Source organism: Hippocampus guttulatus, chromosome 12 (genome assembly GCF_054856545.1).
Source record: "Hippocampus guttulatus isolate MCC_2025c chromosome 12, RoL_Hgut_1.0, whole genome shotgun sequence".
Classification (NCBI taxonomy): domain Eukaryota; kingdom Metazoa; phylum Chordata; class Actinopteri; order Syngnathiformes; family Syngnathidae; genus Hippocampus; species Hippocampus guttulatus.
Window position 1 is genome coordinate 17,494,454 of NC_141272.1, and position 119,131 is coordinate 17,613,584.

The 119,131-nt window shown below is 42.2% G+C and overlaps 4 protein-coding genes and 2 long non-coding RNA genes across 13 annotated transcripts; 2 read left to right on the forward strand and 4 right to left on the reverse strand.

Annotated features, from left to right (window-relative positions):
* Nucleotides 1–10,840: 10,840 nt before the first annotated feature.
* nf1a (neurofibromin 1a) lies at nt 10,841–99,123 on the forward strand. 3 transcript variants are annotated; one of them, XM_086124734.1, is made up of 57 exons: nt 10,841–11,081; nt 19,254–19,397; nt 23,967–24,050; nt 25,163–25,353; nt 27,098–27,204; nt 27,300–27,367; nt 28,544–28,619; nt 30,278–30,435; nt 30,520–30,693; nt 31,558–31,686; nt 31,939–32,013; nt 32,108–32,233; nt 32,891–33,028; nt 33,120–33,233; nt 34,585–34,664; nt 35,354–35,477; nt 37,506–37,752; nt 40,271–40,344; nt 42,453–42,536; nt 42,615–43,001; nt 44,940–45,079; nt 45,174–45,296; nt 46,441–46,524; nt 46,613–46,729; nt 48,458–48,639; nt 48,737–48,948; nt 52,124–52,285; nt 52,452–52,549; nt 54,729–54,864; nt 57,868–57,930; nt 69,173–69,331; nt 70,012–70,109; nt 71,659–71,805; nt 72,032–72,178; nt 73,548–73,658; nt 82,526–82,958; nt 83,070–83,410; nt 84,366–84,568; nt 85,615–85,808; nt 85,953–86,093; nt 87,752–88,031; nt 88,136–88,350; nt 88,441–88,502; nt 88,589–88,730; nt 88,828–88,929; nt 91,077–91,217; nt 91,438–91,564; nt 91,962–92,093; nt 92,172–92,307; nt 92,644–92,804; nt 92,898–93,020; nt 93,103–93,221; nt 93,326–93,426; nt 93,911–94,053; nt 94,222–94,268; nt 94,888–95,104; nt 96,941–99,123. In XM_086124734.1, exons 1-57 carry the CDS (start codon nt 11,022–11,024, stop codon nt 97,081–97,083), a joined length of 8,322 nt encoding a protein of 2,773 aa, XP_085980860.1. In that variant the 5' UTR covers nt 10,841–11,021; the 3' UTR covers nt 97,084–99,123. The 3 variants fall into 3 exon arrangements, with proteins under 3 accessions (XP_085980860.1, XP_085980861.1, XP_085980862.1); XM_086124735.1 differs by having other exon boundaries at nt 42,618–43,001; XM_086124736.1 differs by lacking the exon at nt 57,868–57,930.
* On the reverse strand, nt 54,402–58,877 carry LOC147197689 (uncharacterized). Its single transcript, XR_015102401.1, has 3 exons — nt 58,824–58,877; nt 58,633–58,653; nt 54,402–54,475 (listed from the first exon to the last, which is right to left on the reverse strand). It is a non-coding gene; the product is annotated as an uncharacterized LOC147197689 (long non-coding RNA).
* Nucleotides 75,931–80,280, reverse strand: evi2b (ecotropic viral integration site 2B). The gene is made up of 2 exons (XM_086124737.1): nt 79,465–80,280; nt 75,931–77,785 (listed from the first exon to the last, which is right to left on the reverse strand). The coding sequence occupies exon 2, from the start codon at nt 77,742–77,744 to the stop codon at nt 76,707–76,709; it is 1,038 nt and encodes a 345-aa protein (XP_085980863.1). The 5' UTR covers nt 77,745–77,785; nt 79,465–80,280; the 3' UTR covers nt 75,931–76,706.
* On the reverse strand, nt 79,954–82,383 carry LOC147197691 (uncharacterized). Its single transcript, XM_086124738.1, has 2 exons — nt 82,244–82,383; nt 79,954–82,138 (listed from the first exon to the last, which is right to left on the reverse strand). The coding sequence occupies exon 2, from the start codon at nt 82,130–82,132 to the stop codon at nt 81,572–81,574; it is 561 nt and encodes a 186-aa protein (XP_085980864.1). The 5' UTR covers nt 82,133–82,138; nt 82,244–82,383; the 3' UTR covers nt 79,954–81,571.
* Nucleotides 99,124–103,569: 4,446 nt separating the features above from the next.
* LOC147197692 (uncharacterized) lies at nt 103,570–110,695 on the forward strand. 6 transcript variants are annotated; one of them, XM_086126424.1, is made up of 14 exons: nt 103,570–103,785; nt 104,055–104,180; nt 104,574–104,841; nt 104,923–105,106; nt 105,242–105,301; nt 105,790–105,849; nt 105,959–105,996; nt 106,386–106,482; nt 106,648–106,860; nt 107,179–107,432; nt 107,560–107,714; nt 108,439–108,648; nt 108,899–109,151; nt 110,600–110,695. In XM_086126424.1, the coding sequence occupies exons 9-12, from the start codon at nt 106,821–106,823 to the stop codon at nt 108,563–108,565; spliced, it is 576 nt and encodes a 191-aa protein (XP_085982550.1). In that variant the 5' UTR covers nt 103,570–103,785; nt 104,055–104,180; nt 104,574–104,841; nt 104,923–105,106; nt 105,242–105,301; nt 105,790–105,849; nt 105,959–105,996; nt 106,386–106,482; nt 106,648–106,820; the 3' UTR covers nt 108,566–108,648; nt 108,899–109,151; nt 110,600–110,695. The 6 variants fall into 5 exon arrangements, with proteins under 6 accessions (XP_085982550.1, XP_085982547.1, XP_085982553.1 ...); XM_086126421.1 differs by lacking the exon at nt 110,600–110,695 and having other exon boundaries at nt 108,899–109,978; XM_086126426.1 differs by lacking the exon at nt 110,600–110,695 and having other exon boundaries at nt 107,349–107,432; nt 108,899–109,978.
* Nucleotides 109,980–111,373, reverse strand: LOC147197693 (uncharacterized). Its single transcript, XR_015102567.1, has 3 exons — nt 111,110–111,373; nt 110,477–110,712; nt 109,980–110,374 (listed from the first exon to the last, which is right to left on the reverse strand). It is a non-coding gene; the product is annotated as an uncharacterized LOC147197693 (long non-coding RNA).
* Nucleotides 111,374–119,131: the final 7,758 nt, after the last annotated feature.

Here is a 119,131-nt window from a genome sequence, read left to right on the forward strand (position 1 = left end):
TTAAATCTTTTCTGTTCCAGTTACTAAAGCTATTCTTTGTTGTAAGTTGGTCCATATTTCTTTCTTTTTTATTCTCTTCTCTGTTAATAAGGATACAGTGTTATGCAAAGGTGTTCCTTTACAATTTTATAGACAAATGATACTATTTATAGTCATGCGGGGGTAGGGGGGGCGAGATGTTTTCCTCTTCCTAGGGGGGTCATGACAGAAAATAATTGAGAACCACTGATTTAGAGCGTCCCAGAATTCGAATTCTGAAATAGTTACTTATTCAATTGCATATGATAATAACACAAACAACAACAATATACATTGATAATAGGTTTATTGCTTATAAACACATGCTGCAAAAATGTTAATAATTCAGGTGTACAAGATTTGCTGAGAAATAGGTTCTTATTTCATCCCATGGTTCAGTCTTTGAGTTCATAAATCCTCCTCTCTTTACTCTGCTTCCAATGATGCAAGGCTTTGTCAAAGTCAACTTATCATCGCAAAAATCTACACAACTTTAGCTGCTTCCTCTGTGATATCCCCGCAATAAAATTTCGTAACACTTGTTTTAACGTTACACAACTTGGCAATCGTCCGCTTCCCGCGAGGTGAAGGCCGATCTCGCCAATCTCGTCTCGCGTGAACGGAAATCTCGTCACACGAGATTACTTAACGTGAGATCAAAACAACAATGGCAGTGATGGTCAAACTGCGATCGTTGCTGGAAAAAAAGATTTACCGTAGGTTTTTTTTCTTTGTTTGTTTTAACTGAGAAATTTCCTTGCGTCCCAAAAACGCACATTGTTTGGAACTACGCGTCCCGCGGGAAAATTATGCATCTAGGACGCGGCACGCAGAGGTAACGAGATGGCTGCAGACCTCCTACCCCATTTTGCCAACTACAAACCATATTGCAATGAAGTTGCGACATTGTGTTAAACATAAATAAAAACAGAGTACAGTTATTTATAAATCATGTTGAACCTACATTTAATTGAATACATACAATATAAAGACAAGATATCTAATGTTCAAAGTGATCAATTTTATTGTTTTTGAGCAAATAATCATAAACTTAAAATTTTATGGCTACAACATGTTCCAAAAAAGCTGGGACAGGGTCATCGCACCTATTTATTTTTTTTTTACCAACATTCAATAAACGTTTGGGAACTGAGGACACTAATTGTTGAAGCTTTGGAGGTGGAGTTTTTCCCCCCCTAAAAATGTCTCATGGATAAGCGACAACTCAGGGTCAAGCAAGGCTATCTCGTGTGGAACCAAGCTCGTGGAAAAGCACCATTAGATGGAAAGAGAGACATGCCATGGTGACTCCTGATGGGAGAAGCCTATAGAAATGAAAGACAACTCAATTTTGGTACATGGTAACTACACGGCCTGTTGAGTGAGTCATGCAGCTGCAATCTGGCCGCTCCGGTTTGTTCAGGCACAATAGAATTGTGCTTTTGTAGTTCCTGGGTAATCCAACCTTATTAGTCATAGCAAAACATCTATGAGGGTGGGTTTTCAAAAGGGATGGGCATTTGACAAAATGTTCTTGATGGCAATGTTTGTTTGTTTTTTCCCCAGGTGCTCTGGCCTTTCAGCAAAGCATGCTTTTTAATTCTTATTTTGAAGTAAATAATCTAAATTGCCCACAGGTGTGAGTGTGAATTCTTGTTTGTTGAGGTTAATTCAAAAATTTCTAAAATATCATAGCACTAAGCAGAGGTGGGCTTTCTGTCAGTACCGATAAAAGGTCTGTCAGTCTGTCCACTGAAGGACTGACGGAAAGTCCATCACCGCCTTGTCTTCCCACAAAAAAAAAAGTTTGCATGTCACTAGTCAATTTGGTGACCTGTGATTGTATTGGCTGCTGTATCGTTTCCCATTCTCTAAGCCTGTTCCTTTTTTTTTTTTTTTTTTAAAGGTCCCACAGATTGCAATGACATTGTCCCATATTGTTTTGATTTCACCAATCACCGCGCGCGCGTGTGTGTCTATGTGTGTGTGTGTGTGTGTGTGTGTGTGCGTGTGTGTGTGTGTGTGTGTGTGCGCGTGCGCGTGTGCGTGTGTGTTGGCTGTTGCTGCCGGCGCCAAAAGTTTTGCTTCACTGACAGAATAACTGAAGAATGACAGACTGGGCTGTCCGGAAATAAAAACAGACTGAGAATGACGGACGGGTGGCTCGGCCTCTGGCGAATAATCGGCAAAATTTACTGACACGCACACCTCTGACTATAAATTACAACACATGGTAAAATCCGTATTGCACTAGCTTTCATAGGTCACATTTTTAATTAAAATCAGTATGTCTTCACGTTTCGGGACATATAAAGCCATCTGATTAAAATTTGCTTTTGACCAGTAGAATCAACAAATACATTATGCTCATTCATACTGCAGTAATGAAGCAACGTGAACCCCAGTGACAATGTAGCAGAACAAACATCCTATTAGCAAGAACACAAAAAATGTCAAAAGGCTTCTCACAGTCAAAAGGAGATGATCAGCTCTTTGGAAAATGACTTGACATGCAACTCATTTTGTTTCGTTCTCTGCCAGGGTCCTGTGAGCAAAGTGAAGACGACGACCCAGTGGTCCCAACGGCATCATGAGGCAGTTGAAAGGCAAACCCAAAAAAGAAACATCCAAGGACAAGAAGGAGCGGAAGCAGGCCATGCAGGAAGCACGGCAGCAGGTTGCTACAATTGTGCTGCCGACATTGGCTGTAGTTGTGCTACTCATCATCGTCTTTGTCTATGTGGCCACCAGACCTGATGACTAGACTTTTCTTGAAAGAAAGATTGGAACTCTGCTGTGCTTGATTTCATTTTTGTTAAGTTCATTGTTTCCCTTTATGCAGCTGGAACAAGAAGAATCAATGGGAAGAATGAAACATGCTCTACTTAGGTTTCTGGTGGTAAAGGGCACATTTGACAAGAAAAAAAGTTTTCTTTTCTTGAAGCAGCTCATAGATGTGTGTTTCCTCTGTCTCGAAAATGATGCAGTATTCTGTGTTTTAAATGATTTGTGCACAGTTTAAAAACGTTTGACCAGAACTGTTGAATGAGAAGAGGTGAAATGTAGAAGATCTTTCGATCATGACTCGAATTCAACGAATTCACACATTGCCACTGTTCGGACAACACTTCTACACTTCATGTATGGATGAAAAGCATTGCTGAGAGAAATAATTATTGTTGTTGACTTCTAACTATCAAGTATTTTATTGAATGTAAGGAAGAATGGGGGTAAATGTGTATTGCTGTGTCCATCACCAAAGGACACTAAAAAAATAGTCCATCTGGATTTGGAATTTGTTATCTGGCTTCTTCCAATTACATTATTGATACCTGACCTCTTCGTCACTTGTCTCTTGGGGAAATGGATTAAGGTGCCTTAATGTGTATTATTTCTGTTTAATAAATGATGCATATCATTTCAGGTTTAATGTATAATTGTTTTGATGATTTTGTGTCCTTGAGGTTTTTCACTTTACACAGTCATTAGTTGGATGAAAAGCTAATGATAGATTTCATATTAATTGCAGAAAGAATTGTCACATTTAAAATACCGGTATTTGCTATATATATTTTTTTAATTAAGTGAATCAAGATTATTGTCACATGGGAGTTGCATTGCGATGCCGATGACAGCGCGGATGTACATAAATGGTAACTCGCCACAGTCACTAACCTACGATAATGCAGTCATAAACAATGATGCCAGTAATGCGTTACAAGTATGCAGTATTCCAATATGATGACTTTTTTTTTTGAACCAATACCCTAACACGTTACTATTTCTAGACCACTCATCAAATTAAAGTTACTTATCTATCCCCCCGCCCCCCCCCCCCCCTGAAGTAAAACAATATACAGTGGACCCCCACTCTTCGGGGTGGCGAGGTAGAGACTGGGTCTACCCGTGAATAGTGAAAATCTATCTACTGTATAAGTAACATAAATGCATAAATGTCTATTTTGTTCATCCAGCAAATTTGTGAAAAAGCTGATAAAGCACCAAAAAGGGTTTTCCACCAAAAACTGAGGTTGTTTCCCTTCACCCCCAAAAAACAAAGAAACAAAAATTATGCGGTGTATTGAAAACAAATATGCGACTAGATGAATGACTGGGTGCTGAGCCGCGAGTTGGCTGCGTTCTGTTGTACACATTTTATCGGGTGGGAATTGGAATGGTGTATCATAACTCCTTCAAAACGCGGCCTTGTGTTTTTGTGAAGTTTTAAAGATTATTCATTTGCTCTAAATATGACAGTTTTTAAGATGAATGTAATAAATTACTAAGGTTGAGTTATCACACAATAAATGTATATGATACTACATAGACCAGGAGTGCCCTTTAAAACAGAGGTGAAGGGTTCGATTCCGGCTCTGGCCTCCCTGTGTGGAGTTTGCATGTTCTCCCCATGCCTGCGTGGGTTTTCTACGGGTACTCCGGTTTCCTCCCACATTCCCAAAACATGCGCGGCAGATTAATGGAACACTCTAAATTGTCCCTCTCGGAGTGAGTGTGAGCGCGGGTGGTTGTTTGTCTCTGTGTGCCCTGCGATTGGTTGGCAAACGGTTCAGGGTGTCCCCCGCCTACTGCCCGAAGACAGCTGGGATAGGCTCCAACACCCCCCGCAACCCTTGTGAGGATAAAGCACTTCGGAAAATGGATGGATGGATAGAAGACTTACCTTGACCTTTGTGGCGCACAAGGTTCCTTCTGCAATGAGGCAGTGGTGACAGTCTAAAACGCTTAATTTGCGTATAAAAAAGCTTGATCTGGCCTAATGTGAGAAAACTATGACCGATCGCCACCTAAATTCCCATGCACATCTCCACCTTTGCCCACTCCAACCTCTGAAAATATTTTAAAAATTGTCACAGTATTTGGGATTTCATGGGCATTAACCATTTCCTCCCCATAGACGTTTTAGACTGTCCCATAATTTCTGACTATGACTGGTGAGCCACTGACTCTTCTGGAGTCAGATACAAAAATATGACCCCAAAATAGAAGGTTAGCCTATATTTAAATTTTGACCTTCAACGAAACATATGGTTCAAGTTAATATCACATTTCAATTCTTTAACATTTGTTTTCACAGCTTTTAGTTATGTTTCAGTCAATTCTACACTGGTCAACAATGTGAGAGTAAGAAAATGAAAATAATATTTAATAAATTTAATTGTTTCTGGCTGTTGTATTACTTTGTCTTTCCATTATATTTAAAGGTTTTGAAAGCCCCGATTCGAAATTACCTCTGTGTATGGTATCATATCTATCTGCATGTGAGATGTTTCTAACAATCCAAATCCATGAACTTATTGGAGCCAAACACATTTTCAATATAAATGAATGGAAGAGATGGGCAACCTGGTGGTCCAGTGGTTAGCACATTGACCTCACAGTGCAGAGGTCATGTGTTCGATACTGGCTCCAGCCTTCCTGTGTGGAATTTGCAGGTTTCGCCCCGTGCCTGCTTGGATTTTTCCCAGGTACTCTGGTTTGCTCCCACATTCCAAAAACATGCATGGCAGGCTGATTGGACACTTGAAATCAGGGGTCGGGAACTCCGGTTCCTCGAGAGCCATATCCTGCCTGCTTTCGATCCCTCCCTACTCCAACACACCTGATTCAATTGTTCATGATCATTTTAGGCCTCAACAGAACTTGTTAATGAGTTGATCATTCAAATCAGGTGTGTTGAAGTCGAGTGGGATCTAAAACAGGCAGGCTATATCTCTCGAGGAACTGGAGTTCCCTACACCTGCCCTAAATTGTCCCTAGGTGTGACTGTCCTGATCATATGTCATATGATCAATTTTAAAAACTATACTTATGCCATGTAATTTTATTTACTTTTTTCTGGTTTTAAGAAATGTAATTTTTTAATGAATTTGTAAAAAATCATATTTTTATTTTTCACTAATGAAGAGTTCAGTGAACGTGCATATAAACTGGTTGGGTTCGGTACCTCAAGCAAGGTTAAGAACCACTGCTCTGGGTAATTTGCAATATCAGCCACAGCATCTGGGCTGGACAGTGCTTGATGGCTTTCCGATTGGTGCCCCTTTCGCCCACGCTGGCTGTGATTTCATCTTGATAGATGATTATGCGCGCCCTCAATGAGCATATATTTTGACCACAAATTCCTGGTGAATCCAGAGGTCACGCGCATGGACCCATGGTCTGCATGTACTCCTGACATGAAGCCCATTGGGCACCCTGGGACCAACTGGGGCAGGCCATCAAATCCTGTGTCCAGCCCAGAAGTAACAGAGGAAGGAAAAGTAAAAGAAATATCTATATATACAGTATATATATATATATATATATATATATATATATATATATATATATATATATATATATATATATATATATCGGTATATATACGCTCAGTGGCAGGGTCCTGTGGGACTTCCAGATCCAGACTGACAAGATGGTAATGGCGAACCAACCAGATATCGTGATCATAGATAAAGGGCAGAGGAAAGCCGTTGGAGTGGATGTAGCGGTCCCAAGTGATGGAAACATCAGAAAGAAGGAACACGAGAAACTCGAGAAATACCAAGGGCTCAGAGAGGAGCTGGAGAGAGCCTGGAAGGTAAAGGTGACAGTCGTGCCTGTGGTGGTCGGAGCACTTGGGGCAGTGACCCTCAAACTAGATGAGTGGTTGCAACAGATCCCGGGAACAACATCGGACATCTCAATCCAGAAATGTGCAGTGCTGGGAACAGCAAGGATACTGCGCAGAACCCTCAAGCTTCCTGGCCTCTGGTAGAGGACCCGAGCTGAATGAGGGACGGACACCACCCGAGGGGGGGGTGAGACGAGGAATTTTTATATATATATATATATATATATATATATATATATATATATATATATATATATGAATCACATCCAGCGTGGGCGAAAGGGCACCAATCGGAAAGCCATCAAGCACTGTCAAAAATGAGCACATAACACCATCCAGTGTGGGTCCTTGGGCAAGATCGTTTACGCTAATGCCTACCTCATACAATGATGAGAGACAATAAAACGGATGACATGCCGGCTCAGACGTCGCCCGGCCAAACAAGGTCTGCGTCAGGTGCTGGGGAACCAGAGCACCTTGATGAAAAATGGGCTACTGGAACAAAGCGAAGATGGGCGAGATGCGATAACATGACTCTGTTGGAATGCTACTACTCAAGCAACCCTAGTCAGAGGGGTTACATGCAGAGAATGTGGGCGAAATGGTTACTTCGAAACCCACAGTCACGGTTGACCACGAAACAACTAGTAGCTCAGTGTTCCAACATCCACAAACGGCAACTGCTGCCACAACTTGAGATTGATGAGGTACAACGCAGGTTCCATGGTGAAGGGCCCCAGGCTGCCAGATCAGAGGAGGAGGTCATACCAGAGATTGGGAGGCAAGCCCCAATGAATGCAGATGATGAGATTGGGAGGCCAGCCCCAATGAATGAAATGCTGAGCGAGGCAGCAACTGACCTGAAAGCTAAGATCATGGCGAGAATGAAAGCTGGGCAACCTAGAAACCGATTACGTCTATGTCAAGTACCACCTGAAAGTCTCATGGAAAGTGTGAATGCAGCACTGAGGGCAATCCCTACCGTAACGATCACGGAAACCAATGAGCTGATATACGCTTCAGCATCAGTGATCCTAGAGATACTTGGCTATAAGAGCAACCATGGAAGCCATGAGATACGTTACCCACCATGGAAAAGACGGTTGGAGGCTAAGATCAAGGCGGCTCGGAAAGATGTGAGTCAATTGATGGAGGCCCAGAGAGGTGTGATGAAAAGGCTGATACCTGAGAGGTACATCCAGATGACCATACCTGGAGCACTCGAAACTGCCAAACAAAGGCTCCAAGCCTTGTCCAGCCGCCTAAAGCGGTACACGAAAGAGAATGAGGCCAGACGAATAAACAGGCTGTTCGCAACACAACCTGCGAAAGTGTACGCTCAGTGGCAGGGTCCTAACAACAGAGCTGACCCACCAAGTCTGGAAACTGAAAGGTACTGGAAAAGCATATGGGAGAAGGAGGTTGCACATAACAGCAGTGCACAATCGCTAGTGACCCTGAGAGAGGAGCACAGCAACCTCACTGAACAGAACCCAGTTACCATAACAGTGGCAGACATACAGGAAAGAGTCTCAGATATGAAGAACTGGACAGCACCAGGCCCGAACATGGTCCACACCTACTGGCTAAAGAAACTCACAACACTCCATGAGCGCCTAGCAGCACAAATGAACCAGCTGCTGAGGGATGGGACTCACCCAGGATGGCTAACCGAAGGGCGAACGACCCTGATCATGAAGGATCCCTCAAAGGGTGCAGTCCCATCCAACTATCGGCCAATAACCTGTCTATCCACAACATGGAAGCTCATGTCAGGCATCATTGCGGCTAAGATAAGTGGACACATGGATCAATACATGAGCGAAGCACAGAAGGGCATTGGTAGAGATACCAGAGGAGCCAAACATCAGCTCCTGGTTGACAGAACAGTCGCACAAGACTGCAGGTCCCGACGTACCAACCTGTGCACAGCCTGGATTGATTACAAGAAAGCCTATGACTTGATGCCACATACATGGATCACTGAATGCTTGGAGTTGTATAAGGTGAACAGGACCCTAAGAGCCTTCGTTGCGAACTCGATGAGGATGTGGAAAACCACACTTGAAGCCAATGGCAAGCCACTTACCCAAGTGTCCATCAAATGTGGCATATACCAAGGTGATGCACTTTCCCCACTGCTGTTCTGCATAGGACTGAACCCCCTAAGCCAAGTAATCACCAAGACAGGCTATGGATACCGCCTCAGAAATGGAGCCACGATCAGTCACCTCCTCTACATGGATGACATAAAGCTGTATGCTAAGAGCGAAAGGGACATAGACTCCCTGATCCACACAACCAGGATCTACAGCAGCGACATCGGGATGTCATTCGGGCTTGAGAAATGTAGTCGGATGGTGACTAAGAGAGGAAAGGTAGTCCGCACTGAAGGGGTCTCACTCCCTGAAGGAACAATAGCAGACATTGAGGACAGCTACAAGTACCTCGGTATACCACAAGCCAATGGCAACCTCGAACTGGCAACAAGGAAAGCGGTTACGGCCAAATACCTCCAGCGAGTGAGGCAAGTCCTAAGAAGCCAGCTCAATGGCAAGAATAAGACCCGGGCAATAAACAGCTATGCCCTGCCAGTGATCAGATACCCTGCAGGAATAATAAGGTGGCCAAAGGAAGAGATTCAGACCACGGACGTTAAGACCCGAAAGCTCCTAACCATGCATGGAGGGTTCCATCCCAAATCCAGCACCCTGAGACTGTACGCAAGCCGAAAGGAAGGAGGCCGGGGACTAGTGAGTGTGAGAGCCACTGTCCAGGATGAAACATCCAAGCTCCATGAATACATCAAGGAGAAGGCTCCAACGGATGACGTACTCAGAGAATGTCTCAGACAATGGGGAACAGAAGATGAGGCGGTGGAAGAGGGACCATCATGGGAGGACAAGCCCCTACACGGGATGTACCACCGACCATAACTGAAGTGGCCGATCTCAAGAAGTCCTATCAGTGGCTAGAGAGGGCTGGCCTGAAGGACAGCACAGAGGCACTCATCCTGGCTGCTCAGGAGCAGGCCCTGAGCACCAGAGCCATTGAGGCCCAGATATACCACACCAGACAAGACCCAAGGTGTAGGTTGTGCAAAGAGGCACCTGAGACGATCCAACACATAACTGCAGGGTGTAAGATGCTGGCAGGGAAAGCCTACATGGAACGCCATAACCAGGTGGCTGGCATAGTCTACCGAAACATCTGTGCAGAGTATGGACTGGAAACCCCAAGGTCAAAATGGGAAACACCTCCGAAGGTGGTGGAGAATGACAGAGCGAAGATCCTGTGGGACTTCCAGATCCAGACTGACAAGATGGTAATGGCGAACCAACCAGATATCGTGATCATAGATAAAGGGCAGAGGAAAGCCGTTGTAGTGGATGTAGCGGTCCCAAGTGATGGAAACATCAGAAAGAAGGAACACGAGAAACTCGAGAAATACCAAGGGCTCAGAGAGGAGCTGGAGAGAGCCTGGAAGGTAAAGGTGACAGTCGTGCCTGTGGTGGTCGCAGCACTCGGGGCAGTGACCCCCAAACTCGATGAGTGGTTGCAACAGATCCCGGGAACAACATCGGACATCTCAGTCCAGAAATGTGCAGTGCTGGGAACAGCAAGGATACTGCGCAGAACCCTCAAGCTTCCTGGCCTCTGGTAGAGGACCCGAGCTGAATGAGGGACGGACACCACCCGAGGGGGGGTGAGACGAGGAATTTTTATTTATTTATATATATATATATATATATATATATATATATATATATATATATATATATATATATATATATATATATATATATATATAGCAACACCACCATATATATACAGAACCACGGATATATATATATATATATATATATATATATATATATACTGAATATATATATATAGAGAGAGAGAGAGAGAGAGAAAGAGAGAGAGAGAGAGAGAGAGAGAGAGAAAGAGAGAGAGAGAGAGAGAGATTATAAAAGTAGTTTTGTGCTTTTATCACACATATATAGTGTGTCCCCCCCGCTCCTCCCATCTCATACTTGCGCCCATACATTTTCACAGCTGGTACAGAACCACGGATGAAGACAGATGAGCAAGTCTATTATTTTGAAGACTCAGCATGGATGTAGTATTTTATTATTAAAGTCAGCTCGATCCTGTTCTCCAACGCCTCCTATCAATTCCTCTGAAGAAGACTTCCGGTGGTGTTTTAATGGCGGTGGCATGGTGAATTGTACAGAAATAGACAAATACTCGCCCCTTTGGTCCGCTCCCATCGATTCAGGACAGATTTCCATGCATTTTTGAGCTTGACTGACCCACCCCCATACGTGGACTTAGCAACACAAACGCTGCGGTGTCTTTCCGCCCGGCCATGGCGGCTCACAAACCAGTGGAATGGGTCCAGGCCGTGATTACTAGATTTGATGAGCAGGTAAGATGGATTTCTATGATGGAATTAGCCAGGGTGCATCATTAGGCTTGTCAACTGCGCAATCGTACTAACGTTGAGGAAATGAATCCGCGGTTTAGCGTCAAGAAGTGTCTGACGGGAGGAATGCGTACTGTATTGCTTGTACCGACTGCAAAACAGTGAGGCATTTGTAGCTAGCGTCATCTCCACCATCTATCGTCACGTTTGTCAGTTCTTCTCGTTTCTCCACAGACTTCGTCAGTCATCAGCAACAAACAAACTAAACTCCACGCGCCAGGTTTACACGGTAGCGATCTACATTCATCTAAAGACAAGTAACCCATGTTTCACGTAGCGTGGTCAGCAAATGTTAGCAGGCCTACCTCTATGTTGTAAACAAATAAGATGTGACAGGACTGGCACTGACACCTATTTCACACGAGCAGAAGACTTCCGAAGATTAAATACAGCAAACTTAGATTTGCTGACCCCACACTTAAATGTGTGTTGTTCCTCATTAAATGCCGACGTTTTCCAGTTTGTGTACAGTGCAAAGATGTATCATTTGACTTGAAACTTGTGGGACGATAACAGGATATTTTTCTCAGCAAAGTATAAATGCACCTTGCAAAGTAACTTGTTGAATAGGAAGTAGTTGGCAGAGTGGGTGGAAGATACTAGTTTGAATTACCCATGAAGAGATAATATAAATGGATATCTGACGAGTAGTTTGTGTGATTGCCTGCCATTAAAAACTTAAATCAACTGTGTCTAGATTTAAGGGGTCTTGGCGCCACGCTTTAGCTGCCACTGATTACGGATTGTAGTTGGGTTTAGACGGATTACTGCTCTTAGGATAATATGGCTTTGGAGTTACTTCAATTTCTTGGTCATTGCTACCATAATTATTCAGCAAATCCCTTAGTGCAGTTTTCTTGTGTTTTTGGAATCATTGCGTCCCCATGGTTTGCCAGAATATTTGTTTCATTAAGCCTCGTATCAAGTGAAATGGTACCGCACTGTTTTGGTGGGGGAAGTTGGATCCATAATTTCCCGTCTGACTCGCCTTGCAAAGTGCAAGATGCAGCTTATCCTTGTGTGAATAACTGAGACCTGAAAGTTGAATACAATCGGTTACAGGTACTGGGCAGCTCAAGTAAATGAAAGGTTTGTGTTATTTTTTTTGAATGAATGAAAAAATAAAAGTCCAGTTCCGGCACACGTTTGCTTTGTCCAAAATCAGATGGGATATGCTCCAGCAATGAGGATGAGCAGGATAGAAAATGGATGGATGTTCCTCAGTCAAACTGTAGTTCGACAACAATTACTACTATGACTACGGTGATGACTTTCCATTTGACGATGTGTAGTGGAGATTTAGGGTTTTATTGAAGCAAAAAGGGAAATTTGCTGCTGGCGGGTTGACTTGGATCACAGTTCTTAATTCATTCAATCCTAGTCATTTTTCAAAAGAAATACCCCTTCAGTGCCAGCCATTTCACATGATTTTGACCGATCCATCAAGGCCCACATTATAGTGGGTGCTATTGCAAGACAAACATGCGTCCTACCAAAAGAAAGATTAGACTCCAGATCGAAAGTAAATTTAAAATATTTTTCAGTTTTTGGATTGAAGTCAGAATTTTGTGCCAGCCAGTCAGGTTCATCTACACCACACTCATCGAGGGCCAAAAAAAATAATCTCATTATTTATTTTGCATTTATGTTTTGGTTGTATAAGTTAGCCTGATGTTAAAATCAGAGGCGGGTGGATCTTAACAACGTCCTCACATCAAGCTTTTTGACTACATAGGTCAGATGTGTACGGTTGAGCAATCATACGCAGACAACATAAATATCAAATTTATAAACGCATTCAAAGGAGGACAATGTGTGGCATTAAAGAAGAGGATTTCACATATCCTGCTAAACCTGGCGTCCAGTTTTAAAAGTGTGCCTTGAAAGTGACTTTTTAATCCTGGTCTGACATCGTCCTCAATAGTAAATCAAGCAGATCTCAACCAATCAGAAGTTACATGTAACTAAACCAAAGAGAGGACAAAGAAACTCATTTACCACCCGCAGCAGAGATGGCGTTCCAGAGGTGAATCCACAATCTGATTGGTTAAAAGAAGTACCAGCGATTTCAAGTGTGTGTGTGTGTGTGTGTGTGTTTGTGTGTGTTTCTGTGTGGTGTGTGCGCGCGCGCGCGTGCGTGTCAAGTTAACTTTGTCAAAATGTGCAACATACAGCACCAATGAAATTACATTCCTGAGGAGAGAGAGGAGGACACTGAATCTCCACAGATGAAATGAGGGCACTTATATCGCGGCGAGGGACAACACGTGCTGATCTGTGTTTGCATCAGCTCATCGCCATTTAGCCCCGTGCCCCCAAAAATCCTGACCACTGAGAGGGTCCACAAGAGGCTGTTTAGGATTGTTTTTTAAAAACATTTATTGGTGTATGATTTTCATAAAATATTTTCAGTACATTTAACTGATCATTACTTTAGTACATTTTTTTCTACATTCAAGCAGTGTGAAGGAAAAAACGTTTATTCATGTCAAGTCAGCTTTTATTGCCAAATATTCTGTAAATTACTTTCCTCTCTCAACCACAGTGCAAACATGTCTCAGTGGCTTACAAATAATGAAGTCCATCCATCCATCCATTTTCTGATCCAGTAATCCTCACCAGGGTTGAGGGGCGTGCTGTAGCCTACACCCTGAACTGGTTGCCAGCCAATCAATCGCAGGGCACACAGACAAACAGTTATCTGCGCTCACACTCACACGTAGGGACAATTTAGACTAGTGTTCCATTAACCTGCCACGCATGTTTTGGGAATGTGCGAGGAAACCGGAGTACCCGGAGAAAACCCACACAGGCACGGGGAGAACATGCAAACCCCGTACAGGCCAGACCCGGAATGAACCCTGCACCTCTGCAATGCGAGATGGACGTGCTAACCACTGGCCCACCGGGACACCCACAATAACTAAGTTTTTAAAATTATTTAAAAAAAAATAAAACCTCTGTCTCATTTTAATAACACTATGCTCACACTGCCCACGATGTATCAATTATGATATTGACCTATGGTGGTTTTTAAAAAAAATGTGTGTGTGTGTGTGTGCGCGCGCGCGTGTGTATATATATATATATATATATATATATATAAGGGCGGCCCGGTAGTCCAGTGGTTAGCACGTCGGCTTCACAGTGCAGAGTAAATATTCATTCCAGCTCCGGCCTCCCTGTGTGGAGTTTGCATGTTCTCCCCGGGCCTGCGTGGGTTTTCTCCGGGTGCTCCGGTTTCCTCCCACATTCCAAAAACATGCATGGCAGGCTGATTGGACGCTCTAAAATTGTCCCTAGGTGTGAGTGTGGGCATGGATGGTTGTTCGTCTCTGTGTGCCCTGCGATTGGCTGGCAACAGATTCGGGGTGTCCCCCGCCTACTGCCCGAAGACAGCTGGGATAGGCTCCAGCACCCCCCGCGACCCTAGTGAGGATCAAGCGGTTCGGAAAATGGATGGATGGATATATATATATATATATATATATATATATATATATATAAAACGCAACTGTCATAATTAAATCAATTTAACTCATAATTAATTGTGATTACTCACACATTTTTTATCGTTTCTGAATTTCCTTTTATATTTTTTGTCCTATTTTCTTTCCCGTTTTAATGTGCTCATCAACATGGAATCATGGATCAGTTTTCTATGTGCAAAATGCAAATATTTACTGAAACAACATTTTCGATTTTCAATTTTACATGAACATTTTTCACTTGGAGCAGCTATTCACAGATAATCTCTCACACAATATTACTGTCCATCAACAACAGTAAAAAAAATATTTTGTCACACAACAGCTCCTTTCACAGCTCTTTTTATGGAATCAAAACAGAGCACTACAAAATTATAAAGTGCACATCAAAGGTAAACTAGGACTCAGCCTATAGTGGATTTAAGTCAAGTCAAGTCAACAGTATTCATAGAGCACTTTCAAACAGCCATCGCTGTATACAAAGTGCTGTACATGGAGCAATTTAACATGCACAATAAACAGTAAGACAAATCGGTAATAAAGGCGGTAGAAAGCACCAAACAGTAAAACCAAAAACAAATAAGTCATGCTGAGTCGAATGCCAAAGAATACAAGTGAGTTTTGAGGAGGGTTTTGAAGATGGGCAGCGAGGAGGCTTGCCGAATGTTCAGTGGGAGGTTCAGTCAAGAGGCGAGCAGCGGCATTCTGGACCAGCTGAAGGCGCTTAATGGAGGACTGTCTGACTCCAAAGTAAAGGGCATTGCAGTAATCGAGCCGGAATGTGACAAAGGTATGAATTACTGTCTCAAAGTGTTCATGTGAGAGGAGAGGTTTTATTTTGGCCAGCTGTCTAAGGTGAAAGAAGCTGGATTTAACAAACGGCACCAATTTGCCGATCGAGTTTGAAATCACTGTCCAGTTGAAGGCCCAAGTTTGAGACTGTTGACTTAAGATAAGGAGACAGGGGGCCTAAGTCTACAGGATGGCATGTACAAGGGCCACTGGGACCAAACAATATCACCTCTGTCTTCTTTTCATTGAATCTCAAGAAATTTTGTGCCATCCAGGTTTTGATTTCTTCCAGACAGGATAGGAGTGGCCTTAATGAGAAGGCGTCTTTCTTGCTCAGTGGGACATAGATCTGGCAGTCATCTGCATAGCAGTGGAAGGGAATACCATGTTTCCTTAAGATGGAACCCAATGGGAGCAGATACAGCGAGAACAGCAGAGGCCCCAGAATTGAGCCCTGTGGAACACCACATGACAGGGAAGCAGTGCGTGACTCAGAGCAACCAAGGCTGACACAGAAGGTTCTGTCAGCTAAATAGGACCTAAACCACTCAAGAGCACTGCCGCCAATGCCCACCAAGTGCTGCAAACGAGTCAGCAGAATACTGTGATCCACTGTATCAAATGCTGCAGTTAAGTCCAATAAAACTAGACACACGTGGTCTCCAGACTCATTTGCCAGGAGGATGTCATTAGAAACGCGTAACAGGGCTGACTCCGTGCTATGCAGGACTAACAAAGAATTTAGCACAGCTGAACATGGAACATGGACAGAGGGGTCAGATGCGGTATTTGAGACCGGAGTCCTAGCTGTAGAGACCTTATCAATGAAAAACTGAAGGAATCTGTTGCACATCTCGGGTGAAGAATCCGAGCAAGTAGGCAGAGGGGGTTTGAGTACAGAATCTATCGTTTTAAATAGTGCGCGTGGGTTGTGACGGTTAGCTTGAATAAGGTCCGACAGATATTCTCTTTTGGCCTCTTTTACTGTGAGCTGGTAGTTACGCCAGCAGTCTTTGCAAATTTGATAAGAGACATGCAATTTGTCATTTTTCCACTTGCGTTCGGCTTTGCGACACCCCTGCCTAGCTGCGCGGGTAATGTCGTTAAACCATGGCTCGGGTTTAGGTTTTGGGAGCACAGTTTTTGAAGGAGCCACCAAATCCAGGATGGCACGGCATGATGAGTTGAACCAAGAGGTGAGTTCCTCTGTGTTAGACGAGTGTACGCAAAGGTTATTAAAGGCATCAGAGAAACGACTAGCTGTGCGAGGGTTAAAAATTCGGCGTTTAAAACTAGGAGCGGCAGATTTCACAGCAGCATGCGATAAGACTACGTCAAATAAAACTGCCATGTGATCAGAAATCCCATTTTCAAGGACTTCCAGATTTGACACCGGTAGACCATAAGCAAGGACAAGGTCTAAAATATGACCTTGTTCATGTGTCGGGCTGGTCACATACTGCACGAAATTAAAAGAGTCGATAAGTCTTAAGAAGTCCTTTGCTAGCGTTTTTTCCGGACAGCACACATGGATATTAAAATCCCCCATTAGGAGGATATGATCATATCTCAGCCTGATTTCCGCAAGAAAGGTTGAAAAGTCGCTTAAAAAGTCTTTGTTGTATTTAGGAGGACGGTAAATGACAGCACAGAGCACCGGGAAAACACGACCGACTTCAAAGAAGGTTGCTTCAAAGCTGGTGGCCGATGTGGTGAATGTGCACCGTTTACATTTGAAATTGTTCTTAAAGATGGTCACCGTTCCTCCACCACGGCCTGATGTCCTCGGGGTATCGAGGAAACCACAGTCAGGTGGCAACAATTCAAGCAAAGCGTTGTACTCACCAGTACCTGCCCAAGTCTCCGTCAGACACAGGAAATCCAAGTCATTGGAAAGGAAATACTCCCTCAGAATATGGGTCTTGTTCGTCAGTGACCGGGCGTTTAACAACGCGATCCTTGTGGGAGTAGCAACGGGAGGGATTGCCTCTTCCGATCGCCGAGTCCGGGGGAATTCCCTCAAAAGCTTTCGCTGGATTCTTCCCCGAGAAAGGCGTGGAGGGTATAAATGCCGTGGTGCGATGGGAGAGCCAACGACTGTTAGCAAGCACGAGGCGACGGGGTCGAGGGCACACCACGCCGGAGCGATCGAAGTGTGTCTCAGATCCCGTTTTAGCTTCACGAGCTGACCGCTACGTTTGCAGCGACGGCGGCGGCGCTTCTGTGAAGGGGGCGAGCGAACGCGGAAGAGATTAGCCGGCAGGTTAGCCAAGAACGGAGGTAGCGTCTTTTCACCACCGTCTTGCCAAAACGCGGCCGAATCTCCGACGTGTTGTTGAATCGATAACAACGATCGGCGATCATAAACCAACTGAGACGCTGTTAGGGAGGTAACAAGCATTGCGAAAAGTAAAAAAACCCGAAATGGCAGGAGCGTCGCCGAACACACTGGCGCACAAGCGGCCATCTTGGGCATCTTCGGTTTTAAGCCATGGTTGTATACTTCGTTTTCCTCAAGTTTGCTTTGAACACAGCAGTCAGGCGATGTTGATTCTGTTGGTCTTTCTTGCGCGGAAGTCTCTTTACGGTTTTGTGTGCACCGCTGAACTCTCGATGTGCCTCAGCGCACCGTCACTGTCAGACGAACACAGAGAAGCTCCACCCCCTTTATTTATATGGACACGGAACACGGTAACCTTCTACACAAAATAGTTCCAAACAAGTAACAATCGCGTCAGTGGCATGCATCGAACTCAACAGAATGCCTGATCTTTATTCACCAGAGGCTCATCAACCTAGTCTCTTATTTCTCTCCCGAAACAATGTCTTCTCCCGCTTGGTGTACCTTAGCCTTCTCCGCTACGTACATTCTCTGTACACATTTTATAATGGAGGCTCTCGCTGGCAATCCATAGTGGAGTCGTTAGATGCAATGCGAATGATTTCAGCTTGAATCGAGCTGTGGACAATGTTGACAGGCTTGCATGCAGTAGCCATACATTTCGCTATGGCTTCAGCAAATTTGTTCTTTGTCGTGTCATCCATTTTCTTCGCTTTGAAATGATCCATAGCTGTCTGTCTTAGACGAGGGGGCGGAGTACCCACGTCAGCTGTGTGGTTGGCCATTAAGTGGTATTTCAGACTCGACGTGCTATGATGATAGCTCAATTTACGACTGCAAAACATACAGGTAACTTTGGTCTTGTCTGACAACTTTTTAAAAGTAAAGTTTCCATTCATAAACTCTTTAAGTGTCCGTTTTCGGTGTCTCGCGCTGCTGTGGCTGGCAAAACAAACGTGGTGGACCTGTGCAGCACGCTTGTTGTTATGTTTCTGGTTTATTTATAGAGCAACATAACATCCGCTGTGACGTGTGCCGCGTTAATCTCGCGAGAAAAATTTTTATCCCGTTAAAATTCATTTTAATTAATGCCAATAAAAACGCGCTAAATTTACAGCTCTCATATGTATGTGTGTGTATATATATGTGTGTGTGTGTGTATATACTGTATGTATATATATATATATATATATATATATATATATATATTTTTTAATTAATTTTATTTGGCCGCCTCACAGATCCCCACATTGGCTACCCCTCTGGGCTGCTCAGTACAACAGGCATAAATAGTGGTCAGAACTTTCAAAGAGAGATTTCCCATTTCATGACATCTTGACACCTTTAAATCCACGCTGCAGGTGCAATGTGGAAATACAAAATCTGGTGGCAAATTGTTCATCGAAAATGCTGGTTTGAAAATGTGACTTTGACAGACTGTGAATTGAAGTTCATGCCATCTTCTTGTCTTCACTGTTTTTTCCTTCCCTCCAGCTTCCAATCAAAGTTGGACACCAGAACACTCACACGAAAATCAGCACAGAGCACAACAAGGAATGCTTGATCAACATTTCAAAGTACAAGTTTTCACTCGTCATTAGTGGCCTCACGACTATCCTCAAAAATGTCAACAACATGGTAAGTTGTTGTCCTTTACTGAAAGACAGGGGTCCAGACAAACTTTCTAGTCTCCAGCCCAGATTATACATTTTTTGGATTCATATTTCTTGTTTTCGCCTCACCAGGGTCCTACATTAAGCCCTTTTGGGTGGTGCCCTTGTCCGGCCAACATGAGCCAAGTTGAGTTGGCCTTGTATGTGTTCTTTTTTTTTTTTTTTTTTTAACTGATACAATACGGTTTTAGGCCTAGCGATTCAAAACAAAGCGATATATGGCTTTTTTTGGACTGATACAATTCGATGCGATAAAGACGATTTCCATGCGATATTTGATCCTGTAACAATGGCTTTTGGTAAATAAAGCTTTGCTAATTCAAGATAAATCCAAATGAAGACAATAGAAAGCCATTTTATTGGATTTTATATTAAAACCAATCCCAGTACGCAACATTGCTGTCACAACAAGCTAGTTCTCTAAATTATCGAGCATAAACAAAGTGAAACTGAATCAGCGAGTTCATTTTTTATTCACAAATTTGTTATTATCAGAATAAAATGGTTCTTTTTAGGCATCAAAACAATTTAAACAAACCCTTTTGATGAAGTGCTGAATATATCTGAACTATACTTTATTATACACTCTCTTTTTGCGGCGACCAAATAATATACTAAAAAACAACAACTGTATTTTCACGTTAAATATAGCTGCTGCTGTGATAGTTCTGTTTAAATCACAACTGTGTGAAATAGTAAACAATTTTTCCAAAGGCTTGCATATTCATTCATTCATTTTCCGAACCGCTTGATCCTCACTAGGGTCACGGGGGGTGCTGGAGCCTATCCCAGCTGTCTTCGGGCAGTAGGCGGGGGACACCCTGAATCGGCTTGCATATTCTTTTTCAAAAAATATCAGCTGGTCTTCACAGTCTAGCAGCAAGACACTTCTTCTGCGTGCTCCGCAGCCACTAATTCTTTGACCACGAGGAGATTTGCAGTCAAATTTTTGAATAAATAAAGCAGCAACACCTTTTTGGTATGTTGCAATACCTTGTATGGTAGCCGCGGCTGATTCATTCATTCAGGGGTTTTTTTTTGGTGATGCCATGGCGACGACATGTTCCCGTTACATTTCCCTTGCAGTTTGCAAAGCCGATACACAGCAACCACCTGGTTAAGACGATCTCCTTGCAAAATTTAAAGTGTTTCCACGGAAACCCAAGCATTGCTTGGTCTTAAAAATCTCCCCCTATCTCACCACCATGATATTTGTTGATCTCTTCCAATCTACGTTGCGTGCTCGACGTCAATTTCTGGCGCTGACCGTACATGACATACGCAAGCAAAAACCAAATACAAGCCTTTTCAAATTAACATTTAAACCTAAATAAAAAAAATTATAGGACATTGGGAGTTATGAGTATTACATTTATTTAATTATATTGATTGAATCGATCAGTAATGCATAAAAATTCTCTTGTCGATGAGTGGCCAACATCAATGTGCACAATTTCAGTGTCGAGATATTGTGGGTCCAACACATCCATATTGATAAAATAGATGTGTCGTTACACCCCTAATGTTCATGATGTCATATGATGAGTTTCAATGATGTAGCTGTAGCGCATGAATACTGCATTGGTTATGTATTTAAAAAATATGATTTCACTGTAGTTACTTTTTGTTACATGTTTGTAAACTCTAAATGAATATTTCGGATTTGATGTTTTCTGGGCTTTATATTTTGTTAAAGCTATTACTTAGGGTTGGGGGATTTAACATGACACACATGCAAAAAAGTGTTTGCATCAAAGTAAAAAGGTCAATAGTAGGGGTGTTCACACAGCACACATTTGCTCCGGTGCTGCACCTATGTATTTTGTTGCGATATATTTTACACCGGAGCAAATTTTGTGGAGCGGTCACATGTACAAAGCCGCTGAGCGTGTTAGCACCGGCGCAGCGTCGGTGCAGCCCCACTTGGGTTCACACGGCAGTTTCTGCAGCTGAGCAAAACGACAGAAAACAAAGAGCTGTTGTGTTTGTTCTTTTTAAAACTTATACACAACTTAAGCAACTACTGTACAGGCACGTTCCTTCTACTTCTCGGTCTTCGTGCCTTCTGCTCGAGAGTGACCGCCCCCGAAAACGTAAATCAAAGATGACTTCAATGACACTCAGAAAAGCAAACATATAATGCGCCAAACAGAAAATCAAAATCAATCAAATCATCATCACCGTTCTAGTTGAGATGGTATAACCCAAGAGGTGCCGCTTTGCTACTGTTACCAGCCATGTCTTGTGTCGTTATTAAACAAACACATGACGGAAGTACAACAGACCACGAAAGCAATGCATTCTCGCCGTATGTAATAAACTCTTCTCATGCGTAGCGAGGCTATTCCCCCCCCCGCAAACGAGCATTTGCTCCGGAGCAAATTGTAGAGTTCACACGTGCAAATTTACATCGGTGCTGCCCCGCAAACGAGCATTTGCTCCGGAGCAAATATTTAAACCAACTCTCTGAGGTGGGTTAAATTTGCTCCGGAGTAAGCTGTTTTCCGGGGCTACACCGGTGTAAATTTGCACGTGTGAAATCTCAACTGGGGCAGCGCCGGTGCAGCACCGGAGCAAATCTTGCTGTGTGAATACCCCTAGTGATTAATCACTTTAAGTGAATAAAAAAGCAGTGTATGTAGTAGCACTGAATAAAAAAGCAGTTATGTTTTAGTTTCAGCGTATTTATTTCTGAAATTTGTACTGGTTTCTTTTCGGTTCAGTGGCACAACACAGTCACTTAAGGGGTGTTCACACGGCAAGATTTGCTCCGGTGCTGCGCTAGCGCTGCCCCAGTTGAGCGTTCACACGTGCAAATTTACACCGGTGTAGCCCCGGAAAACAGCTTACTCCGGAGCAAATTTAACCCACCTCAGGGAGGTGAGAGTAGCCCCTTAAGAGCAAATGTGTGCCGTGTGAACACCCCTTTAGTGGCCTGGGGCCACTGGGCCACTGCTAATTTAGAACCCTGCTTATCTGAAGAGCATTTTCGGGCTGCACTCGTCATCCCAAAATGGCACCTTTTGATGGTACGCTTTGAATAACATGCAATATAGTTAGTTGCCTTGCGCAACCACTTTGACACATATTAAACAATGCAAAATAATGGGTTTTATCTGCTTGTTGGACTCTGCAACCACTGAAATTAATATGGTAATTCTCTGCATGGAAAATCCACCGCCTCTGTCTTAGAAATATCAGGCACACTGTCTCTCTTTGACCTTTGTGGTTTTTCATTGTGGTAATGATAAAGGGACCCTAATTATGAATGGGATGCTGATTCGATACAAATGTGGAAATTCTACATCAGGGGTGGGCAAACTTTTTGGCTCGGGGGGCCACATTGATTTCTAATTTTGACAGGTGGGCCGAGTCAGCACAAGATACGGTACATATAAAAAACTGTACATGTTGATGGTCCATACCAAACATCAACAGAACAAAAGCAGTAAAGTATTACCATACTTTATTTATTTATTTATTTATTTTTTAGTGAGAACAGTGAAATAACTATGGTATATGTCCTGTATGAACGTCCAAGTCTGTGAACAACATACATGTGTGACAACACAAGCAACAAAGTGCAACAATATATTGCCCGAAAACTGCAGCATACAGTACAGGTATATGACAAAATATAACAAAGTTAGGACTATTTGCTCCAAAATGAGACGAGTAAAAGACCTGGTGGCTTTCTTTCCACTCACTCACTGTCTCAAACTTGACCTCCCCTCGATCACCACACAAGACAGCGTTGCTCAGCTGATGTCGTGCAATGAACTTTTGAAGCCAACCACAGAACACTTCGAAGTCTTCGATGCCCATCGCGCTATGGAACTAGCTTCCTCTCTTATTAGCGGTCCATTTTGCAGAAAAATTTTAGCACGGTTACAGTCAAACCATTCCAGGAAACGTTTATTTACTCGACTGTCCGTCGAGCCGCAAGCAATTCACTCTGGGCATGGAAATAGCCAGAATCGGACTGAGCAAGAATCGCTTCCTCGTTTTTCAAAGTCTCGTTGATTTGAGTCTTTCCAACTCCAAGCGTCTCCTGAATGTTTCGTACTTTGTAACCCGCTTCGTTTAATCAGATACACTTCACTTTCTCTTCCGTGGCCATTACTGTTCCTCTTCGTTTGGATGCCATGATCTACAGGACGTAAAAATGTTCACAATTCCAGTAAAACTCACTGCAATAAAGAGTCAATTACATGTCGCTGTTTTGGATCCATTGATAGAAAATAGCGGCGCGGACACACTTATTCTGTCGTATCGAGCGGGAGTTGCTTGAACCCTCCCTCCCTGTGCTTTGCAACTTCAATTAACTGTGCCACCTGGCGTTGAAATGCCTGTCATTACAAGTCCAAATGAAATGAATGCAATCATTTACATCGAACCTTAATTGTGTACCAACCTTCGGCAGGCCGGATTAAAAAGACCAATGGGCCGGATCCGGCCCGCGGGCCGTAGTTTGCCACCTGTGGTCTACATCATGTCCGCTCCTAATTATTGACTCTTTGTCTTTATCCCATAGCGAATATTTGGAGAAGCATCAGAGAAAAACCTCTACCTCTCACAGCTCATCATCCTGGATACATTGGAAAAGTGCCTGGCTGGGGTGAGTTCCTTCTCTCATCAAATCTCGCCATCTCCTCTACATCTAGTAACTTTTGAATCCATATAAATAAAAAGAATTTGAACATGTTCAGCTGGCAACTGTTAATTAGTAACTTTAGTAACACCAATATTTTATTTTTAGCGGCAGGCAAAGATTTCACGGTGACCATGTTCTGTTTGCTCTGTCTGCACACACTACTTACTGATGATGGTCTCACACTGTGAAGACACACAAACAGAGTATAAATCAATTACAAGCTAACAGGACAATACTGATTGAAAAAAAAGATATATCCATCCATCCATTTTCTGATCTGCTTATCCTCACAAGGCTCGTGGGGGGTGCTGGAGTCTATCCCAGCTGTCTTCAGGCAGTAGGCGGGGGACGCCCTGAACTGGTTGCCAGCCAATCACAGGGCACACATAGAAGAACAAGAATTCTCGCTCACAATCAAAGCCAGGGACAATTTAAAGTGTTCAATTCATTTACGGTGCATGTTTTTGAAATGTGGGAGGAAACCAGAGCACCCAGAGAAAACCCATGCAGGCACGGGGAGAACATGTAAACTCCACACAGGAAGGCCGTAGTCGTAATCGAACCCTGCCATCTCTGCAGTGTGAGGCCGAGGTGCCTACCAGTCAACCACTGGGCCGCATTCTCACTCTCTCGCTCTTTCTCTATATCTCAAAATTTTACTCATTTATTTGAGTAAATGATTGATTTTGCAAGCAGATGACAGTCACCACAACTCCCCGTCCACTTACACATTGGATTGCACTGAACTGACTACATAAATTCTTATTTCATTGAAAGTTTTTTTGCAGAATGAATCCAAGTCTCTATTATTGAACTTCAGGTTTTTGCTCAGTTAAGGTACTACAGTTCATTGACTTTATGTTATTGAGCAAAATACTGAATACTATTTTATTTCTTTGAACTTAATATGGTACAAGATTCATAGGGTGTAATACAGAGGCCTTAATAAAATTTGATCGATCTATCAATGACACACACACGCGCACACACACACACACACACACAGTATGTATATATTTTTTGTGTTATAGTGAAATATATTGACGGGCGTACTCACTCATGTACTCCTTTCACAGCAATCCAAAGACTCCCTGCGCCTGGATGAGACCATGCTAGTCAAGCAACTATTGCCTGAGATTTGCCATTTCATCCACACGTACCGTGAGGGCCATCAGCATGCAGCTGAACTCCGAGCTTCAGCCTCAGCTGTTCTGTTCTCTCTTAGCTGCAACAATTTCAATGCTGTTTTCAGCCGAATTTCCACCAGGTACGTTCTCCTTGTCAGATTTTTTCTCTTGTTTCAGTGTAAGTTTCACTGTCCGGGAATTGATAATTCGTGGCATACAGCTGTCCTCATCTGATGTCAGTGGACCATGGTGGCCATACCGTGAGTTTTTGTCTCTTTACAGTGAACCCCCGCTATGTCAGGGTTCATCTTTCATGCTCCCGCAGCAGTTTTTTGAAGCGGACTTTTCAGGGTTTATGCAATATACTAAATTATTATTTCTATGATGATTATTATTATTATTATTATTATTACCGTATTTTCCACACTAAAAGGCACATTGGATTATGAGGCGCACCTTCAATTAATGGCCTATATTTTAATGTTTTCATATATTGCACGCACTGGACTATAAGGCGTAATCTACAACGCATCCACTTGATGGAGCTACAGGTACATCTCCGTGCCTTCTCTTCTTCCGTTAGACTCGAGAGGCATTCATGGCCGCCTCCAAACAACGTAAATTAACGATTACTTCAATGAAACTATGAAAATTGAAAATACAGTCATGCATCAAAACCGAAAATCACAAAATAAATTCTATAGCCCCGTAGCTGCAACAGAACGATCATATGTCAGTAAATTTGATCTTAGTTTTACTCTTTGGTGCCTACTACCATCTTTGTTACTGATTATTGCTTTATTGTTGTATATATGTTAGTTGCTCCATGTACAGCACTTTGTATGCAGCAATGGCTGTTTGAAAGTGCTCTATAAATACAGTTGAGTTAAATGGGAGGAGACTGGACTGTCTCAGAAGTGTTTATTTATTCCTTTGTTGTGTACTGTATTCTCAAACGAGGAAATCACAAAACAAAATTCTGTAGTGGGGCTATATAATATATTTCATTTTTCCGAGGCGGTCATGAGCACATCTCGATTTGAACGGAAGAAGAGAAGGCACGGAGAAAGACAAAGAGTACCTGTATTTGTTGAGACTGTGAAAACCATTAATATAGTGTGCGTTTTTAAAAAACACCACCACAGCTCTCCTTTTTTTGGAGCGACAACAAAAACTTATTTAATAAAGCAGCGACACAGTTCACTGAACCAACAGCAAGATATAACATTGTAAGCTTGTCTCCAGCAAGGAGCCATCTTGGGGTCGACGTTTTACCGTAATGACCATACACCAGGCGCACCGGATTTTAAGGCGCGCGGTGAGCTCTTAAGATAATGGAAGATTTTTTTTGGTGCGTCCTATAGTGCGGAAAATACGGTATATGTCTGAATTTAGAGTTGTGCACCTTCAATGCAGTACCACATTTTGCCACATGCCAACACATACAACACGCAAACACAGCTTCACAATAGGTTGATTAATCTGGGAGCACCAGGCCCTCATGATCAGCCGATTTGGCACAGATTTCCAGGGATAGATGGTTCGAAAAAGAGCCATGAGTAGATTGTTTGAATTTTAAATTTAATACCGTAACATACAATTTAAAATATGCATTCTCCTTCGGTGCTCCATTGAATTAAATGCTTATAAACCTTTAGTCAACATTATCCTTGATTAAAAAAAAAATCATGACAGAAATTGCCTTGAATCAAGACCAGATTTGTAGATCAGTGCAGCTTGTCATGACTTGATCATAACTACAGCTTTTGACTATCTTCTGAAATGTTCTGACATCCATGAAAGACACAGGTTGTACATAGCATGGTCACATTTTTTCATGGTTTTTTGTGTGTGCGCGCATGTGATTGTGTGTCTTTTACTCAGGCTACAGGAGCTGACGGTGTGCTTGGAGGACAATGTGGATGTTCATGACATCGAGCTGATGCAGTACATTAATGTGGACTGTTCCAAGCTCAAGAGGCTGCTCCAAGGTTATACACTATAGGGTTTTATGGCTAAAGATTTGCATGATTGGTTTCTGGATTGTGTCAAGTTTGATGATTTTCTGATGTCTATTTTCTTGTAGAAACTGTTCTGAAATTTAAAACGCTTAAAAAGCCTGCACAGCTCGCAGTCATCAACAGTTTAGAAAAGGTAGGTTGTTCCTTTGTGTTCTGTTGAGCTGTCGTGTAGGTGTAACAGCTTCTTTTGTTTAATGAATGCAAGTGCCCTTGAGTTTTGTACCAGTGTGAACATATTTTATTTCCATTTTGACACATCAAATCAATACTTAACACTTCTGGCCTTGAAGCAAACAGTCATAAGGACCCACCCTGGGACTGCAACCTAATAGAACCACGGTCCACAATTACAATTATTTTAATGGGAATTCCGTTCCTACCCAGGCGACCCAGATTTGTACATTAACTCGGAACACACTGTACTTTATACGAACCTACTTCAGTAACGCATTATTACAGTCATGGCGGTAACTTACTGTGTCAATATGTAACCATTGTAATGAGCTTTCTTTTGCTATGCAGGGAAGCTCTTCCGCTGTTTGTGCTCCTGGTGTGCATATGCTCATTGAGACCACTACTGCTTTCCGGTCTCCTTAATATTGAGATTTAATATTAACTAGAAAAGCTATTTCAAGATCGTTTACATTCCTTTAGAGAAGTTATTGGATTGCAATGACTTTGTAGCTAAGCCCAAAGGCGTCGCAACGGAAAAGAAATCATGGTCAAGGTTTCTATTTTGACTATAAAACCTATGAAAATATGAATTGGTAGTTTCATTTCATTTTTGTTAAAAAGTGCACATGGTATAAGCAGGTTAAACCTCTGAGATGTACATATATTCACGGATTCTCATTCACAATGATCAGGGAGCATTCTCTGCTGCATATTTGGATTGGATTGGATACAACTTCATTGTCAAATGTGCTATACAGCACAGATGACATTTCTTCCCTCTCAAGACAACATAAAACAAGAGGAGCTTGTTTTATGTTTATTTGTTCATTCCTCCCCATTGTCCAATTACTCCCTGAAAATTGGGCATCAAACCTGACCTATATGCATCTGGTCGTTTATGATCCTTGACCGACTACACATTTTCTCCAATTATTTGGTCTTTTTACCCCGAAGTCTGGCGATTAGGGTCTGGAAAAACTGGAATTTTGAAATCTCAAATGTGTTGGAACCCAGAACTTTAACACCCCATATAGAAATGGTTGCCAAAAATCCTCACAGGAAAATTCACACACAAAGTAAATAAACTGATTCTTGTTCATCATGTGCACAATCTGCTTTAACTTTTTCTTGACAGGCATTTTGGAACTGGGTTGAAAATTACCCTGATGAATTCACCATGCTCTACCAACGACCTCAAGCAGATATGGCAGGTACAAAAACAATTGAGAATTATTATTTTTTTTATAGTACCAGGGTTGTTAGGAGCCTGTGAACAGCAAACATGCGTGTTACTGCTCATTTAAATGCATTGCTGGGTGGGGGGAATACTTAAATCCCCCAAATTCTAATTCTAAAAACGCAAATAAACATTCAACAAAAATGTTTTCCATGAAAAAACGGGTATAACTCGGGCAAGAAAATCATCCAACTGATCCATGTTTCCATGTTGATGAGAGCATTAAAACGGGAAAAAATAGGACAAAAAAAATATAAAAGGAGAAATATAAAAGGAAATTTAGAAACGATAAAAATGTGAGTAATCACAATTAATTATGTCAGTTGCATTTTAATCACAATTAAATATTTTAATCGGTTGACAGCACTGATATATATATATATATATATATATACTGTGTATATATATATATGTATATATATATACTGTGTATATATATATATGTATATATATATATACTGTGTATATATATATATGTATATATGCGTGTGTGTGTATGTATATATGTGTGTGTGTGTGTGTGTGTGTGTAAAAAAACTGAGGTCATGTTCCAACTCGCTACCCCAACTTCCACATCCCCCAGCTTTCACATTAATGGCACTCCACTAAACGTAGTGGACCATTTCACCTACCTTGGCTCCACTTTATCTTCAAACTGTTCCCTTGACACTGAAGTCCACACCCGTATTAATAAAGCATCATCATCCTTTGGTCGCCTACGCAGCAGGGTCTTTGAAAATCGAAACCTGAAGACCTGTACCAAGATTGCCGTGTACAACGCAGTGTGTCTCTCCACTCTGCTCTACCGGTCAGAGTCATGGACTCATATCGCCGGCACATTACTACCTTGGAAGCCTTCCACATCCGCTGCCTGCAAAAGATCCTTGGCCTGTCCTGGGAAGATCGAATTCCCCATACAGACATCCTCAAAAGCACCAATTCCATCTGCATGGAAGCGGCCGTGGCGAAGAAACATCTTCGGTGGATTGGACACACCATTCGCATGCCAGACAACCGCCTGCCCCGCCAGGTCCTCTATGGCCAACTGAGAGGTGCAAAGCGTTCTTCTGGGGGGCAAAGGCGGCGCCTCAAGGACTACAGCAGGGACCTCCTAAAGCGAGCCAACGTCAACCCCACGCAGCTTGAAACACTTGCACTCAACAGACCAACCTGGCAGATCACTTGTGCCACTGCAATCTCTGAAATACACAAAATTAACCAAGCCAGACGAACCGAGAAACGCATTCAACGACACCACGGGCAGCTGGTACCCCCCTGGTATCCGGTTTCCCTTGCTCCATCTGTGGTCGAGCCTGCGGCTCAAGAATCGGTCTCTATGCCCACGAGAAGTGGCACCAGCAACAGAGTCGCTGCCCCCCCCCCCCCCCCCACCCTACCCATCCTCCCCTCCCTTGGAGCAAGTGTCATCATCAGACATGATGGACAGCCAGAAAGTGTATAATATATATATGTATATATATATATATATATGTATGTATGTATGTACACACACTGTATAACAAAGATGTGGATTGATGGGTGCATATACAGTATGTGTATACTGTACACTCTAAATGTCACTTTTTGTCAATGCCATGGTGGTCCGTCTGTGTGTTTGTGTTACTTCTGCAGAAGCTGCTGAGAAGTTGTTTGACCTGGTGGATAGTTTTGCAGAGAGCGCTAAAAGGAAGGCTGCAGTGTGGCCACTTCAGATCATTCTCTTGATCCTTTGCCCAGAGATCACACACACAATCTCCAAAGACACTGTGGAAGATAGCAAGGCCAACAAGGTGAGCGGGAGAGGGGAACACACCATAAATAACCTACTTTCGTCAGTAATAACTGGCTTTATGTCTTTCCTGTTGTGCCTGCAGAAACTGTTTTTGGACAGTTTACGGAAGGCTTTGGCCGGCCAGGGTGGTAGTAAGCAACTGATGGAGAGCGCTGCTATCGCCTGTGTAAAACTGTGTAAAGCATCAACTTATATTAATTGGGAGGACCACTCAACTATTTTTCTCCTTGTCCAGTCCATTGTCATGGATCTCAAGGTCTGAATATTTACTTAAGTTCTCGCCTTTCTCTTTTTTGTTTGTATTTGATTGTGTGAAAGAATGCAATATCAAGTTTAAATTCAACCCCTCTGTCAAGAGTCATTTTTATTTGTTCCATACAAAAGATAAAAGGCGTTTCGTACTAACCTTGAAAAGTCCAATTATTTGTGTACTCATGCCACCCTTGTCACTCTCCACTATTTTTTCTAATTCTATGGAGTTGAAGGGATGGCTCAATCCACTATTCACGGGATATTAGACTTATTTAGCCATTGTCAGCAGTAAAAAGTTAATGTTTTTTCTGTAATGAATGTGATAACTTCATTCATTTTCATGTACAATTAGCACCTTCAAAAACACATTTTGCCAGTCGTTATCGACTCAAAATGAAGTCACATGTGATCAGGGCTCAGGGAACAGCAACATCACATTCATTATAGACAAAATGTGAACTTTTCAATGGTGCAAATTGCTGAATAAATGAAGTCTGCTTTTAGACATTCATCTGTTATGGTTCTCGTGAGATGCACACTACCACTGCTGACATTGACAACATCAACCTCACAAATTCAGTGAACTTTGAAGGCATCACTCGCGTCAAGCCCCTTCATTCAGTGACAGTGTTACTTCATACAAATACACAAGTAGGACCTTTTTGGAACAGATTTGGACTTTGCATACATTTATTTATTTGATTGTAGTTTTATACTTTTGTTTCTCAGTAAGAAAACCAAAACCATCCTTGCATGCTCGCGGTATTTGCTATGTTCGCCTTAATTGCTTCGTAGTGTGATGTGAGAATAGAATATAATTACCCGAATTTTACATGGTCTGACATCTGTCTCTTGTCCATGTCACAAGGCTTTGCTGTTCAACCCAGCAAAACCCTTCTGGAGGGGGGCGGGCAGCCAGAATGCTGATGTTGAGCTCATGATGGACTGCTTTGTCTCCTGTTTCCGCATCAACCCTCATAACAACCAGCACTTTAAGGTGGGTTAATATAAACAATCCTGCAAAGTCATTTATGAAGCAGATGCCTGTGCACTACTGTCAGTGTTTTTACCACAGTGGCTTGAAAATAATTCAAATGCATTGCAGGAGCCGTGCCGCAAAATGAAACAATACGATTTGACGTAATCTTTACTGCTGCCTTAGTTCTCATCAAAAATAAATAAATAGGATTATTTGAGGAAATTAATTCAGAGTTCTGACAGCCAGTCTTTTTTTTTTTTTTTTTTGAAGGTGTGCTTGGCTTCATCTTCTCCTTCAACCTTCCACTTTGTCCTGGTCAACTCATTGCACAGAATAATCACCAATGTAAGTATCCAGAGCACCATTAGACCGATATTTTGTTTTATGCATGTCTTTACTTTGCTCTCATTCACTTCACATTGCATGTGCCCTCATGCAGTCTCATCTGGACTGGTGGCCGAAGATAGATGCGGTGTACTGTTACTCTGGAGAACTCCGCTTTATGTTCTCAGACACCCTCAACCGGGTTGTCCAAAATACCCATGCTCCTCTTCGCATGACACCGGTAAGTATGCAAATTCTTATGGTAAATACAGTAGAATAATGAAGACTGGACTTTATTTTCTCAGAATCAATTTGTCCCTGGAATAATGATTGGTTTTGTTCAAGAATATGATGCAAGCTCCAAATAGTGAAGATCATGTGATCGTTATATTTATTGAAGTGGGGGTGGGACCTCAATATGCGTTTTTTGAAATCTTCTGCATTGAACAAAAACTGGGCACTTGGACTTGCAGTCTGAGTCCAGGATGAATGTACAGATGTGTGCATGTGGTACGTGCACTATACGCGTCACCAAACACAAATTGTAGCATCGTTATCTTCAAAATCTGAAAGGCGTGATTTCGGGCACATTTTTGAAAGTAGGCCATTTACAAAATTTGATTTGGTTATGTAATTTCACACTTGTGTGGACTCTCCGAATCCCCAAATATTTGTATCACAGTTGTTTAAAGTCTCTTTTACCTAATATGTCTGGAAACTCCACCTCTCTAAATTGAGGCCATTAGAGCCTGATCCATGGAAGCATGTTTCTAAAATAAGTGTCTAAAGACTGAGCATGACCAGTGTACTCTTGTCATCATTGAGATTGTCATCAATGTTGTTGATTCATTGTTACGTTGTTGAGTCTTATCATTTTTCTCACCTTTATCTCGGACAGAGTTTGACTTTCAAGGGGAAGATGACAACCAGCCTTAAGTTCAAAGAGAAAACCACCGAACTGGATACGAGAAGTTACAAGTGCCTCCTGCTTGCTCTGGTCAAACTAATCCATGCTGACCCCAAGCTCATGTTGCATGTGAGTGATTGTCTGTCTTACTTTCATTCACGCAGGTTCAAGGCCCATTCTAGCTGGACGAGAATCTTTAATTCACATTGTTGTCCACTAGAACCCTGTGAAGCAAGCTCCAGACATGCAGAGCAGCACAGCTGAGCTCATAATTGGTCTGGTGCAACTAGTGCCTCTCGCCAACACAACCCAACTCTCACAAGAAGCCATGGAGGTTTGAGGCTGAATATGATTTATTTTCCCTGTGTGGAGTTTGCATGTTCTCCCCGGGCCTGCGTGGGTTTTCTCCGGGTGCTCCGGTTTCCTCCCACATTCCAAAAACATGCATGGCAGGCTGATTGGACGCTCTAAATTGTCCCTAGGTGTGAGTGTGGGCGTGAATGGTTGTTCGTCTCTGTGTGCCCTGCGATTGGCTGGCAACTGATTCAGGGTGTCCCCCGCCTACTGCCCGAAGACGGCTGGGATAGGCTCCAGCACCCCCCGCGACCCTAGTGAGGATCAAGCGGTTCTGAAAATGGATGGATGGATGGATATTTATTTATTATTATTTTAATTGCACATCTACTGATCCTAAGACTGGTAGAATCGCTACAATTTACAGTTAATATAAATTAACAAAGAATAGTTTTGGTAACATTGTTTTATTATTCTGTAACAAAATAGATTTGCAGTGCATCGATTTGCCAGAGGAAAAAAATGTGAGTGCCCCTGTGTACTGTCGAGGGGAAACCAAGATAACAAAAGTCTTTGAACAACAATGAGATTTATTTTAGCTGCAGCTGTTGAGAAACACCATGTGACAGAGTGTAAAGTCTGTAACAGAGCGTCTCTCCCCCGGCAGGGGTGATGTCCCTGCTTTCATACCGTCTTATCATCAAGGTGGAGTCAACTCATAGCACAAAAGCTAATTGCATGGCCTAACATGGTCATCTTCACAATACCTTTATACCGTTGGTCGGTGAAACATGATCTTCAGCATGCACCAGCCACATCAGACCTGCACCCCCCCCCCCCCACCCCACCAGCCAGAACACAAGAAAAGAAACAAAGATGCCATTGTTACAGCCGTAGACGCAGATGGCATGACACAGTTTAAACTCAACCCTGTTCAAGCAATAATTGAGAAGAAAACACAAATATATTAACACAAAACATGTCATTTAATAAACAAATAGAGTATTGTATATTAACATGATATATTGTTTAAAATTTTACTTTATATATTAATAAAGATTGAATCATGTAGAACAGTGAATCATAAAGCAACATCAAAGGACTCAAACCTTGAATTCGCTCAATCGTTCCTAATTAAAATCCCCAGCAAGAATTGAGAAGCACAAAATTTGTTAATGTGCTACTTTTTAAATTGTCCAATAATGCTGCCGCAACACGTAAATTTCCTTGGGCAGGGATTATTAGTCTTTTCTTCTTATTTTATATGTTCACAATCTTTATGAAAATGTTTTGTTTTTTACATTCAATGGTTTTGCAATTGTCTGAAAAAGGTTGCTTCTTCATTGTGGTTTTGTCCTTTGTTTTTCTTTTATCTCCTACGATCTGTTTAGGCTCTTTTAGTACTGCACCAGCCAGAATCCATTGAACAGTGGAATCCTGATGCTCCGATAGAGACTTTCTGGGATATCAGGTACTCTAAGGCAGTGGTTCCCACTCAGTGTGCAGTGATGTGAGAGATCATAAGGTGTGCTGTGCCAATAATCGAATGTCAACAATTACAAAAAGAAATGTGACTTTTCATGGGAATGGAATGCACCTGTAAAGTGACACATAAGCGCACAGAACAGGAGAAGTGAACCAATCTCTTTTTTCATCAATGGATGCTACAGCTTCTTGTTGACTTTGAATCTTAGCTTGTAGCCGACGTGTGCACATTTTGAGCATGACGTCTCTGATCCACTGGTTAAAGGACACTTTGACTCTCTCCTCTTTCATCTCAAACTGCTTCAAACAACAAAGCGTGTGATGGAAAAGTGGTTAGGACTGCACGACTGTCCGTGTTTTATGTTATGTGTTGTGTTTATTATTTTACTTTATGTTAACTGTTTTGTTAAGCGCTTTGTTACAGCTGCCGCTGTTGTGAAAGCGCGATATAAATCAGCATGTATTGTATTGTAGAACTTGACGTTACGTGGCGCAGAGGGTTTAAGCAAATACATGTAAATTTGTAGGTCTCACCCAGAAAGAAAATAGTCTGTCACTGCATTCATAAATGCACTATTTTTTACTGAAAGTTTTGGCTTGGTACAGACACTCAAGTCAAGCCTAATTTTAAGATGATTTACTTAGGCCTTTACGACACACATCGTTATCCATTAGTTCACAGGTGCAGTTCCTCATCTGCCGCAAACTGATTGGCCAGCAGATGGTCAATGGCACCGAAGTTCTCAAGTGGTTGCGAGAGATCTTAATTTGCAGGAATAAATTTCTGCTCAAGAACAAGGTACTGTCTTCCCTATTTGTGCATCAAACAACTGTTAATATGCAGCTGGTGTATTCAATGGAAATCACATCCAATGGTAATACCTGTAACTGTACGGTCAATATTTAAGTATATACTTTCCAGCGGACCTTTTGTTGCTCACTGTCTGACAATGCAAAAACTCAACCACTGAGAAATGGCTGTCAAAACAGTGCCTCTTTAGTAAAGTAGAAAACTGCTCGCTGCCATGTCGTCGCCAGTTCATCAGCAAAAAAATTAAAAAAAATAAAAAATCTAGAATGCTAACTGGGGTATGATATATTGACGTTTTAAGGCCACATTACGATATTACAGCGTTATTAGAACAATAACTTGAGGGAAAATGCCATGTTGTGGAAATTTAAGTGCCAGGAAAGTTGCCCTTTGTTAAAACAAAAAAGTGAACACAACTATGAAAATGTCAAACACATTGGTCAATATAGAAATTAAATAATGCCTATTTAAACAAAACATGCCAAATATTTTGTCAACAATTGCATTGAATGTCTCCACATCAACCATGTGAATCATTATACAAACCGCTTTCCGATCCGCTTATTCTCACAAGGGTCGCGGGGGGTGCTGGAGCCCATCCCAGCTGTCTTCGGGCAGTAGGCGGGAGACACCCTGAACCGTTTGCCAGCCAATCGCAGGGCACACAGACGAACAACCATCCACACTCACACCTAGGGACAATTTAGAGTGTTCAATCAGCCTGCCATGCGTGTTTTTGGAATGTGGGAGGAAACCGGAGTACCCGGCGAAAACCCACGCAGGCCCCGGGAGAACATGCACACTCCACACAGGGAGGCCGGAGCTGGAATTGAACTGTAAGGTCTACACGCTAACCACTGGACCACCGGGCCGCCCTATACAAACATGTCTAACAATTTATTTCAAAATATGTACATAGTGCAAAGTATTTTATAAAAATAGAAACCAGAAAAAATTGAGGTAATCAAAGCATATAACATGAAAAAAAGCTGTTGCCAAGTCCAGTAACATTCTTATACACAAATATATTCAAACTAGCATATAAAAAAACGACTAGCAAAACCCAACTAAAAATATCCAGAATATTGGCAGACTACTGACATGATCTTTCGTCTCTAAGCAACAACTTATTGCGCTTCATATCAGGTATTTTTTTATAATTTTTTTCCAGACATTCTAAGATATTAAAGCACTGCTGTGCATGTTACGCTGGAGGTTATTTTTAGTTTACAAAGGAGCAAGACGTAACCAAGCTGGGCCGTGATAGGTCGAGAGGCTCAGGGTGGATCTCAAGTCTCTTCCCAGCTTTTGCCTCCTATATATGACTATGTGACAAAAAAAATTTGCAAAATGAGACGAGCCCTTAAGACTTTTTAGGCTCCCACGGAATTCTTGGGCGGCATGGTTTTCAAGTTGACAGGGCAATGTTTCACTTTTCAGATGGCTGGCCACTCATGATGTAGTGCCGTGTACACTGGCAGCATCTGATACCGTCCGTCACTTCGCATGACATTATTGTGAGAATTTTGAAACAGAGGTACCGAGATATATGGAATACTGCGCCATCCCTAATACGAATGTTGTTTTTTTTAAATGGCAGATTTACCGGTCATACTTTAGGTGCTACTTTACGTGTAGGCACACTCAAGGGTTTAAAAATAGGTTAATACCGAATAATTCCCCATCCCATGTAGAAAAAACATTTTCCATCCACACTGCCTCATGTGTTTCATAAAACTGCAAGCTAAGGCTAAAAAATAAAACAAGCGCGCATATCGCTGGCGTCTGGACGGAACTTCCTATGTCACAATTTGGTATCTACACTGATGGTGAGTCCAAACATTAATTGTTGTTCGTTTTACAGATTACTGACCATTCGACCAATCTAAAGTGTTGAAAATGGCTTTCTCTCTTCGATGAAGCAGTGTTATTGGTTGAACTGTGATGGTATTTATAGACAGCTTTGTATCATGCCCTATCAATTATGTTTAATGCATATCTTTGTGCTTGCAACAGGAGTGTGCCACCATGGGTGGAGGTATTCCAATCTGCAGGCAGGCTCAGACCAAGCTTGAAGTGTGTCTCTATATGTTCCTGTGGAGTTCAGACACAGAGGCTGTGTTAGTTGCCATGTCATGTTTCCGCCACCTTTGTGAAGAAGCTGACATCCGTAGTGCTGCTGACGAAGTGTCCGTCCAGACCATCCTGCCCAACTATGCCACTTTCAGTGAACTTGCCTCAATAAGCAACATGATGGGAACAGGTGAGTGAAACATCCATCCATCCATCCATCATCTACCGCTTATCCGGGGCCGGGTCGCGGGGGCAACAGCTTTAGCAGGGAAGCCCAGACTTCCCTCTCCCTAGCTACTTCTTCCAGCTCTCCCCGGGGGACCCCGAGACGTTCCCAGGCCAGCTGGGTGACATAGTCTCTCCAGCGTGTCCTGGGTCTTCCTCGGGGTCTCCTCCCGGTGGGACATGCCCGGAACACCTCACCAGGGAGGCGCTCAGGAGGCATCCGAATCAGACGCCCAAGCCACCTCATCTGTCTCCTCTCGATGTGGAGGAGAAGCGGCTCGACTCTGAGCCCCTCCCGGATGACCGAGCTTCTCACCTTATCTCTAAGGGAGAGCCCGGACACCCTGCGGAGAAAACTCATTTCGGCCGCTTGTATCCGGGATCTCGTTCTTTCGGTCACGACCCATAGCTCGTGACCATAGATGAGGGTTGGAACGTAGATCGACCGGTAAATTGAGAGCTTCGCCCTTTGGCTCAGCTCCTTCTTCACCACGACAGACCGATACAACGTCCGCATCAGAGCAGACGCTGCACCGATCCGCCTGTCGATCTCCCGCTCCCTCCTGCCCCCACTCGTGAACAAGACCCCAAGATACTTGAACTCCTCCACTTGGGGCAAGATCTCCTCCCCGACCCGGAGGGGGCACTCCACCCTTTTCCGAGTGAGGACCATGGTTTCAGATTTGGAGGTGCTGATTTTCATCCCACCCGCTTCACACTCGGCTGCGAAACGCTGCAGTGAGAGTTGGAGAGCCCTGTTTGAAGGAGCCAACAGCACCACATCATCTGCAAAAAGCAGGGATGCAATACTGAGGCCCCCAAAACGGACCCCCTCAACGCTTCGGCTGTGCCTAGAAATTCTGTCCATAAAGGTGATGAACAGAATCGGCGACAAAGGGCAGCCTTGGCGGAGTCCTACCCCCACTGGAAACGATTCCGACTTACTGCCGGCAATGCGAACCAAACTCTGACATCGGTGGTATAGTGACCGAACAGCCCGTATCAGGGGGTTCGGTACCCCATACCCACGAAGCACCCCACCACAGAACTCCCCGAGGGACACGGTCAAACGCCTTCTCCAAGTCCACAAAACACATGTAGACTGGTTGGGCGAATTCCCACATACCCTCGAGGACCCTGCTAAGGGTGTAGAGCTGGTCCACTGTTCCACGGCCGGGACGAAAACCACACTGCTCCTCCTCAATCTGAGGCTCGACTTCCTGACGGACCCTCCTCTCCAGCACCCCTGAATAGACCTTACCAGGGAGGCTGAGGAGTGTGGTCCCTCTGTAGTTGGAACACACCCTCCGGTCCCCCTTTTTAGAAAGAGGGACTACCACCCCGGTCTGCCAATCCAGAGGCACTCTCCCTGTTGACCACGCGATGTTGCAGAGGCGTGTCAACCAGGACAGCCCCACAAACCAGAGCCCTGAGGAACTCCGGGCGGATCTCATCCACACCTGGGGCCTTGCCACCGAGGAGCTTTTTAACCACATCGGTGACTTCAACAACAGAGATAGGAGAGCCCACCTCAGAGTCCCCAGGCTCTGCTTCCTCCAAGGAAGGCGTGTTGGTGGAGTTGAGGTCTTCGAAGTACTCTGCCCACCGGTTCACAACGTCCCGAGTCGAAGTCGGCAGCGCCCATCCCCACTGTACACAGTGTTAGTGGTGCACTGCTTCCCCCTCCTGAGACGTCGGATGGTGGACCAGAATTTCCTCGAAGCCGTCCGGAAGTCGGCTTCCATGGCCTCACCGAACTCTTCCCACGCTCTGGTTTTTGCCTCGGCGACCACCGAAGCTGCGTTCCGCTTGGCCAGTCGATACCCGTCAGCTGCGTCTGGGGTCCCACAGGCCATAAAGGCTCGATAGGACTCCTTCTTCAGCTTGACGGCATCCCTTACTGCTGGTGTCCACCAGCGAGTACGGGGGTTGCCGCCACGACAGGCACCAACCACCTTACGGCCACAACTCAGATTGGCCGCCTCAACAATAGAGGCACGGAACATGGTCCACTCGGGCTCAATGTCCCCCGCCTCCCCCGGAACATGGGAAAAGCTCTGTCGGAGGTGGGAGTTGAAACTCCTTCTGACAGGGGATTCCGCCAGACGCTCCCAACAAACCCTCACAATACGTTTTGGTCTGCCAGGACGGACCGGCATCTTCCCCCACCATCGGAGCCTACTCACCACCAGGTGGTGATCAGTTGACAGCTCCGCCCCTCTCTTCACCCGAGTGTCCAGAACATGCGGCCGCAAATCCGATGATACAACTACAAAGTCGATCATCGAACTGCGGCCTCGGGTGTCCTGGTGCCAAGTGCACATATGGACACCCTTATGTTAGAACAAGGTGTTCGTTATGGACAATCCGTGACGAGCACACGAGAGTCAAACAAACAAAACTCATTGTAGTGACCAAAAGTAGGATAGTGTGTAATCTCTTTTGCATCCTCCTCACTTATACGGTTTTGTTTGTGCTCTGAGGTCGCTCTACATTGCAAAAGAGAGTCATGTCCTTGCTCAGGAGGATCGAGCATCCCACACTAGGAAACATTGAGGTGAAGTGATTCTCATGTTTTGCAAATGATTGGAAGCATGGTAACTAAAACCAGCCCCTTTTGTAATGTGAATGCATGCAGTAATAATAATAACATATTTGGTAAAGTCATTTAATTTAGGTGGAATCTTGGTTCACACACTCAATTTGTCCTGAGTCTCCATGAGTCAGTGGTTCTTAACCTTGTTAGAGGTACCGAACCCAACCAGTTCATTTGAACATTCATCGAACCCTTCATTACTGAAAAATAAAAATCGGATTCAAAAAGTGTTCTTTTAGTTTTGCTGGTGCGAGATTAGAGTTGCTCAACTTGGCATGACAAATCATGCAGATAGGATGCTGAGTCCCATCACGTTCCGTGATGAATGTGAATCCATGTAGTACATATTCATCCGACCACTTTCTTTTTTTGCTCGACATAGTTAGCATCCATTAAAACATTCTAAAAAAAAATCACACGACGTACTATCACGACAGTTACACGTTGACGACCGATCGAACTACATTTCGCGCAGCACTGATTGAACAAACAATCTAATGTGATCATCTGCAGCCAGTGGTGGCCAAGCGAGCGTGTCATAATTAATTGACATGTTGAGTCAGGTGTGTAACCTCCATGGCAGAGGCTCCGTCAAACCCCTGAGACCGATTCACCGAACCCCTGGGGTTCGATTGAACCCAGCCAGGTGAAGAACCACTGCCATGAGTGAACCGAAACATTCAGTCATGTTTCCCATTGAAATGAATGGGAATTGATCCGTTCTAAGCCCACAACAACGTTACGGTACGTTTACCTTGTTTTATCGGTGTGTAGGCAAAAATAATTATAGAAAACACACATTATTGTGAAGAAATAAAACTCTCTTCGCGAGCAAAACATTGTGCAATTTCATAACGACCAAGACTTAGACCAAGTAATGTCTATGCCACGTGATATAAACCAGGGCTGGGCAAACTTTTTGACTTGTGGGCCACAATGGGTTCTAAATGCATGTAGTCTTACAGCTCAGTAAGCACATGCAAATAAATCTACAACTCCATTTACTAACAGTGTGCACTGAGGACTGCGACTCTCAAATGTGCAAAGTATCTAGGTAGTAGGTTGTAATACGTCAATGAATATGCAAGATGCAGGGTTTACACACTAATTAGCACAATACTTGGAGGAGAACATACAGTAATGTATGACAGTGTTTTTCAAACCCTGTGCCGCGGCACACCATGATATTGTCAGGTGTGCCATGGGAAATTATACAATATGTATGTATGCCTGTGCGGTTGATTGCCTGGAAGAGTCACATGTAGTACTCTTCCATACCGGTAGGGAGCAGCAGCAGCTAGCTAATTGCCCAATTCTTCGAGACAAGCGAAGTTTCCAGCGCGAGGCAATACAACGTATTTAGGTATCTTTCATTTAGATTTACTTTTACCGGAAATGCAACGGCACCAATGTTCCCTCTAAAACTGCGCAATTCCACACTGGTCACACACTCTCAGCGCACAAGAAAACCTATCCAGCGGAATGAACGCACTGCAAATGAAATAGATAACTTTTTTTTCTGTATCAATTTGCAAAACGGCGCTTGAGTCTGTTCACTGCCGAATAGTGACGTCATCCACGAAGAATAAGCCACAGCATATAAAATAATTTTGCTGCACGGTTAAGTTTGAACCGGGCCAAGCCGCGGTCAACAGCGGGCTGTCAAACCCTTTTCTTTCGTGCAGAACAACTGTGTGTGTGGCTTGCCAGACTAATACACAGTAATACACAGCACTCCATTAAAGGTCCACCATTGGTCAGTGCACCATCTGTTGGGGGAATGCAGGTGTTGCGGGAACAAGATTAAATAATGGGGTTATTTGAATTTTTTTGTTGTTATTGATGTTGGACAAGTTTGCTGATGTCAATCACAAGTTTGTTCATGTCAATCCCAACCATAACTGAGCTTGCCATGTCCATGCCATGACTGGAATCAAAGTACTGAACCAAGGATATATTTCTTTAAAAGTTTTGTTTGTGAACCGAGGTTCTACTTTTCTCTTAACAAAGTCATTGTGTTGATGTTTTTTCACTTCTGTTAATATTGTGTGTGATTTTTCCGCCTTAAGGCTTGGGAGGACACATATGCTAAATGGGACCAAGCAACAAAACAAATCCTAAATTTCCCCAAAAACAAGGCAGATGATGGGCAGGTAGGTATCCTACAAAGGGATCAGTCACTTATACCTGTTTCTGTGATATAGTCGTTTCAATACGTCGTTTCCCAACAGCAGGAGTGGATCAACATGACAGGCTTTCTCTGTGCCCTGGGCGGTGTTTGCCTCCAGCAACGCAGCACGCCTGGCCCTGCCACCTATAGCCCACCTATGGGCTCAATGAGTGAGCGCAAGCATTCTATGATTTCCATGGGGCCGTGTGAGATCTTGAACCCCATGGCCTCAGCCTCCTGCTCCTCATCAGCTTCGAGTGAGACACCAGTCAGCCGCTTTATCGATCGGCTGCTGGCCTTGCTGGTGTGTGGCCATGACAGAGTCGGCCTTCATGTCCGTACCAACGTGAAAGACTTGCTGGGGTTGGAGCTTAGCCCTGCCCTTTACCCCATGCTCTTCAATAAGTTGAGGAACAGCATTGGTAAATTCTTCGACGCACAGGGTCCGGTGAGTGGAGGCTACTAACCCTCATATCCAATCTAGTAGTATTGGTTTCTTGTTCACCTTCAATGTCCAATGGCCATAACTAACGGAGTATTGACGATGAGATTATTTTACACATGCCATTTTTTTGTAAACTAATTTTTTAAGTTTGTTCAGAGACAAATATTTTTCAGATATTTGTAGCAGCCATATTGTAACTCAATGGGGGACTTTGAAGTTTTTAAAACACTTTTTAACCTGTGTTAAACTGTCTGTATAGCCTGACTGTATAATATTTTTTATGATCTGAATGAAACAAATCTGAGTGAGAAGAACTGTGACTGTAGGAGGTGTAACCAAGGGGTGTTGTCACTCATTTGCGGGAGCACCTCATAGCCACACGGATACGCCAGCCAGCGGCTTCGGTTGTCATTGTGCACATATGTTCTAAAAAATATAACATCAACCAGTAACATTTAGTGCTTTGCAGCACGCCAGCATGAATAGGTTATGCACGTTGCAAGTAAGGCTGGTTCAAAACCGCAGACTACCCCTTTGACCCATTGAGGCTACGTCTTCTCAGCCTGATTAAGATGATATAAGAAAACCTTTATTTGTCTCATAATGGAGAAATTCCCAATTTACAGCAGCATAATTTCATAATTGTGAAAGGGAAAAGTAGAAGAACAAAAAGTATATAAATAAATATAAATATAAGCATATTAAGTGGGGGTGAGTCCAGGTTTTCAGGTCTGTCTATTCAATAGCCTGATAGCAGTCGGCAGGAACGAGCGGCGCTACCTCTTCATGCAGCGTGGGTGTATCAGTCTCTGGTTGAAGGAGCTGCCCAGTGCTGTCAGGGTGGACTGGAGGGTCTGTCCATCATAGCTTTGAGCTTGGCGAGCATCCTCCTGTTGCCCACCTCCTCCAGAGTGTCCAGGGAGCCGCCCAGGACAGAGCTTTTAACAGACAGAGATTGTAACAGCATTCAAATTTTCTTTTCAATAATTGCACATGATGAGCCAAAAACATGGGTGAGCTGAACTGCTGCCAGTCATACATTGTTCCCAGCATGTTTGTTGATTCTGTGGCATTGCCAGGGTTCCCACGGGTCCTTAAAGTTCATAAAAATCCATTTAAAAAAAGCTGTAAAATTATGTTCTTAATTGTCCTTAATTTTCAGGGAAAGCTTCTATAATCAATAAAAATCCATAAAAATTAACCTGTGGTGTTCATTTCATTTGTGTATGTAATTCTCCCCACCCTTCCAATTAATAGTTTTGTTGAAAAATGCGCCTGGCGCCCTTCCCCTCAAACCCCGCTGTCGGGCTACATGCAATACAGCAATGATTTGAACACCAGCTCAGTGATCTCTGTTCATTAAATCCATCGTGAATCCCCTGCTCAATGGAGAAAAAGTCCTTAAAAATGGCTAAATTAGCCCTCAAAAATCCTTAAAAGGTCCATAAATAAAAAGCAAGTGGAAGAGTGGGAACCCTGATTGCTCCTTACTGTACAAAGGTATAAATGCCTCGCAATAAGAATCATCAACACCTTCTGATATTCTATTACACAATTGCTTTGCCTTTGTGACGTCCTGCTCGGATCTGGGCATTGGAATATTCCTCACTCTCCACAGTATACACAGTAAAATACATATAATTACAACGGCCTACAGCCACATACTGAAAATTCCATACAGGAAACTGTCATTCTCCCTAATTGTATGATTGAGGCGGCACTATTATTGCTACACTGTAGAATTCGGGCCACCCAAAGCGAGTAAAGCGAGCCTAGCTATGAGATTGTTCTGAAAAAGGGGCATTGGTCTAGATTTGTTTTTTAAAAACCCCAAACAAACAAAAAACCCATAAAAGTACTGTCCGGATGCAACAAGTGGTTCTTGATGCTCTTAGCACATTGTTTGTGTTTGACGTGTCCTCCTTGGCTGTTCTTTTCCAGGTTCCTATCAATGACACCAACACCCAATTTGTGGAGCAGACAATTGCAATAATGAAGAACCTGCTGGATAACCATACAGAGGGCAGTTCTGAACACTTGGGACAGGCTAGCATTGAGACCATGATGCTTAACCTCGTCAGGTCAGAAATAACTGCATTGGACATTGTGATATGGTGTGAGACGCGCTAGACAACTGACTTCAGATTTGTCGTCTTTTGGCTGTGGTTTTCTTAGGTATGTTCGCATTCTTGGCAATATGGTACATGCTATCCAGATCAAAACCAAGTTGTGCCAGCTAGTAGAAGTCATGATGGAGAGAAGAGATGACCTGTCTTTTTGCCAGGAGATGAAATTCAGGTAAGTTGCTTTTTCCACAGTTAAGCGCTCAGTGTATATAATATTTCACGGCAAAGCTCAAAATAACTTTTTATTCCTTGAACAACAAATAATATTAGTGATATAAATATACAGTACAGTATACTACGTTAACCCTTTCATGCATCCTGTAACGTGACAATATAAGCTGTCCACTGGAGTAACCGCTGTCCTTGAAAGAATGAATATACTTTTATCCTTGTAGGCCACTCCTCCGGGATGACGTCCGCCATAACCTAATTTGATTTATTTTTGGTTTCCGGTTCTATGTATCGGTAGTAGTGTCATGTTATTTTGTATTTATCTCCAGACACTACATACTCTCTGCTTTAACCTGGTTCCCACTGGACTCCTATAAAAAGTGTACTTAATCACCCAAGCACTTAATTCCGGTGTCATGTCAATTTTCGGCCCCAGAACTGCCCTGCAGCCTCGCCAGGGGGGAAAAAATGGAATTCCTTCCATCTGGATCTTGTAACATTTGTAGGTGATTTTATATATAAATGAAATTCTAATACATTGTCTTTGAGTAGGCGGCCCGGAAGTCCAGTGGTTAGCACGTCAACTTCACAGTGCAGAGGTACCGGGTTCAATTCCAGCTCTGGCCTCCCTGTGTGGAGTTTGCATGTTCTCCCCGGGCCTGTGTGGGTTTTCTCCGGGTACTCCGGTTTCCTCCCACATTCCAAAAACATCATGGCAGGCTGATTGGTCACTCTAAATTGTCCCTAGGTGTGGGTTTGGGCGTGCATGGTTGTTCGTCTATGTGTGCCCTGCGATTGGCTGGCGACCAATTCGGGGTGTCCCCCGCCTACTGCCCGAAGACAGCTGGGATAGGCTCCAGCACCCCCCGCAATCCTAGTGAGGATTCAGCGGTTCGGAAGATGAATGAATGAATGTCTTTGAGTATTTAATATCACAATTAACAATTACAAACACTATGGTTGAGCACCAACGGTCAGCGCTGGGTTGTAGAGAGCAGGAAATCAGGCCCTTCCCACCTTCGTGAGAAATTGGGTTATAAATTCATGCCAGCCCCTCCTTGGAGCCATGCATGGTAAATGGACTTTCAGTGACAATTACCTGCTTCCGCAGTTAGTTTTGATCATTGCTTTTTAATTGTTTTAAGGAATAAGATGGTGGAATACCTGACTGACTGGGTGATGGGAACTTCCAATCAAGCAGCTGATGATGACATTAAGTGTTTGACAAGGTATAGCTTGGTTGCCAGCAGTGTCTAATGTTGACTGCAGTATTGAAGACATATTATCTTGTTTCCTGCCTGTCTGTGTGTGATCTAGGGATCTTGACCAGGCCAGTATGGAGGCAGTTGTGTCTCTGCTTGCTGGTCTTCCTCTGCAACCCGAGGAGGGAGATGGAGTGGAGCTAATGGAGGCCAAATCACAGCTTTTTCTCAAGTTAGAATACATTTCCTTAACTTATACCTAAAGGGCATTAAACCACTTTGAACTCATTTGCTGCGAGCCGTTTTCATCAGAGCCAACCACATATTTGAACATTTTGACTGATCCACAGAATATTGTGTTGTATAGATACATCAAATATATCTCAATGTAATCTAATCTCAACCAAGGGAAGAAAAAGTTTGATTCTACCCTTTTCTGTTCTTTTGTAGTCAGCAGTAGAGCATCGGTAAATTATATGAAATTCGGTCGCTTCTCTGAAAATCTGGTAAAACTGATTTTTTTCCAATTACATATATGTCAAGCAGAACCGTTTCTTTGATGTTAAAATTTTTGCTTTCGTTTGTCTTCTATCATCTGTGGTTTCATTCTGTAAAGCAGCTAAACCAACATTGAGGAATGGCTTCTGATAACAAAATAATAAACTATTTAGGGGTAGACACGTGCTGTGAATGCTGCAAACACACCAGAATGGCACATTAGCCAATGGTGCGGTATTTTTTAGTGGCTGGTCTCATCACGAGCGTCATCGTCATAATTCCAAAGTTGTTGTACTTTGTCACATTTATGAAAAATACATCATTCAGCCAAGTACATCGCAACACATACTCTGTGAGTTCTGTACATATAAATTACTTGGTCCTATTGCTAATTTCAAACTCATTTTAATCATCCTACGTCATCATGAGCTAAAATTATGCCAGGAATCCACAGGATTTTCCACAAACACTCGCTCTGAGCGCCAGCAGAGCGACGGTTTCCTTGCATGACCCAAAATATTGGCCTCTGTTCGGCTTATTACTGATTGTTTGAGTCCTGTAATGCGTATCACCAATATACCCTGTGCGCTGTAACAGGCCTTCGAACCAAAGGGCCTACATGGCAGCCATGTTGGCAGGGTGACTTTTCATCAAAGGTAGTAAATGTACGCAGTTGTACATAATTATATGCAGCACAGTGGTAGGCATCTAGCGTTGGGCTTTGAGAATCAAGTGAAACAGGGACTCTTTCCAGCCAGTACTCACAGAATCGTGAAGATTTGAAAATGCCGGTGCTATATTTGGACGTCTAGTTTGTCGCATCGAAGAATCTACTGAACACGAACAAAGAACCACCATGAAGTGTGTGGATGATGCTCGCGAGTTGCAATAATGAATACTTTGTTTAAAAACAACAAAAATAGTCATTACACACTCCCTGTTGCCGCAACTTCCTTTACCCTTGTTATTGTGTCAGCAGGGCATGAAATTCCTCACTCGTGTCTTCCTTGTCAAAATCCAAGGAACAACACCGATGTAATTGAACAAAAAAAGGCTTTAATTCTACTTGAGTCCCCTTGATCACAAGAATTATGAAAGTGTGACAAAAGAGAACAAGTGCTAGTGCAAGCACTGTCAGAAAAGTTGTTGCTCCATGCTCTACTTGTGTTCCTTTTTATCTTTACGTCACCACTACACTATCTCCATTTTACAGTTAAAAGTAGGACTAACTAATGGAGCACAGATACTTAAGTACTCTTAATAAATTTACTTTATAAATGCCAAATATTCTGTTGTTGGTCAACTAAAATTATTCAAATAAGTGTGTAATTAACCTCATATTTTCTATGACTAACAATATGAAAAGAACTTTCACTTCATACATGGAAAATTATGTGGTCAATCTGTACCCCGTAAGTGGTAAGGTAAAGAATTTTCTAAAATAGTTGTTTTTGTCCTGCAGGTACTTCACCCTTTTTATGAATCTGCTCAATGATTGCAGTGAGGTAGAGGATGAGGGTCAGGCAGTGGGTGGATGCAAGAGGGGGATGTCACGCCGCCTGGCCTCCCTTCGCCACTGCACTGTCCTGGCCATGTCCAACCTCCTCAATGCTAATGTCGACAGTGGCCTCATGCATTCTATTGGTAAGTTTGACTTTGTCACACTTGCAACATTTAGGGAAATGTGTTTGATAAAATGAAGGTACTGTGTAGTTTATATTTCCCAACTCTGAATGCTCAGGTCTGGGTTACCACAAAGATCTCCAAACTCGAGCCACATTCATGGAGGTGTTGACAAAGATCTTGCAGCAGGGAACAGAGTTTGACACACTTGCTGAGACAGTGCTGGCTGACCGCTTTGAAAGGCTGGTTGAGCTGGTAACTATGATGGGAGACCAGGGAGAACTTCCTATTGCCATGGCACTGGCTAATGTTGTTCCAGGATCCCAGTGGGTAAGAATGTTCTCTGCGTTCGTGGATACTGGCAGTTAAATCTATGATTCACTCTATATAGTAAAACTGTGTTGATGACCAAACAGCACAGTATCATTAAAATGATCTTTGAAAAAAAAAAAATCCTCCCTGCCACTAAATTCGCTTTAATTATTCCAAACCCAATTCCTATGAAGTTGGGATGTCTTAATCACAAATAAAAACAGAATACAATGATTTCCAAATCATGTTCAACCTATATTTAATTGAAAACATAAAGACACGATATTTAATGTTCAGACTCATAAACTTTGTTTTTAGCAATTGATCATGAACTGAGAATTCTATGGCTGCAACACATTCTACAAATTCCGGGACAGGCGGCAAAAAAGACTGAGAAAGTTGAGGAATGCTCATCAAACACCTTTTTGGAACATCCCACAGGTGAACAGGCTAACTGGAAACAGGTGGATGTCATTAGGTAAAAAAGGAGCTTCCCTGAATTGTTCAGTCATTCACAAGCAAAGATGGGGAGAGGTTCACCTCTGAACAACTGCGTGAGAAAATAGTTTAAGGACAATGTTCCTCAAGGTACACTTGCAAGGAATTTAGGGATTTTATCACCTCCGGTCCATAATATCATCCAAAGGTTCAGAGAATCTGGAGAAAACCAGCAATTAATAGCCGTAACCCTCAATGTCAAGGATATCATCACATGGACTCAGGAACACTTCAGAAAAACAATGTCAGGAAATACAGTTGGTAAATGCAACTTAAAACTCCACTATGCAAAGCAAAAGCCATTCATCAACAACACCCAGAAACGCCGCTGGCTTCTCTGGGCCCGAGCTCTTCTAAGATGGGCTGATGCAAAGTGGAGAAGTGTTCTGTGGTCGGGCAAGTCCACATTTTAAAATTTTTTGGAAATTTTGGACATTGTGTCCTCTGGGTCAAAGAGGGGAAAGAGCATCCAAACTGTTATGGACGCAACGTTCAAAAGCCAGCATCTGTGATGGTATGGGGCCGTGTTTGTCCCAACGGCATGGGTAATTTATACATCTGTGAAAGCGCTATTTATGCTCAACGGTACATACAGGTTTTGGCGAAACATGTCCTGCCAATCAAGCAATGTGATTTTCATGGACGTCAAAGATACTAGACCGTACTAGATTGTCCTGCCTGCAGTCCAGACGTGTCTCCATTAAACATGTGTGGTGCATTATGAAACGTAAATTACAACAATGGAGACCCCGGGCTGTTGGACAAATGAAGCTGGAGATCTAGCAAGAATGGGAAAGAATTCGACTTCCAAAGCTTCAACAATTGGTGTCCTCAGTTCTCAAACAGTTATTGAATAGTGTAAAAGGAAAAGATGATGTATCACAGTGGTAAACATGACCCTGTTCCAGCTTTTTGGGAACCTGTTGCAGCCATAATATCATAAGTTCATAATTATTTGCTCAAAACAGGAACTTAGAGGCGAAGAGGCTTGTAATGAGGTAGAAGGCGGCTCTCATTTGACTCATACGGGCTTTAGGTTCACTCTTTCTGCTGGAGACGCTGAGGGTGTCGCTGAGGTTTTTCAATTGGAGTCAAACAAAGATGGGTGGCGCTTTGACATTCATCTTCTTACTAGTTGAAGTAGGTTTTTGGTTTGTTTGTTTTTTATCAGACAATCATCTGTTTTGTGAAGAAAAAAAATGATCTGACCGTTTAAGCCATAGGTGTCAAACTCAGGTCGTGGAGGGCCGCTGTCCTGCATGTTTTCCAAGTCTCTCTGTTGCAACACACCTGATTCAAATGAACAGGTTCGATGTTAGGCTTCCGCAGAGCTTGCTGATGATCTGATCATTTGAATCAGGTGTGTTGCAACAGGGAGACTTGGAAAACATGCAGGACAGCGGCCCTCCAGGACCTGAGTTTGACACCCCTGGTTTAAGCTATCACTTCAGACTTAATCTGCTTCCTGCTTCCTTGTGACATGTCTAAGAAAAACACCTGACCGGTTTGGGAAACGTTCAAAATATGTCCTCCTAACCCCCAAATTGGCCCCGTGCTTCCGTTGAAGCGATGTGCCATCCCTGCGGAGGGACGAACGGGCTTACATGCTTCCACACACCCCGGGACACATTGGCAACGGGTTGGAGCGCAGTTTAACTCATGAAAAACTTGGCACTTGTTGAAAAAAGTTGTCGCGAACACACTATGATACAGTATGCGAGACAGTCAACTGCGAGAAACAAGGGAAAATGCCAGGTTAGGCCGCAATGATGCGCAGCCATTCAGCTCACGGGATAAATCCACTCGAGCAGTCATTGGTCGATGTCTCGCCGGGAACCGATCATGCACGTTTTTGTATGAGCGCCCGTGGCATGGACAGTACAGTCCAGGCACGTACAAAACCTCTGAGTCATTCGGGATGCAGGGAAACCTTCTCTCTCGGGCATCAACATGAAACAACGCGTCTTGACGCAATATGGCTGCCGAGATGGCTGTATTTTTTCATTTGTAATTTTTGTTTGTTTATTTGTTTGTTAATGAATGCAAGTATTTTTATTTTGGAAAAACCTGAGAAGCACTGACGCAGCAAAACATGAAGCGCAAAGTGGCAAGGGATTACTGTATTTTTACCGGTATTCATTTTTAACACAACTTCCCAATGTGAGTGGAAGTGTATTTTTATTTTGAAACCTTGACAAGAATAGCCTATCAGAGACTGTCGAGACAGAAGGCATTGCAGAAGGGTGTTGTCAATCCTTGGTGTCCATGCCCGGATGACTTACTTTTGGTTAGCATCAAACGTTAAAAAGAAGTAATTGAACAGCTCCTAAGACAAAACAAGGACAACACAAAAATCCATGATTAATAATCATGCAGCACTTGTTGGCAAAGAACGTCTTTGCATGTTCCTATCATGCACGTCTCGTGCATTTTCACATTAGTGAGGGGCATGGTTTTGGTCAGAAGGGCTTGAAGGAAGGCTTTATTCAAATCTTGCCAGCGGTTTGAAGACCGCTAACGCTCAGAAAGCAATTTCACATTTCAGGATTGCAAAAAAATCTAACAATGTGTTTTGATGGCTAAACCCATGTATTTCTTGTTTTTATGGAAAGCAAATGTGAATTTATGAAAGGTAATTGTAATATATTTCTATCATGTCGTTTTCAATCAATAATGTAGTCATTTACATTTCAAGGATGAGCTTGCTCGGGTCCTGGTGACGCTGTTCGACTCCCGTCACCTCCTCTACCAATTACTATGGAATATGTTCTCCAAAGAGGTGGAGCTTGCTGACTCCATGCAGACCCTTTTTCGGGGAAACAGCCTGGCTAGCAAAATAATGACCTTTTGTTTCAAGGTAGGAAACTTCACAACTGCGGGCAATTTTCTTTGGACATTCCTTTTTTCTTAGAAATTGTAATTTTGTTATGTCATTGTATTACTATGTTATGTTATCTGATACAAATTAGTTTCCAACTCAATGGAAACAAAATAATTTTGTATTCATTTTGGTTGTATATTAGGTCTATGGGGCAGCATACCTGCAGAAGTTACTGGAACCTTTGTTAAAAGGGGTGATCTCAACCCCTGAACACATCAGTTTTGAGGTGGACTCCACTCGGTATGAAACTCTTTCTTTTTTGTCAGTCCCTTAGATTATATTTTACTCTCTTCATGAGAAACATAACAGCCAAAAATATCATTTGCTTCTAATTGATTCAATTTATCTACATGGTGGTGCTGTGGCCTATCCACTTTCCTTCTGTTTTTCTTGACACTAAAGCCAGCAGCACACTGAGCAACGTGACAGAACACAGCTGAACTATTCAGTCATGTCATACAGAGTGCGTGGTTCTGGAACCCATTTTCCGTCGTCACCCACCGTCTGCAACTAGTTTGGCAGCGATTCCAAATGTCAACTCAAAATGAATGACGTCGCAACAGCACATTACAGCCAATCAAGTGTGGTTGGATGAAGGCAAAATGATCCTGACTTCTCCTGATGAGATTGGAACTAATATCATCCCCCCGCCCCCCCCCCCCTTTCATTTCTCATCCCCATGTCCAGGTTTTGCGAGCTGCTCTTTTTCTTCTGTAGGCCATTTGCTCATTTTCTAGGAATCATTCAAAATTTTAAATGTGGCTTCTCACCGACTGTGGAACCTTGTCATGAATTGAGTAATTATTAATTGACGGTTTAGGGAAACCACCGTTTCATATGTTATTTGTAATTATTGTGCAATTTCTTTTTTTCACATACTGCCAAATCGGTTTGGATTTTTCCCCTTTAACACCGGCACATAAAATCACTGAAAACCCTTTATTTTGGGATTCACTGATACAGATACAGGTATCCATAATGCCACTGTACAAATGTACTCGGACACGGAGTCTTAAAAATGCTTTGATACTCTGACACCGATACCACTTCACCAGCCTAACGTATATCTTTCGGGTAAGACCCATGCCAGCCGCCAACCGTGTGTAGATACGTCAAGGTAAACATGGATGAAAACTACTTTAGCCGTCTGCAAATTAATCACTGACAAAATCGGGGTTCCCACACATCCTGAAAAGCCTGGAAAATGATTGACCAATTAATAGGAAGGAATTGGAATGAAAGCCGACAAACTGAAAAGTCGCCATCCATCCAACCATACATAAGGTGATCCAGTTTACAAGGCACACTGTCAATTGTTTTGAGAAAATTAAAAAATCTCAAAATTAAAAAATCTCAAGTATGCCTTATGGTCCGAAAATCCCGGTAGTCTTACTCGGCCACATTTGACCCCGTATGTCATGTCTGCTCCATTGTCCAACAGCAGAAACATAAAACACTCTATATCAATGAGGAAAAACTTCATTTGAAATTTGGCTCGATTAAGATATGTGCACAGAGAAGCAGAGTGATGACTTTGCAGTTTTTAACTAGTTTATACGCCCCTGGGCTATTCAACCTGGCTGTGGTAGTGCCATAGGTCCTACCATGGACTTCGGCCTTTCTCCAACCGATCGCCAGCTCATTAGTCGTTACCTGTATTCCATGAACTTGTTTCACTTAGCAGTGAACGTAATTGAGATGCCAAAAATATTAGTGTTGTGACTTTGGTGAACGAAGCGTTCTTTTGAATGGCTCTTTTGCGGTAAACGATGAGACTCGATTCACAGGTGCGAGAGAGCCGTTCATTTGTTTTTTAGCCAATTCATTGTGGTATTTTGAAACATTGAAGCAATCTGGTGAAATATACAAAACAGAAGGTACATTTGTACAAAATAACACCTCTTCAAAGCTTGTGGAGGAATTTATTTGTGTATGTTGTGATAACTTGGCTCATAGTATAGCAGATAAAAAGCCGGAAGAAGTCCTGGAAAAGAATTTCAAGAAAAGAGAGGAAACCCTGAAAATGGATGATGAACTTCGTCTTCATTGCTGTGATGCAAGCTAGTTTCCCGAGTTCCGTCATCCGCTCTGCTCCAGACCACAATACGTCGCCCGCACAGCCCAGCCCACTTCTGCCCCGCGGCAACAGAGGCTATCTGGTTGATCCTGCAAAGATCATATCTACAGTATTATCTCAAAGATTAACATATGTAAATCCAAGTAATCTACACACTGACCTGAACAGAGAAAATACCTTTTCATGGCACTGTAGTGTACAATTCAGTTTGCTCAATTTTGTTACTAAAACTATTCTGCGAGTTTGGTTTGGATTTTTTTTCTTAAAAGTTGGATACTTTCTCCTGACTAAAATAGAAAGTAGAGATCATTTCTGTGTGTTTTTCTTCCTCTTACTCATCAGACTGGAACAAGGTGAGAACTTGGAAGATAATCAGAGAAACCTGTTGCAGATCACTGAACGCTTCTTCCATGCCATCATCGGCTCATCCAGCGAGTTCCCCCCTCAGCTTCGCAGCGTCTGCCACTGTCTCTACCAGGTAGACACCCCCCAAATTCAACACATTCATGACCCGTAGCTTCTAACCTCGCTCTTATCCGTTTGTCATTTATACATTTCAAGCTCCTGCTTCTCCATTCTCTCCAATTTCTGATGCTGCTGAACTCGCTGCTCTCTTCATCGCGCACATACTTGCATAGCTGTTCATATTTTTCAGATCTATAGCCCCTTTTCATGATTGGATTTCATCCCACAATATTGAAATAATTCAGTTTTTATAATCGACTGTTTTATAATCTCCTGAAAGACAAGCAAGTAAAGCATCACCATGCTATAATTGGCTTTATTTTCTGGATTTTTGCCATCACCATAATCTCTGACAAGAATTAAAATGTCAGAAATATGGGGGGGGGGGGGACTTTCTGATTTTGATCAATCCAATGCGGCAAACGTTCTCTTCTTTCACCTTAACCAGCAGAAGGACAGAACTGAAAGGAGAGGGGTTCTCAAACTTTTTCGGGGCATCAGGGGATTCATTTTTTTAAGCACCCCCCTCATAACCAAAATAAATAGAATTGTTAATTTTTTGAGTGGCTGACACAAAACAGGATTTTGTAAGGGTGTGGTGCGATGCATATAATAAACATCATTACCCTTTTGATCATGGAGTCACTGAGGGTGTCATGGTTTGTTCACCTGACTTCCGTGTCCCCAGCGGAGGTTCAATTCCTACTCAGCTTCATATGAGTGTGAAAGATTTTTATATGTGCCCTATGATAGATTGGCGACCAGACCAGGGTGCAGTATTTCCACAAGTTAGCTCCAGCTTTCTGTGACCCTGAACAGGATAAGCAGTAAAGTTTAAAAAATGGATTGATGACACAAGTGTATCTATACAGTAACAACTGACTTGTGCAATGGCTATCAACAGTGTTCATCCCTGTTAAAATGTCATGTTTTTGTGGTTTAAAAATAAATAAATCTGACCAAATTAATCAAAGAGAAATCTTTTCAAAAAGCGAAACAAAAATAAAAACTGTGATCATGTGACTGCACAAGTGTGCTCGCCCTCTGACAACTGCCGGTGCGGCCTTGTTCAAAATTGACTTCTCACATTTGCACTCCTGGTAAATAGGAATTAGCACACACCTGACACTATATAAAATGCCTGTGATTGCTTAACCCCAGATGAAATTCAGCTGTTCTAGTGCGCTTTTCCTGTCACATCTTGAATAAACTGCAGTCCACGGAGACTTTCCCTAGCATCAGAGGGATCTCTTTGTTGAAAGGAATCAGTCAGAAGAACAAAACAATCTTCCACACATTGAATATCACATGGAACACAGTAAAGACAGGCATCAACTGGTGGAAAAAGATATGGCACAGCAGTGACGATACCAAGAACTGAATGCCCCTCCAAAATTGACGAAAAGACGAGAAGAAAACTGTCACTGTCTGCCAAGAGGCTATCGGCAACATTGAAGGAGCAGAAATAGGCAAAATTGCTGAAATTTGCACATTTCATCTTGAAATACAAGGGCACTTTATGCCTCAAGTGCTGCAGGGAGCACCTGAGCCTTACCTCTGATTTTGCAGTCCCTCACTAACTGGGTTGAGGAGGCTTATAGTTGGCAAGTGTCTGTTCCTGACTCTTGTCACGTCCCCATTATGTTTTCAGGCACTTATAATCCCTTCAGGGACAGTGGTTACAACAGTGGACAGCCTATCATGTTATCAGGTGACAGGTTATCATTATTGGTGCATGAAAGGGTTAATATGCTTCTAATTTTTCACAAGCAGGCTAATTAATCTAATATTTTTATTATTTGTGTACATAATATCCTTGCGCAGTCAGATGAGGGGGCGGGCACCTGGACAATGTTTCCAACAGCTCCCTTGCCTTACCAGTACCAGTACCAGTTACGTCCAGAGGTCTGCACTTTTTGAAACGATCCAGCATAATTTATTGCAAATTATTTTGCGGACCCCCAAGGTACAACTTGTGGACCCCAGTTTGAGAACCCTTGCTCTTGGGTGTATGCGTTCAGCATGTCAAATTTTATTGAGAAAGAGAGACATTGATCCTGACATCTAAAAGGAAATTAGGCATTTAAACCTGCAATTTAACTCCAACCATTTGAAAACCAATGTTTTTAATTTTTGTTGGCAATGGCAAAAATAATTTAAATCAGGTTCTTCTTGAAAAGATATTCTCCAGAGAACGGCTTCACTGCAGGTGTATGTATCCCCCGTGGGACATATGATTAACTTTCTAATCAAGCAAAGTTTACCTGGAATGTTTTTCCTCCGAGTTATATGATCTGCAAAAATCCTAAACATTCAATACATTGAAGGCTTTGATCACATCTGAAGCATGAGGGCATGGCAAACTACTGTTCCACAGTAGAAAGAAGAAAGTTGCGTCTATTACGAAATGCAAACACCAACAATAGGAAAAAAAAGTATTTTGAAGATAAGAGTGCTATTATTTTTGGCAAGTTCTATTTCCAATGGATTTTAAATTTGGAACTATAATATTTTAAGATGATGCAATCGGTGTGATCACTGCATTAACGAGTGAAATTTTATTTTATTTTTTTACTTGGCCTTGACGACACACACTTATTTTGCCTAAAATCAAGGCAGCTTCAAGCTACTGCTGCCACTACTACTGCTCTAACTGCTGCACATCATGTTGGCGCTGTTGTCCAGGTGTTGAATTTTATGCCTAAGTGAACACCCAAACAGTGATCCAGTACTTGTTCACTGATTTTGCTTTTTTTAACTTTTGCTTTCCCATTCTTCATTTGGAGTTTCCTTATGCAGCTTATAAGGCACACAAAGAGAGTGCATTGAATTCCAGAAACAACAGCGTATGCATGGCATGCTTCCTTGCCAATTAACAAATAGCTCTGTGACGCATCTTTTCTGTCATTGACAAGATCGTTAGTTTTCAGCTTATCTGTGTACCTTAATTGGTAGGGTTATGTGCGTATGTATAGCTGGTGCTGTGACCATGATTGTACTCGTCTCTGTTCTGTAGGCTACTTGCCACTCTCTACTGAATAAGGCAACTGTAAAAGAAAAAAAGGAAAACAAAAAAGCAGTAAGTTTGGAGACTCTATTTTCCCTCAGATACTTTCCCCCAAATTCTTTCTCCCTAAAGCAAAAAAAAGGCTTTTTTTTTTGCATTTTCCTCACTTGGTTTATTGTCTTCATTTGTTTAAAATGAATTTGAATTGCGTGTCCCTCAAGAAATGTTTTATTCTTTTCTGCATTTTCAATTTGTGTACAATAGGGATGCACCGATTGATTGTGAAGTTTCACCTCAGTTGGCGACCATCACTCTAAAACCAATCCCCCGCTCACATTTAATACTATTTACACTTTAATCCAGAGAACCAAACGCCTGCCTCTGCTTTTTATTTTAATTTATTATGTTTTAAATGTGACAGCTTTAATTTAACTGATCATGCTCTCATACTGCCTAAAAAGGTAAAAATTTTAAAAAGTATTGACATAGCAGTTCAAATTCTGAACAGATGGTAAACTTCATAACACAGCCGTTAAGTCGGAGAGCATTTGGTGCTGTCACTTAAATGACTTTTCGAACTGTAAAGACTCTGGCAAGTGAGCAGCTTAAGCAAAGTTCACTTATGTTCACTATATAACTATGGCTATGTTCACATTGCAGTGTGTGTTACTAAACTGTTACAAAAAACAATTCATGTACAATTGTACGTATAGTCTCCCTGACAACCACTCTCACCCACACGCATCACGAATGTACCCGATTATTTGCACATACCTGTACAAAAGAGGCCCATGTCTGCAATTAAAGAAATAAAAAGTAATTTCACTCATTTGAGGATATCACTCAAGCAAAAAACAGTTACCTTCATCTTCCAATACATCTTAATGCTTCTGCAGTACAATATAGTACTTCACAATCGAATTTTTATCCAAATAAAAATTTTAAATATATCACATTGTACTCACCACAGATGCATACCTGTCTGTATATGCTAACTTGTGCACTCATACATAACTGCTCTGAAATTGATGCCCCCCCCCATCTCCCTGCAAAAAAAAACAGACAAAAACACTCAAAAACAAGCCACTCTGCAAAGCAATGTTGGTTGACCGAGCCTCATAAAATCCCTTTTTTTGTTGCAAAGTGTGCCTTGAAAGTGAATTTATTATCATGGTCTCATCATTCTCCATCGTAAATCAAGCTTGGGATGCACATAGAGCTCAACCAATCCGAAGCGATAGCAGCAGAACCAATGAGAGGACTGAGAAACTCACTCCGTCACCCGCCGGAGAGAATGCGTTTCGGAGGTGAATCTGCATTCTGATTGGTTAAAAGATCCACCAGCGATTTTACTGGTGCATGCGTGTGTGTGATTGATGCCTGCACTCAAAGTTCATAAGGCAATTGAATAAATAATATTAGCATGGCAACACATCGAATCTGTAGTCTGATTGGACAAAAAAAAACAACAACAAAGACTGTTGGAAATCAATTAGAATTTCATTTAAGACTGTCCGTCCGTGTTTTATGTTATGTGTTGTGTTTATTATTTTACTTTACGTTAACTGTTTTGTGAAGCGCTTTGTTACAGCTGTCGCTGTTGTGAAAGCGCTATATAAATCTGCATGTATTGTATTGTATTGTATTGTAAATGCTTCTGAGTGTTTGGGCGTGCAGAGAAGAATTTGAAGCAGGTAGCAGGAATAGTGTACCAGAACATCTGTACCAAATATGAACTAGAGGTCCAAGAATCAAGATGGGAGACACTTCCAAAGCATCAACCCAGCCATCAGATCCAGACTGACTAGCCTGACATATTGAGGGTGTGTAAACATCAGAAGACAGCAGTTGTGATGGATCTCGCAAGTGATGTCATCAACATCTAGAAAATGGAACATGGAAAAAAAAAAATATATATATATATCCATCCATCCATTTTCCACCGCTTATCTGGGGTCGGTTCGCGGGGGCAGCAGCTTTAGGAGGGAAGCCCAGACTTCCTGCTCCCCAGCCACTTCTTCGAGCTCTTCCCAGCGGATCCCAAGGCGTTCCCAGGCCGGCTGGGTGACATAGTCCCTCCAGCGTGTCCTGGGTCGTCCCCGGGGTCTCCTGCCAGTGGGACATGCCCAGAACACCTCACCAGGGAGACATCCTAATTAGGTCCCTGAGCCACCTCATCTGGCTCCTCTCGATGTGGAGGAGAAGCGGCTCTACTCTGAGCCCCTCCCGGATGACCGAGCTTCTCACCTTATCTCTAAGGGAGAGCCCGGACACCCTGCGGAGAAAACTCATTTTGGCCGCTTGTATCCGGCCGGGATCTTGTTCTTTCGGTCACGACCCATAGCTCGTGACCATAAGGGGTGTTCACATGGCAACATTTGCTCCGGTGCTGCTACCCCAGTCGAGCGTTCACATGTGCAAAGTTACATCGGTGTAGCCCCTGAAAACAGCTTAATCCGGAGCAAATTTAACCCACCTCAGAGAGGTGGTTTAAAAATTTTCTCCGGAGCAAATGCTCGTTTGCGGGGCAGCACCGATGTAAAATGGTACGTGTGAACGCTGCGGGGTAAAAAAGTTGCTCCGGAGCAAATGCTCATTTGTGGGGGGAGTAGCCTCGCTACGCACGAGAAGAGTTGATTACATACAGCTAGAATGCGTTGCTTTCGTGCTCTGTCTCGGAGTTGTTTGTGTAGTTTGTTCCTCTGTTGTGTGTTCACAGCCCCCCCAAAGAATTTATTTTGTGATTGCCTCTCTTGATTTTCTGTTTGGCGCAGTATATGTTTGCTTTTCTGAGTGTCATTGAAGTCATCGTTGATTTACGTTTTCGGGGGCGGTTATTGAACGCCTCTCGAGCAGAAGGCACGGAGACCGAGAAGGAGAAGGATGTGCCTGTACAGTAGTTGCTTGAGTTTTAAAAAGAATGAACACAACAGCTCCGTTTTCTATCATTTTGCACCGCTGCAGAAACTGCCATATGAACGCAAGTGGGGCTGCATCGGGGCTGCTCCGGTGTAAGAAATATCGCAACAAAATAAATCGGTGCAGCACCGGAGCAAATGTATGCCGTGTGAACACCCCTATAGATGAGGGTTGGGACGTAGATCGACCGGTAAATTGAGAGCTTCGCCCTTTGGCTCAGCTCGTTCTTTACCACGACAGACCGATACAAAGTCGGCATCACAGCAGACGCTGCACTGATCCGTCTGTCGATCTCTCGCTCCCTCCTGCCCTCATTCGTGAACAAGACCCCAAAATACTTAAACTCTTCCACTTAGGGCAAGATCTCCTCCCCAACCCGCAGAGGGCACTCAACCCTTTTCCGACTGAGGACCATTGTTTCAGATTTGGAGGTGCTGATCTTCATCTCAACCGCTTCACACTCAGCTGCGAAACGCTCCAGTGAGAGTTGGAGAGCCCTGCTTGAAGGAGCCAACAGTACCACATCATCTGCAAAAAGCAGAGATGCAATACCCCTCAACGCTTCGGCTGCGCCTAGAAATTCTGTCCATAAAGGTGATGAACAGAATCAGCGACAAAGGGCAGCCTTGGCGGAGTCCAACCCTCACTGGAAACGATTCCGACTTATTGCCGGCAATGCGAACCAAACTCTGACATCGGCAGTATAGGGACCAAACAGCCCGTATCAGGGGGTTCTGTACCCCATACTCCCGAAGCACCCCCCACAGAACTCCCCGAGGGACACGGTCAAACGCCTTCTCCAAGTCCACAAAACACATGTAGACTGGTTGGGCGAGTTCCCACATACCCTCGAGGACCCTGCTAAGGGTGTAGAGCTGGTCCACTGTTCCACGGCCGGGACGAAAACCACACTGCTCCTCCTCAATCTGAGGCTCGACTTCCTGACGGACCCTCCTCTCCAGCACCCCTGAATAGACCTTACCAGGGAGGCTGAGGAGTGTGATCCCTCTGTAGTTGGAACACACCCTCCGGTCCCCCTTTTTAAAAAGAGGGACTACCACCCCGGTCTGCCAATCCAGAACGAAAACCACACTGCTCCTTCTCAATCTAAAAAAATATATATATACCTGTATATATATATATATATATATATATATATATATATATATACACATATATTAGAGCTGTCAAACAATTAAAATATTTAATCTAATTAAGAATGCAATTGTCATAATTAACTCAAATTCACTAAAAATTCATCGTGATTACTCACATTTTTTATCGTTTCTGAATTTCCTTTAATATTTTTTTGCCCTATTTTTCCCCATTTTAATGCTCTCATCAACATGGAATCATGAATCAGTTTTCTATGTGCAAAATGCAAATATTTACTGAAATAATTTCGATTTTCAATTTTACATGAACATTTTTTACTTGGAGCAGTTATTCACACATAATCTCTCACACAATATTACTGTCCATCAACAACAGTGAAAAAAATATTTTGTCACACAACGGCTGCTTTAACAGCTCTTTTTATGGAATCAAAACAGAGCAATATAACATAAAGTGCACATCTAAGGTAAACTAGTACTCAGCCTATAGTGGATTTAAGCCATGGTTGCATACTTCGTTTTTCTCAAGTTTACTTTGAACACAGCAGTCAGGCTATGTTGATTATGTTGGTCCTTCTTGCGCGGAAGTCTCTCTACGGTTTTGTGTCGACATCATTTCGGATGACTACACTTGGTTCGATAACAACACTGTAGAAGTTTTATTTTCGCTAGGTCACTACCACTCCACCGCTGAACTCTCGATGTGCCTCAGCGCACCATCGCTGTCAGATGAACACAGAGAAGCTCCACCCACTTTATTTATATGGACACGGAACACTGTAACCTTCCACACAAAATAGTTCCAAACAAGTAATAATAGCGTCAGTGGCATACATCGTATTCGACAGGCTACCTGCTCTTTATTCACCAGAGGCTCATCAACCTAGTCTCTATTTCTCTCCCAAAACACTGTCTTCACCCGCTTGGTGTACCTTAGCCTTCTCCGCTACGTACAATCTCTGTACACAGCTTGTAATGGAGGTTCTCGATGGCAATCCGTAGTGGAGTCGTTCGATGAATGATTTCAGCTTGAGTCGAGCTGTGGACAATGTTGACAGGCTTGCATACAGTAGCCATGCCAATAAAAACGTGCTAAACTGACAGCTCTAATATATATATATATATATATATATATATATATATATATGTGTGTACACACACACACACAGTAAATATTCCCACCTACGGACCTCTGTCAAACTGAAATTCCCTCACCGGAATAAAAACCTATGCATTAAAATTTCGACTACGATATTACATTAACCATCGATTCCTAACAACGGAAGTTCCGGAAGCCATACGGAAGCCCACAGTGGCGCAAACTCAAGCAAGTCCCGCTCGATACTGCGGAATAACTGTCCGCCCCGCTATTTACTCTCATCGGTTCCAAAACGGCGACATGTAAGTGACTCTCTTGGCATGAGTTTTACTGGAATCGCAAATGATTTTTTTATTTCATTCATTTACATTTACGTCCTCTAGATCATGGCATCCAAACGAATAGAAACGGTAATGACCATGGAAGGGAGAGTGGAATGCATTCGATTAGCTGCTCAGAGTAAATTGCTTGTGGCTCGATGGACAGTCGAGTAAACTGACGTTTCTTGGAATGCTTTACCTGTTATCGTGCTAAAAGCCTTCTGCGAACTGGACCGTTAATTACAGAGAAGGTGAGTTCAATAGAACTAACTATGGGCATCAAGGACTTCGAAGCGTCCCGTCGCTGGCTTCAAATGTTTGTTGCACGCCATCAGCTGAGCAATGCTGTCTTATGTGGTGATCGAGGGGAGGTAAAGTTCAAAACAGTGAGTGGAAAGAAAAGCCATCAGGTCTGTTACTAGTCTCATTTTGTAGCAAATAGTCCCAATTTCGTGACACATCTTGTTGTACTGTATTTTGTTCATATACTCTACCTGTACTATATACTGTAGTTTTTGTTATAAACATGTTTTGGGCAATATATTTTTGCATTTTCGTGCTAGTGTTGTTACACATGTATTTTGTTAACATACTTGCATGTTTAAAGGACATGTACCACAGTCGTTTCCCACATAAGGAAACTGTTACAGTGAAACTCCTCTACAACGAAACCTCCATGGGTGAAAATGCCCCCTAGTGTGAAAAAATGTTCGTGCATGAAAGCCATTCCCACTTTTCTTCTCCGCCTACGACGAAAAGTTACGCAGTTATGTATGAGTGCACAAGTCCTTACTCGAGAATACTTACCTGTGTGTGTGTATATCAGAATCAGAATCATCTTTATTGGCCAAGTATATAGAACTGTTAAGGAATTTATTCCTTACTGTGATTTTATTTAGCCCCTCTCTGTTGTTGGATCTGTTCAAACATTTCAAACAAAGAATGTAGTATGCTGTTGAAGGTATTTCCTGCTCACTGTGATTACAATCACCTTAAGTGCCCCTTGACCCCCACCACTTTTCGGGCCCCCTCCACAGGGCATGTTTAACATCAAAAGAGGAACAGTTATCTCAAGTATCTGTGTTGCTGCCATCACATCAAAGCTCAGACCGAAGACAATAGGAGCTGTAGTGGTGGTCTGGTCTCACCTCACCACTCCCAACTTTTTCCAGCCACACCGGGTCAGATGACATGTTAATTTCTTTGTTTCTGGGATTTGCATGGAGGCGTAACTGCCCGCCTCTCATTATCATATTGTCTCTATCTATTCTCATGACCGAATCAATTCGTATTGTGATGGGATAAACTGTAGAAAACATGGCATGGTGTTGGGTCTTTATTCCGCCTTATAGAGAAATAAAAGAACCTGTGTCCAAGGAGGGCCATCAGGAAATGAACAGATCCACTCCTCAACAAGAACACACAAGGAATTTGTCTCCGGTAGTACGGCTACACTAGTGTCATCATAAACAAGGACTTGACAAATAAGTATGGGAGGTCATTCTGTAATGTAAGTGTACCGTTGTGCGGTGGTACCACCCAATGACAGCTGTGAGACAATGTGCAAAGTATCGAGCAGAGCTAAAGTGATCAGTGGTAGTATACAATACTATAACAGTTGGTGCAGAAAATCATTGCACCATTTTAAAGTGATCAGTAGCAGTATTTGTAGTACAAGTGTGCAATTGTGCAATTGTGCCGATGTCCTTGAGCGCTTTAAAGTGTCTGGTGCTCTGGAGTATAGATCAGTGACAGTGGTTCAAGTAAGTACAAAGCTGGAGCTACAATGATTATAGTGGTAATGCTGTTCCACAGGGTTGTGCAAAATTGCCAAGAGCCACTAGACACAAGCACTTTAGGTTACTATTTAGGGAGTTAATGGCTAGAGGGAAGAAGCTGTTTGAATGTCTGCTTGATTTGGTGCACATAGATCGGTGGTGGGCAGGGTGTGGGGGTCCAGTAGGATTTTCCGTGCCCTTGTCTTGGTTCTTGCGGTGTGTAAGTCCTCAAGAGTGGGTATGGCGGTTCCGTCTTGAGCGTGTTCAGCTCCAGTTGGTGTTGGCTGCACCAGAGCGCCAGCTGCTCCACTTATTGTCGGTACGCAGACTCATCGCCATCTTTGATGAGACCGATAACTATGGTGTCGTCTGCAAACTTTGAGTTTGATGGCTGGGTGTGTCGAGGTGCAATCATTCGTGTAGAGTGAGAAGAGCAGTGGAGAGAAGATGCCCCCCTGCGGGGCTCCAGTACTGGTGGTGCGTGTTGATGATGTTGTCCTTCCCAGCCTCATCTTTGGGTCCATCCCATCAGGAAGCTGAGGATCCACTGGTAGATATTAGGGGACACACCGAGCTGAAGAGGTTTGGGGGTGAGGAGTTCTGGGATGATGGTGTTGAACGCAGAGCTGAAATCCACAAACAGGATCCTTGCATAGGTCCTGGTGTTGTCGAGGTGATCGAGGATGGAGTGCAGCCCTTTGTTGACTGCATCCTCCACAGACCTGTTTGCCCGGTAGGCAAACTGCATAGGGTCCAGCAGGGGTCCGGTGATGTTCTTTAGGTGGTTCAGCACAAGGCGTTCAAAGGACTTCATGACCACAGACGTCAGAGCGACAGGCCTATAGTCGTTCAGTTCCGATGTTGCTGGTTTCTTGGGAACTGGGATGATGGTGGACTGTTTGAAGTAGGATGGGACCTCACACAGCTCCAGGGATCTCTTGAAGATTTGTGTGAAGACCGGAGCTAGCTGGTCAGCACAGACTTTCACGCAGGAGGTCGACACTTTGTCGGGCCCCGCAGATTTCTTGATTTTCTGCTGCTTGAGCCATCTCATGTCCTGTTCGTGGATCAGTAGGGCAGAGAATGAGGGTGGGGCCGTGGATAGAGTAGTTTCTGGTCGAGGTGGGCAGATGTGGGAAATGGGGGTGTCCTTTTCACATCGGAAAAAAAACATGTTTAATTCATCAGCCAGACCTTTATTGTTCACTGCTTGGGGGGATTGTGTCCTATAATTTGTGATTGCTTTTGTGCCATTCCACACAGATGGAGAGTCATTTGCAAAAAAATGTTTTTTCAGCCTCTCTGCATAGCTTCTCTTTGCGATATTAATTTCCTTTGTCAATTGGTTTCGGACGCGTTTGTACAGTGCCCTATCTCCACTTCTAAATGCGGCCTCTTTCTCTTTTCTCAGTTGCCTTAGTTTGGCAGTGGCTTGTTATTGTTAAAGGAGCGGAAGGACTTTGTTGGTACACACATGTCCTCACAGAAACTGATGTATGATGTTACAGTGTTTGTGTATTCATCCAGTGTGCCCGTTGACGTTTCAAAGACGCCCGAATCAGTGCAGTCCAAACATTCTTGTCGAGCTAGCTTTGCTTCATCAGTCAATTTCGTTTGACGGCTGGGTGTGTCGAGTACTCTTTTGAGGGAGAGAGAGAGAAAGAGAGAATCGGGAAGGGCGCAAAAACTTTTTCACACCACTCAATTAATCAGTATTGATGAGGACGCTGCTCTTTTGGACAAGCCCAATCACCCCCCTCTTTCTTACCCTCGGGCTCTACCAACCCCCACCCCCGCCGTACACATAGCAACCACAACAGAATAGACCAGGGGTGCCCACACTTTTTGGACCGAAGATCTACTTTTCGATCAACTAACCTCCCGGGATCTACCATTACCGGCACGCGCGCGCGCGCGCGCACACGCACGCACGCCATGATGAGAAACAGCCTGAAACTGAGGCATGCGATGCACTTTTGCAGCCTGTTAACTATCGTAGCTCACACGTACCATTTTCAAGTGCTTCCCTGGGCCCTCCTAGATTCCTATTCTTTGCCCGTGCCCTCGGTGAATTGTACACAAAGCAAACTCTCAATGAGAATAATGACGATAAAAGATAGACCGCAACAGCTCTGATTGCAGACTGCTGAGCGCTAACAACTTCCGGTGACGTAATCACGCGCCATCGTAAATTCAAGATTTACCTGCTTTATTTTATTTAAAAAAAATTTTTTTTGTGAAAATGAGACTGATAGGATAATTAGGGTGCAGCGTACATTAACACAAAAAAATATATTACTAACATGTACAAAGACACACAACTGGTTGTTTTGTTTTTTTTCTCCTCGACACTCCTCGGATCTACTTGGGACCTGTCTTAGATCTACCGGTAGATCAGGATCGACCTAATGGGCACCCCTGGAATAGACAGTCTGCCACAGAGTCAAATAGCGTGACTCGACACAAGCGAAGGTGCTGGGAGGGTCTGTGAAGATACGCAGCCAATCAGGTCACGGGATAAATCTACTCGTGCTGTCACTGGTCGACGTCGCACCGGAAACTAATCATGTGCCTTGAATGAGTGCCCGTTACATATACAGTACAGGCTCGGAGTCATTCGACTTTTTTTCTGAATACGGTATTTTGTTGAAAAAAAGCGTGATGACTGAAGCCGCGGTAATGAAACGCGAAATAGCAATGATCACAATTTTTTTTTTCCCCCAATGCCATTGAGTGATCTGGTGTCAATTGATCTTTTTCTACAATACCAACATTTATTTTGAATGTATAAACATAATACTACTGCCATATAACATCCATCCATCCACTATCTCAAGCACTTATCCTCACGAGGGTCGCGGGTTCCCAGCTGTCTTGGGGCAGCAGGCGGGACACACCTTGAACTGGTTACCAGCCAATCGCAGGGCACACAGACAAACAAGCATTCGCGCTCACAGTCACACCTAGGAAAATTTTAGAGCATTCAATCAACCTGCCATGCATTTTTGGGGAATGTGGGAGGAAACTGAAGTACCCGGAAAAAAACCACGCAGGCACGTGGAGAACACCGGATTCGAACCCACAACCTCTTCAGTCTGAGGCGGACATTCTAACTATTTACCCACCGTGCCACCTGCCATACAACATAACAGTCTAAATTTGAACATATCTTGTACAGTTTCAAACTGGCAAACGCACAAAATTCCTAAAATATTTACGTTTTTCTTTTACTACTTACTTTTCTTGAACTAGTTGCTGTGGCTTTCAACTTATTTTAGTAGGTCTTGAACTCCTCATGTCATACTGACTATAAAATATAGACTGTTCAGTTGTATTTGGCTCCAAACTAAAAATAAATAACTTAATCTTATTACAACCATATCAATTTGGTTTGAAGCACGGTCTATAATTACGATACAAAATGGTAGAAATTGCACAAAAGACAAATGCAAACATTTCTTTTTGCCTGTACACCATCTTCTGTATTGGAAGTTTGACAAGTGCTGAATTACATTTGACTTTCAGAGATTGTTATTGTTACGCACAATAAATTGTGACATGATTTGTCACGTGTAACCCTGTCTTGCTTCCAAACAAGATGTAATAATCATCCATTTGGCTCTTCCACTTTTGGGCATCATGACTTACTTGTTCTACATCTGTCATTCACTGTTTGAATATCAACATCATTCAACACATTTTCTTCTGAATGTGGCTGAGTTCATGCTCATTTTCTCTCTCTTTTAATCCTAATTTAAAAATGTATCTGTTGTGATTCACTCTTGCTCTGGGTCTCGCCATGCATGAATTCAGAGTAACCTTATTCACTTTTCCTTATCCCAAAACCAGCATTTATGTTGCCATGGTTCACCTTACTCTGGTCGTCTGGAGATATCAATACCGGATAATCATTTTTCAAATCATTGCTTTATTGTGCCCTTCATCAAAACTCATGTTTTTGTCCTTCTCTTTGCCTCTTCCTGGCCCCCTTTCCCAAACCTCTCTACTTTATTTTTGTTTGGCATCTATTTTGTTTTTTCCCCTTCTCAACTGCCCCTGCTTCTTTCATGCTCCTTTACATAGGTGGTGAGTCAGCGATTCCCACAGAATAGTATTGGTGCAGTGGGCAGCGCCATGTTTCTGCGATTTGTAAATCCAGCTATTGTATCCCCATATGAGGCTGGCATCCTGGAGAAAAAGCCTCTTCCTAGAATCGAACGAGGTCTCAAGCTCATGTCTAAGGTAAGGACATTAAAACGATATTTATAAAATAATAATGTGAATAGTCCGAAACAACACTGCATTTGTTCGTCTTCTTAATTGTGATAATGGTTGATGATTTGCCACAGCCTAAGTGACGGATCATTGCTGTACGTTAATTTCAGTGCAGTTGGGTCATGTGATGTTAACCTTTTAAAAATGCATGTGAACTGTTTTTGTATGTAGTATACTGGAGTGTGAACAGAAATGAGTTTATATGAAGAAAAAATAATTCCCTTTTTTCAGTCATTTTAATAAGAAAATTCAATTCAAATTAGGTTTAATTTAGATTAAGGAATACAAAACACATTTTAAAAATATACTTAATTCTTCCACGCAGTGATATTAATTTATTGGCTGAAACATTTAGTCCCACATATATTCTGCAGGGCAATGCAATGTCACTGAGAAACGGTTTTAATTTTAGTTGAATGCTACAGAATAACTTAACTGTCAGTGGTTTGAAGGTGTTCCCTCACAGAGACACATTCACCTTAATCCTGGTCTGCACACATACCACCCAGTATTTCATGTTATTTTCATCAGATCAGACAATCTTGATAAAGGAAATGCCTATGTAAGCACACTCTGTTTCAAAGCTTAGAACATTGGCAGACTCCATTCATGGTCGTTGTAAGTGTAAATGTGGTCTTTTCCTTTAGATTTTGCAGAGCATTGCCAACCATGTCTTGTTTACAAAGGAAGAGCACATGAGACCCTTCAATGATTTTGTGAAGAACAACTTTGATTCAGCCCGAAGGTAGGACAATCCCAATGTTAAAGGTACTGACTGTAACCACCATTGCGTCCCTCACCTGCTACCTGCTGAGAATTGCGTAGAAATAGTAAATCGTGATCAGTGGCATTGTTAAATGAAAGAAATGTTGGTTGGAAACCACTTTTGGGGCCTCCTTACCTGGAAAACCGCACTTGGCTCTGTTACGAGTAAGCGTGATCCAAACCTCAATTTCTGTGGCCAGACAGGCAACAAGTTAGTCATTTGTTGTAAGAACCAACAAGTGCTACCCCAAAGCCCAATGAAAATAATTAGCCTATGGCAACCACTTGCTACTTTGAACAGGAAGTGAGTGGCTGACTGCACTCTGCCGACGTCCAGACGGCAGACAGGAACAATATGTCAGGCAGACTATCCCCGCGGCTAGTTCGATCACCTCGAGTGCCAGCTGGACGACAACTTCTGCTGGCTATCCTAACACTACTAGAGCAACCTGTGCTAGCTGAGTTGATATCCCGGCCAGTTGGACCTTCACCTCGACTAGCCAGGCTAACACCTTTGCCAGCTGAGCCGAAACCTTGGTAGGCTAGGCTAACAAGACTGCCAGTTAGACCTTCAGCTCCTCAGTCAGGGCTCACATTGTAATGTAACTGTGCTTTAATGATATGTTATGCTACAGCAATAGTGTTTGTGTTTGCTTGCCAACGTGTTTTAACTGCATCAGCGTGTGTGTTGATGTGTCACAATTTGTACATTCACCACCCTAGTAAGGATAAATGCTTCAGAATATGGATGGATGGATATGTGTTTTGGCTTCCTCCTTTCCTACTAGCCTGGAGTCCCAGTGTCCCATTGCGCTTCACGACAATTGTTTTTATTTAATGTACCTTTAATCTGATTGTTTTTACAGTTACAGTAGTTTTGTATTCTGAATACATAATCCCGGCAACAGCTACATACCTCTGTGACTCCCCAAGCCTGGTTGCAACTGAATGAAGATTTTATATCAGGGTCTCGAACTCGAGTCCTCAGGGACCGCTTTCCTGCATGCTTTCCATATCTCATTACTGCAACACATCTGATTCAAATTATTCGAAATCATTGTCAGGCTCCTGCAGAGCTTGTTGATGAGCTGATCATTTCAGTCAGGGGTGATGCCACAAGAAGATATGAAAAACATGCCGGAAAAAGTGACACTTTAGGACCGAATTTGACATCACGTACTGTAAATGTCATTTGCATATTATTGAATTGTGTCATTTCTTTGACTTTTGTAATTGATGTATATGTTACATTTTCTGTTGTACTGCAATGTTGTGGAAGAGCCCAACTGCCGACTGGAGTTGAGAATGAGCATTAGCTCTAGCCGCCATATGCATTCAAATTTTAATTGTAATTATTAAGGTATGTTGGAAACAAAGTCAAGCACCATATTGTGGTCCTCCCAGGTTGCGCACCTGCCCCATTGCGGCGCCGTTGCTGATGGGGATTGACTCAGATTAGACTATAATGTGTCTGAAGATTTCAATTGCTTCACTTTTTAGTCTAACCGGTGTCTTCATTCCTTTTGCAGTTTTTTCTTGGACATAGCATCTGACTCTCCACCCAGCGACTCTGTCAACCACAGCCTTTCCTTCATCAGTGACGGTAATGTGCTCGCCCTCCACCGACTGTTATGGAACAACCAGGAGAGGATTGGCCAGTACCTCTCCAGCAACAGGTCAGCATGTACGCTATCTAGACAAAAACAACCTGGCATACTTCTTAATTAATCTGTTCATCATTGAGGAGTTTGACTACACCCCAGTTTGACCCCTGAATACTTTTGTTTGTATAGTGAATTAATATTACACTTAATTTTTTTTATTTTATTTTTTTGTTTTAAAGTAACTGGCACTGTGTGAATTATTTGCGAATGTAGAAAATGACATTCTCAATCTCTCCAGAGACCACAAGGCTGTTGGCAGGCGTCCTTTTGACAAAATGGCAACCTTGCTGGCATATCTGGGGCCACCTGAACACAAGCCTGTGGCTGACACTCACTGGTCCAGCCTCAACCTGACCAGTTCCAAATTTGAAGAATTCATGACCAGGTAAGATTACATATAAAATAAAAGCACAACTTTCAAAATAAAAACAAGGCATATTTTATATTTTATTTTGACTTCAGGGTCACAGTGTGAAGGCCAGTCTGAGACTGTGCGGCTGTGGCCCCCGGGCCATACATGTCTAGTCGATTGGGCTACTCTCACTCATTAAAAAAAGGAGAAGTAAATAAAAATGTGTAAACTGCATAAGGGCTCCCCGGTGTACAACTGGTTAGCACGTCTGCCTCACAATGCAGAGGTGCAGGGTTCGATTACAGGGCCCCGCCTTTTTGTTTGGAGTTTGCATGTTCTCCCCGTGCCTGTGTGGGTTTTCTCCGGGTACTCCGGCTTCCTCCTACATTCCAAAAATATACCTGGAAGGTTAATGGAATACAATACTCTAAATCAGGGGTGCTCAAACCTTTTGGACCGATGATCTACTTTTCGATCAACCACCCTCTTGCAATCGACCTGTTACCGCCACGCATGCTCGCATACGCACACACTTATACAGGCATACCATGATGAGCAACAGCCACAATGGCCCCTATGATAAACTAAACAGAAAATAAAGTGGACACAAGAGTTTGAGTTTGTTAAAAAAAAAAAAAAATCGCATCCTACCTTAGTGGGAGACCTGACGCAGAGGCATGCGACTCACTTCTGCAGCCTGTTAAATATCGTAGCTCATGCGTACCGTTTTAAAATGCTTCTCTTGGCCCTCCAGATTGCCATTCATGACGAGTGCAATCGGTGAATTGCACACAAAATGAACTTTGACTGATAATAATAATAATCACAGCTATTTTGCAACAGCTCTGATCGCAAGCTACAATTGCAGAGCACTAACAACTTCCGGTGAGGCAGGTCACCCGCCACCGTAGGTTAAAGGTGACCTGCTTTATTTTATGTATTTATTTTTTTTATACATTTTGTGAAAGTGAGGCTGATCGGATGATTGAGGTGCATTAACACCAAAAATATATTACTAACATGCACAGAGACAGTTTTTATATATATATATATTTTTTTCCAATATCCACACCTCGCCATCGACTTGGTCCCGCGAGCTACCGGTCGATGGCGATCGACATAATGGGCACCCCTGCTCTAAATCGTCCTTAAGTGTGATTGTGAGCAAGAATGTTTTTTTGTTTGCGTGCCCTGCGATTGGCTGGCAACCAGTTCAGGGTGGCGGGGTACACCCTGAACTCTTATGAGGATAAACGGTTCAGATAATGCATGGATGGATAAACTGCGTTTTTTAGTCAATTAGGTTTCTCAAATCTGAAAGCGTTCTCATAAAATAATGTATTGAAAAATATTTTAACACCAATGTTGCCTTGCCGGTCCCAAGTTTTATTTTGTTTTATAGGCACCAGGTCCATGAAAAAGAGGAATTTAAAGCATTGAAGACTCTCAACATCTTCTATCAGGCTGGTACTTCAAAGAATGGCAATCCAGTCTTTTACTATGTGGCTCGCAGGTAAGACTTGAGCATTAATTTTCTTTGGATACTGAAGCAGTCTCTTCTGATCTTCTGTCAGATTTTTTTTCCATCACTGCCTTTTAACAGTATCTGAGTAAAATCTTATTCCAGGTATGATTATGCACCTCATTTGTTTAGAGTAATGGTGATTATGGATAAGATCTCGTGGTGCCACACTACCGCAGCTCTTGGCCCGTGCTGCCCACACAAATTTATTCCTTCCAGATGCTTTAATAGTACTATATGATCCTGTTCTATTCTGTACAGAATTCCTGATATGTCAAATTTTTGTACACAAAACTTCCCAATTTTTTTTAAATCCACAATATACACACAAATGTGTTTTATGGTTAAATGTAGCTGTTTCAGTTTAATCAGGTGCGTTTTGTCATTTGGAAATTTCTGTGTGTGTGTGTGTGTGTGTGTGTGTGTGTGTGTGTGTGTGTGTGTGTGTGTGTGTGTGTGTGTGTGTGTGTGTGTGTGTAAAATACCGTATTTTCCGCACTAAAAGAGGCACTGGATTATGAGGCGCACCTTCAATGAATGGCTATTTTGTAAATTATTTTCGTACATTAGACGCTTCGCCTTAAAAGGTGCAGTCTACAATGCCTCCACTAGATGGTGCTACGCTCCTTCCATTCAACTCGAGAGACATCCGTTCAACTTGAGAGGCGTTCATGACCGCCTCTGAAAAATGTAAATTAACTATTATTGTACTTAAATGAAACTACGAAAATTGAAAATAATGCATCAAAACAGAAAATCAAGAGAGGAAATCACAAAATAAATTCTACAGTATATCCCCTCTACAGAATTTATTTTGTGATTTCCTCGCTTGATTTTCTTCGTGGTTTCATTGAAGTAAGAATTAATTTACGTTTTTCGGAGGCGGCAATGAACGCCTCTCGAGTGGAACGGAAGAGAAGGCACAGAGACGAACAAAGACGTACAGTAGCTGTATTTGTTCAGACTCTGAAAACCATTAATAAAGTCTGCGTTAAAAAAAACACACACACAACCACAGCTCTCATTTTTTCAATAAATACAGGTGCGTCTTTGTCCGTCTCTTTCCCTTATTTTCTTCCGGTCAACTCGAGAGGCGTTCATGACCGCTTCCGAAAAACACATTGGCATTTCCTTTATCGTAGCTCCAAGAGTACGATCAGATAAGATAAAATAAGAAAACCTTTAATAGTCTCACAATGGAGAAATTCCCACTTCACAGCAGCAAAGTTATGAGAGGAAGAAGTAGAAGAACAAAATAAATAGGAGCTGCTGGAAAGGCAGCCACTCTCGCGGCGCCATCTTGAAGTCAAAATAACACAACAAGATGTCAGTCGTAGTTATTTATTCCTTTGTTGTGTATTCACAAATGATGAAATCACAATATAAATTCTGTAGGGTGGGGCAATAGAATTATTTTGTGATATCCTCGCTTGCTTTTCAGTTTTGATGTATTATTTTCAATTTTTGTAGTTTCATTGAAGTAATCGGTAGTTTACGTTTTTGGAGGCGGTCTTGAACGCCTCTCGAGTCGAACGAAAGAAGGCACGGAGACAGACAAAGTATTGACAGACTGTATTTGTTGAGACTGTTTTAAAAAGATTAACACCACAGCTACCCTTTTTTCGGAGCTGCAACACAAATTTATTTAATAAAGCAGCGACACAGTTCACTGAACCAACAGCAAGTTATAACATTGGAAGCGTGTCTTCAGGAAGGAGCCATCTTGGAGTCGACATATTACCGTAATGACCATACAACAGACGCACTGGATTTTAAGGCGCTCGGTGAGCTTTTAAGAAAATGGAAGACTTTTTGGTGCGCCCTATAGTGCGGAAAATACGGTAATTTGTTTTTCTCCCTTAAATATTTTTGGGTGGAAGCCAACCCCCATTTTAATGCAAAACACGTTTAGGTGGTTTATTCCCATTTAATTTGGGGGTGTAAAAAAAGTATATTACTGTGTTTTTTTAATGCATTTTTAATGGCTGTAAGTTACATGCATAGTTTCGCTACTTGCAGGCCTGTTCCACCTGAATAGTAGGGGTATATAATGTTAAGTTTAAAATGTGTTTGAAAAATTATAGAAGTCAATAAAACTTACTCGGTCAATCACTCTCAATACCTTGCAAACAGATATAGAAAGTTTTCAGTCATTATGTTCAACAAAAGACATGGCATGAGACGCTATTATTTTTCCCCCTTTTAAAATGAATAATTTAACAGTGATACAGTACAAGTGACTCACACAGACACTGACAACATATAGTAATGATGTTAATATTTTTATTTATCCAAATAAATTCCTAAAAACAAACACAGGAAAAAATAAATTAAGAGCCAAGAATGAATAAAAACTGCATGAGTTGCTGAAATGAATATTAAGGAATAAAAACAGTACAGCAAAACAGCGTTTGTGGTTGTTCAAACTCATGAAACAAGGATTGGAAACAACAGACAATATGTAAGCCATTTTCGTTTCATCACAACCAAGTGAGCTGCGCTGTGTCTGCCGCTGATCTTATCGTCAGTCGTTTGTCAACTGTTACTTTCTGAAAATGTTATTTGACATTTGTAGGGCGCATGTCTACTTGATCGATACAAACACTCTAATGCCTTGGATTAATGTGAGCGGGTTGACGGCTATTCCGGTTGGGCGATCAAAGCGTACTCTCGTAATTTGCCCGTTGAGTGCCAATTGCCAATTCTGCGGAAGACACAGTCAGCCAGATCTGCACATACAGCTCTTACAAGCGTTGGAACAGAAGTGACTAAAATTGTCCTTTTCTCTGTTCTTTCCGACAGTAGTCAACTCTTTAGCAATTTCCTGTTTTAAGTTATTTCAGTTTTTATTGTCTTCATGAATTGATTGTAGCTTCAATACACTGAGCATCTTATGTAAAAGATGTCAGATTTTTTTTTTTTGTTGTTGTTTTTTTGTTTTTTGGCAATATGCTGCCTAATCTTTTCGGTCACAGGAAGAAAATGTTCTTCATAGAGAATTTGTCAATGACCTTTTGTTGGTTAAGATTTTTTGCGTAATTAAGATTGCCCAAAGTCATTTTCCTGAGTGCAGATAGAGTCACAGTTTTCGTTGCCAGCATCGCCATTTGTGATGCTTTGTTTCGTTGAAGTTACAATGGGAGAATTATCCTCAGTCTTTTTTGTATCAATTCTTTCCAGTGCACTTCTGGTATCCAATTCTGATTCAGATGTACTCCCTTGATGTGTCCTTCCAAAAGTAGAAGCTGGTGTTTTGGCTTCCAACTCCTCTTGTATTTCAGGGAGAAAAGACAGCCTTTTGGAAGTTTTCTGATACAGGAAGCTGGCAGCAGAAATCCGATTCGATGACCTCAGTGTTACTCGTCCGTTGTCATTTCCGTGGTTGAGAAATGGCGAAGGACCAGCCCAGGCAGTCGTTGTTATCTGCTCTTTCTGAAGTTTGCGTTTCTTCACAATGATGACCAAGATTCCAACAACCATTGATACCAGAGCCACACCTATTAGTCCTGCCACTACATGGCTGTGAATTGAGACATGATTCAAATTTTCTGTTGGAGGTTCTTGGATTTTATTTGGCTCAGTGATGATAGTGACTCTTGAAGGTTTGTATGACTCTGTGGACGGCGTAGTATCCCCACCGGTATTTGTAGGTTTGTTTTCGAGAGACGAGGTTGAAGATGTGGCTGCAGTAGAAATGAGGTTTGAGTCTATAGATGAATGGGTCATTTTAATAGTCGAAGGGAGGACCGTTTGTTCCATGTTCTGGCTTTGGGTGGCTCTTGTGAGCATTGGAGATGCAGTTCTTTGAATTACTTTGGTGGCGTTTGTCATTTCTACCGGTGAATTTGTTTTCAGGGAAGTCATGAAGCCGGTTGTTGTTGCCTGAGCCGCCTTCATTTCTTCTGTGATGTTTAGAGGTTTCTGATTGTAAGTGACTGTTGGATGCTGGACGTGAGTGCGATTTTCTTTTATCTCACCAGTTGTCACTCCAATTATACTGTGACCATGGCCAATTGTCGTTGCACCACTTGTTTGCAGTGGCAATGTGAAAACTAGGCTTACGAGGTAGAGGATCATAGTTTCCGTCTGTGTTGTTTCCAGTTGGTTTGTCTGTGCAGCTGTAATTATAGAAAGTTGTTTTTAAGTTAAAATGCTACATCAATGAATAAAAGATATTCCCATAGCCGTAGCTATTGCATTTTTTTTTTTTTTTTTTTTTTTTTTTTTTTTTTTGTTAAAGTGTGACATTCTCAGTTAAATTAAAATGTTGACACTGTATGTTTGGTTGCTATTTTGATCCAGGAAATCCATGTTTCATTTTTGTTCATTCCTTTTTTGGAGCAAAACTGTAAGTTAAAAAAAAAATAATAATCATATTAGTTCCAAAAATCAAAATGGACCAAACGGATCACAGCTTGTTTACTGGTTTGTGATATTGCAACTAGCTGTGATCAGCAAATTACTCATGCAATTAATACTTATCTAGAGAAAATTAAGACAACAGCTGCATTCAGGATTTAAGCGCACACTCAAACGAGAAATGAATCGGTTATGGCTGACCTCAGCCGTGACAAGGAGCTTATCAGGTCAGAAGAATATAAAATATTTATGTCAACAATATTATTTGTGTTGGTTTTCATGACCACATGTACTGAGTTTTGAGATCTACATACTCTCAAAATTATTTTTTTGGTGTGATAAATTTTGCTTTGCATAAGACTAGATGTTTTTTATTTGTTTATTTCATTTCATAAAAGAAAATGCAAACATGTTTACATGCAAATGCCAAATTTGAAGGAAAAGAAGCAAAGAGAACAATAAAAGTACTTTCTGAGCCTAACCCGTTCAGAAATACTTTTTTGCACTTTTACACTCATTGTTAATGTGAAGGGATTCAATTTCTACCATGATATGGATTTCAAGCCATATCAATAAGCCCTCAGTCTCTGTTCGAGGCAGTAGACAAAAATATGGGAAACATTTTTTACATATAATCTTATATTCATGTACAAAATGCATGTACATTAGTACAAAATTTTAAATATTTTTGGTTAAAAAAAATCTAAACTATTCCACATAATTGCTTAATACAATTATGACAGCAAGCAATAGATCTTGCTTTCCCAAACCATTTTAAAAACCTAAGAAAAAGACGCCTCCATCACCTCTTTAGTGTCAGTGCATTATTAGAGAAAGGGATTTTCAAGTTTTGACAGTATGATTTTATTTGGTCATTTTGTATGTTACTGTACATAGTGAATAATGCACTGAAGTTTAAAGAAAATCATGAAATAACTCAAAATTGCAATCAGAAAAAAAATCTGTTCAGTCTTTTCCTAAGTGATTCAGCCCTAGTTTGTATTATGTCTTAGTTGACAGTACTAAAATATCCTATTACACAACAGAATAAAATGACAAAACCCAAATCATTTTTATAAGATGTAGTGTGTGAAAATGACTCATTGCATCTGTAAGCCAAAACATTTTGCACATTAAAGCAACAAATTGGGACCAGCTCTGTTATTATATTAAGCGACTTCTACTATCTAGTCGATCACACTGAATTGACACAACTCAAATGTAATCAGCAGAGCTACTCTTTTTGGCGAGAGAATATAGTTTCTGTCATCATACAAATGGATCAAATCCTGAATGAAATGACAGGTTTGAGCAAACGGCTGATAAATCATGCTTCTTTGTAGATGGTAGGAATTTTCATGATGATCAGAATGGTAAAAGCACAAATTTCTTCTTAAAGACAGTAAGAAAATATTGATGAAAGTGTAGAATTTCTTACCACGGATTGTCGGATTGGTCTGAAACCACACGCAGAATGTCTGTTAAATTGAAGCAAGAGCACCGGGCGTGGATTCTATTAACTGCTGTGTTTACAGTTTGAAAGACTGACCGACTCCTGTTTCACTTTCAGGAAGTCTTGTGAAACTGGTGGCAAGCCAGTGCATTCTAAATGTATCGTCACGCTAATAAACTTAGCTGCCGAACTCAATAGGTTGCCAAAGTCAGATTTTTGCAGGAAATGACTCCATAGCACAATGCGGATGTTGCAAAAATGCCGAGCTCAAAGACAAAAGACACTGTTATGTTCATAACGTGACGGTATAATAGATCATGCACATGTGTGTTGATAGAGGTTTGGATCAAATAAATTCATGGGTTTATATAATAATAATTAACTTTCGGTAGTGGCAAGATGTAGTACCCTTGTAAGTTGCTATAACCTTGGAAGCTAGAAGACAAAAGCGGCAAAGATTCAGGGGAGATAAACTGAAAGATCATTGTGCTCTTTATTAATTATGGTAGAGAAATTACTGAAGTATTTTGGTCTTTATTTTTAATAAATAATATGGACAGTCTGAATGGAAGTAAATCAAGTGTACACCTGGCTTCATTTTTCTCATTGAAGAAATACACTTTTCGTTAGCTTGAGTTAAAACAGCAGTCCCAAACCTGATTTACACCATGGAGAAGTTTAACTTTGAGGCATATTTTGAGGGACGGGCAAAGAAACAAATACAAATAAATGAGTAATTGTACAACTCATCATTAGGTGGTGATGTTCGTAATTTCTAAGTGTCCTGCGCTTGGTTTCTTCAACAATCGGTGTGATGGGAAAACATGTGGCCCATTAGAATTTGTGAGCCCAGGGTGCAGTGTCTGTTTAGAGAATCAGCACCCAGCTGAAGGTGAGCTTATATCAGAGGAAAATTAAATGGAAATGACCACTATTCGCAAACTGGATCGCAATCAGAGCTTGGAATACAGGGAAATTTGGTTGTACTGAAGTTTTCTTATCCTTTGCTCTCCATTTGTCAACCAATATGGGGGAAAATGTCCACAAAAATTTAAATAGAACTTCAAATTCATATTTAAACATTACTATTCAGAATAAATGGCCCACAGATTGTTTGATTTCCAAGTGCATGACATGCATGTCGCCACATCATTTGGATGCAGAGGTGCATAGATGCGCTAATGTTTTTAATACATGAATTGAGGTAAGTCGACTCTTTTTGTTTGTGAAAGAAGTTTCACCTTGAATACAAAAGCTTTTTTCCAAAAGGGGTTCTCAGTGAATATTTTCAGTTTTGTACTACAAAAATTCCAATTACTTCACAGGTAGTCGAGGAGTCACTGTATTCTGGAATTCTGACTGACTCCAACTGAAATTTGCTCATACTTTCCACTAAACAACTGTTGTCTGCTACATAGGACATATTTTCTGTTTACATTCACACTATACACTATTTTACACGTTATTGGTTTTAAACAGACAGTCTCACAAAGTTCACGAGTCATCTGGAACTCGAGTGATTTTAGAAAATGATCTGAAACGGCAATTGCAAGTTTCACATAAAGAAAAAAAAATGACCACAATATGGGTTATAAAGTGAATTAACCTTTTTAAAGAGATTTGCTAAATGTTTGGTCCATCAAGTCAAGTATCAAGTCATCACGTAAAATACTGGCCTCAGTCATAGTTTGGCCAGAATAACCTTTTTGCCTTTTTTGTCAATTGTTTGTGTTTTCAGAAAGAAAACCGAAAAAACTAAATGCCTTTGGCCATTATTGTAGGAAGATGAATAAGACTTATTGGCCTACGTTTCTGTTATTATGTGATGTAATTTCAGCTGCCCCCGCCCCCAAAAAAAGAGTTCACATCAAAGGTCGGCACGGAGTCTTCTGCCTAACCATTCATATACAGTACACACCTGATCCAAACAACCTACCTAGAGGTCCATATCTTGTGGACCCCATAGTACATCGTAGTTCATCTCTTCGATTTTAATAGTCCTAGTTATAGGACACACAACACACCTTGTTAAATATCCTTCGAACTGAACAGCCACGAGGCTTCTGCGTTTAAAGACTGCTGTTTACCAAAGTCACTTGAGATTTCCAGACAAGTCTTTTGAGTCTGAGCTCAGCATCTGACCATCACTCGCCTCAGGATTGAAAGCTTTTCCTTCCTGTTTAGTTTCTACCATTGCCCCCTCCTCTTCCCTTTGCAATTCAACTTCGTTCTCTTCCTGTATTGTGTTGTCTGCTGTCACCTCCTCCAGCATGACACTGGTGTCACACGGCCCATCCAGGCCTTCAATCGCAGGTGGGTGAGTGTCCCAGTAGTCTGTACTACTCACCAAGTACATATTGGAGTGGGAGGCCTGTGGAGAGTAAACCTGGCGCCGAATGTGGTAGAGTTGACAGGCTAATACCACAGTGGCAATCACTAGGCAAAAAATCAGACCCCCTGCCGAGCTTATTGCAATCACACCCATCTCAGTGTCAACCAAACAGTCTGCTCGCGTGCCATTGTTGTCCTTGTCAGGAAAGTTTGTGTGGTCTTTGGTGGTTTGGTTCAGCTCCAAAGTTGGAACGGAGAGGTCTGCGTTGATGTGACGGAGTAACAGTGTGACCAACAGCCAGAGAGCTTTAGTTCCTTCCATTCTGTTCTGTGATTTAGAGAAAAAAATATTTCAATTCATTTCACGTTGATTAAATCTTTCTGAACATTGCCGAAACTGTTTGATGTTGCACAATTTTGTGTCAATACATACTTCTTTAGAGAAAGGGAGAAGGAGAAAAGAGATCTTGGTGGAGTTGCACAATTCCTGCTGATGTCTTCTCAAAATACAATGAAGCAACTTCCTTGCTGTAGTGTTGTTATTTCGGACACCTTGCTTTTGTTACTCAAATCTGCCAACAAAAGATAGAAATATGTTTTGGTATTTCAACAATATTCAATATTTGTCACATACATCAAATGCACATTGATGAACATCATCAACCACAGAAAATCTTAAATATGTCACTGTTTGTTTTCGTATCATTCCTTTTAGATTCAAAACTGGACAGATCAATGGAGACCTGCTCATCTACCATGTACTCCTCACCCTGAAACCTTATTATGCCAAACCATATGAGATTGTGGTGGACTTGACTCATGTGGGCCCAAGCAACCGCTTCAAGACAGATTTTTTGTCCAAGTGGTTTGTGGTTTTTCCCGGTTTTGCGTATGAAAACGTCGCCGCTGTCTATGTCTACAACTGCAATACTTGGGTGCGAGAGTACACTAAATACCATGAGCGGCTACTGACTGGTTTAAAGGGGAGTAAGAGGCTCCAGTTCATTGACTCTCCAGCTAAGCTCGCCGAGCATATTGAACCTGACCAACAGAAGCTACCTGCTGCCACGCTAACTCTGGAGGAGGATCTCAAAGTATTCCATAATGCTCTCAAACTGGCTCACAAAGATACCAAGGTCTCAATAAAGGTGAGGATTGACTCATTTTTACTGGATGCACGTCTGAATCTGCTGTTAACTGCATTACCCTACCCAAGCAAACTCGATTAGGTCAAACAATGCATTTTCTTCCCCCTTCAGGTCGGCTCGACAGCGGTACAGGTGACCTCGGCCGAACGGACCCGTGTTCTTGGACAGCCCGTCTTCCTCAACGATGTCTACTATGCCTCAGAAATTGAGGAGATATGTCTGGTAGATGAGAGCCAGTTCACACTCACCATGGCCAATCAGGGCACACCGCTTACTTTCATGCATCAAGAATGTGACGCAATTGTCCAGTCTATTATCCACATTCGAACGCGATGGGAGCTATCGCAGCCTGACTCGATCCCTCAACACACGAAGATCCGACCCAAAGACGTTCCCGGCACGCTGTTAAATATTGCTCTGCTCAACCTGGGCAGCTCTGACCCCAGTCTCAGGTCAGTACAGTACTGACGAATACTAATTCTTTTCAACAGTTAAAAAAAATACATCAGCATGCCAATCTTTACAGACTGAAACCAGAAATAAAGTTATAAAGAACAGGCTTTTTGTTGTTATAGAGTGTATGCAGTTTTTATTGATTGAGCTATTATAAACATTTTACACTATAGATAGGACATCATAGGAAAAAAAATCATAATTTGCTGAGTAACAAATTACTATTATTAGGCAGTAACTAAGTTAGTCACTCAATTACTTTTTGGAAAAAGTAATTTGTAAATGTAACTAATTACTTTTTAAGTAACATTCCCAACACTGCTTGCCCTTTCACTCACTCAAACACTCACTCACAGCTGCGGTGATGTGCTTGCTGCATCAGCCAAGTGTAGATACACCATTCCCTGACTCGGATCTTATTTTATTTTTTTATTGGGGGGGGGGCACTGTTTAAAAATGACTATGGTATTCCTTTACAATAACTTCAGAAAAAGTCGATGTGCAAAGAGGTGTCAACGCTTGGACTGATTCTGTAAGGAACATTCTTGGGGGGTCTGACGAATTGATTATTTGATGGAAAAGTTGTTCGGATAATCAGTTCTCAAATTATTCGATAGTAACAGCTTTAATGTTTGCAGCTTGAGGTTTCCTCCAATGCAGTGTATGAGCACTAGTCACTAATATTGTAGCAATAAACAGACATTCAGTGTTGTTGTTGGTGTTTTTTTTTAACACAGTTTAAAACAAAGTTTACTTTGTACCAAACAGGCTTATCTGCATAGTGTGTATATTTATACAGGGCTGAAACTCTTAAAGTGATCTATTAATTCATTGTGGCCTCTCTGTGTACCCTGTTTTTTTTTGTTGTTGTTTTGAACATCGTTAAGCAAATATCTGTCTTTTTTGTAATCACTGTAAAATATTAACACCAATCCTGTGTCCATTCTTGCTCAGATCTGCGGCTTACAATCTGTTGTGTGCTTTGACTTGCACCTTCAACCTGAAGATAGAAGGCCAGTTGTTGGAGACATCAGGCCTCTGCATTCCAGCCAACAACACTCTTTTCATCGTCTCTATCAGTAAGACACTAGCTGCCAATGAACCCCATCTGACACTGGAGTTTCTGGAGGAGTGCATCTCTGGCTTCAGCAAATCTAGTAAGTACCCTTCAGAGCCGTTGTACACGGAGTAACGCAAACATATCCAACTAAATGACATATATGTTGTAGGTATGCGTATATAAACTAGAAAGATGGACAGATGTTCCCGATGTGGTTGTGGTTTGCAGTGGGGTTGAACAGAACTGTATCATATTCAGAACTGTTGCTAATGTTTTACTCCTAAAGACAATAAAATTGAGGCAGACTTCTGCCAAGGCATCACTTTTTCCTCAGAATCTGAATTGTCTTTATTGGCAAAGTATGTAAAACCCACAAGGAATTTGTCTCTGGTAGTATGAGCTAGACTAGTGTTGCTGTAACAAGCAACAATGATAATCAAAGACATGACATACAGTATGAGTCTAGAAAGACTTTTCGTAATATCGGTGGTGGTAATGTCCGTCATGTCACAAAAGTAACGCAGGTGGCCATCGTCGGTACGGTGAGTCAGTGAGCTTCCGTCAGTGTTTCAGGCCAGCCCGGTCCGTTCCGAGTCATCGGCAATAGCCAAATGGCATCCAGAACGGACTTGCCGGTAGAACGTCACACCCAGGTGCCGTACACCTGACAGGCAGCCAAAATTTTAGATAAGTGTAGTTTATGTCAGCCCCACGGACCTCAATGACATGTCACATCATGTTTTTATTTCACCAATCACCACGCTGTGCTTGTGTGTGTGTCTGCTGTTTTCGGGGGTGCGTGTCGGCACAAGCAATATGTGTGTCGCCGTCAAGGGATGGGCTGGACCCAGTTGGGTCGGCCTGAATTACTGACGGAAATACCGATACACCTTCCATCAGTACGAAGGAATGCCCACTTCTGATATTTAAAAAAAATGTGGATCACTAACAAGCTCTTCACCAACATTTGATGTTTTATTCAGCCTTTTCCCAATTTGGCGGCTCTCAAATTGCTTGGAAATGTTTTGAGTATTTTTTTTTTCAGTTGCACTGGATACATTGTACTAGTAGCTTGAAATTATATCCCCTCAACATTACCGTTGACCAAAAAGTGAATAATGTTATAAAATGTTTGTTCTGCAGGTATCGAGCTGAAGCACCTTTGTTTGGAGTACATGACACCCTGGCTGCTAAACCTTGTTCGCTTTTGTAAGCACAATGATGATGCCAAGCGGCAGCGTGTCACTGCCATTTTAGACAAGCTCATCACGATGACCATCAATGAAAAGCAAATGTATCCATCCATTCAAGCTAAGATCTGGGGCAGCTTGGGCCAGGTGAGTGAACCACAGCAATTACTCATGGAAGTGTATACTGTATTTCATTTAGCGGTACTGAAAATAGACAGGTGGATGGATGAGTGTAGAATTCATTTAGGATTTTTTGCCATTTGTCCTTAAATGCTATCATCATGTATTTAGATTACAGATTTGTTGGACGTGGTGTTGGACAGCTTTATCAAAACTAGTGCGACAGGAGGCCTGGGCTCTATCAAGGCTGAGGTCATGGCTGATACTGCTGTGGCTTTGGCATCAGGAAATGTTAAATTGGTCTCCAGTAAGGTGAGGCTATGTACTTTTGTGTTATGTCGTGGGATGATGTTACTTGTTTTTTGCCCGTATATTCAGAAAAAATAGCTGTTTTGGCAAAATGTACCCCATCACTTTGCCAAAATATTGCTGTCAAATGTAAACTGATCACCCATAAATTGTCACTCACAGCCAACTTGACTACTTCTTCAGTGAACTGAAGACGCCCCTTGGATAACAAATGAAACATTTTCAATCACCCAAAACAAATTTAGTTGCCTTGATTCAGTTTTGGTGGATCCTGACAAGGGATAAGGGATGAGTGAGAACCTGCAATGAAGTACTCTGAACTCATTTTACTTTATAACGACACCCAAAATGAATCATCCAAGATGCGCAAAGTAGCTGCAATGGAATGTTATTTGATGTCATAGTTTAAGTCGTCAGCTTGGCAACTTAATATCAGAGTATTTAATCAAAGACACATAGAAATAATCGATAAAATATATTAAAATTTGTTTCTATAAAGGTTAATATACTTACCACTTGAAGAAATAAATCCATCGTTCATGACTTAAGAGGTAGAGCGGCAATCTCAACTCACTTGCTTCTGTGCTGTATCCCAGTTAGACTTGCTACTCATAAACAAAAAAACCAACAGACACACACAATAGTAAACCCAGGCCCTGGCTCCTATTATTGTAGACAGCAGTATCTACTGAAAGAGGTCCATTGTTTCGACCATTTCATCAGAACTGCCAGTGTTACACTTGAAGTCCAAATCATACTGTAAAAAAAAAAACGTCATTCCCTTTTGCATATCATACAATTGATAAGATTTTCACTTAAACTTTATCTCTGGGTTGCTCTTTTATTTATAGAACAATTAAATAGCTAAAGAGGTCGATCTGTACCAGTTTCTTTGAAGTCTAAATTGACCGTGCAGTTGCGTTAAGTACAGAGGAATCAAGTAGGACACAGTAAACAGTGGTTAGGTTTGCTTTAGGTCTGACAGAGGAGTTTAAGGTGGAGGTTGGGCTGAATCAGGGGTCCACTCTAAGCCCCTTCCTCTTTGCAATGGTGATGGATAGGCTGACAGATGAGGTTAAAACGGAATCCCCAGGGACCATATTTGCAGATGACGTGATTTGCAGTAAGAACACTTTGAAAGGTGATGCATGCACTGCAAAGGAGAAGAGGAATGATGATCAATTCTGTCACATTCCTTTTCCGTCGTGGCATTCTCAGAAACCTGGTTAAACGATGATATAACATCTCGATTCCCTGCTTCATCATAGTGCCATACGTTCCTCTAGAAAACACGAAAAGGGAGGAGAATTCTCCTTATTTGTCTGATACTGTGAATTCAATTTCACACACAGAGGGGAGCTGAGTGTCAATCTTGAAAACACATATCGGTTGGTAGCCGATACAGAAATAAAATAAATTCCCAAAGTGATTGCCGTGCTCGATGGCGTGAGTTTACAATGAAGTGAAGTTTACTATGAAATGGAATAATGAACATTGAAAAATCAACAAGACGCACACTGTGTCTTCAAAGAAAAATCTTTGCTGGGTCCTTGCATTTACAGAGGGTTCAGTGTGGTTCTATTAATTCCGCAAGAAACAAGAAATTAGTTTTGGCAAAGGGGTGGTTGAATGTCAGTCTTATTTGTTGTTCTTTGTGACAGGTCATTGGTCGAATGTGCAAGATCATCGACAAGACCTGCTTGTCACCAACGCCAACGCTGGAGCAGCACCTGATGTGGGATGACATTGCCATTCTGGCACGCTACATGCTAATGCTTTCTTTCAACAACTCTTTGGATGTTGCTGCCCACCTGCCATACCTGTTCCATGTTGTGACCCTGCTGGTAGCCACTGGGCCCCTGTCCCTCAGGGCTTCGACCCATGGTTTAGTTATCAACATCATTCATTCCCTTTGCACTTGCTCGCAGCTTAACTTTAGCGGTGAGGACTTCAAACTGATCATATTGCCATAGAGAACATTAATGGTCATAACTAGTTTTATAATTTGAGAAGACATTCTAAGTGGATCCTTTTTCATTTTTTAGAAGAGACAAAACAAGTGCTGCGTTTGAGCCTGACAGAGTTCTCCTTGCCCAAGTTTTACCTGCTCTTTGGAATCAGCAAAGTCAAGTCAGCAGCTGTCATCGCCTTCCGCTCCAGCTACAGAGACCGCTCCTTCTCCCCGGGGTCATACGAAAGGGAGACTTTTGCCCTTTCGTCCCTGGAGACTGTTACAGAGGCCTTACTAGAAATCATGGAGGTCAGTCATTTTTCCACCACCTCGCTGATTGTTAAGAAATCTTGTTAGTTACAACATTGCTTTTTAATGGGTTTTACAAATTTTCCATAGGCTTGTATGAGGGACATCCCGTCTTGTAAGTGGTTGGACCAGTGGACAGAGCTTGCACAAAAGTATGACAGTTATTTTTCATTATTATTATTGGATAATAACCATGATTGTTCTTGTTATGCTTAATCCTGATTTTGGTTGTGACCAGGTTTGCATTCCAGTACAACCCATCTCTCCAGCCCAGAGCCCTCGTAGTGTTTGGTTGTATCAGTAAGCGGGTCAGCCACGGTCAGATCAAGCAGATAATCCGAATCCTCAGCAAGGCCAGCCCTCTCCTCAGCATAGACCGGGTCAGAAGGAGCATTTACTTGTCACTGGATTATTTGGCTTTGAATGCTATGACATTTCAAATACCGTTTATTCATTCCATATTTTTCACATTCTTAGGGTCTTGAGAGCTGTCTGAAAGGTCCTGATAATTACAACAGCCAAGTATTGATAGAGGCCACTGTCATTGCGCTGACCAAGCTGCAGCCTCTTCTCAGCAAGGTAAGATTAGAGGACTTCTGGGATTCTTGACACTTTCCCTATGTAATCATATGTTGCTGTATAAGAGTGGTTTGCAAACATGTTTTGCATGGGACCGCTTATTTTTATATATACAGTATATATAATCAGCATTTCAAACCCCCTCGACCCTAGCACAAAGTTCTTCTTTAATTAATTTTTGCCAAAATCGAGTTATTCGCCTGTGATGAAAAGTTAACTCGATGTACCATATTTTTCGGACTTTAAATTGCTCCACAGTATAAGTTGCACCAGTCAAAAAAAATAATCATGAAGAAGAAAACAACCATATCTAAGTGGCTCCACAGTCTCTATCCTATTTTTGGGAGGAAATGTGTTTTCAAAACCCAATAACAGTAAAGCTCAGACTTGTCCCCATCATTCCTGTTGCCTCATCGTGGGTGCTTTCGGAAATATGCTCCGAGGGCATACTGCTTCACTCTTTGAACCTTCAAAAAAATGTTGAAATGTGCTCTTGGGTTACGAATTGATGACTTGCAACATCCCAGGTGAGATAGCGTGATCTTCATGAATTGTTGCCGGGTCTGCTTGGCAGCATAGGCACAAAGTAAATATAAACAAAAGCGGGGCAGCCGAGATGGGCCATAGCTAGGCTAAGATAAATGCCTACACTCAAACTCTCTACATCCAATGCCAGATCAATAACACACAAAACGTCTGATTTGGATAAACAAGTAGCAGGAAATCGCTATGGCCAGCCTTGTTTCATTTTATTAATCACAACTCCCATTACTCACACTTCAGTGCAACGACAAACAAAGGCAGTGGCACAAAGTCAAGTTTCATCACCAGATTATCCATCCATCGGTTATCTGAACCACTTTGTCCTCACGAGGGTCACGGGTATGCTAGAGCCTATCCGAGCTGGCTTCCGGCAGTAGGCGGAGCACCCTCTGAACTGGTCCACTTTTTGCCAATAAGGTCAAAATTCGTCGGGCCGCAGCTCCAAACCCCTGCTCCGATGGACCTAAAATTTGAGATTTAATGTTGTGCCATCATTATCAACAAGTACACCAAGCTTCATTAAAAACTAATTCCACTTGATTGAGCCAACTGGCTGATTTGGCATGAACCCATAAAAACAGTTAAGGTGGTTCTTTGTGTGTCCACAAGGTACCACCGATGATCTATGCCTGCATTGTTCTGTAAACTTTAGCGGTAACAACTTTAGTAAATTTAACCGGAAGCGTCCGTGTAATGTTAACATTTTTTAAGTCTTTTTTTGTTTGTTTTTAATGCTACAATGACCAAGTAAACCGCATGTCAAGCATCGGATTCAGATTTATTCGTCACGCACGTTCAATAAAATCGATAAATTATCTCACGCTCGTCGCACGCACTCTTTCGTTCGTTATTTCTGGCACATGAGTCAGCAGGATTTGAAAGGCGCACAGTTCAGCTGCAAGCATGAAGTATTTTGCGAAGTGAACACATTTGTTGGAGTCTATCATGCCTCATGTAACGCTGCGAAAATGATGGCCATTGTTCATCATTCAGGTTTGATTTTCATAATACTACAGTGAAACTCCTCTACAACGAAATCATGTTTGCAGCAAGAAATTTTTCACAACAGGGGGGTTTTCACTGTAGCAAATGTTATCTCAGATGTAAGCACACACACAAACAAACATATGTGTACACGCACACACAAACCTATGTGTACTCTATTTTTATTCCAATAGTGCATAAGTATGAGCACACGCTTGCCGACCCAAACCAATCCTGCACAAAAAACAAACAAACAAATGATGTAACTCTAGCTATCTATCTATTTTATTCATTCATTGGGACAGTGCACATTAATCAACACAAGAATAAACAGTGTGAATGCGCCGGACTTACAGTAGTAAATGCTAGTTTTCAGCCGGCACTGAATGTGACTTAAGTCGCTCTTGGCATTTAATGAGTTAAATAGTTCATGTGCAGTGGTTCTCTTCGTCACTTACATGTGATTTACCTCAGAGTTACTGTCTTGGGTTGGTAATATGACAGTTTCAACCATTCGTAGCTTTTGCAGATTTGCTAGAAATTGGTACAATATATGCTATTTAATGTCAGCAACTTAAACTTCATCCTCCTCTCTCTGTTTTGTTTCTGTCTGACCAAAGGAGTCTCCTATGCATAAAGCTCTGTTTTGGGTGGCAGTAGCAGTCCTTCAATTGGATGAAGTAAACCTGTACTCTGCTGGAACTGCTTTGCTGGAGCAGAACCTACACACTCTTGACACAATGCGTGTCTTCAATGACAAGGTAAAAAAACTAATTACTACAAAAAAGCACTACAGTTCTCCAATTTTTTATGCTATTTGGGGTATAACACTCCCCTTGTTTTTTCACATATTGTGTGATGATTTTATGATGGTGATTCTTGATAGGAAGGCCCAATAAATCGCTTCATGACACTGGATGGTCTCTTCTCATTTTTATGACAAATTCATCAAGCAACGTATAAATTTTTTGTCTCCTTCAGAGTCCAGAAGAGGTGTTCATGGAGATCAGGCGCCCAGTGGAATGGCACTGTAAGCAGATGGATCACTTTGTTGGCCTCAACTTCAGTGCCAACTTCAACTTTGCACTTGTGGGCCACCTACTCAAAGGTAAAGACTCCCACTGACTGAATATCATTGGGAGAGATTTGCGTCACATTTAGGCTTAGATTTACACATTAAATCTAATGGTGTCTTCACACCCGCACAGTTTGGTCCACGGTTCATTTCCCATGCCAGTCTGGGCTTGTGCAGATGTGAATACACTCAAATGAATCCTGCAATGGACCAAACAACTGGACAGAGACCCACTTTTTTTGGGTGGTCTTGGTGCGCTTCCACACCAAATAGAGGAAATGATCGCTCATTTTCAAATTTGTGTTTTGCCTATGTAGACATTTGTATGTCACAGAACACACTTTGAATGGATTCATCAGTTGGACACTTAACAGTAAAAGTTAACATTTTGGATATACTTGCTTGTGCCGTCTGTGGTTTTGGTTTGTAGGTTACAGACATCCATCAGCCACCACAGTAGCAAGAACAGTGAGAATCCTGCACACGCTGCTGGCGCTCATCAGCAAGCACCTAAAATGTGACAAGTTTGAAGTCAACACACAGAGCGTGGCTTATTTGGCTGGTACGTAACAAAATTCGGTCCAGTTTAAATTTGCCTTCCTTTTATTGGCAAAAATCTTAACGTGATTGTTCTTTGTAGCACTTCTTACAGTTTCTGAGGAGGTCCGAAGTCGCTGCAGTCTCAAACACAGGAAGTCACTACTGATTTCAGACCTCTCAATGGACCCTGTACCAATGGACACCTACTCCAGTCTCATCAGTGATCCCAGCTGCAGGTGAGCCGATGGACAGAGAGCGTAAATTGACGCTTTGGCTGTCAAAAAAGAAGTCTGGATTACATTAAAAATGGATGTAAATCTTGGTCACAATCATGCCAACTATCGTCAGTGTTGCATCACTTTAGTCCTAGTTTTTTAATTGAGTATCTGAAAACATTGTCTTATTGCCATCATTGAAATGTAGGGGTGGCCCGTTGATGACATGATTTGTTCATTTAGACCAGATATTTCCTTTATTTTACACAGTTTCAAATTTTTTACAGACATTTGTCATCAGCTTTCGTGTCGACTAGCTGTGATTAGTGTTGCCCTTTTTTTTCCTTTTCCTCACAGAACGCTGCGAGAAACTCAACCATGGACCTCCCCTCAGGTTTCAGAGCGCTACCTTTCCGCTCATCATTACCCCACAGTGGGGCAGATCAGCCCACGTACACGCAAGTCAATGAGTCTGGACATGGGTCAGCCTTCACAAGCGACTACAAAGAAGCTTCTGGGTACGATTTAATCCGGAGCACACTCTGATCCTTCATCCAGGTTTATTACCCCTATACTGTAAATACATTTTCTTGTGGTTGCATGTTTTGTAGGTACCAGGAAGAGCTTTGATCATCTCATATCCGACTCCAAAGCACCAAAGAGATCTGAGATGGAATCCGGAATGACAACACCGCCTAAAATGAGGCGGGTTGCCGAAAACGATTATGAGATGGGTACGTCAGACACGGGAGCGTTTTCTTAATTCTGTTGTACATAATGATTTGCTGACATATTTCATGTCATTCATAAATCCAGAAACACAAAGAATTGGAAACTCCCACCTTCGCAAAGTGTCTGTCTCAGAGTCCAATGTTCTGCTGGATGAGGAGGTGCTAACCGATCCTAAGATCCAGGCTCTCCTTCTCACTGTGCTGGTGAGGAAGCACAATGTGTTCTACTAGTCATGCAGTCTCTCATACTTTTGCTAATGGTTCTATGCGCTCATTTTTTTTAATTAAATTTTATTTTTTTACACCAGGCCACCCAGGTCAAATACACCACAGATGACTTTGATCAGCGAATTCTTTATGAGTATTTGGCTGAAGCTAGCGTTGTCTTCCCAAAGGTTTTTCCAGTTGTGTAAGTAGCCAACCTACATGCTTATAGGTCCATCTTCATCAGCGCCTAGTTGAAAGTTTTCCTCCAGCATCATGTGACAGGCTAAGCAGATCTTGTACTGTACAGGCAGCTGTGTGTAGACACCATTGTATGCTTATAGTGTTAAAGGGGAAGTCAAGTTTTTTTTTTGGGGGGGGGTTGTTTTTTATTTTCGTCACGTATTTAGTAAAAGGGAAAGTGTATGCTAGATTTCGATCTCTAAACGTAACGACAGACCCTTTTCATGAAAGGATTTCCATCACCCTTGATCCCCGCTCGAGTGAACATCATCAGTTTGCCTCCAAACTTGAGCTAGGTCAAATAAACAGATGGCAAACACCAATTTGTCAGAGTTTAGATGTCACAGAAGAAAAGAAAACCATTCACTCTGCACCATGAGGTTTGATCATGATCAACCATCTCGTGTAAGATGAAGTTCACACCGATGTGTATTTGATCTCCTTAGTCACAACTTGCTGGACTCCAAGATCAACACTGTGCTGTCCATGTGCCAGGACACAAACCTCCTGAACCCTGTACACGGCATCGTCCAGAGTGTGGTGTATCATGAGGAGTCGCCGCCACAGTATCAGCCCTCCTATTTGCAAAGTAAGATATCCCCGTGGCCCTCGTGTTCAATTCTGCACAGTCTCAACGTGACATTATTCCAAATGTGGAAGTTGATTCACTGAGATGCAAACCAAGTTACATTCAAACCCCCCCAAGTCTGTCTCTCACTTGCTTCCTCACATTGCCCTTGCTCCTTTCATTTCACAGGTTTTGGGTTTAATGGACTTTGGAGATTTGCTGGTCCTTTCTCAAAGGTGAGAGAGATTCTTGCTATACTGTATTTTAATTTGGCCATCTTCGATACGCTTAGGTTTGTATGCTTGCCAAAGCGTTACATGTTACTATGTAGGAGGCATTTGAAAACTTTTAACTGGGACATACGAATGTGAATTTCTTCATTGTAAGACAAATAAAGGGTTTCTCATCTGATAGAGTCCCTTCCGGTATTGGAGCCGCAAGGTGAATTGCTTTATTTTAGTTTAGTTTTTTTGTATATAAACATATTTACATAGTTACAGCTGTCGCTGTTGTGAAAGCGCTATATAAATCAGCATGTATTGTATTGTATTGTATATTTGGGTTTCAGATCAAAGGATGAATGAGACCGAAGTTAAGATTTCCAACAACATTTTCATTTTTTTCATCTGAACGCAAATGTCTTCAGAATATTATAAAAACAAAGGACTTTACCTTTTTCCTTCCGCTGTTTTTGGGTGGGACTGTACAGCGAGTTGAAAACATCCATAATGACATTGACAACATGAGTTGTTTGCTTGCTTGTTGGTTTGGGGTGTCCAGGACTTGATTGACTGTCGTCACACTGAATCTTTAGGGGCATTAAATTTCCTCCCCACACCCGTCTCCGCTCTACAGCAAACCCAAATTCCAGACTATGCCGAGCTGATCGTCAAGTTCCTGGAGGCATTGATTGACAGCTACCTGCCAGCAGCTGAGGAGGAGCGAGGGGAGGAGCAGCTACGGACGCCCACTTCCCCTTATCCCCCCACCAGCCAGAGCCAGCTCAGCATCACTGCCAACCTCAACCTGTCGAACTCCATGACCTCACTGGCCACCTCGCAACACTCACCAGGTCACACGCACGCACGCACACTAATGCTTGCTTCCAAATATCGATTTGGTGTAATGTAGTGAAGCAAGATGTACAGAAAAAAGTTTGAGAAGGCTGGATTAAAACTAATGGATCTCGAGTGCCGTGAAACACTTTTCCCCATTTTGCTTTCACTTTGGAGGAATTCGCCCCACTGGTCTTCGCAGAATTGTTTAAATTATGTCATATTAGAATGTTTACGAGCCCGAATTGCCCATTCAAAGCCATACAACAGTATCCCAACTGGATAGTAGTCTGGACTTTGACTTGTCCACTCAGCAACTTCAGTTTTTCCCCATTATATGATGGCCCAATGAACAGCAGGATTATCTGGTTTACAGCAGAATTAATGTTCCGTTAATTATAGTAAGGTGTCCATCTTCTGAAGAAGCAAAACAGCCCCAGGCTATCAAGGTCAAGGTCATCTTGATTGTTAAATATGCTTTATGTTTTACATGCTGCATAGTCTTCCTCTCTATCCTCCTCAGTGCAAACATGCAAAAATTGGTTTGATTATCAGAATAATTTCAATGACTACATTTACATGCCATCATTATTCAGATTTAGGTCAAAATTCCGATGCCCGTCCACTGCTCTGAACGTGGGTGTGATTGGAGAGACTCCCTTTAATTTACTAGTGCCCACACCGGCACTCTGTTTTTGGTGCACTCTGAATAAACTAACGGCAAATTTCAGCAACGCTCTTGAGTTTCTGAATCGTCGGAGTGAACCAGTGTGCACCCGGAGCGTCTTTCAAAACGCGGCCACACGCGTGTACGTATAGACCAGGGGTGGACAACCAGTCAGAGACTAAGAGCCAATTTTTTGACTATGTTACTGCAAAGAGCCACACACACACACACGCATACACACTTTTTTGCCCAAAGAACTACTTTTGGAGCGACCAACCTCCCACGATCGACCCGATCGCGCACGTGCAAGCATATGAACGAACACACACACACACACACACACGACCATGCACGCCACGACGAGCAACAGCTGGAGCGCCTGAACATAAATGAAACCTAAAGACACAAACACACAAATCTCCCCCCCCCCCCCATTTCCTCCTCCCACCGCTCGCGGTCGACTTGGGACCAGTCTGCTGGCTCTTGGTCGATTGCGATCGATGTATTGGACACCCCTGCCTTAAAAACAGAGGTAATTCGCTGACTAGCTTAGCACTTAGGACGTTGTCTGTGCATGAGCGGTGATTCAGTCATCTGATTGGTTGCCCTCTATGTCAATCAAGTACCGGGATTGATGATGGGCTGACGTAGTACGTTCTGTGTATTAAGCACCGTTGTTTGAATGGCAGCGCCATCGCTGAGGCGTTTTCGACAATTGTCGTGTGAAAGCCCGGAAGCCGCATTGAACCAGTCAAAGAGCCGCATTCGGCTCGCGGGCCGCGGGTTGGCCACCCCTGGTATAGACACTGAGGCATATTTGCTGTAGAGAGAGAAAATAATGTGAAACTGCTGCGGTAAAAACAATGTATTCAAGTTAGGCTGACTTGGCAAGTGGTTGCCTGTGGCTTCCCTTCTTTCTATGCCGAGTACAGCGCATTGTTAGTCCTTTCAGTTCTGGCCGGACGTGTAGTCCGTGGCCAGACGCAGACAAGTACTTCCTGTACTCCAAAGACCAAGATTCCTTGTGATTAGAACACATAGAACACAATGTTCCTTTCAATGAAGGTGTTCTGATATGTGTTAATATGACCAAATATTCAGGTTTGAAAACCCGGCGGCCTCACTGTCAAACAAAGATGCAAAGGTAAGGTAAATGTAATTAATCCTTTCCTGCATTTCTTTGTAGGTGTGGATAAGGAGAATGTCCAGTTGTCCCCCAGCTCAGCTCTGTCCAGCGGCGGTCGGACTCGCCACGGCTCGGCAAGCCAGGTCCAGAAGCAACGTAGCTCCGGCAGCTTCAAGAGAACCAGCATCAAAAAGATCGTTTGATGGGCCGTGCAATCCCCGCCGTCCCCTCCTTCCCTCCTCCTCCTGCTCCTCCTCCTCTTCCTAAACTCCACCCATCTGCCAAGCCTGGCCTCATGCTGCATTTAACTTTTTACCACATTTTTACTGTTTGAAATCCTCCTCCTCCGTCATAGTTGCTTTTGCGGGACAGGCGAGGCAATATTAGCTTACCTCTTGTGCTGCTCGAGATGATTTTCGACGGTCAGGACAGGATCTGGTCAAAGAAAAGCTCAGCTCTTTGGCAGTCCCCAAAGGTCCCGTACAAAACGATGACGCTAATACGAGTCCAGTTTGGACTGAAAAAAGGCTACACGGGACGCTTCTTGCCCTCCAAAAAAAATGCGTTCTTTTGGCCATCCTTTGATGAAATGGCAACATGGACCAAATGTATTCTGTAAAACCGGACCTTCCCGCCAGGCCTGCTCGGACGCTGAAGTCATGTACATGTTTTGCAGAGACTAAAACAACTTGTCCTGACGTTAAGAAAGATGTTGACGTTTTCTCCATGGTGTGCCTTTGTCAGGATTTTCAGTGTGTACAATTTGTAAATGTCAAACCTCGGTGGGGACAAAGAACAGGTACTAATTACCAAGGTGCAATGTTGCCATCACAACTGGCCTCCAGTGATCGTCAGCTATACAATCATCCATATACCCGATTGCCTGAAAGTATTTAATCCTGTACAGCTAGATAGTGCTACACAAATACTGTTCGCAAGGAACACAACTTTGTAAATAGCTCTGAGCGAAGTGTTTATCTTGCCTAACTTTTTTTTTTGTTTGTTTTGGGTTTTTCGGGGCCGTGATCCGTATTTTTTTTCCCCTTAGCAATGTACACTTGTAATTTGTCTACAGTACACGGTGACAACAAAAAATTGTTAGGCAATAATCATCAACTTCTTATTTGTATGATTTAGGGTTACAGTTGGCCCTCTACACAAACACTCGGTATGCTTCAAACCAACTTGTCATCAAGCAAAAAAAAAAAATAGACATTTCACTGGTAGTAACCTTGCCTTCAGAATGTGCAAAATACTGTAGCTATTTCATTTCAACTGTGATGTTGCTCAGCTTCCTATAGCTGATGTCATGTTTTGGGGGTTACAGCAGAATAGTCGACTCAGTTTTGCGCAAATAGCTTCGATCTTTCTGCACATCCCTCGTGATACAAACGTTAAACACATGAATTTGGGGCAAATGGTTAAATGGTCTTTGCGTGTCACAACTGTGTGAAGCGCAATCTTTTCTTTTAAAATTGTTTCTGATTTTAGAAGTAAAGTAATAGCTGCATCAAACCCTGATTCAATATAATTGGAATGGTGTAAAAATTGAAATGAGGGGAAGTGGGGTTTTATTAAATTATTCTATGGACTAAATGCCTCCAATCTTAATCTCCAAAACGTGTGAACAATTTCACTTGAGGTTTGATTTAGCAGACACTAGGACTTGACGTCAGAAAAATGAACAAGCAATTAAACGATCATCTCTTCTCTCATTCCCACCATAACATTGAACATACTGATTTCAGTTACTTTTCAATTTACTTGCAGTGCTCCCGAAAAGTTCTTAAAATTGTCGATAGCCTGCCGCTTAATCAAAAAAAATGTCCAGAACAATTTTCACAACAGTTTTCTTTGAGCCACATGTAACCAGATTGTTTTAAGTTTTAGCTTTTGTATGAATGAAAACGGTGAGGATGATGTGTCCGTAACCTCTTAACCAAGTGGTTGACTTGCACTAATTTAAAAACGGTCATCGGTTAGGAAAGAAAACCTAAAAATGTGGCATGTTTTATTTGATGTTATGCAAAATTGTCAGTAGTGTACTAGCCTGAGTTGAGTTTTTAATGCAGTATGTGTGACAGCTTGTAAATACTTTGTGTACACTTTGAGATGGTATATTTACTACACTGTATATACATGTGATATTGTATCATTTTGTTTTTGTAAAGCAGTTAGGTTCTGTATAATAATATACAAATTTAGCTATTCCAGTGTTAGTAATAAAAATGTTTTGCTCTCCATAGCTTGAGCTTTTGAATTTCACTTGTTCATAATTAGAAAGATTGGTGGACCATCCAGGAATTAGCGGTTTTACGTTCGGCCCAAATAGCCAACAGCGGCCCCCGTGCCATACACAACGCTACATGCCAATGTGCTCTCCAACACTATGAGCTTTAGGCATTGTTTGACATCTCCATCCACTGAGGTAAACGTACACCAAATTTAAGAGGCACAAACTCATGTCAACACATGGTTAGAAATATAAACCAGCCTTTATCGAAGATCAGGGGTCCCCAACCGCCGGGCCGCGGACCGGTACCGGGTCATTTGGTGCCGGGCCGCACTGAAAGAAATAACTCACATTCCGGATCTCCTGTTACATCCGTCTACAATATGTCACTTGACGCAGATGAAGGCGCGCTTCTCAGTCACGTGATAGGTTAAAATGAAACCCAGGAGCTAGCGAAATGAATTAAAAAAAAAAAAACATCTTGGAATGTTTTTTTCGGGAAGGGGAAAAGGCCCAGCCAGGAGACAAGAGGAGCCTATGACTTTCAAGAAAGAGAAGGCCACATTTGATAGACAGTATCAGGAGTCAAATACGGCTTTATCTAAACGCACCAAGCCTACTCTGCATAATAAGCGGCAATGGTGAGTCGTATTTTTCATGCATTTTTTATTTGCGGCGTATCTTGTTTTGAAGGCACGTTTAATTGTTACCCTGGCGACCAGAGAATGTTGCGGCCAGATGGGACGTTCCTCGTGTCATGGTTCGTGTTCATTATTATGTTTCGAAAATACCACACTTTTCATGCAGTTCATCCATCCATCCATCTTCTACCGCTTATCCGGGGCCGGGTCGCGGGGGCAGTAGCTTCAGCAGGGAAGCCCAGACTTCCCTCTCCCTAACTACTTCTTCCAGCTCTCAATCAAATAACGGGATTGCTTATTGGCTGACGTAGTACGTTCTGTGTATTAAGCACCGTTGGTTGAATGGCAGCGCCATCGCCAAGGCGTTTTCCACAATTGTGTGAAAGCGTGAGAGCCGCATGCGGCTCACGAGCCGCGGGTTGGTCACCCCTGTATTATTCATTAAGCAACATGGCCATAAATAATTGGGGGGGAAAGTGATGATACTTTTAATCACTCCTCTTGATACCATAAAAAACTGCATCGCAATTTGCAGCATACAGCACATTGGCGCTTGCACTCATTAATTTTCAGACATACCCATAATTCCCTCTTTTCATCTGACCCGTAGTAAAGCCCCGTTTAAGAAGGCACTCGGAAACGATGGCCACTTGTATGGCAAGCCATTTGAGCATTTATTCCAAATCCCTGATATCAAACATAAGTGTGTTACACTAGTTCGATCTCTTTCAGCACTAGTTCGACACTCGGCCATACTAGTGACACCGAATGTCGAACTAGTTGCATACAAACTCCAACTAGTCATTCATTTTCAGCAACATGTCAACTTGTCAATCATGGATTATTCTAACGTGAATTTGTGACCCGTGATTTCCTGCGCAAGTAAACAAGTGCGAGCTGAAATACTCACTAGTTTACTAGTGGCGGATAAAACAGTAGCTAGTTTACTAGTTAAAGCCCCTTGACGCCTTGATATCTAACTAGTGAGTGTCAAAAATGTTACTTGTTCACTGGTGATGCCCCAAATATTTACTAGTTGCACTAGTGTGACATTTAATGTCGCACTAGTTCAACTAGTGAGGTCTAAAATGTTCACTAGTAGAACTAGTGGATGCCAACCTGCTCACTAGTAAGCTAGTTGCACAAAATATAATGAGGAGGTGGGGCAGAAATGTGGCTGCAGGATTCCTATTGGATCTGCAGTTAAAATACACCAATCGGGATTCAGATTTTGTCATAATCACACCCACATCATTTGCATGTTTTACACTAGTTTACAAGTTGTCCTGAGGATTTGCAGCTAGTTCACTAGAGGATGCCCATTATTGGTTACATGTCGACGAGTGAATCCAGAAATCCAAACTAGTAAACTAGGTGCAATCGATTTGACCTTACATGTTAACGAGACGGTTTCAAAATGTGAACATGTTCACAAGTCAATGTAGAGATATCCACTAGTTACACTAGTTGGGCTCATTTTCACTGTACTTGTTAACTAGTGATACACATGTTTCCTCACTAGTAAACTAGTTGGGTTCAGTGTGACACACTAGTGAGCTAGTGACACAGATTTTCATATCACTAGTTAACTAGTGGAACGTATTTTGTCTCACTTGTCAGGCTCAATGCTGAACATGTATAGACTTTGACTGAACATGTTTGACAAAACTGGGCACTAGGTGGCGTGCACACATCTAGTTTACTAGTGAAATAATCACATTTGGCTAGTTTACATGTTTGGCAGTTACAAAACTTTACAAGTTCACTAGTTGTGCACACATGTCAACTAGTAAGCAATTTTATTTAGCTAGTACGATGTGCATGCCAGCTAGTATGCCAAAAACATGAGCTTGTGCAACAAAAATCCCTACATGTTAGATATTTGTTGCACTCGTGCACAGTCGCTCACAAGTGCTGATTAACACCAACAAGTGAAAAGAAAAGCCCAACATGTAGGAAAAATGTCAAAGATGTTCAGTCAAACCTTGCACAAGTTCATTTCTTGGTCTGACTAGTGAGACAAAATGCCTCCTACTAGTTAACTAGTTGAATAAACACGAGCGTCTCTAGTGAACTAGTGGCTCACTCTGGACTCAACTAGTTTACTAGAAAGAAAACATGTGTTTCACTAGTTCACAAGTGAGTTTGAAATGAGACCAACTAGTGGAAATTGTCGCATTTACAAGTTAACTAGTGAACATTTTGAACCTCACTAGTCAGCTAGTAAGGTTTGGAAGATCCAACTAGTGTAACTAGTGGACATAATATGCCTGACTAGTGAGCTAGTGATCAATTTTTAAACTGACAAGTTCACTGCTAAGGCCAGAACACCTTAACTAGTGTACCCAGTGGACATTTGGCCCTTACAAGTGAGCATGTCAACTGTAACATGCGATCATTCATGTCTCAGTTGCGACTCGACTGCATGCAAATGAAGCAGGCGGGACAAGAATTTTGATTGGTCAATATTCAAAGAATGAATATTCAGTCTTAAAGCTTTAACCCTTACGCGCCCGGCTCGTAATACCTTAAGAAGAAAGTACAGTAGTGATTTTATAAATATAATTCATAATTTTGATTCATCTGTCTCTCTCGCTCGCTCTCTCTCTCTCTCTATATATATATATATGTATATATACATTATGTCTATATACTGTATATGTATATATATATATATATACATATAAATATATATATATACAGTATAGTATATACAGTATATATATATATATGTTACAATAGAACAAATCTGAATAAAATATGTAATCAATTACATTTTTAATACATTTTTGAAATGGTAAAGAGACTTTATGGACACCCTATATATATATATATATCCATCCATCCATTTTCCGACCCGCTTAATCCTCACAAGGGTCGCGGTGGGTGCTGGAGCCTATCCCAGCTGTCTTCGGGCAGTAGGCGGGGGACACCCTGAACCGGTTGCCAGCCAATCGCGGGGCACACAAAGACGAACAACCATGCGTGCTTACACTCACACCTAGGGACAATTTAGTGTGTTCAATCAGCCTGCCTGCCATGCATGTTTTTGGAACGTGGGAGGAAACCGGAGGACCCGGAGAAAACCCACGCAGGCCTGGAGAGAACATGCAAACTCCACCCAGGAAGGCCAGAGCTGGAATTGAACCCGTGCACCGTGAGGTCGACACGCTAACCACTGGACTACTGGGCCACCCGTGTATTCATTATAAAGTCATTAAATATTACATTAAAAATACATTCATAATATCTCACTAATTTCATCGATGTGATATTACTGTATACCCAATTTTGCACCCGTAAAATTGGATCGATAAACACTGTGTAGATACTTTCCAGCACAGGTACCAAAGGCAAGGCTCAGGGGCGAGATCTGGCCTGCCACATCATTTTATGTGGCTCACGAAAGCAAATCAAACATGGCAACATCCATGATGCTTGCTAAAATATGTACCAAAATTTAAAATTCTCATATGTAATAAATAAGAGACACTGTAAGCATTTTGTTGTGTTTTTGTTTTTCTTGTTGAATGGCTTTTCCTTGTCTTTTTGTCACAAGATTCATTTGCAATTTCCCTTTGCGTTTGCAAGAACTTTTTGTTACCCTCATTCTTATCCTGGTAATTTTGTTACCAGCGTTTTATGTTGTACTTTATGATAAAGTACAACTTAAAATAATAAAGTCTTTATCGGTTGTGTGACCTTATATTGTAACTAAAGCATTTTAATGTTAGAATTTATTTTGGTATACGTTTGTGGGATCCGCTCCTATTCCGGATTAGTCAAACACACCAATCGGCTGGAAGTAGACGTCTCATACGCAGCCAAGTTATTTGGGGGGCCTCCTGCAGATATGAGCGGCAATTCAGCTGAATCTGCCACCGAAAGTGGTGTCAGTGAAGTTCTTAATCGCGTCTGGAACGCTCTTGACGTTGCAAGACGAGAATTGTCGGTGCAGATGGACGACAATAATCTATTGCGAGCCACAAGAAGCACTTTTCGGAGACGAAGAAGAGCACGCCCGACGGCAGGTAGGCTAACTTTGACAAATCCTATTGGCTCTATAAATGTTGCTATTGCATGAGTTTCAATCAATGTTATGAATAATACGATAAAAATGTAATAGTTTTGGCCATATGCCTTTTATTTGTTACTGTTTAACTGAGTGTAAGTATATAATAATGAGAGGGGAATCGAAGATTATTTGCCCGAACGTCTTTGGCTATTTTGAGATTAGAATACCTGTACCCAATTTGCTGAAGGTACGATTGACAGTTGCATATTCTGTTCCTGTATACAGAAACGCAAACACGTGTTCATGGGATACACGGAGTCTGGAGAGTAAGGCTATTCCTGTTGCCGAATTCCGATCATCTTGCACTCCCGCCTCATTCGGAATGCTGCAAACTGACCAGAATTGGTTTGGGTAATGCACAAATGACATCTTTTCACAGTGAGATTGTATTTTTACCCCTCCACCCCCATTTGTTACTGTTATTGCTTCATTGGATGTGTAGTCCTGAACTGGTTGCCAGCCGTATCACTAATGTTCAAAAGTTCGGGGTCACTCAGAAAATCCTTATGCTTTAAAGAAAAGCAATGCTTGTTTGTATTGTTTAAAAAAAAAAAAAAAACACTAGCAATGTCAAGATTGGTATTTCCAATTAACTTAATGTTATTGTCATGGATAAAACGGTGGGTAAGGGTATAAGTGATCTCAAACGTAGGAACAGTACATACCCTTGTGCTTTTATTGTAAAAATTATGCTCATATGTTTGATTTTTCTTTTTTTCTGGGGGATGGGTATTTCTTTTCCAGGGATCCCAAATCATGATCTGCAAGGGACCAACTCCCCCGAGTGTTATGCACAGCTTTCATGGAGTCTCGCAGAGTTTAATAATTACATCTGTCAAAGCTTCCCATCAGTTAGCCTAAATGTTATTGGATTTAATCTCGCAAGAGCTGATAAGTCGAGGCGAGGCGTCTGACTAGAATTCAGGCAAACACTTTAAAGGACCTCAAAACAGCAGTTGGCAGAAGCAGAATATATATTCTTCCCCAGAGCAATATTACACTGCCGTTAGAGGTTAGTCTTTGTATTGATCAAACATTCCTTTTGGATATTAGCACTCTGACTGATTAATAAGAGTTTGTCTTGTCAACATAGATCACTGAATTTGAAAATACTCACGCTGTACCAGAGACATCCCAGCCAACTGAACACGAGAGCATTCCCCAGTATTTTCCTCCTCCACCATCCACAACATTGATGGCTTCCCCTACTGCTACCTCAACAGCCACCAGACCTGAGGCCTCACGCAGTACCCAATCTCGACCCCCTGCACCATTAGGTATCGTATCTCTGCCCTCACCTGCAGTCCCTCAAGTCATGCCCTCTGCTCCTGCAGTACCAGCTCACTTGTCATTTGTCACATCTAACAACAATTCTGATGCAAGTTCTCAGTCTTTGCCCTTCAATGCCATAGATTTGTCCTCATGGATGAACAATGATGGAAGCTCAGCAAGCACAGGCTTGGACTCGTCAAGTAAGTATTTGTCCACAATGTTGTAGTTTATATTTAATAATTCAGACTGGGGCGGCCCGGTTCGATTCCAGCTCCGGCCTCCCTGTGTGGAGTTTGCATGTTCTCCCCGGGCCTGCGTGGGTTTTCTCCGGGTACTCCGGTTTCCTCCCACCTTCCAAAAACATGCATGGCAGGCTGATTGATCACTCTAAATTGTCCCTAGGTGTGAGTGTGGGCGTGCGTGGTTGTTTGTCTCTGTGTGCCCTACGATTGGCTGGCAACCAATTCAGGGTGTCTCCCGCCTACTGCCCGAAGTCAGCTGGGATAGGCTCCAGCACCCCCCGCGACCCTAGTGAGGATACAGCGGTTCGGAAGATGAATGAATGAATGGATGAATTCAGACTGGAGGCAATTGTGAGCTAAATGGTTACAATTGGAGATTAAAAGGCACCCTCTCGGTGTTCACGTCAAAAAAGACAGCTGGATGTAAGTCTAACTCTTTCCAACAGGAGCCAATTTTAGAGTCAAGTTTGGATTCTGCACAGTGGCTCAATGCAGGGACCCCAGAGGTATATCCCCACATGGAGATTATAAATAATCTGTCATATGTTCTGAAAATATGACTGCAGACATGTTCATGTTTTCACATTATAACATGCACCATTTGTACTTTTGAAGGTATTTTACAGAGTGACACGCTTGGAATCAATGAACAGGTATTTTGTAGGTTTAGAAACATGTACCATATGTGACACGGAATTCTATTCAATTTCTGTTCTGTCCTCAACACTTGTGCTGTGCCCTGTATATTGACAGATTTCTTATTAACACTCTGGAGAAAGTTTTGTCCTTTATGAAGGTTTGAATATAAGAAGCTTTTTCTCCAGCAAAACTCTATGGAAAATACAGAAAGCAAATAAACGATTTGTCACTTTTACTCTACGCACACCAATGTGAATGAATAAGAAATTAAGGAGATCCACATGCATGAATTAAATCACAATACATCTGTAGATAAATCAAAATGCAGTACATCTATGATGCAAATGGTTTGAGAGTCTGGAGTTCCAGTATGTAATTATGATTTGGGTAATCTGATTTTTAGGACTCGTGTGGATGACTTTTTTATTGATGATTCTGAAGGAGAGAGGTCAGATGATGACCTCATGGCAGTTGCTTATGAAAATGACAGTCCTCCATCAGTAAGTTAGAGCTCTTTTAAACATAACATAGGCCAACATTTTTTTTTTCAGGAGTTGTTTATGACACTGCATTTTAAATATTCATAAGTGGAAAGAATTTGTTGCCTCTCTCTGCCATTGTTTTGCCATTCCATTCTAATATACTGTTCTCTTAATGTACATTAGGAAGAAGTGGATCTTGCCACTATTTTGAGGAATTGTCACGAGGATCACATTTCTGGCAATCTGGTATCCACCATCTGTATCAGAAGGAGTAAGCTTCTGGAGCGTGCCATTAAAGCAATCTCCAGAGTGACTTTCTGTTGGATGCAGTCACCACACAGAGTTTGTAGGAGAAGATGCAGATGATATGGGGGGACCGCAGCGGGAGTTTTTCAGGTATGAATGCCGGTTTTAATTTTCCATGTTCAACACAGGGGTGCCGGAGCTTATCCCTGCTGTCTTCAGGCGGAATGCGCACAGCACCCTAAACTGGTTGCCAGCCAGTTGACTGCTCCAAATTGTAAGCAGGTGCGAATGGTTGTTCGTCTCAGTGTAGCTTGCGATTGGTTGACGACCAGTTCGGGGTGTACATCGCCTACCGCACAAAGACAGCTGGGATGAGCTCCAGCGCGCCTGCAAAGCAATTCATAAGATGAATGAATGGCTGAAAGAACCCCTTTTCTTTTGATTTTTATTCTGGACTCCTGATGATAGAGGTACAGACCTCCCTCGGAATTTTTGAAGGAAAGGCTGGCCAGGTCTTTCTTACTTATGACCAAACGGCTCTAGACCAGCAAAGATATTTGAAAGGTGGCAACCTTATCGCTTGGTCAATTGCTCATGGTGGTCCATGTATTAAGGCCCTGGATCCTTGCCTCTTCCAGTTGATGTGCGGCCAGGAGCCAACACTGGAGCAGTTTGACTGGCATGTGCTGCCTGACCCAGATGTGCAAAGCAAAGTCAAAAGGGTACATCACGATTGTCATTTAAAGATGTATTTGTTAAGAGTCAAACTGCTACCAGTTGCTGTTTATTTCTATGAAAAGAAAGTGCAGTCTGAGACTCGGCTGCATTGTTCCCACTCCTGTCTCTCAGATTCAACAGTGCAAGACAAATGAGGACCTGACAACACTCCAACGTGACTTGGGGGACTGGATTTCTGAGTGTGGCATCCCAGGAATATTTCGTGCCAAAGTTGAAGACATGCCAAAAATCTATGCGTATGTTGTCAAGCATTACATCTATCTCAGGTAAAAACATGCAAAGGAAAGAAACATTTCAACTTTTAACTGTGTCACTGAGGTGATGTAAATATGTAGATTTCAATCAGACCCTGCCTTGACTAACTTATATTTTGAAATGTTAGTTTTGAATCGACAACAAATCGTGATGGACAAATGAATCTTCATGAAGTACTTATTTTGTTGACTCCTCTATATGCCACTCACGATCTAAATGTAGCCCCAGATTGGTTTGTGTGCGCCTACTAGGTAGTTCCGCCTACCAAATAGGCGCACACAAACCAATCGGGGACTACATAAAGATGCAGTGGAAATTTCATATATTTCCACCAGAGGCACTGGTGTTTATCTTCAAATCAAGAGTACCATCTAGAAGAGTAAAAAAGGATCACGAATGCTTACTTTTTCCAACATTTCCGGTTTTGCAGAATCGGCAATGCTAGTGTTTCTAATTCTCAGGACAAAAAGAATGTTGCTCTTACAAATGACAGAGGTCCCAGCTGAATATCAGTTGGAAATGTGTTTCTCATTGCTGAAACAAGAGACGGATGAAATTAAATCATGAAAAGGTGTGCGTATAGGGGTTTTCCCCTTTCTGACCTGGTCATGACTGCTAAAAATGGAAAGCTATTGTAAAAACATATGAATTTGGGCCCAATTATGCGTTTTATGAAAAACTCAAGACTGTTACAGACTAATATACTCTGCATATGTTCTCACTGTTGCATTATAGAACAGCCAAGATGATACGGAAAGTTGTGGGACCGAGTCAAGAAAAACTGGATCGCTTTCTTGCCCCTGTTCACCAACATGCAGGAACCTCTGTCAAAGGCAGCCTTCAAAGCCATCCTCACTTATAATTACAGTGACAGAGGAACCAATAATCGGCAGACAGAGGAGGATACCATCTACAGCTGGGAAATGGTTTTGAATATGATTGAGGGTAATTTAATCAAGCCTTTGTTGCAGAAATTATTAAATCCCTTGCACAAACAAAATGGCACACTTAAAATTTTCACTACTTTGACGGACTGATCAAAGTGCTATAGTCGGATGTTTTACCATTTGAAGACAATGTAATTGACACAAGAAAGGGTTGTTAGAAACTTTAATGAAATGCAAATCTTTTTCCTTACATACCCTAAATTTGTTACACGAGAAGATGGTGATACTTTTTTTGTGTCCGATGGCAGACAAAATGGTTGAAATCAGATTTGAAGACCTTCTCGTCTTCATCACTGGGGCGGATGAAGTTCCTGTCCTGGGTTCCCGCGACAACATCTGCATCGATTTTTATGACCAGGCTGAGGGGATGCGACGTTTGCCCTACGCGTCTACCTGCATGTTGTGTTTGTACCTGCCGAGAGGAGTTAGAGAGGAGAACGACCTGCAGCAGATGCTCTCCCAGGCAATAGGCGACTCCTTGGGCTTTGGAAAGGTGTAGAGGTGCGTTTTATCTCCCTTCAATAATATTTCGAATCGTTCTTGCACACACCAGGTATTTTTCCCTCAAGTCTGTTGCTTCATTGATTGCATTTTGAATATATTGCAGGTGCTCTGGGCTCAGGTTAAGTTGCTGTGATATAGTCACTGGTTGTTCAAGACCCTCACTGTTTGCTTGAAACTGGTTGAACTGTATGCCGTGTCTTGCCAAGCCAGCTTTGAGATTTTCTTGGCTGTAAGGGTCATCTCCAAAGACATTGTTGAGGGCTGTTGTTTCCTGCTCACTGTTGGCTAACATGCCCTCCATCCAAATTTGTGTTGGAGTGCGGTTGTTTGCTGTTCTCATTCTGTGGTTGTTCCAACCACATTTGAATAAGCACAGTCGTTTTTCAATTTCCGGCTTGTATACAATCTGTAGTGCCATTTTGTGAATGATATCTTCAGGGTTCAGTATTTGTTCATCTTCAAACGAATAGAACAGCGTGTAGAAGTAGTGCACAACCTGATGAAAAACATCTCTCCAAAGGCGTTCGATACGTTGATTGTGCACAGACTGGCCTGTAATGTGCCTTGCGTGCTCTTGTCCCTGCAGTAGGTTCATTAAAAGAGCAACCAGAGTGTTTTCACCACCATGGTCGGATCTTACTCTGGAGGGTAACCCATACAGGCAGGTGGCTTGGACAAAATATTTCAACACTGTCAAAGCTGTGTTGTCTGTGCTGCAGTTGAGGTACGTTATTAGCCTGGAATTCCCATCAATGCCAGCATGTGTCACAACCCCCCCCCCCCCCCCCCCACCTGTAAAACAAACGTAAAAAGAATAATGGATTAAATACATGAAAACAATCAAGTTTCATATCTTGTTTGAAATATCATCTCGGTAGAGATGATATTGCTGTGCACTTAAGACTACATGGAGGCAATTTGGAGTTTGTGTAACTTGGATATACAAATGATAAAATTCAATTTAATCTGTGCTGTCCATACAATATGGCTTTCTAATGCTCCCACGAGTACAAATATAAGATGATCCCTTATTACCGAATGAGACGCATATGCCCATCTATGTGCCATAAACTATTGGGAAATGGCACATAGTATGTTCTTCTAGCCACAGTCTGGCTCCATCTCTGAGCTGCAGCAGCTGGGTCAATACGGTTGAGGATTTCTCGAACTCTTTTTCTTTGTACTACAATACCATCAGCACGCAGGTATGCCCTCATCATCTGCAACAGGTTCATAAAACAACACAATAAAGAAAGTACACTTTCACACTGAATATAATGATATATACATGAAGGGACAAGACTATGTAGCAGAACACTTACTTCCGAGCCTGATCTGGGAAATTGGCTGTGCAATCTTCTGACATGCTCCTCCAGGTCAACATCATGAATGGGAGTAAATCTATTTCTGGCTGAAATCTGAAAAGACTTCATTTTTTTATGCAGGTATGAAGAGGAACAACCCAACATCCCCGCGATGGCTCTCACTGTAAAGCCCTGAGTGAGGAGCGGTTCAATTTGATCCCTTGTAATGTCAAGTGCTGCTCTCCCTCGTCTACCTAAAGTATGGAAATAAAAGGATTAAGGAATTCAAGCAAATGAATCACTACGTGTTTTTATATACTGTATACAGTACAGGCATATAGACACAGATGTACATAAAAGTATATGCAGCTTCAAAACCACGAGCAGCTATTTTCTCTTAACCATTTTACTCAAGAAAAAAATAATTCAAAATTATAATTGAATAACTAAAAGATCACTAGTTATTGCTTAAAAGTGTATCGCCATCGTGTTACTTAATAGTCTACTGATCTGCAGGAAAACTACTGGTATAAAACGACGTTTGACAGGGTGATAGAAGGTAAGTCACAGCAGGTCGTCAGTAAAACCCGTGTGTAGTTCGAAGAAAAATACATACAAAAAATCAATAACAAAAAATCGTAGCCATTTTACCTGTGTGCAAACGATGTGCCACATGGGAACAAACACGTCCACCATTAGGAGCGGGTCCCGCAATGATGACAGATCGGAGATCTGTTAGACTTTGAATCAAATTTTGAATAGTATCAGCGCTAAACTGGTCACTAACTCTTCTTAAATTAGCAATTGAAATGTTTATCGCGCGTGCTTCACTTTCACCGGCAGACCCTTGACGACAGGCACTCTCTATTGCCCTGCACCTTCGCCGAATACGTCTCAGGACGCTGTCCGCCATGGTTGTTCTAAAAAACTAAGTGGGCACAGAATTTCAAAAATCATGAGCCCTGACTGGTGGGATGATACTATTTTGAAACGGGCAGCCAATAGGATACCGTTACATGTTTTCGTAATCATCCTTATTTGCATGTAATGCAAGTACAGTGTAATGTCACTAGCACTACAAGTGGGCACATTTATGGCCTTACATGTTCACTAGTAAGCGTCCAAATGATCTTACTAGTGAACTAGTGGGCACATTTATGGCCGGGCACATTTATGGCCTACATGTTCACTAGTAAGCGTCAAAATGATCTTACTAGTACACTAGTGGGCACATTTATGGCCTTACATGTTCACTAGTAAGCGTCAAAATGATCTTACTAGTGAAGTAGTGGGCGTTTTGTGGCTTACATGTTCACTAGTAAGCGTTGAAGATATCACCTATGTTATATGTTTAGCTTAAAACTTTGTATCATAGACAGGTCGACCTTGACTATTAGGTCTCTGTCCTGAACATCCGCTACTTCAAACAAAGAATGTAGTTCCCCTTGAGTGATTAACAGCCCTCCAAGTGTTTTCTTTTGCGTCTCCCACCTTGGGAAAGTTCCTGAAGGCTGTCAAGGTCCCTAGAGGAGGAACTCTTGTCTCGAGATATGGTCTGTACTTTGTCAGAATGCCAAGATTGAACTACATTGACCTTTCTTTGTTTCTGATTTTTACATAAGGGGAAGGACTGCCCGCCCCTAAATTAATATAATTAACATACTATGCCTATATGTACGTGTGACTGTAGTTGCTCGGGGCTTCCTGATGAAATCTTAGACTCACAGGAGCCCGAATCGATTCGTGTTGTGCCCTGAACGTTCAGTAAAACATCTTGCAAGAACTTCTCCATTTCCAGCCTCTGACTTTTGCACATCAACTCAGCCCGAATCAAACAAACACGCGGAGGACCTGGGGAAGTGGAGAACGGTCAAGGGATCCCGCCGTGTCGACAACAACACACTTCCCCCTGTTTGATCATCCTCCAACAGCGTCAAAATGATCTTACTAGTGAACTAGTGGGCAATATGGAATAAATACTCAAAGGGCTTGCCTGGCAAGCCCTTTGAGTATTTATTCATCCGTGATTGTATTGTAGACCAATGAGAGCACGTCCGACAGACACGTGGACTTCGGGCAGCCAATCATGTTGCATTTCGAGCCAAGCCCCAACAAAAACGGAGGAGAAAACTTTCAGACGCATTGAAAGCTTTTCGGGTAAATATTACTCTTGTTGGCGGCCCGGTAGTCCAGTGGTTAGCACGTCGACTTCACAGTGCAGAGGTACCGGGTTCGATTCCAGCTCCGGCCTCCCTGTGTGGAGTTTGCATGTTCTCCCCGGGCCTGCGTGGGTTTTCTCCGGGTGCTCCGGTTTCCTCCCACATTCCAAAAACATGCATGGCAGGCTGATTGAACACTCTAAATTGTCCTTAGGTGTGAGTGCGGGCGTGCATGGTTGTTTGTCTCTGTGTGCCCTGCGATTGGCTGGCAACCAATTCGGGGTGTCCCCCGCCTACTGCCCGAAGACAGCTGGGATAGGCTCCAGCACCCCCCGCGACCCTAATGAGGATGAAGCGGTTCGGAAGATGAATGAATGAATTACTCTTGTTGTTACACAAAATGTTGTTTTACCATTATTTTAGGCGGTAAAGTTATGGTGTAGATGTCAAATATGTGGTCAATTTATCAAGATGAAGCCTGCTTAAAAATTTGCTCCAACGATTTCGGAGATGTGTCTGACTTTGACAGCGATGGCGGCAGTTCAACGCTGACAGTCGCAGTCGGGTGCAGATTTATTTCGGCAGGACTTTCTCAAATCTGCCGTTTGCTCTGACAGTTCTCTGTCTGACAGTCACATTTTGTCTTATTACTCACAAGCTAATTGACATTTAAAAAATAGTTAAAGTTAATGTTTGGAACATGATTTTGCTCTTACTGTTTGCTGCCTTAGTTCGTTTGAGTTATTCGCTGCCTGCATTTCACGAAGTACATTTTTTAATATTCACAAGACTGTAACTGTGCATTATAAATAATGTAACATTTGCACTATGTTTTACTGGATCTACAACTAAACTAAAATTGGTCCTCGTTTCTGGCAGAGTCCACAGCACCTCCTGCATCACAACCATTCTGCCGGCACACCGTCAGCAGCACGATGTTTCTAACGGGAGCTGGAGGGTGATCAGCTTCATTGAAGAACAGGAGGAGGAGAGGCACAACGTTTGTCATCTGTGATATGTTTTTAGACTTTTCTCCTAATTAAAAAAACTGTGTATGTTTTGTTAATTTCTTGATATTGTTCTTGTATTTAAATATTTTAACAATCAAATATTTTTCAACTGTGTTTTGGATATGAATTGTATGAAATAAATCAGTGAAGCCCCAATCAAATTCTACTCCATCTAACCTGCTCGATCACACTGCTGTCAACCTGCTGTAAATAATGCCTTCATTCATGATTGTAGAAACCTCAGAACGGTAAACATGTGAATCATTTTATTTTAAAATATAAGAAGCCCATGTTTTTCAACTGTGTTCATTTTCGTTGTATTGCACGACAAAGATAATAGATGAGCCGGTTTGGGGACATCATCAACCAAGCCGCTGCTCCAATTGCAATGCGATATATTGTCCTGCTCTCCTAAATTCGCATCTACACCACAAATTATAGCATCCTGAACTGATTTAGCAACAACAGAAAATTCACATCATCATTTCAGGAGAATATGTTGCAGAACTGTTGCATTATATGGTGCTGTATTCATTTTATTTAGTATAGCATACATACCGGTATATAAAAATGGAAAGATACTGTAGAGCTGTACCATTACCCTTTATCTCCGTGTACATGATAAATAAACATCACCTACAGATACATTGACTGGTAAAAATTGCTTGATTCCTTCTGTATACTGTAGATATTACGCAAATGGCGGTAAATAATTGTGAAAGCTCAGAATCAGGTTTTAAAGGGTTAATTTTTTGCTGGGTGGAGCTCTTATCATGGAGCCAATAGGAGGTGTTCACTTCTGGCACTGTCCTGCCTCCTGATTAGCATTTAGCGTAACTAGTGTGACCAGTGAGCCATTAGTGTTTCACATGTTGTACAAGTGAACATTTTGCCATCACTAGTTAACTAGTTAAATCAAACGACCATTTAACTAGTTGACTAGTGAGTAGGGTGACATCCACTAGTTCCACTAGTGCAACATTTTGACTTCACTAGTCAAACTAGTGAAGTCAAAATGTCGCACTAGTGGAACTAGTGGATATTTGGGGCATCACTGGTGAGCAAGTAACATTTTTGGACTCACTAGTTGGATATCAAGGCTTTAACGGTCTTAAACTAGTGCACTATCAATGTTTTATCCTCCACTAGTTAACGAGTGGATATTTCAGCTCCCACTAGTTAACTAGTGCAGGAAATCATAGGCCACTAGTTAACATGTTAGAACAATCCACATTTCACTAGTTAACATGTTAACACTTTTTAAACCTTACTAGTAAACTAGTAAGACTTTGAACCTCACTAGTTTGGTCTAGTGGGCCACTAGGGCATAAAAAAGCTGACTCGCTGGGAGGTTCCCTCTGCTTGTGTGCTTCCAGGTGTCACTAGTTAGAATTTTGTCAGCACTAGTTGGACAAAAGTGGCACTAGTTGTCAAAAATGAGTGGCTAGTGAGGATTTCTGTGCAACTAGTTCGACATTCGGTGTCACTCGTGTGGCCAAGTGTCGAACTAGTGCTGAAAGAGATCGAACTAGTGTAACACACTTATGTTTGATATCAGGGATTTGGAATAAATGCTCAAATGGCTTGCCATACACTTGCACCTTTTGAGCGAAGAGGACAGCGTCAACGCTCAAGCAGACTTGGAATGGTGAGTACAAGTGCCAGTGTGCTGCATGCTGCAAATATCGATGCAGTGTACGGCTATCCGCTCTCAGTCACGCTATCCAAATTGTAAAGCAAAAAAAAAAAAAAGAATGGTGCTGTGTTTCGTTTCTGGAATAAACTGGTGTGGAAACGGTTGAATTCATGTTGAAAAGTGGTGTGTTCCAACGTCACTATTAAGTGATGAGTGTGTGTGGGGGGGGGGCGGGGGGGGGGGGGTTGTATTAGTACGTGTTTGTATCATTGAAGTCCGGGTTTTTTTCCGTATTGACAGATATGCGACACCTGGATGGCATCATTTTACTCATTGATTTCTGAAGGTAACGAGTTGCATCGCGGCTTCTAACAAATGCATCTGCCCAAGTCAATTCAATTCAATGTCGTGATTGTACCACTGAGTCCTGCATACTGAAATGATCATCCCCAAGGATGTTCAGATTATAAAGTTCATATGTCCCATTGAGTTCTGTAATAGACGAGGGTAATCAAGTGAAATCAAGTTTTAAATAATCACAAGTTGTTCGTTTTTTGTCAGAGACAGAAAAAATGTGAAAAGGGAATTGAGGAATCAATGTATTAGTTAGGTGGCTAAGCGATTGGTCACTTCCTACTCCCTTGAACATAATAACTGTGTTGAATGAAGACTGATTTCTTTCTTTTTACTATTTTATCTACCTTATTTTCTGTCAAATTATTACTGTATATGTTTTATGTTCAATAAACAACAACAACAACAACATAAGCTTCACTTCTCGTGACGACGAGTTAGCGGCATTGTTAGTCCACGTGGGGTCTTTTGGTTGGTCAAAATGCCCCCACATTCCAACCAGCAGCTGCTAAGTGTTCAAGTACAAATTCAGTCTGTACAAATCTGTTTCAGTGAGGGGGTGGGGGCAGTGGCAGTTCTGGATCAATTTCACTGAGGGGGCCGGGCTGGGGCCAGGGGTTTTGATGGGGGGGCACATTCAACCCAGGGCTAAAAAGACAGATTCGAAATCTTATTTGACTTTTTTTTTTCTTCAGACTTTGAAATTGTAGTCATAACATTACAATGATGAAAAAAAAACAGTATTAGGAGGGCTAAAATGTCTGCAAGCGTAACAATACGCCGTGTCCATCTGTTGAGAATATTCAAGCCAGGGGATGATATGGTACCAACAAAAATTGCAAATACACTGAAGCTAGATGTTTTACATGCATATAATTATCCAAATTTGAAAAGGCAATGTCTTATATATTGATCCTGTTAAATAAAAATTAGAATAAAAAGGGAGACTAAAAAAGTTACACACACAAACACGTGCACACACACACGCACACACACACGCAAATAGCACTCGTGTCGTGGTAATTTCCTTCTCTGCGGACTGCTTCTCATTTTCCCGCTCATTTTTAAGTGGCGCAGCGCACTAAAGGGTCCGACTAGAATGTTAAATCACGCACTTTGGTTCCATCTTTCGCGTCGGCGACTCGGCGCGACTGCGTAATGTACGCTCGGAGGGGGGGCCACAGGGGGGGCCAGAATCGGTGCTACAGGGGCACTGGCCCCCGTTGGCCCCCCCCCAGAACCGCCACTGGGTGGGGGTGCAAAAGTGACTTGTCTGTACAGCAAAAAAATCATTTCTACAAGGTATGAATTGTTTACACACAAAAACAAGTTTCATTTTGCTTCAACTACCAATTTATTTTCCGTACCTACAAGTCGGAGTGTCTTTTCACACACATTCATTTGTGTAGCTAAAATTATTGTTATTATTATTTTTTTTTACAAATGCAGGTTAAATTCCGTCACCTACAAGTTTTCTTTTGATAAATACAGCCAAAATGTGACATTACCATGGTACAAGTTACTTTTGAACCAATTTTACCTCCATATGCTTCCAGCACCATTGTGTATTGAAGGTCAAATCACTTGCTGTATGTGTAAGACGGAGCCTCGTGTCCTTGGCGAACTGTTCAAGAGCAACTTGAAAATGCATATACAGACATTAAAAAATGAATGCAATTGTTTTAATGGCTATTAGTTTGTGTGTGGTATGTCAAACACATAACTTGATTGCTTCCTAAATTCCTTTTATCTTGACAAAATTCAGGCTGGCTTGCCAAACATTTTACCTCTTAAAAGCCACACGGACAGGCTTGCACATGCAAAAAAAAAAATATCTGTCTTAACAAAGGGGCACTTTGGGCATCAGGGGGCAAAAGGGCATGTGCCAAGGCATCCAATGCCCCTCTGCATGCCCCTGCACAAAACACAGAACACTTGGGAATTCCAGTAACAATGCTGGAAACACTTCTGCAAATTGTGGCATCCAGGGAAAATTTTCAGGTGTGGAGCTGTCTATATGGTTGAGGAAGGCTCATGCTGGTCTCCCAACTATGTTATTCGGTATCTGAAAAAATGGTGAAAAAGCGTTTCATGCTATATCACCACGATTCAGGAATGCAGAGTTCTCAGTCCCTGAGCATGTTGGGGCCAACGTTCATGCTCAACACAAATCTAGCGCTAAGCAGTCTTACTGCGTGCGCTGGTGGAGTTTTCTTCCTTTTGCTATTTCCTTCGTGCAGGTAGCGATGTGCATAAGCGGGATGAGACGTAGCCAACTCTCGACCAATCATAGTGGATGCCCTCGTCCATCCATCTGCTTATCCTCCGCTGGAGCCTCTTCCAGCTGTCTTCGGGCAGCAAGTGGGGTACACCCTGAATTGGTTGCCAGCCAATCGCATGGCACACAGAGACAAACAACCACTCATGCTCACACTCACACTTAGGGACAATTTAGAGCGTTTCAGTCACCTGCCATGCATGTTTTTGGAATGTGGCAGGAAACCGGAGTACCCGGAGAAAACCCCACCCAGGCATGGGGAGAGCATGCAAACTCCGCAAAGGAAGGCCGGAGCCGGAATTGAACCCTGCACCTCTGCATTGTGAGACGGATGTGCTAACTGGATCCCCTCATTTGCATTAAAATCAGGGTGGTCTAAGAGCATGCATGGCTTGATGTTACAAGAGCAGAAATAGACTCGCTGGGGTCCAGGCATGACATTGGCCCATGGAAAGCGTATTTATCCAAACTGCAAGATCTCCCCTTGCAGATTTAATTAGCTGCACGTGTGACGTAGGCAATTGGAGACCGCCTTGCACCCGCGATCGTGCGTCCGTGTGTGACCCCGTCATGAACAAACCCTCATCCCCTAATAGTTGCGGTCAGGGGTATGCTATCAACATATTTTTGAGATGATAATGATTAGAATTTATTGAGTTAATTTTTACAATGATTCAGAGGGATTGTCTCACACTGCCCCAGTATTGATGAATGAGTATCACTTACCTTTTCCCACATTTGCGACGGGGGGTACGCTTGCACCACTCATCCAAAAATGACACATCGAAAGCGGCCATACTCGGGTGTGGAGTCGGCCTCCTCGCTGGATCTTGGGAGCTTTGTCTGTTTGTTCATCCATCCATTTTCCTGCTCATATCCTCATTCGGGTCGCGCGTGTGTGTGCTGGATTTTTAAAAATCCAACTTTGGTTTTTGTTACGCAGCCGTCTATCCAAAATTGACTTGCTTTGCCCACTCACAGCAACACGGCTGCATCTCTGGCGGCGAACGCGGTGATTTTGTGGACGTTTTAATTTTTTTGCTCATACAGTAGGAGCTCCCATTTGGTGTCAATAAATCCAAAATAGTGTGCAGATATCTTTTATATTTTCACAGGTTGAAGAAGACAAGAGTAGGAATGTGCATATAAATTTTGGTAATGATTGGTCACCCTTTCAAACACTGACAACAAAACGGGACAGACCAAGGTTAGGAAAAAAAAAAAGCTTTGCACCAA

Bases quoted from the DNA above. Each gene is read 5' to 3' on its own strand.
- LOC147197692 (XM_086126424.1), top strand. From the start codon at position 106,821: ATGCAGATGATATGGGGGGACCGCAGCGGGAGTTTTTCAG. The intron at 107,433-107,559 runs GTACATCACGAT...CCTGTCTCTCAG, and splicing joins TGCAAAGCAAAGTCAAAAGG to ATTCAACAGTGCAAGACAAA. The intron at 107,715-108,438 runs GTAAAAACATGC...GTTGCATTATAG, and splicing joins AAGCATTACATCTATCTCAG to AACAGCCAAGATGATACGGA.
- evi2b (XM_086124737.1), bottom strand. From the start codon at position 77,744: ATGATCCTCTACCTCGTAAGCCTAGTTTTCACATTGCCACTGCAAACA.
- nf1a (XM_086124734.1), top strand. From the start codon at position 11,022: ATGGCGGCTCACAAACCAGTGGAATGGGTCCAGGCCGTGATTACTAGA. The intron at 52,550-54,728 runs GTATGAAACTCT...CTTACTCATCAG, and splicing joins TTTGAGGTGGACTCCACTCG to ACTGGAACAAGGTGAGAACT. The intron at 94,269-94,887 runs GTGAGAGAGATT...TCCGCTCTACAG, and splicing joins TTGCTGGTCCTTTCTCAAAG to CAAACCCAAATTCCAGACTA.
- LOC147197691 (XM_086124738.1), bottom strand. From the start codon at position 82,132: ATGGAAGGAACTAAAGCTCTCTGGCTGTTGGTCACACTGTTACTCCGT.